General features: G+C 39.6%; 4 protein-coding genes across 8 annotated transcripts; 2 read left to right on the top strand and 2 right to left on the bottom strand.

Annotated features, from left to right (window-relative positions):
• Nucleotides 1-25,716: 25,716 nt before the first annotated feature.
• AFF4 (AF4/FMR2 family member 4) lies at nt 25,717-113,730 on the top strand. Of its 3 annotated transcripts, XM_032837590.1 has the most exons (22): nt 25,735-25,824; nt 57,141-57,232; nt 57,717-57,843; nt 60,448-61,242; nt 62,763-62,807; nt 66,456-66,542; nt 86,768-86,804; nt 89,987-90,035; nt 92,164-92,218; nt 93,059-93,096; nt 93,520-93,682; nt 94,763-95,680; nt 98,892-98,980; nt 99,573-99,813; nt 104,488-104,582; nt 105,204-105,267; nt 105,384-105,520; nt 105,782-105,853; nt 107,011-107,104; nt 108,051-108,094; nt 109,298-109,518; nt 113,295-113,730. In XM_032837590.1, exons 3-22 carry the CDS (start codon nt 57,721-57,723, stop codon nt 113,420-113,422), a joined length of 3,495 nt encoding a protein of 1,164 aa, XP_032693481.1. In that variant the 5' UTR covers nt 25,735-25,824; nt 57,141-57,232; nt 57,717-57,720; the 3' UTR covers nt 113,423-113,730. The 3 variants fall into 3 exon arrangements, with proteins under 3 accessions (XP_032693480.1, XP_032693482.1, XP_032693481.1); XM_032837589.1 differs by lacking the exon at nt 57,141-57,232 and having other exon boundaries at nt 25,717-25,824; XM_032837591.1 differs by lacking the exons at nt 57,141-57,232; nt 66,456-66,542 and having other exon boundaries at nt 25,717-25,824.
• Nucleotides 113,731-119,916: 6,186 nt separating this feature from the next.
• LEAP2 (liver enriched antimicrobial peptide 2) lies at nt 119,917-120,820 on the bottom strand. The gene is made up of 3 exons (XM_032837592.1): nt 120,569-120,820; nt 120,251-120,390; nt 119,917-119,957 (listed from the first exon to the last, which is right to left on the bottom strand). Exons 1-3 carry the CDS (start codon nt 120,623-120,625, stop codon nt 119,921-119,923), a joined length of 234 nt encoding a protein of 77 aa, XP_032693483.1. The 5' UTR covers nt 120,626-120,820; the 3' UTR covers nt 119,917-119,920.
• A 5,584-nt stretch (nt 120,821-126,404) lies between these two features.
• LOC116855175 (cytochrome b-c1 complex subunit 8) lies at nt 126,405-127,704 on the bottom strand. Its single transcript, XM_032837654.1, has 3 exons — nt 127,590-127,704; nt 127,252-127,419; nt 126,405-126,604 (listed from the first exon to the last, which is right to left on the bottom strand). Exons 2-3 carry the CDS (start codon nt 127,403-127,405, stop codon nt 126,510-126,512), a joined length of 249 nt encoding a protein of 82 aa, XP_032693545.1. The 5' UTR covers nt 127,406-127,419; nt 127,590-127,704; the 3' UTR covers nt 126,405-126,509.
• Nucleotides 127,705-128,184: 480 nt separating this feature from the next.
• Nucleotides 128,185-132,995, top strand: GDF9 (growth differentiation factor 9). 3 transcript variants are annotated; one of them, XM_032837652.1, is made up of 3 exons: nt 128,185-128,639; nt 130,075-130,271; nt 131,650-132,995. In XM_032837652.1, exons 2-3 carry the CDS (start codon nt 130,139-130,141, stop codon nt 132,612-132,614), a joined length of 1,098 nt encoding a protein of 365 aa, XP_032693543.1. In that variant the 5' UTR covers nt 128,185-128,639; nt 130,075-130,138; the 3' UTR covers nt 132,615-132,995. The 3 variants fall into 3 exon arrangements, with proteins under 3 accessions (XP_032693543.1, XP_032693542.1, XP_032693541.1); XM_032837651.1 differs by having other exon boundaries at nt 128,185-128,671; XM_032837650.1 differs by lacking the exon at nt 128,185-128,639 and having other exon boundaries at nt 129,622-130,271.
• The last annotated feature ends 957 nt before the right edge of the window (nt 132,996-133,952 follow it).

Genomic DNA, 133,952 nt, shown 5'->3' with positions numbered 1-133,952 from the left:
AGGAGTGGTCCTCTTAATAACTGTGCCCTCTTTCTATGTTTATGTTCGGAAACTTATTCTGAGTTCTTGTCCTAAATGAAAAGCTCAAGGAAACTATTAATATATTTATACCTTTTGGATGGTACAAATGTCAAGTTATTGTGTTATATTATTCATTTTCTTCTGGTTCTTAGAGTTACTCTTTTTTTTTGTTTGTTTCCAAGTAGGCTCCACACCCAGCGTGGAGCCCAGTGCAGGGCTTGAACTCACAGTCCTGAGTCAAGATCTGTGCTGAGATCAAGAGTCGGATGCTTAATTGAATAAGGCACCCAGGTGTCCTGTAAAGTTACTCTTTTCTGAGCAAATCAATCTGGAGGAACCTAAAAAGAAGCCAAAATTCTGAAACTACTTGGAGTCTAATCTTGGTGCCTTTTGATAAATGCTGTGTATTAGAAAAGAGTCATTTGAAAGCCTAACTTAAGGTAAAAGTGATATAAATATCATTGTGTGTTATTATGCTATAAAAGATGGGAGAGGAAAAGAAGGTTAGGAAGAGAGGTAATTTTAACAGAAAATTAGGGTGATGTTGGTTGCCTTTTATTAAGCTTTTCTAAGCTTTCATAAGGATTGCCTTTTATCATTTTTGCAATCGTATTGATGGTTTACATGGCAACTGGTCATATCTGACACTCTACTACATAAATATGAATGACTTGGATTAATCTGGTGTGTTTACATACCATATACACAGTTGAAATGTAGCATGTAAGATTAAAGAGAAATACTGCACAATGTTTCTTAAAAGTAAAATACTCTGCTGTGGTGAAATTACTTAGTTTCGCATGACATCATTCTGTGATGTCTTTTAAGCTTTTTGGAAAGAGGTATCATTTGTAGAAAAATCCTGATTTGGGCTAAATATGGGTTTTTAAAAATATGAATGTTGTCCTTTTTTTATATTTTTATGAGAAAGTAGTAGAAAATTGCTTTTGAAAATGGGCTTCTATTTAAATGTTGAAATATATGTAATAAACATTCCAAGTTTAAGGAGACTGTAATTCCTTGTATGTTTTTTAAAACCATCTCCTTTCAATGATTGTAAATAAATTCTCAAAACATCATTTCAGAGACTCTATACAGAATATATCAATTGACAGGTAAATTTAATAATTAATTAGACACATGTTACAATGTTGGTCATCTCCATGAGGATATTTTTAGCAGTAAAAAAAAAATGTGGAGGGAGGGTATGTGCTATGGTGAGTGCAGTGAAGTGTGTAAACCTGGCGATTCACAGACCTGTACCCCTGGGGAAAAAAATATATGTTTATAAAAAATAAAATTTAAAAAAGTAAAAAAAAAAATGTGGAACAGAAAAGTGTACATAGACTGCAACACCTGGCAATTAAATAAAACTCATCATTTGTGCTAACAGGCTTAAGCATCTATTATCTCTTTGCTGTCTTTTTTTTTTTTTAATATATTTTTTTAAGATTTTATTTATTTATTTGACAGACAGAGATTACAAGTAGGCAGAGAGGCAGGCAGAGAGAGAGGAGGAAGCAGGCTCCCTGCTGAGCAGAGAGCCCAATGTGAGGCTTGATCCCAGGACTCTAAGATCATGACCTGAGCTGAAGGCAGAGGCCTTAACCCACTGAGCCACCCAGGTGCCCCATCTCTTTGCTGTCTTAAGATGAGCTCTTATTCCTTTTGAGGGTAAGGACATTTAAGCAAATTCTAATTATTTTTACTATTCTCTTATAAGGTATCCCTGGAGAAGTGCAGGAAGTAGGAATCCTATTCTTTTTTAGTCACACAGTTTAGTTATAACAGAATCAATAGCAAAGAAGAGTCTAACTTCCACAGAGTTTTTCCCTATCCTGCCAAAGCAAAAATGTGAAAGTTGAGTTCCTGACAAATATATTAAATGTCTTTTTTCTCAACCACAACCATATCAAGGAAAGTCCTTAGATCATAGGTTTTCATTCCAAAACATTTCATTAGTATGTTGTCCTGGAATTAAAATATGGTTATAGGCCACACATTAGCCCTGGTAGTAGAGAAAAAGTACAAAGAAGGTATACTTCATGGTGCTATTTATTCTTTTAACTTTCTATTTTGAACTGGTTTGCAGAAACATTGCAAAAATATTACTTTTCCATATATACCTCAACCAGCTTCCCTTTATGTTAGCATCTTCCATAAACATAGTTCACCAGCTTCCCCATTATTGTCCTTTTTCTGTTCCAGAATATCACCCAGAAAATACAGTTACTTGAGGGTCTACTACTGTCAATAACAGTTCTTTAGTCTTTCCTTATCGTTCATGCCCTTATCGCTTTGAAAGACTGTTAATCAGTTGTTTTGTCTGATGTCCCTCAATTTGGGTTTATGTGGTGTTTTTTTGTGATTGAACTGATACTTTCTGGAAGGATAGGACAACAATGAAGCTGTGTCCTCCATCCACCCTATCACAAGATTCCTAATGTCAATATGTCTTATATATTAGTTGTTATGTTGACATTGATTACTTGCTTAAGATGGTTTCTGTCCCATTTCTCTACGTTAAAGTTCCTTTTTTACTTAATAGATACTTTGGGGGAGATGCTTTGAGACTATGCAAATTTTTCCTGCATACTCACCCACCAGTTTTAGTGGGTCTTGTCTCCAGTTGTTACTGTGATGTTTTGCAAGTAGTGATTTTCTATTTCCCTCTCTCCTTCTACATTAATTGGAATCCTATAAGATAAAGCTGTGTCTTCTCCCCCAATTTTAGAAAATTTTGTTTATTTATTTTTTAAAGATTTTATTAATTTGAGGGGCGCCTGGGTGGCTTTGTTGGTTAGGGGTCTGCCTTCGGCTCGGGTCATGATCCCAGGGTCCTGGGATCGAATCTCATGTCGGGTTCCTTGCTCAACAGGGAACCTGCTTCTCCCTCTCCCTCTTCCCCTACCCCTGCTTGTGCTCTCTGTCTTTCTCAGATAAATAAATAAATAAATGGATAGATAAATAAATAAATAATTTTATTAATTTGAGAGAAAGAGTACACGTGCTAGAGAGAGCATGAGGCGGGGGTTGGGGAGAGGGGGAGCCGGGTCAGAGGGAGAGGGGAAAGCAGATTCCCTGCTGAGCAGGGAACCCAATGTGGGGTTCCATCCCAGGACACTGGGATCATGATCTGAGCTGAAGACATACACTTAACCAACTGAGCCACCCAAGCACCCCTCTTCTCCCTCATTTTTTAATCTTAATTTGTTGAAGATGGAATTGGCTTTACTTTATTGTATTTTTTTTTAAGATTTTATTTATTTATTTGACAGAGAGAGACACAGCAAGAGAAGGAACACAAGAAGAGGGAGTGGTCTCGAGAGGGAGAAGCAGGTTTCCCACTGAGCAGAGAGCCAGATGCAGCCTCCATCCCAGGATCCTGAGATCATGACCTTAGCTGAATGAAGGCAGACAATCAACTGAGTCACCCAGGTGCTCCACCACTGTTTCTTTTGTTGTTCAAATTGTTCTACCTTTAGTTATGAGGAAAGCACCTTCAGGATGACTCCTTTATTCTTTTTTTTCTTTTCTTTTTTTTTTTTTAAAGATTTTATTTATTTATTTGACAGAGATCACAAGTAGGCAGAGAGGCAGGCAGAGAGAGAGGAGGAAGCAGGCTCCCTGCTGGGCAGAGAGCCCGATGTGGGGCTCCATCCCAGGACCCTGATACCATGACCGAGCTGAAGGCAGAGGCTTTGACCCACTGAGCCACCCAGGTGCCCCACTCCTTTATTCTTTAAACAAATCCTCATCAGTTTTCTTTTGTTTGTTTTCAGTATTTGTTTGTTTGTCTTTAGTATTAAATAAAGGAGGCTCCTATGCAGCTTGGTTGGTTAAGTGCCTGCATTCAGCTCAGATCATGATCTAAAGATCTTGGAATCAAACCCTGCTTTGGGCTCCCTCCTCAGTGATGAGCCTGCTTCACCCTTTCCCTCTGCTGCTCCCCCTGATTGTTCTCTCTCTCTCGTGTCAAATAAATAAATAAAATCTTTAAAATAAATAAATAAAAGATGGTTTCTTTTAATTTATTTGACAGAGAGAGATCACAAGTAGACAGAGAGGCAGGCAGAGAGAGAGAGAGAGAGAGGGAAGCAGGCTCCCCGCTGAGCAGAGAGTCCGACACGGGACTCGATCCCAGGACCCCGAGATCACGACCCGAGCCGAAGGCAGCGGCTCAACCCACTGAGCCACCCAGGCGCCCTAATATATTTTTTCTATTTAGATTTTCTATTTCTTTTATTATATATTTTCTGTTATTACTAGGTATATCCATAATAAAATCTAGGATCACAAAGCACATAAACCAATGTCATCAGATATTTGCACAATCCCAGGTGCCTGGGTGGCTCAGTCCTTAAGCATCTGTCTTTGGCTCAGGTCCTGATCTCAGGGTCCCAGGATCAAACCCCGCATGAGCTCCCTGCTTGGTGGGAAGCCCACTTCCTCTCCCACTCCCCTTGCTTCTGTCCCTCTCTTGCTGTGTCTCTCTCTGTCAAATAAATAAAATCTTAAAAGAAAAAAAAAGAAAAGAAAAGATATTTGCACAATCCCTAACTAGTTGGCTATCTTGAAGGGAATAATGAGTGCGTGGACAAAGGAGAAAACACTCATTCATGCAAAATTTAACAGCTATCGATAAGTACCTGTCTCTGTCCTCCGAGAATTTCCAGGGTATTAATAAACATTTACAGATATCACTTAAGTGCTACAAAGAATTTGCTGGAGAGCTTAGAGTCTGAAACAATTGCCAGAAAGAGTTTGGATAATAAGCCTTTCACAGGAGGTATGTTTTGACTGAGAAAGAATTGGTGGGAATGGCTGGAAGCCTGTTTGTGTGGGACACCAGCAGAGGTTGAGGCTGCAACAGGGGGGATATATTCCCAAGGCTATTCTATGTCGGGGTAAGGAATTTGTATTTTATCTGGGAGACGAGAGGAGAGCCTCACATTCAAAAAAACATTTAAAATCTCTTTAAGAATGTCAAGACTGGAAGTAAAACCAATTGATTGACTTGATCTTAAGAAAAAGCCAAGCCCCAGAACTCCACTAAACCAAACTGTGACCCAAATTCTGTAATCTCAGTTTGTTTGAGATGGTTTAACATTTTTTTATTTTAAGATTTTATTTTTAAATAATTTCTACACCCAAAGTGGGGCTCAAACTCATGACCCTAAGATTAAGAGTCACATGCTTTACCAACTGAGCCAGCCAGGCACCCCTAATTTTACTTTTGATATGGTAATATTAATGTAATTCTAGGAACAAATCAAAATATTATTAGGTCCTTCAGAAAATATCAAAAAGAAGAAAAGCATAGCAGTAGAGAGAGGATCAAAAATTAGGAAGACAAAAATTAGTATAGAGATAACAAAGACATTAATAAAATCCATGATGTTAGTGTTGTGATAAATATATATATGTATGTGTGTATGATTAATACTCAATTATATGAAATGCATGGCTTCATTTAATTAATTGGTCATCTTTAACCAACATTTAAATGCTCAAGAAAAATTGTTTCTTCACATGTTATTAGATTTATTGGTTTATTTATTTATTTATTTTTAAAGATTTTATTTACTTATTTGTCAGAGAGTGGGAGAGAGAGAGCACAAGCAGGGGGAGGTGCAGGCAGAGGGCTCAGTGGGGAGCCCAACATGGGACTGAGCTGAAGGCAGTTGCTTACCCGACTGAGCCACATAGGCATCCATAGATTTATTGTTAATACATTTAACATTAAATTAAAAGAATGAGAGATGTTATTGCAGTTGTCCAGAAGAGAAATGAGGATCACTCCTGGGGACTTTGGTCCTCAGAACCTTGACACATCAACTTGTCCCCACCACTAAGTCCAGAGAGAATTCACCCCTTTATGGTAGAGTTTATATTGTGTGGTTTTTGTGCTCTTTCTTATAATCTATGCAAACCCAAATATTTATACACACCCAGCACATTAACAATGATAGTGGAGAGTAGGGAAGCCTGGGTGGCTCAGTTGTTAAGCCTTTGGCTCAGGTCATGATCCCAGGGTCCTGGGTCCCACGTCAGGCTCCTTGGTCAGTGGGGAGCCTGCTTCTCCCTCTCCCTCTCCCACTCCCCTGCTTGTGTTCCCTCTCTCACTGTGTCTCCTCTCTCTGGCAAATAAATAAAATCTTAAAAAAAAAAATGATAGGGGTGCCTGGGTGGCTCAGTGGGTTAATGCCTCTGCCTTCGGCTCAGGTCATGATCCCAGGGTCCTGGGATCGAGCCCTGTGTCGTGCTCTCTGCTCCGTGGGGAGCCTGTTTCCCTCTCTCTGCCTGCCTCTCTGCCTACTTGTGATCTGTCAAATAAGTAAATAAAATCTTAAAAAAAAAAAGATAGTCGAAAGGAGGTGACAAATATTACAGAATTTAGTGATCAGTTGATTACAGTGGAAAGGTATACCTGGAAGTTTCCAGCCACATCTGTTGTTTGGATATATATTGAAACAAAAATATCCATTCTAGTACAATAATAGCAACTATAATCTTCACAAATATAAATTGACCCTAGCAATGGGGGAAAGGTCAAACTATTTTTATTAACATAATGGAATACTACAGTTTTTGAAAAACTTCAGATACTCCTTGGGTTGTTGTCTATAGATTTTTCAGTGACTAAATTGCTAGCAACTTTCATATTTGAGTGGTAAGATCATAGATGACATTTTTTCTTTCCTTTCCAACTTCTCTTTAACACTTCAACATGGATGGAGCTAGAGAGTGTACTGCTAAGCAAAATAAGTCATTCAGAGAAAGACAAATACCATGACTTCACTCATATGTGGAATTTAAGAAACAAAACAAATGAGTAAAGGGGAGAAAGAGAGAGATGAACCAAGAGACAGATTCTTAACTATACAGAACAAACTGATGGTTACCAGAAGGAACAGGAGTGGCAGGATGGGCGAACTAGGTGATGGGGACTAAGGAGCACTCTTATTGGGGCACCTGGGTGGCTCAGTTGTTAAGCGTCGGCCTTTGGCTCAGTTCATGATCCCAGGGTCCTAGGATAGATCCCCGCATCAAACCCCACATCTGGCTCCCTCCCACAGGGAGCCTGCTTCACTCTCTCCCACTCCCCCTGCTTGTGTTACCTCTTTCTCTGTGTCTCTGTAAAATAAATAAATAAAATCTTTAAAAAATATATTTTTTTAAAGGAGCGCTCTTATTGAGATGAGCACTGGTGATTATAATAAAAAAAACTTCTAAATAAACTTTACTGAGGTACAGTTGGCAGAATAATCTGTATATATTTAAAGTGTATAATCTGACATATGTGCATACTCATGAAATGAACACCACCAAGATAATTAAACCTCATCCCCAAAGTTTCCTTGTGTCCCTTTGTAATCCTTCCCACCCATTCCTCCCAGTTTACTGACCCTCTTCCCCCTCAATAGTCCCCAGACAACCACAAATATAATTTCTTTAACTATAGCATAGCTTGTGGGGTGCCTGGGTGGCTCAGTTGGTTAAGCATCTGCCTTCGGCTTAGGTCATGATCCCAGGGTCCTGGGATCCAGCCCCATGTAGGGCTCCTTGCTCATCTGGGAGTCTGCTTCTCCCTCTGCCTCAGCTTCTGCCTCTCCCCTTGTCTCTACTTGTGTTCTCTCTCACTCTCTATCTCAAATAAATAAATAAAAACCTAAAAAAAAAAAAAACTATAGCATAACTTGCATTTTATTATATTTTATGTAAATAGAATAATATAGTATGTTTTTGGTATACCTTCTTTCTCTCAGCATAATTATTTTGAAAACCATTCTCTCTCTTTTTTTTTTTTAAAGATTTATTTATTTATTTGACAGACAGAAATCACAAGGAGGCAGAGAGGCAGGCAGAGAGAGAGGAGGAAGCAGGCTCCCTGCAGAGCAGAGAGCCCGATGCGGGGCTCAATCCCAGGACCCTGGGATCATGACCCAAGCCAAAGGCAGAGGCTTTAACCCACTGAGCCACCCAGGCGCCTCTTGAAAACCATTCTTATACCCATTGAAGTCCCTTCCTTTTTAGCAATGAGTAGTATTCCATTGTATGGGCATAAGAAATTTGTTGATGTATTCATATATTAATGGACATTTAGACAGACTGTTTCTATTTGGAGGCTATTACAAATAAAGGTGTTATAAACATTCACGTACAGGTCTTTGCATGGCTATATGTTTTCATTTCTCCTGGCAAAAGTCCTAGGGAGGATAATGAAATATACTATGAACCCTAAAGCAACCAATACAATGACAAAACAGAGCTATACTAATAACCAAACAAAGGAGATAAATGGAATTAAAAAAAAAGTAATTGATAAAAAAAGACAACAAAAATCAAATGGAACAATCGGACAAAAAATAAGATGATAGATTTAAACCTAAACACATCAATACTCTCATTAAATTTGAATGATCTAGGGCACCTGGGTGGCTCAGTGGGTTAAGCCTCTGCCTTCGGCTCAGGTCATGATCTTGGGGTCTTGGGATCGAGTCCCGCATCGGGCTGTCTGCTTGGCGGGGAGCCTGCTTCCCTCTCTCTCTTTCTCTGCCTGCCTCTCTGCCTACTTGTGATCTCTCTCTCTCTCTCTGTGTCAAATAAATAAATAAAATCTTTAATAAAAATTTTTTTTTGAATTATCTAAACATTCCAACTAAAAGGTATGGATTATCAGATTGGAAAAAAGAGCAAGACACGTGGCCAACCAGAAATCCACAAATAGATACACCAACGTTAGTAAACAGAAAACTAGAGAGCACGTATTATATAACAGAGTAGAAATCAGAAGAACATATCACCAGGGCTAAAGAAGGTCATTTTGTATGATAATGGGGTAAATTCATCAAGAGGACATAACAATCCTAAGTATTGGTGCACCTTATACTGGATCTTGAAACTATATCAAGTAAAACTGATAGAAATAAAATGAGAAATAAACAAATTCATAGAGATTTCAATGTCCATAGTCAATAAGTGATAAAGCAAGTAGATGTAAAATCAGGAAGGATAAACAAACAATACAACCAACCAATTTGATATAATTAGCATTTATAGAATGCCGGACAATAGCAGAATACAGTCTTTTCAAGGTGCACCCAGAACATTTACTAAGGTATGTTTACCAAGGTTTCCCATATTCCTGATTATAAACCAATTCCTGATAAAAATAGAATTTAAGTCATGCAAGGTATATACAAGGCATATCTGACCACAGCGGAATTAAAGTAGAAATCGGTAACAGAAGCATCTTTAGAAAATCTCCCAGTGTATGGAAATGGAATAATACACTTTTTCTTTTTTAAGATTTTATTTATTTACCTGTGAGAGAGAGAGAGAAAGCATGAGCAGGGGGAATGAGCAGAGAGGAGTGGTACCTGCAGATCCCCCCCCCTAACAGGGAGCCCAATGCAGGACTCTATCTCCCAGAACACTGAGATCATGACCTGAGCCCAAGTGAGAAGTTTAACCCCTAAGCCATCAAGGCACCCCTGAATAAAACACTTTGATACAACCCATGGATCAAAAAACTGAAAAGGAAAATTAGAAAATATTTTTCTAAGATGAAAGCAAAACATATCAGTATTTGTGAAATGCTCCTAAAGCAGTACTTACAGCAAATTTATAGTGCAAATATTAGGAAAAAAAGAAAGTTCTCAATCCATGACTTTGGCTTGCACCTTAGAAAGCCAGAAAAAGAAAAAGAAAAAAAAAAAAAGAAAGAAAATAATGACGATCACAGCAGAAACCAATGAAATGGAAAATGGTACAAACAACAGAGAAAGTCAATAAATCCAAAAGATGGTTGTACAAGAAGAGCAGTCAAATTGATAAACCACTAGCCAGACTGCTCAGGATAGAACGAAAGAAGGTATAAATTACCAGTATCAGGAATGAGATGACATCACTGTAAATTCCACAGATATTAAAAAGACTATAAGGGAATATATAACTTATTCGTTTAATGAATTAGTTGAAACAAAAATACTTGAAAGCCAAACTAACAATTTTCACCCAAGATAAACAGATGACTCAAATACCCAATATTTTTAAAGAAATTAAAATTTCCCACAAACAAAAATCCATTCTTAAAGTGTTTTTGTACTTTTTTTTTTAAGATTTTATTTATTTATTTGATAGAGAGGGAGAGAGAGAGACCTCTGGTAGGCAGAGTGGAAGGGAGAGGGAGAAAAAGGCTCCCAACTGAGGAGGGAGCCTGATGTGGGGCTTGATCCCAGGACCCTGGCATCATGACCTGAGCTGAAGACAGCCAAGTGACTGAGCCACCCAGGTGCCTCCGTACTTTTTTTTTTTTTTTGAAGATTTATTCATTTTAGAGAAGGACAGAGGGTGTGTGAGCGGGGGGCAGGGAGGGGAAAGAAACTCAAGCAGATTCTGGGCTCAATCCCATGACCCTGAGGTCATGCATCAAATATTTAACCAAGAGAACCAAGCAGGCATTCCTGGCCTGAATCCTTTTACACTTACTGAGACTTGTTTTATGATCTGGAGTATGGACTACCTTGGTAAATGTACCTTCATAGTGTACTTTGAAAAGAATGTATATTCTAGCATTGTTGGGTACAGTGTTCTATAAATGTGAATTTACACAGGTTACGCATGTGAATAAAGACTAGAAATGAAATTGGACCAATATAAAAAATTGATTTTGGTGTTCATTAATGGGTTTTTTCCCCTCATGTAAATGCTTAAAATCACATACGAGAGAAAATGATGGTTTGGATTGGTATAACCAGCCTCTTAGATGGTTTGCAATGATCCATATTTGCTGTTATTAATGCCCTGTGTAGTCCCTACCCACAGTGAATCAGGGCTAATCTACGTGACCAGGTGAATAATACAAAAGTGACAGTGTGTGACTTCAGAGGCTAGGTCATAAAAGCATTAACAGCTTCTGCCTTGTCTCTTGTCTCTTGAAACACTCACTCCTTGGTATGAGGATACTCAGGCAGCCTTGTAGAGAGACCCCAGTGGAAAGGAACAGCATCTTCTATATGACAACCAGCAGCAACCTACAAGCCACGTCTGATGTTCCATCCCCAGTTAAGTCTTCCAATGACTACTACCTCTTCAGAGACCCCTAAGCCAGAGCTGCCTACCAAAGCCATATCTGCATTCCTGACCCACAGAAATTGTGAGAGATAATAAATGGTTACTGCTCTTGTAAGCCACTAAGTTTTGAGCCATTTGTTATACAGTAATTATGATTTAAAAACCCCAATGCTCATATGTTTTAAAGTAAACATTTATTAAAGGACCATGTTTAATTTTTTCCTTAATATTCATCTCCTTTGAGAGTTTTTTTCCTGGCCAACCTAGCTAAAATAGTATCTGTAGTCATTCTATCCCTTTTCCCTTTTTCCTCTTTGTATTTATACCTGAGAGTTGATCATATATAAGTGTGTATTTGTGTGTCTGTGTCTTCACTAAAATAGAAGCCCTATTAGAACGAGAACTGTTTTGTTCACTACTGCCTCTACAGTCTAGAATGCTTATAATGCTCTCTGGTAGACAATAGGCATTCAGTAGATAATTGTTAAGAGGATGAAAAAATAAATGATAAATAAGATTGTTAGTATTCTCATTTGCCTTAATCGTTTACTTGGACTTCATTTCTGGGGTGGGGTGGGGGTGATAGGTATATGGAGACTATGAGCCATGAGCAACTTTGTATTAACTACTTACTATTTGCATTAGAATCATTACAACAAAACATGTTTTATGAAATGAAAAATAATGATGACACTTGTGGTTTTTTATTGATTCAGTTAAAAGGACATTGTGGTAGGCAGCCTCTAAAATGGACTCCAATCACTCCTGACTTCTGATATTCATGTCCTTGTACATCCCTTCCCAGACTGAATAGTCCTGACTTATGCAACCAATAGAATACCACAGCCATTGATGTGACTTCTGAGGCTAAATTATAAAAGGTATTGAAAATTTTAAATGGGGGGTGCCTGGATGGCTCAGTGGGTTAAGCCTCTGCCTTCAGCTCAGCTCTCTTGCTCAGCAGGCAGCCTGCTTCCCCCCCTCCTTCCTACTTGTGATCTCTCTTTCTCTCTCCCTTCTCTCTCTCTTTCTCTCTCTCTCTCTCTGTCAAATAAATGAATAAATAATCTGAAAAAAAAAAAAGGTAATGGAAGTGAAAGGAGTGTTTTTTAAAGATTTTATTTATTTATTTATTTGACAGAGACAGAGAGATCACAAGTAGTCAGAGAGGCAGGCAGAGAGAGAGGAGGAAGCAGGCTCCCCGCTGAGCAGAGCCCTGTGTGATGCGTGGCTCAATCCCAGGACCCTGGGATCATGTCCTGAGCCGAAGGCAGAGGCTTCAACCCGCTGAGCCACCCAGGCACCCCAATGAAAGCAGTGTCTTTAAAAAAAAAAAAAGGAGGGACGCCTGGGTGGCTCAGTTGGTTAAGCGGCTGCCTTCGGCTCAGGTTATGATCCCAGCGTCCTGGGATCGAGTCCCACATCGGGCTCCTTGCTCAGCGGGGAGCCTGCTTCTCCCTCTGCCTCTGCCTACCACTCTGTCTGCCTGTGCTCATGCTCTCTCTCTCTCTAACTAATAAATAAATAAAATCTTTAAAAAAAAAAAAAAAGGAAATTTTAAATGGGCTATCTCATGACAGCTGAATTTCTTCACAAAAAGAAAAAAAGAAAAGGAGGCTATAATCAGAGTAAGTTTTTAAAGTGAGTCTTTGTCATCCAAGCAAGGAAAGCCATTAACTGATGGCAGGCTCATTAAATCACGTTTGATTGCAGCAAAGAACTGTATCCAGAGAAAATAAACTTATTTAAGATGTTTAGCCTTCCCATTAGAACAGTTGCTCAGAGTAGAAGATATTGAGACCAACATCAATAATCAATTAAGAAAAAAAATAGTCAATTAAGAAACAAGGTAAGCGATGTCAACTGGTTTCCTCGACTCTCTATTTTTTATAATAGTTGAGATGTAATCATCATACCATACAATTTACTCATTTAAAGTGTAATTCAGGGGCGCCTGGGTGGCTCAGTGGGTTAAAGCCTCTGCCTTCGGCTCAGGTCATGATCCCAGCGTCCTGGGATCGAGCCCCGCATCGGGCTCTCTGCTCAGCGGAGAGCCTGCTTCCACCTCTCTCTCTCTGCCTGCCTCTCTGCCTACTTGTGATCTCTGTAAGTCAAATAAATAAATAAAATCTTTAAAAAAAAATTTAAAGTGTAATTCAGAGTTGTGCAACCATCACCAGAATAAATTTTAGAATATTTTTATCACTCCAAAAAGAAACCCTGTATCTATTAGCAGTTTTTACTCATTTCTTTCCTAACCACTCAGTCATTGGTAACCACCAATCTCTTTCTGATTTTAGATTTGCCTTTTGTGGACATTTCATATAAATGGAATTTATATAATATATTGTCCTTTGTGGCTCACCTCATTCACTTAGCATAATATTGTCAAAGTTCATCTATAGAGTAGCATGCATCAGTATTTCATTTTTGTCATTGCCAAATGATAAATATTCTATTGTTTAGACATACCACATTGTTTAGCCATTCATCCAGTTGGACATTTCGGTTGTTTTCCTTCTTTTGGCTATTATAAGTAATGTTGCTATGAACATTGTGTACAAGTTTTTGTGTGGACATATGTTTTGAATTCTCTTGTATATATACCGAGGAATGGAATTTCTGGGACATATGGTAACTTTATGTTTAATCTTTTGAGGAAGTGACAGTTTTCCAAAGCAGCTGTACCATTTTATAATCCCAACAGCAATCTGCGAGTGTTCCAATTTTTCCACATTTTACCAACACTTGTAATTATCTGTCATTTTGATTATAGCCATCCTCATGAGTATAAAGTAGTGTCTTTTGCATTGTAGGTTTTTTTTTAAATTTTTAAAATCTTTAAATTTTGTTATTTTCAAAATTTTATTTAAATTCAATTTAGTCACATTGTGTGCTCTTAATTTTATTAATTTGCATTTCCCTAATGGCTTAATGATGTTGAGCATCTTCTCATGTGCTTATTGACCATTTGTGTATCTTCTTTAAAGAAATGTTGGGGCACTTGGGTGGCTCAGTGGGTTAAAGCCTTTGCCTTCGGCTCAGCTCATGATCCCAGGGTCCTGGGATCAAGCCCCGCATCTGGCTCTCTGCTCCACAGGGAGCCTGCTTCCTCCTCTCTCTCTCTCTGCCTGCCTCTCTGCCTACTTGTGATCTCTGTCTGTCAAATAAATAAATAAAATCTAAAAAAAAAAAAAAAAAGAAATGTTCATTCAGATCTTCTGCCTACTTTTGAAAAACAGGGTATTTGTCTTGTCTTCTCATTTTCTTGATGCTGTTCTTTGATGTACAAAAGTTTTTAATGTTGAAGTCTATCTTTTTTTTCACTGCTTGTCTTTTTGGTGTTGTATTCTTTTAAATTTCCTAGACCCGATTCCAATATGGGAGGGGTTCCTCCACACCAACACCAAGCCATTCTTGGATACCTGGTGGATGTCCAAGAATTCAGCTCAATTCTGACACTATCTACCCAGAGATAGCATCAGATTCCACACACTCAGGGCTCAGTCCTACAAGATGCCTTCTATCCCCCACTTCGGATGCCAGACACAAGCCCCAGGCTATAACTTGTGTTTCTGACCAACCAGCTACAGATTGTGGAGGTTCTAAATAACCTCCTCCTTAGCTCATGGAACTCAGAGAAATAGTTGTGTTTACTGGTCTATTAAAGGATATGATAAAGGATATGACTCAACATGCAGATGAAGAGATATACAGAGCGAGGTATGGGGAAAGTGCATAGAGCTTCCACACCCTCTCCATGTATGTAATTCTCCCCCAGAAGCTCTCAGAACCAGTACCTTTTGGTTTTCATGGAGGCTTCATTGCATAGTCATGATTGATTAAGTAACTGGCCACTGGCTTAGTCAACCTTTTCCCTTCTGGGAGGTTGGGGAGTAAGGGATTGTGAATGGGACTGATAGTTTCAACCTTCCAATCACATAGTTGGTCTTCCTGGTAGTCAGTCTCCATCCTTAGGTGAATCCCAGAAGTCACCTTATTAATAAATAAAAGACGCCTTATCACTCTCAGCACTTAGGGAATCCCAAGGGTTTTGGAAGCTGTGAGCCAGAAATTGTGCACAAGCACCAAATATATAAGAAATACATTTGGCCATTCACATATAAATACATATTTAAATTATAAATCACAATATCACACCTTTCTAATAAACTATTGCCTAATCCAAGTCTTAAAACTTATGCCTATGTTTTCTTTAAGAGTTTTACAGTTTTAGCTCTTAAAATTAGATCTTTGATTCATTTTGAGCTAATTTTTGTATATGGCAAAAAGTAGGGGTCCAAATTCATTCTTTGGTATATGGATATGCTGTTGTCCCAGTACTCTTTGTTAAAAAGAGTATTGCTTGCCTATTGTATTACCTCGGAAGCCATGTGGAAAACCAACTGATGATAAGTGTTAGGAATTTTTATAGTTTCTCAATTCTATTAATCCATGTTGTCTTCAACTCTTGATAAGCCCAGGGATGTTATGCCATACTGTCAGGTGTTTACTCAAGGAATCAATGTTGATTTATTTATTTATTTATTTATTTAATTTTTTTTTTAATTTTTTATTTTAAAAAAATTTTTTTTTAAGATTTTATTTATCCATTTGGCAGACAGAGATCACAAGTAGGCAGAGAGAGAGAGAGAGAGGGAAGCAAGCTCCCCGCTGAGCAGAGAGCCCGATGCGGGGCTCGATCCCAGGACCCCGAGATCATGACCCAAGCCGAAGGCAAAGGCTTCAACCCACTGAGCCACCCAGGCGCCCCTATTTATTTATTTTAAATATTTAATTTATTTATTTGACAGAGAGAGAGATCACAAGTAGGCAGAGGCCGGCAGAGAGAGAGGAGGAAGGGAAACAAACTCCCCGCTGAGCAGAGAGACCGATGCGGGGCTCGATCCCAGGAGACTGGGATCATGACCTGAGCTGAAGGCAGAGGCTTTAACCCACTGAGCCACCCAGGCGCCCCTCAATGTTGATTTAGAAGTGACCAAAGAATTAGCCTCTAAGACTAGTCTATGAGAATATTTTCTATGTGTGAGAATATTTTCAAAGAAATTGAGGAAACACTAATTCACTACAACTGGAAGTTGAGTGGGATAAGATGTGTTACAATGTACTAATATGTGAGAAGCAGAAAAAATTCGATTGAACAGATTTATAAAGTTTTTGAAAATGTAAGGTGTCTAAAGCCTTAGGGCAAACATTTGAATTTATCACATGTTATTGAACCAATGGTGTCAACAATGAACTTCATTTGATCCCTTAGATTTAACCATCATGAGTTCCAGGAATTTCTTTCAGAAATAAACTTGGTTATCCTGACTCTGCCACACTAGTTTCATGGCTTAGTAGGGGTTAAAGTATAGTCGTGATTGTTGGAGCTCAGGACATGGATGGAAATTTTTTAAAATGATGGTAAAATAGTAAAACGTAAAATTTAACATTCTAACCATTTTCAAGTGACCATTTCAGTGGTGTTAAGTACATGCACATTGTTGTGAAACCATCACCACCATCTTCAGTATCCATCTGCAAAACTCATCTCATCATGAGAAACAGAAACTCTATACCCATGAAACAAAGTTCCTATTCTCCCCTCCCCAATATCCTGGCAACCACCATTCTACCTTTTGTCTTTATGAATTTGACTAGTCTTGGTACTCATAGAACTGGAATATTACAGTATTTGTCTGTTCTGTAGACTGATTTATTTCACTGAGCATAACATCCTCAAGTATCCTCAAGTTTCATCCATGTTACAGCACGTGTCAGAGTTTTCTTCCTTTTAAGGTTGAGTAATAAGCTCTTGTATGAGTATACCACATTTTACTTATCGGTTCATTCATCGATGGACACTTGGGTTGCTTCCACCTTTTGGCGATCGTGAATAACATGAGACAGAAGTTTTTATGAATGAAAATTCATAGGTGACTCATCTACTGTTGAACACGAAATAATTTGGAAATTAGCTTTTACTGAAGAGTCAGTGTTGCATCTTAATGAGTTCAACCTGGAATTACAAGGCAAACTGTTCATACGTGAAAACTTTTACCGCAGTGAAGTTATTTCAGCAACAATAACTTTTTTTTTTAAAAGATTTTATTTATTTATTTGACAGAGAGAGATCACAAGTAGACAGAGAGGCAGGCAGAGAGAGAGAGAGGGAAGCAGACTTCCTGCTGAGCAGAGAGCCCGATGCGGGACTCGATCCCAGGACCCTGAGACCACGACCCGAGCCGAAGGCAGCGGCTCAACCCACTGAGCCACCCAGGTGCCCAACAATAACTTTTTTTGAAGACAAGTGATGTAAATTGCTTCACACACTTCCTGTGCTGTCAAAAGTTACAGCGAGAAGTAAAATGTGCATTACCACACAAATTTGCTGCGTATATCTTTTCTGAGTTCAGTGCCTACAGTGTTTTCTGGACTTTACTTCAGATGTAAAGGAAATTTTTATATTTCAAAATCCACCTATTTACACAACTGAGGATCTCCCATTCAATCTTCAATTAGAGGTGATTGCCCTTCAAGGTAATGATTTGTCCTAAGGAATACATCAAGAAAAGAACTTAGGGAAATTCTATACATTTTTTTTCCAAGAAATGAATATTCCTTTTTTTTTTTTAATATTTTATTTATTAGAAAGAGAGAGTGAGCATGCACTCTGGGATCAGGACCTGCGCCGAAGGCAGATGCTTAACAGACTGAGCCACCCAGGAACCACAAGACATGCCTATTCTTAATTAATATCACATGCCAACAGATTGATATTAGTATTTGGCAGTACCCATCTGTGTGAAAAGATGTTTTCAAAAGTGAAATAGAATTTCATTACAGATCAGCATTAACAGATCAGTATTTGAAAGCACTTTTTTTTAAAAAAATGTAAGCTCTAAACACCAAACATGGGGTTTGAACTCAAGACCCCAAGATCAAGATTCCTATGCTTTACCACCTGAACCAGCCAGGCACCCCTGAATGCACTTCTGGTGACAGGAAACATTAATTCTGAATCCCAATCAAGTGAAATGTTATCTTCACCCCCTGCCAAAAAAGAAAAATTACTATCCTCATTAGTAGACTTGAATTACAAAGCTTAATCAATCACTATATTTTGAATTTTATCAAAAAAATTAATAGGGGCACCTGGGTGGCTCAGTTGGTTAAGGCTCTGCCTTCAGCTCAGGTCATGATCTCGGGGTCCTGGGATCGAGCCCCACATCGGGCTCTCTGCTTTGTGGGGAGCCTGCTTCCCCCTGCCTCTCTGCCTACTTGTGATCTCTCTCTCAAATAAATAAATAAAATCTTTAAAAAAAAACTTAAAAAAATTAATGGAAAAAATTAAATCTATTGTTATATACCTACATAAAATACTTGATTTTGCTGCTTGGCCTGCAAAGCCTAAGCTATTTACTATCTTGCCTTTATAGAAAATGTTGGCTATCTCTGGATCTCTCCAGTGAAAGAGCTCAAAACCAAGTCTTAGGGCACTTGTATTCAGAAGTCAGAAAAAGGTAAAGGATCTTCTGCAAATGAGCCTGAAAAGTAGCAGCCAGGGGGTTTAGAGAGAAATTCAAGAGTGGGGCATCTCTAAAAAATACAGAAGTGTTTCAAACCAGGGAAAATGGTCAGCTGTATTAAATGTCAGTAAAATAAAGATAAAGATTCAACTTTTGAATTTGGCAATGTGGTCATTGTTGGCATTCTTGGTGAGTGGTTTCAGTGTCATGGTGGTAGTGGACAAGACAGAGATGAAAAGGTTGGGAAGATGAAATAACACATTGAAAGTATTTAGCACTGGGGGGTCTCGATGACTCAGTCAGTTGAGCGACTGACTCTTGGTTTCAGCTCAAGTCATGACCTCATGGGTTCAGAGATGCGGCTCCACACTCGATGGGGCTCCACACTCAATGGAGAGTCTGCTTGAAGATTCTCTCCCTCGGCCCTTCCCCCACTCACACGAGCATGCACACCCACTGTCTCCCTCAAATAAATAAATAAATCTTTTTTAAGAAAACACTTTACTTATTTATTTTATTTATATATTTTAAATTTTATTTTATTCATATATTATAAATATATATTTATATATTTTATTTTACTTATTTATTTGACCGACAGAGATCACAAGTAGGCAGAGAGGCAGGCAGAGAAGGAGGAGGGAAGCAGGTTCCCTGGAGCCCGATGCAGGGCTTGATCCCAGGATGCTGGGATCATGACCTGAGATGAAGGCAGAGGCTTTAACCCACTGAGCCACCGAGGGACCCCTCAAAATCCCATTTAAATGAACATCAGACTGCTCAACTTTTCAGTAGGTAACCTTATTTTTTAACTTTTTTTTAATCTCTTAGTGCTGAATCTTTTCTATTTTTTCAGTAGATGACTTTAAATGACTGTGTACACTGTGGTAAACAAAATAGCAGCCCCCCCAAAGTTGTCCATGTACTAATCCCTCGAAGCTTTGAATATGCTGTGTTATAGGACAAAGGGATATAGGGTGGCAGGTAGAATTAAGTTGTTAATTCAGTCGACCTTAAGATAGATCTTTCTGGATTATCTGAGTTGGCCCACAGTAATCACAGGGGTTCTCAAAAGTAGAAGAGGGGGCAGAAGAGAAAGTCAGAGTGATGTGATTTAGGAAAGTACTCACCCAGCAATTGCTGACTCCAAAGATGAAAGGGGCTATAAGCCGAAGAATGTGGATAGCCTCTCCAAGCTGGAAAAGGCAAAGAAAGGGATTGTCTCCTAGAGTGTCCGGAAGGATTCAATCTGCCAACAACTTGGTCTTAACCCAGCAAGATCAGTGTCAGACTTCAGACTTACAAAATTATAAGATGATAAATTTGTGCAATTTTAAGCCCCTAACTTTGTAGTAGTTTGTTAGAGCAGCAATAATAACTAATACACTCTCCAAGACTCTTAAAACCCCCTTACTTTGCTGTGTCTACTAATCCTAACCTATTATGTCATGATTGTCACCAAATCCTAATAAAACCTCCTGATTGAAGAGCCCTCTTAAACCAGACCCAAAACCTTCCCTCTTGGAAATGTTACTGAGACTGTCAAAGTACTGATCCCTCTTACCAGTAAACAATAAACAAAGTTTTGCCTTATCACCTTATTGTTTGGGTGGTATTTTTTGGGAGGGGAATTTGACAATGGTTTTATCCATGTGCCTAGAATGGTACCTGCTATATACAGATGTTTAATAAATGTCTGATAATGAATAAACTTTAAGCTTCTAAAATAATATGAAATATTTATGTCGATGAAGTTGTGACGTGGTATTTCCTAAACCTAGATGTGACTCTTAGAAAATAATTTTAGGGACACCTGGCTGGCTCAGTAGAGCATACAACTCTTGATCTTGGGGTTGTGAGTTCAAGCCCCACATTGGGTGTGGAGATTACTTAAAAATGAAATATTTTTTCTAAAAAAAAACATTAATTTTAAAAAACCATAAATTTAAAGCCTGAATGAAACTTTGCACATAGATGTTTATATTGGCTTTATTCATAATCACTACAAACTGGAAATTCAAATGTCTTTCAACTAATGAAGGGATGAACAAGCTATGTTAAAGCCATATAATAGATTGCCACTCAGCAATAAAAGGGAATAAATTACCGATACATGCAATGACAGTGGATGAATCTCAAAGGCATTATGCTAAGTGAAATAAGAGAGATTTAAAAGGCTACAAATTGTATGATTCCATTTATGTTATAGTCTGGAAATGGTAAAAGAATAGGGGAAGAAAGCATATCAGTGGTTGCCAGGAACTGGGGTTGAGGTGAGGTGTTCACTACAAAGGAGAATGAGGGAATGTTTTAGTGTAATGGAAATGTTATATGTCCTGATTATGGTGGTAGTTACACAACTGTACACATTTGTCTGAACTCATTAAGAAGGATGCATTTTATTGTATATGAATTATATCTCAAAAAATGACTAAAAAAAGCAGAACTCCGAGTGCCTGAGCAGCTCAGTTGATTGTCTGACTCTTGATTTTAGCTCAGGTCATGATCTCAGGGTCGTGAGATGGAGCCCTGAGTTGGGCTCTGCGCTGGGGTTGGAGCCTGCTTAAGATTCTCTCCTTTCCCTCTGCCTCTCCCCTTTCCTTCTCCCTTTGCCCCCCCCCCACCTTCCCTCTTCCTCTGCCCCTCCCCGCTCTGAAAATTTTTAAAAAATAAAAATGTTAAAAACCAGGGGCGCCTGGGTGGCTCAGTAGGTTGAGCCTCTGCCTTCAGCTCGGGTCATGATCTCGGGGTCCTGGGATCGAGCCCCGCGTCGGACTCTCTGCTCGGCGGGAAGTCAGCTTCCCCCTCTCTCTCTCTGCCTGCCTCTCTGCCTACTTGTGATCTCTCTCTCTCTCTCTGTCAAATAAATAAATAAAATCTTTAAAAAAAAAAATCTTAAAAACCAGAACTCTACTCGGAACTGCTACAGAACAATATATATTGAATACTTTGTTAAAATCTTGCATGTAAATATAACAATCATCTTATTTCTTTGAGGTATTTTTTTCTTACAGCTCTGGTTGGTATTTTCTACTATTTCTCCATTTTGTGAAGTTGACTTACATTCTGGAACATAAAAATAGAGAAAGTTCACTGTTAAAATGGATGCATCTGGGGGTGCCTGGGTTAAAGTTGTTAAAGTGCGTTAAAGCCTCTGCCTTCCGCTCAGGTCATGATCCCAGGGTCCTGGGATAGAGCCCCACATCAGGCTCTCTGCTCAGCGGGGATCCTGCTTCCCTTCCTCTCTCTGCCTGCGTCTCTGCCTACTTGTGGTCTGTCAAATAAATAAATAAAATCTTAAAAAAATGGATGCATCTGATCAAATAAAATGATAAGAGCTTTAAAATGTTATGTATTGAGAATTCTAGGAATTTTTCTTTCATTGCTGGTAGGGAAGAAAATTCTTATTTGCGGAATAATGCCAAGGAAAAGCCTCCATTTTTAAAAAAAGATTTTTATTTATGTATTTGAGAGAGAGATTGAGAGAACTAGTGGGAGGAGGGGCAGAGGGAGAAGCAGACTCCCCACTGAGCAGGGAGCCAGACAGGGGACTTCATCCCAGGACGCTAGGATCATGACCTGAGCCTAAGGTAGACGCTTAATTGACTGAGCCACCCAGGCACCGAAAAGTCTTCATTTTCTACTCTCAATCCCTCTTTTCTGTTTTTTAAGTAAGTTGCTCACTTTATAGTGAAAGGTTATCATGATCCTTTACAGGACAAAAAGCATCTCATCAGGCGTGCCTGGGTGGCTCAGTGGGTTAAAGCCTCTGCCTTTGGCTCAGGTCATGATCCCAGAGTCCTGGGATCGAGCCCTCCATCGGGCTCTCTGCTCAGCAGGGAGCCTGCTTCCCTTCCTCTCTCTCTGCCTGTCTCTCTGCCTACTTGTGATCTCTGTCAAATAAATAAATAAAATTTAAATTAAAAAAAAAAAAGGCATCTCATCATTTGGTTAGCCAAACAATTTATTCCAAAATAAGTAAAGGAACCTTCTTGTAAAGTTTGTTTAATATCAATTTGCATCTTAATACTTCTTTAATTATGGTATAAAGTGATAATCTTTCTCTTACCCCTTATCATCCCTACTCTCTCCCAATATAGCCTTGTAAATCTTCCCAGGCAAAATTTGAAAGAAAACAAATAAAATTGGCGCAACCTCTATGGAGAATAACTTTGCAATATCTACCAAAATTAAAAATACCTTTTGATCTAAATCTTCCAGTCTAAGGATTTATTGGTATAGTTTCCCTTTGTGTGGTGTAATTAGTTATCAGTTGCTGCTTAGTTTGTGATAATATTGGCTTGGCAACAATCTAAATGCCCACCCACAGGTGATTGATTAAATATGATATTTGCATACAATGGAAAATTATACTGCCACTAGGAAGAATGAAGCAGTTTTTTATGCAGTGATATGCGATGATGTATAGAAGCAGAAAAATGTTCACCTTTAGCCCAGATAGGTGACCTATAGCCTCCACAGTTTAGATAAGGATCAAACATGGGCTGATTGTTACATTCTTAAAGGGTCTCATGACTGCCTGTAAAGCTCACTGATAGTTAGTATCAGGCTGAACCATAAGCACCAGATAAATCTTCCAAAACTAGTTTTACCAGTAGAATTTCGAGGAAGAGGGGCGCCTGGGTGGCTCAGTGGGTTAAAGCCTCTGCCTTCGGCTCAGGTCATGATCCCAGGGTCCTGGGATCCAGCCCCACATCGGGCTCTCTGCTCTGCAGGGAGCCTGCTTCCTCCTCTCTCTCTCTCTCTGCCTGCCTCTCTGCCTACTTGTGATCTCTGTCTGTCAAATAAATAAATAAAATCTTAAAAAAAAAAAAGAATTTCGAGGAAGACATTTATAATCTAATACTTGGGGCACATCCCTTCCCCCTCGAGCTCTAAGCAGATAACCACTGGCTTCATTCAGCAAAAGTACAGCTCCTTCTCTTTTTTTTTTTTTTTTAAGATTTTATTTATTTGTCAGAGAGAGAGTACACACAAGCAGGCAGAGAGGCAGGCAGAGAGAGAGGAGGAAGCAGGCTCCCTGCCGAGCAAGGAGCCTGATGCGGGACTCGATCCCAGAACCCCAGGATCATGACCTGAGCCGAAGGCAGCGGCTTAGCCAACTGAGCCACCCAGGCGTCCCAGTACAGCTCCTTCTGCCCACAGCTCCTGTTCTGGTGCTATAATGTAAGCATCTTTTTTTTTTTTTTTAAGATTTTATTTATTTATTTGACAGAAAGAGATCACATGTAGGCAGAGAGGCAGACAGAGAGAGAGGAGGAAGCAGGCTCCCGGCTGAGCAGAGAGCCCGATGTGGGGCTCGATCCCAGGACCCTGGGATCATGACCCGAGCGGAAGGCAGAGGCTCTAACCCACTGGGCCACCCAGGCGCTCCTGTAAGCACCTTTTTGCACCAAAAATGTCTCAAGAATTCTGGACTGTTTGCTTGTGGCCCCACATCAATAGTGAAGAATATCCAGGCTATTTTAAGAGAAAAAAGGAAGGAACTTAACAGTATATATAGTACATTATCTTTCCTGTAAAAAGAAGTATAACTATTATCATGTTTATTTGTAACATCTCTTGGGAGGGATACATTAGGAAATGCTAAATGATTGCCTCCAGGACTATGGTGGTTGAAGGGCAAGGTTGGGAGCGGGAATTATTTTTCATTCTATTTCATCATAGTCCTTTTTGGATTTTGAATTACTACACTTGTTCATTTTATAGACACATATAGATAAAATATATACAGATATATGCGGTGAAGCTTAAAAAATAATAGGTGGTCAATTCAGAATTTAAAAAAAAATTATACTTCTATGGATGCTGGTGAATTACCATTTGTTAGGGCTGATAAAAACATTTTCATACGCACATTCCTTGTAATAGTTTATCACAAAGCTCCTCAAAAACCTTGAACCTTATCAAAAGCAATCCTTAAAATGCTTTTTTCTTAAAGTTAGTAGAAAGTAAACAAAACAACGCAGCTTCCTGAGGCTTCTTCACAGAGGAAAAAAAACAGGTAAGAGGCAGGAGATTATAAAGTGTTTTTCAAATGATGAGCCGGAGGTAGTTTCTCTGAACAGTTACCAGACTGGGTTCTGTGAGACCCTTAGAAAATCCTGCCTGGTCTGTAACCATTATTTTACTCTCAATTAAATTACAGCTTGCCCTGAGTGGCAGGATGTTAAGAGATGAAGGAAAGTGTTGCAAATGATATTCTGAACAACAGTATTAGTGGCAGAAAACGTTTCGATGACGAACAAAAAAGGGTTGGCGAGGCTTCATGGGAGAAGTTCAAGGGAGGTTCCTAGCATCCTCCCGCGTGAGTCCTCGGAGACTTCCTTTCTCTGTCGACCTGTTGAGGGCTGCTGGACTCGGGGCATCGACGTCAGCACCGGGAAGCCGGTCTAGGGGGCTCAGGGTTCGGTTAGACCCGGGCCAGGGGCGGACAGCCTGAGCCCCGTCACCGGAGCCCCAGAACCGGTAGATCCGGCTAGGCCCGTCCCCGCCCTTCCGAACCTCGGTAGCGGCTACGTGCACAGGAGGGTGTGATCTGCAGGCCGGGTCCTGCCCGACCGCCCTGCGCCCCGCGGCCACGGGGCCCAGGAACTCGGGCCTAGGCCACCCGGGCCGGTGCTTCCGCCTGTCCTGGGCCGTCCGACCCGACAGCCGCGCAAATCACCGCCCCGTGTCGCCTCCCGTCACTGCAGGCCCCGCGGCCCCGCAGCCCCCAGCTTTTCTGGCGGGGAGGGGCGCGGCGTCGCCACGTGACGCCTCGCCCCCGCCCGGCCCTGGTCACATGGGTGGCACGGCCGCTGCGTCAGTCACAGTCCTGGCTGCGGGAGTTGAGTCGCCGTCGCCGCCTCCAGCGGACGGGGCGGGGATCCCGGTGCCAGGTCCTCGTCGGCCCGCCCCTGCCGCCTCAGTCGGCCGTCCCGGGCTGGGCCCGACCGTCATGGAGCGGGGCGGGACCTCCGCCTGTTCCGTGTGAGGCGCGTCGCTGCCGCCCCCGCCTGCTCCTTTCCAGACCTCCCGAACCTTCGCCGCCGCCCGGAGCCCCTCGCCCTTGGCAGCCTGTCGCCGCCCCCCGGGCGGGCTCGAATGCGCGTCCGGTGAAGGTGCAGGCCGGGTGCCGCCGCTGCCGCAGCTGGGAGATGGTTCGGGCCTAGCGGAGCAGGGATTGGAGGTGAGGGGCCGACGGAACTGACTGAGGGCCGGGCCTGGTTTGGCCGCCGGGTGGGGGTGGGGAGACGGAGAACCGGGTCCGCCTGGGGGCTCGGGGAGATCTTCCAGGCCCGGGCAGCTCGACCCGGCTTCGCCTCTCTTTTTTTCCGTTTCACCGCCCCTCCTTCCCCCGCCCTCGGACAAAAAAAAAATACAAGGCTAACCCATCCTAACAAAAATTCCCAGAAATCCCTCTCTTCGCCGTTTCGCCTCTAAGCTTTCGTTTCTTAATCCATTCCTTCCTTCAGAAATTCCAGCGACTGATTTGTTACTTTTTAATACCCTCTTCAATGGGAAGTTATTTCTAGTTAAAGAGAAAATAGGCCCAGTTTCTAGCTATCATTACCCAACTAGTTCTCGCTTTCCTTCTCGCGATCCTGCGCACGTCTCCCCCCCCCCCCCCCTTCCCTGCAAAAAAAAAAAAAAAAAAAAAAAAAAGGAAAAAAAATTTTCCACCTTCGTCTAGGGAAGGGGATTGACTAGAAATGGGAATGTGGGGGGTGTAATACTTGAATACCCCCCATAACTTCGCAATCTGTCTGTTAGCTCGTTATCCCGATAGCCTGTATTTGGATATTGATGTTTAGGCCTTTTCCTCCAGCTGCCTGTGCCCGGGGTTAATCTCGTAATTGACGTCAGTGCTTTGTTCCTTCCACTTTGCTGTTCCTTCCACTCTTTGAGGATGGATCATGGGGTATAGGACTTTGAGGAGTATCTTTATTGCTTTTTCTCTCACAATGGATATCATTTATAGGAAGTTGAAAGTACAAATCTGAAATGCTCGTGTATGGAGTTCAAGTGAGACGGAGAGTTCGATTTAGGGTTCTCGCAGTCAGTTGCAATTCAGAATTGTACCATGTCTTTCCTGATGGCCTTATGGAAATTTTAACCTAAGGCCAACCCCTTTTCCAGTGACCGGTATTTGTCTGGACGGCATCTAAGCTCTAAGTGTCTGTGAATAAGATGTTTGTAGATGTGACGTCTAAAATACGTGTTGATTTTTAGGACTCAGGTGTTAAAAGCTCAGAGCTTTGTTTCCATATTGATTCTGCAAAGCTTTGTAAAGTGCTTTTTTTTATTTAACTGTACTTCGACTTATCAAAATCGAAATATTTATGAGAATTTTCTTAATTTGGCATTTGATAAAGAGCCTTTGTGGCCTGCGAATGTGCTTGGAATCCTCTTTGGTGCTATGTGCATAAAGAAGTGTTGGCAGGTAGCCACTTGGTTTTTAACAAAGCTGACTTCTTTAAATTTCTCAGGTGTATTTTTCTTATTCATCACTGCATCCTTAATTCTCTAAATATTAAAAAAACCCCTCAAGTTATTTTTACTTATCTTTTAGAGTCACTTTACCTGGATGCAATATATATACATATTTTTTTTTAATATCAGCAGTTTCATTCAGTTTGTGGTGGCTTGCATGCTGATAACTTTGGCTTTTTTGTTAGCTATGCAGGAACCGTAGGCAAATTCTACTTTAAGTAAAATTTTGAGTCAAGTGGGGACAAGATAGCAGGTCTGTGAATGAACCAACCTTTACTGCCTGGGTTAAAAAAAAAAAAAAAAGAGCTTAACTGTGTTAATTGGAAAGTGCTCAACAGTTTTGGGGTGTAAAGATGATTGTACAGTGCTTTGGTGAAGCTCTGTTATTAAGAATTACTAAAGATAGAATATTTTCATTCGATTCACTTTCTGCTTGTCAGATGACATAGATTATCTGTGTTCTTGAGTTATTGTATGGCTTTTGTAACAGTTGGTATGTTCTCCTTTTGTATTGTAATTTTCTCATAGGTTTTTTGTAGTGTGCTTAGAACAAGAACTATATTTATATTTCTCCTGTCCTCCCCAGTATTTTACACAACTATTAGATTGAATTTGAATATGATACCCAACCTAAGATTTCACAAAAGTGTAAAGAAAACTGTATGAACAAGTGATCAGTATTTGAAGGGGAAAATGTGTCTGTCAGATGCAGAAGATGACAGAAGATGAAGCCTTTTAAAAGTTCTTTATCTTACCTTTTTTGAAGAGTTAAGGTAAATATCATGGCTTTATGTGTACCTGAGAGGAACAAAGAAAACAGGTATTTCTTCTTTTGTGGGCATCTACTGGTTTGGAATGAAGTCCAAAATGTATAAGGCCTTCTCTTCAAAGGATTTTTCATAAAACCAAAGAGGTGTTCTTACAGGTATTGAAGACACACCTGAACAATGATCCAGAAGTGCCATGTGTATTATAAAAGTTGAAGTTTTATTTTTTATTTTAGCTCTATGCTCCAGGTAGCTTACTATTAAAACTTTCCTTGTGTCAAATATACTAAAAAAAAAAAAAATTTTTTTTAACCTTCCTATATAATATACAGGTTTCCCAGCTTTTGAACTCCCAGTCCTCATGATATTTACTCATTTTCTTTTTCATTTCCTCTGATAAGTTGGAATGATTATGCTTGATTTCTGGGAGGGTGTGTGCCAGTCTCCGTTATTGTGAAATAAGGTGTAGTCAGTGATTAAAGACTGCTTAAAGGCCAACCTCACTTTGCTGCTTTTTCCTTTGCTTTAAGAAAAGCACCTCTACTTGTAGTAAGTTTTTATATTCATCTTGATTGTTTGAAGTGATACTCTAGTACATGAGGAGGATGTAATAAACATGACAGTTACTGAGTTTTGGCTGATCATCTGCATTCCTGTTTGTCCTGATGTTCGTTTTCACTGGCATCACATCTGAAGAATTTTAATGGTATTGGCATACAAAAAATATTAGAACCACTGAATTCATTTCCAAAATATTTCAGAAGCATTTTAACATTGAGACTATTTATTGTTTTCTTTTATAGATTTTATTTATTTATTTGACAGAGAGAGAGAGATCACAAGTAGACAGGCAGGCAGAGAGAAAGGGGGAAGCAGACTCCCCGCGGAGCAGGGAGCCCAGTCTGGGGCTGGATCCCAGGACACTGAGATCATGACCTGAGCTGAAGGCAGAGACTTAACCCACTGAGCCACCCAGGTGCCCCATTATTTATGTTTTTGAAGGAAAAAAATTAAAGTCTGTCTTCTTCATGTGGCTGAAATTCGAAAGTCGAGGGTTGGTGAGGATGTGGAGAAGGATGAACCCTTGTGTGCTGTTGGTGGGAATGCCAGCTGGTACAGCCAATTAAAAGTAGAACTGTCGGGGCGCCTGGGTGGCTCAGTGGGTTAAAGCCACTGCCTTCAGCTCAGGTCATGATCCCAGGGTCCTGGGATCATGCCCCACATCGGGCTCTCTGCTCAGCGGGGAGCCTGCTTCCCTTCCTCTCTCTGCCTGCCTCTCTGCCTACTTGTGATCTCTGTCAAATAAATAAATAAAATCTTTAAAAAAATAATAAAATAAAAGTAGAACTATCCTACAATCCAGTAATCACACTACTAGGTATTTACCCAAAGAATATGAAAACACTCATTCAAAGAGATATATATACCCTTTTGTTTATTGCAGCATCATTTGCAATAGCCAAACTATGGAAGCAGCCCAAGTATCCATTGATATTCACACACACACACAAACACACACAGGAGTATTACTTGGTCATAAAAAGGAATGAAATCTTGTCATTTGCAACATGGGTGGAGCTAGAGAGGATAATGCTAAGCGAAATAAGTCAGAAAAAGACAAACACCATCTGATTTCACTCGTCTGGAAATTAAGAAACAAAACAAATGAACAAAGGAAAGAAAAACAAAACAAAACCAAAATACAGACTTTTAACTCCGGAGAATAAGTAGATGGTTACCAGAGGTGGGTTTCAGGAATGGGTAAAATAGGTGAAGGGGTTTAGGAATGCGCTTGTCTTTTTAAAACATTTTTATTTTAATTCCAGTATAGTTAACACATAGTGCACTTGCACAGTGCACTCTGCAAGAGATATGCACTTGTCTTGATGAACACCTGAGTAATGTATAGAACTGTTTGATCACTTACTGTATACCTGAAACTAATATAACATTGTGTATTAATTGCAGTAGAATTAAAAAAAGAAAAAGAACTAGTTGATACAATAAAAAAATAAAAATGAAATCTACCTGCTTCATCGGTTATACTTTATTTAAAAATCTGAGGAATGTTCTGAGGGAAGGCATTTCATGTAACTTTATCTGTGTTGGAGTGCCAAATAGATCATGGTGATGGCTTTTAGGCCAGTAGACAAAGCTTATTATTGGATATCATTTTAAACTAATTTTTTCAATTATTTCCTAGGATGGGTTAAAGAACCTTATGCAGGGCGCCTGGGTGGCTCAGTTGTTAAGTGTCTGCCTTTGGCTCCAGTCATGATCCCAGTGTTCTGGGATCAAGCCCTGCATCCAGCTCCCTGCTCTGAGGGAAGCCTGCTTCTCCCCCTCCCACTTCTCCTGCCTGATCTCCCCTCTCAATGTCTCTCTCTGTCAAATAAATAAATAAAATCTTAAAAAAATAAAGAAATTGTGCATTGTTTTCCCAAAGTTATGTGTGTGTGGCAGGAGAAATCAGGGATTGACATGAATAGAGTGCCCTGGAAAGCCACTATGGTTTCGCTACCAGTTACTGTCATGATCTATCCTGGGACTGTGTTCCCTGTGGCTACTTAAGGGCTGAATGGCTGTAATAATTTTCTTAAGTTAGAGATGCCTAGTGGGTTATGATTTTTCACTTTGACTTTCCCGTTTCTTGTCATCTTATGGTAGCACCAGTTTTATGGAGTGGTGAGTGCTCTGTATTGACAGGCCTTCCCACCTCTTTGCAGTTGCTTCCATTTCTTCAATCTGGAATATCACTTTTCCTTTCTTGTTCCCTACCTGTTAAAATGTCGCTGTTTTTTAAGGCCCAGTGCAGATACTGTTGCCTTCCTAAAGTTTTGCTTGACTCCTCTTGCTACCCCATTTGGCACCTACCCTCTTTGAATCTCTGCATCACTTTTGTCATCTCTCTTGCTTGTTTTGTTAACTATGGGACTATATAGCCTGCTGGGTGACAATCAGCACAGTGTCTCAGGGAAAACATCTTAGACTTTTTAATACTACTTCAAAATGTATTTCTAAAGAATAAGGATTAAAATAATAATCCCACCTTTCACTGAAGAGATTTACACTAATTCCTTAGTCTCATCATGTATCTAGTCAGTGTGCAGATTTCCCTGATTACAGTTTTTGTTTTAACAGTTTGTGTGAATTAGGATCCAAATGAGATTGTATCTTCTTGTTCTTATTCTTGTTTCTATTCAATTTGTTTGTTAAAGAAGTCACATCTTTGCCCTGTGAGAATTCTCACAATCCAGATTGTGCTGATTGCATCCCTGTGGTTTCATGTAATATGTTCCTCAGTCCCTTTTTTCCTATATATTAGTAGTTACACACAGAAGCTTGATCCGATTGAGGCTTGGATTTTTATTTTTAAGTAAACTCTTTGCCCAACCTGGGGCTTGACTTCACGACCCTGATATCAAGAGTCACATGCGCTACTAACTGAACCAGCCAGGCTTGAATTTTTTTTTAATGGCACGAATACTTCATGGGTAGTGTTGTGTACTTCCTCTATACTCTTAAGCCTTCACCCTGGCTTCTCATCCTGCCAGTGAAGTTGCTTATCAAAGCCACCTGTGACTTCTGTATTTCCAAATTTTATAATCATCACTTACTCCTTTACCTCTTCTCTACTTGCTTTTGTTTTGTTTTCTTGTAAAGATTTTATTATTTGAGAGAGAGAGAGAAAGGAGAGGGCACGAGTGGGGCGAGGGGCAGGTGGGGCGCAGAGAGAAGCAGCAGGGAGCCTGGACGATGACGACGGGCCTGATCCCCCAGAATCCCGGGATCATGACCTGAGCTAAAGGCAGAAGCTTAACTGACTGAGCCACCCAGGTGCCCTCTACTTGATTTTGTTAACCATTTTCTCCTTGTTACTGTTTTCTTCTTTGACTTTTATGACTCTGTCCCTTTTCTGTCTGCCTACCAGTTGCTTTTTTACAGACTGTTAATTCTGCTAATCTCTTGATAGGTCTGGCTTTTAGCGTTGGCATTCTTGTTTTCACTCTTGTGGATGATCTCATCCATTTGTATTGCTTCAGGTACCGTCTCTGAGTGTTGTTGTCTTTTTAAAGATTTTATTTATTTATTTGACAGAGATCACAAGTAGGCAGAGAGGCAGGTAGAGAAAGAGAGGGGGAAGCAGGCTCCCCTCGGAGCAGAGAGCCTGATGTGGGGCTTGATCCCAGGACCCTGGGATCATGACCTGAGCCGAAGGCAGAGGCTTTAACCCACTGAGCCACCCAGGTGTCCCTATTTAGTTATTATTATTTTTTTAATTTTATTTATTTATTTGACAGAGATCACAAGCATGCCGAGAGGCAGGCAGAGAGAGAGAGAAGGAGAAGCAGGCTCCCTGCTGAGCAGGGAGCCTGATGTAGGGCTCGATCTCAGGACTCTGAGACCATGACCCGAGCCTAAGGCAGAGGCTTTAACCCACTGAGCCACCCAGGCGCCCTAAGTATTTTTAAAACATAGTCTCACGGGGTGCCTGGGTAGCTCAGTTGGTTGAGCGACTGCCTTCGGCTCAGGTCATGATCCTGGACTTCCAGGATCGAGTCCCGCATCGGGCTCCCAGCTCCTTGGGGAGTCTGCTTCTCCCTCTGACCTCTCTCGTGCTCTCTCTCACTCATTCTCTCTCAAATAAATAAATAAAATCTTTAAAAAAAACCAAAACAAAACATAGTCTAACTATCTGTATATATTAGCAGATACACCTAACTCTTCGATGGAGACAACCCAAATTCTATTTGGCTAACATGTCCAGAGATCATTGTTCTCTAGGTCCAGATTTGAAAGGTGATGTCCTTTGTTACTTGGTCCTAGATACGCTTTGACAGTGGCTGAAAATTATGGGCTAAATACTAAATTTTTTTTTTTTAAAGATTTTATTTATTTGCCAGAGATAGAGAGAGAGTGTACACACAAGCAGGCAGAGAGGCAGGCAAAGGCAGCGAGAGAAGCAGGCTCCCCGCTGAGCAAGGAGCCCGATGCGGGACTCGATCCCAGGACCCTGGGATCACGACCTGAGCTGAAGGCAGCGGCTTAACCAACTGAGCCACCCAGGTGTCCCCTAAATACTAAGTTTAATCATCCCTGACATAGCTGATACACAGTTGTGGAAGAAACAACAACAGCAGCAACAACAACAAAAGTAAAAATCTTAAGAGGGGATGGGAGGAGAGAGGAAAGGAAAGTATCATTTTTCTAAAACTTGTACCATATCTTGCTGGGTAGGTACAGTGTAAGGTAAACGATGGCAAAAGCAGCCAGTTAAATGGGCCTTCATTTGTTGACCTACTTCCTTCAAATGGAGTGAGTTCTTTGGTAAGCCAAATGAAGAATTTCAGTTTTGTCAACTAGGATTATTTTCCTTGTGTATTGTCTTAAGTTATAACACTGAGGACATCTGGAAGGAGTTTTTTGGGAAGGCAGTTCTGTGTTGCCTTAGCATAAGGATTAGTAAACTATGGTTAGTAGGCCCCGTACACCCTTTTGTATGGCCTGTGAGGTGAAAATGGTTTTTACATTTTTAAATGGTGAGAAAAAAATCTCAATATTTTGTGGCCTGTGAAAATTACAGGAAAGTCAGATTTCAGTGTCCATAAATAAAGTTTAATTGGGACACAGATTAGATACCCATTTGTTTCTATATTGTTTGTAGTTCCTTTTGTTGCTACCATGACAGAGTGTGGTGACTGTAGGGCCTACAAAGCCTAAAATATTTATAGTGTCGCTTTAAAAAGGTTTGTCAACTCCTGTTTAAGCAGATTCGTGGTGGATACATGGGTCTGAGGACTGTTTTAGGATTGAACATTTAGTTACACAGTCCTTGTTTACCATAGTGGTAGTTAGGGTTTTTTGATTGTAGAATGTGTGTGTGTGTGTGTGTGTGTGTGTGTGTGTGTGTGTGTGTGTATGAAGAGATACGAATAAATTAAATATATACAGAGGGGTGTCTTGGTGGCTCAGTATATTAAGCATCTAACTCTTGATTTCGGCTCAGGTTGTGATCTCAGGATTAGGGATCGGACCATAGCAGCGAGTGGGGTGTCTGCGTGGGATTCTCTCTCTCTCTCTCCCTATGCCCTTTTCCTCTATCCCATGCACTCTCTCGCTCTCAAATAAATAAATAAATCTTTAAAAAAATATGTGTATCTATATGTATAAAGCGGGTATGGTCTGGGCATTGGCTTAGCTTTAGTTAGGGATTCAGACTTTGTTAAATCCTTAAACTGTACCCTGAAGGTAGGGTAAATGGGGAGCAAGAATTTCCAGAAAAGCTGGGGAAGAGGTAAGGCTAGAAGCTGATCAGGTAGTTTATATACATGTTCATCATGTACAAATTAACTCTAGTTCTACTATTTCTCAATCCCCTGACCCTCAAATCCACTGCTTTTCCTGCCTTGGGGAACATAGCATTGTCATTGCTTTTATCAGAAACCTGCAAATTGTCCTTGAATCCTCTGTTTTTTTCTCACATCTGGCTGGCTCCAAGGTTCTACTTCCTTAACATCTTTGAATCAAAACCCTTTCTCTACAGTATCTACATTCCTAGTATTACTAACTTAATCCAGGCTTTCATTTCTCACCAGGATAGATTATTCCAACAGCCCTCTCGTTTGCTTCCTTACTTCTAGTAAAATATCTACTCCACCCTGTATCATAGTAGTTTTTTCCTCTAAAATATGAATCTGATTTTGTCACTTGTTTTCTTAAAACTCCTTCGTAGTGTTTGTTTTTCTGTAGTCTTCTTCTAACTAGGGATTCTTCCAACATTAATGACTTTTATGTAACTTCTGAAGCAGTGCTTTGTAGCCAGCTACTCCCTTAGGAGTTTGTTGCTGTGTTTATTAGATTTTGTTTATGATTGTGTTTGTGCCAAGGTATAATGCATTGTACTGATGATTTTGCAGTGGCTCAGACAAGAAAAGATGGTAAGTAAAACTGGATCATGTCATAGCAGATTGTTAATACAGGGAGGCCAAACCCAAAAGAACCCTGGCATGTACTTAGCCTCATGTTTTCAGTGTGAAATGTATCTGCTGGATCCCATCTATGTAATTAACCAATATGAACCAGTCTGTTTGCAGTGTCATGTTTTGTTCCAAACCTCAGCGGTGATCATATTAGACACACACTTAGTGTAGATTTTAATAAGGTACTAAACTACAAAACGACAGGTTTGTCAGAGTTAACAAGTGAAGCTTCTTTAAAATTGACATTTATGGACTGCAAGCTGGTATGGTAGTATATGGCTGTATTTCCCTAAACTAGGAAATAAACATTTGCAGTTCTTAAATCCATTTAGTATAACATATTTATAAGCATTTTCTGCACTAGTATTATTGAAGTCATGTTATAGAAGTGGTTTAATAATGTAGAACCAGACTTGAGAAGGCATATTTCTGGGATTGAATGTATCATTGGTCTAGTTTCTGCAAAACAACATAATCTGTTACAGTAACATTATTTTAAATTTATTGTGTATTTAACTTTTAAAGTTTCAGTTTTACAGTTACATAAGAGCTATAAACATAATGAGTTCATACCTAATTTTATATTTTACTATTATTAACAGAATAAAGTCCTCATTCAAGATCTAGGAAAGTTCATTTTCTTTGAAAAGGTATCTTTATAACTTTCAGATCTGAGAAACCCACCCCACAGGTATACTCTGATCCCATGTGTCCAGTCTTATCTTTTATTTTGCACTCTCCCAACCCTATTTTCCAACTACACTTGATTTGCTTCTTTTCTTTGTGTGTGCAGTGCGCTGTTCTGGTCCGTACACTTGTTCTCTGCTTAGAACCAACCTCCCTCCTTCTATACCCTTCTTCGTACCTTGCCTTCCTTCTTCCCTCTGGCCATTTTTCTCTAGTCAGGATAGCTGCAACCAAATCTTGGAAATGAGAGTTACTTTAATTTTTTTTATATCCTTGACATTAGCACAGTGTCTGGTACAGTATACACATTGTTAAATAATTCCTGAATGAACTAAATGTTAACATGTATTTTTATATGTGGTATAGGCCTATACTGAAGAGATAGGTTTTAAAATCAGGATTTTAAAGTTTTCAGAATTCCTTCTGAATTCTGTTTAAATATGTTACAAGTCTAAATTAGAAAATATTTTGAGGGGTGCCTGGGCAGCACAGTTGGTTAAGCATCCAACTGTTGTTTTAAAATTTTTTTCCTGTTTTTTTTTTTTTTTAGATTATTTTTGCTAACATATATTATTTGCCCCAGGGGTACAGGTCTGTGAATCATCAGTCTTAACACATTTCACAGCACTTACCATAGCACATACCCTTCCCAGTGTCCATAACCCAGCCACCCCATCCCTACCCCCCCAACCTTCCAGCAACCCTCAGTTTGTTTGTGAAATTAAGAGTTTCTTATGGTTTATCTCCCTCCCAGTCCCATCTTGTTTCATTTTTTTCCTTCCCTACCCCCAAGCATCTGACTGTTTTAGTTCAGGTTGTGATCTCAGTGTTGTGAGCTCTCTCTCCCTCTCCCTCTGCCCCTCCCCACTGTGTGCATTCTATGTCTCTCTCCTTGTCTCTTAAATAAATAAATCTTTATTAAAAAGTAGATTTAGGGGTGACTGGGTGGCTCAGTGGGTCAAAGCCTCTGCCTTCAGCTCGGGCCATGCTCCTAGGGTCCTGGGATCGAGCCTCACATTGGGCTCTCTGCTCAGCAGGGAGCCTGCTTCCTCCTCTCTCTGCTTGCTTGTGATCTCTGTCTGTCAAATAAAAATAAATAAATAAATAAATAAATAAATAAGTAGATTTACTCTTATCACTCACAATTTGATCTTTCAAAGTAAATATTCTTGGTGCCATAATAAATAACTCATAATTTATGAGTTTCTATTCCAGTGATTAAAGAGCAGTCATTTACTTAAAGGATTAACCCTTAAATGGCCTTAAAGTTCTTAAAGCAATGTTCCTGTATGTTTTAGTAGAACCTTATTAACAGGATATAGGGTAGTTGGGCCTGGGGCTGATTTAAATTCATAAGCCTTGAGTATTTTGCCTTCAACATTTTTTATAGTATTCTGAGGAACTAAATATATTTTAAGAAATAGAGGTACTGGGGCTCCTGGGTGGCTCAGTTGGTTAAGTGACTGCCTTCTGCTCAGCCCCACATTGGGCTCCCTGCTCTTTGGGGAACCTGCTTCTCCCTGTCCCTCACCTGTCATTCCCCCTGCTTGTGCTCTCTCTCTCTGTCAAATAAATAAATAAAATCTTAAAAAAAGAAAAGAAAGAAATCCAGGACTTTGTTACCACCTGTCTTTCAGATGTGTGAATAATGATGAAATTATTGAGGTAATTCCTTTTTATTGTAAACTCTAAGGAACCTTTGCTGTATAGTGTTTTTAAACTTTTGTTTAATGTGCTATCTGAATTTTTAAGTAGAAAAAATGCTTTTATTTTGCAATTTGGACTTGTATTATTTTCTTTTGGCTTCCTCAGGTATTACAAATCTAAGCAGCCTTATAGTGCTCTGTTGAACAATAATTTCTTTCTGGATGTTGTAGACTGAAACATTCAGTTTTTACACCTCAGTTTGCCAAGTATGATTCTGAGATTTTACAGTCTAGCACTTACATTTGGTGAACATTTCAGAGTACAGGGTTTAAGTAAAAATAGAAATTGATCATTTCTGTACATGTGTTTTTTTTCTTGAACATATGTTGTTTTCCTTTTAGATAACTCCTGTAGAAAAATTGCTTTAAAAGGAACAGAATTCATTTAGTATCAATATTAATCCTTTTATTGGGTTGATAATATAGTGAATGTGGTAAAAAGAAGACCTACTCTTTTCTTGGTACCAGATATAACCAAAGTCTTAGGGAGGAAATGGGAGACTGACTGTGGGTAGAAAACGAGGGGCAACATCATCTTCTGAAACCCAGCGTTTAGTGAGTATTCCCACTGACTGTTTGACTCTTGGGGCAGTAATGCAAGATCATAGTTGTAATCTTTATAAAATTCATCATGCTTTGAGTATCTGTTGTATGCCTTCCACTGTGTAAAGCACTGGAGGGGAAACGGTAAGTCCAGTGATACATAGTTCTTACTCTCTGGAGGCTTATAATAAGGAGGTGACTAGGGAGGGCAGATAGAATAACAAAAACTAATCCTAATGTAAGGCAAGTGTTAAGTGCCAAATGAGATACAAAGAAATGCTTTGGGAAGTACATAACTTTAGTGACAGAGGAATCTTGGAGGGCTTTATTTATTTATTTGACAGGCAAAGATCACAAGCAGGCAAAGGTGGGCCAGGGGAGGGGGCAGCTGTGGGAGCAGGCTCCCTGCTGAGCAGAGAGCCTGATGCGGGGCTCAATCCTGGGATCCTGGGATCATGACCTGAGCTGAAGGCAGAGGCTTATTAACCCACTGAGTCACCTGGGCGCCCCTTGGAGGGCTTCTTGAAGGAAGTAGGTTACGTGGTAGACTTTAAACGGTATGTATTTAGAAATGGGGAGAAGGAAGGACATTCTAATTAGAAGGACTAGTTTGAGTAAAGATCTGGATCTGAATGTGTGTAGGTTATTTTCCGGTTTAGGTAAACCCTGAAGGTTTTATAGAAATGGCTGAGAATTGAACTGTGGATAGTTTTAAATCCTGGGATGAGAACTATGGACTTATATTTTTCATAGAGGTTGGAGTATTGAGGACTTCTAAGCAGAAGAATATCTTAAGTAGGTCCGTTTTATGAAGATACAAAATTACCAATGCATACGTTACAGAGGTTTCCAATAAGAGACCTTTGTAGGTTTTAGATATTTGCTTGCTTTTAAAATAAGAAACTGAGTCAAAAGATTGTTTTCTTCTTTATAAAAAGAACTGTAAACTCTCAATTTTAACCGTTCTCTCCATCAATGTATTCATCTTCCAAGATGAAGATAGACTTCTCAATTTATTTATCCATATGCTTTTAGAATTTGTGGTAACAATTTTTTTTTTTAAAGATTTTATTTATTTGTTTGACAGAGAGAGAGAGAGATCACAAGTAGGCAGAGAGGCAGGCAGAGAGAGAGAGGAGGAAGCAGGCTCCCCACTGAGCAGAGAGCCCCATGCGGGGCTCGATCCCAGGACCCTCAGATCATGACCTGAGCTGAAGGCAGAGGCTTAACCCACTGAGCCATCCAGGTGCCCCTGTGGTAACAATTTTTGAGATAAGTTTAAACTAGTTAAATTTCGTTTACATTTATCTCAAATATTAGTAAAAGAACAAGAAGTATATTTGATTTGGTTTTGATTCTGAAATAGCTACATGGCATGTAAAACTGTGCAGGACTACTGGGAGGAGGAGCATTTAGTAGTATTATTTAGAAACATTTTCTAAAGGGAGGCAGTTGTTTACAAGTAATATGAATACTCATATTCTTATGTTTGCCCTTAAGTGTAAGCATATTTGTGTATGTAATAAACATTTATTTTCTTCAATTAAGTCTTAAAATTGTCTAATATTTTTATTTTAAGTGGGCACCACACCCAACATAGGGCTTAAACCCACAGCCCTGATTTAAGAGTCATAGTCACTACCAACTGAGCCAGGGACGTGCCCCTGTCTAGTGTTACAAAAAGAATAAGTTTATTAGTAATTAGTTTAAAAAATACTGTTTCAAATTAGTTGTTGAACAATCGGGTGTCTGCTTAAAGACATAGTAAACGTTGATCATGGTACTGTTTGGTCCCTAAGGTGAGGAAATAAGTATCAGCAAAAGATTCAAGAGAAATTGAATTGAGTTATAGTTATAAAATCAGGTTGTATAGCTTGACAGATTAGTAAAGAAATGTGGTTCAATTCTGGTTGATCTAAAATAATGCAGATATGTTAAATGTCTGCTGAATTAAAATTTATTACAGATGGTATCTGATTTTAGTGTAATATGAGTATTGGTTATTCCAATTTTGAAATACTGGTATTTTGTGGTATTAGGTAAAGACTGTCATGATCTTTAGGTATTATTTTGTAGTAAGTGAGATAACTCTTCCTTTCTAACTAGACTGTGAAGTTTATTAGTTTACCTACTGAAGTGATTGTCCACTATGTTATGTTCTAGGTATGCATTGTTGCACAAAACACACATTCCCTGATTTTCATCTAGTGGGAAAGGAAATATTAATGACCATCAAAAGAAGTGTGTAGTTAATTGTGATAAAGTACTATGAAGGAAAAGGGAATTGTCTACGTGATTTTCCTGAGGCCGAAAAGAGCACTACAAGTTCAGAGAAGCCAAAAAAAAGAAAGAAAAAATTAAGACCCTTGGTGGGAACTAGGAAAGGAGGGTATTAAGATGTAAAATAAATATGATGAGATAAGTGGGAGTCAAATCAAGTAGGAAGTCAGATTGTTGCTTTGTAGGCCATACCATATCAAGGACTTGAAGTTTATCCAAAGATAAATGGAAAGCTTATTTAAAAAATTTTTAAGCAGGGGTTGGGTCACAAGATCTGGTTTGTGTTTTTAAAAGATTACTTTGGCTGCTGTATGAAATATGGATTAGCGAGATGAAATACGGATTAGCGAGAGGACAGGGGAACCAAGAATCTAATTAGAAGGCTGTAGCCTTTGTTCAAGCTGTAGATAAAGAGATGACTTATTTTGAACAGTGGCTGTGGAGAAAGTAATATACATATATTTAGTAAATATATATTTAGTAAAAATATATTTAGGGAGGGGACTCCTGGGTGGCTTAGTTGGTTAAGTGTCTGCCTTTAGCTCAGGTCATGATCCCAGGTCCTGGGATCAAGTCCCACATGGGGCTCCTTGCTCGGTGGGCAGTCTCTTTCTCCCTCTGCCTGCCACTCCTCCTGCTTGTGTTCTCTCTCTCTCTCTGGTAAATAAGTAAAATCTTAAAAAAAAAATCATATATGTATTTTTTTTTTCTGGGGGGGGTATGGTTATGGATTGGATGTGGAGAGAGGTTAAAGGGAAGATTGAACAAAAGCAGTTGGCTTATATGGTGAGGATTACTTTACCAGGAGTTGTTGTCAGTAGGAGAAAACAAATGAGGGAATCAATTTGGGATTTATTGAGATTGAGATCCCTCAAAGAACACGAGCAAACAGGTTCTCTATCTCAAAAGACAAAGTGTGTTATGGTCCGTATTTGGGTATTTGTATTAGAGGTATATAGATAGTATTTTAAGTCATGAGATTGTAGGGAAAGAATGTGGACTGAATCAGAATAAGGCCCATGGCTGAGCATAGAGAAGTACCAACTTCTAAGAAGTCTGGTGGGTAGAATGGGAAGAGACAGAGGTGATGGGATAACTGGGTGGGCTAGAGTTACAAAAGCCAAGAGTATATGAAGGAGGGAGCCTGGGTGTTTACACCCTGCCTTTGATGCTTTGTTGTGGTCCAAGTTGAATGAGCTTCAGAGGTATCCAGAGGAATTCCAGTGTTTGGTGCACTAACCTCATCAGCCCACCAAGAGGGTGAACATTTGACTTCCACTTGAAGTAAATTGGATTTTTTTTTTTTTAAGATTTTATTTATTTATTTGTGAGAGAAGGAGTACTAATGGCGGAGGGAGCAAAGTGAGAAGCAGACTCCCCACTGAGCAGGGAGCACAGCGTGGGGCTGCATCCCAGGACCTTGAGATCATGACCTGAGCCAAAGGCAGACTGTTAACCGACTGAGCCACCCAGGTGCCCCAAAGTAAATTGGATTTTATACATAAGGAATTTGCTGTACAAAATTACAGCTGAAGAAATGTATGATATATTTGGGAAATACGGACCTGTTCATCACATTGGAGTGGGGAACACACCCAAAACTAGAGGAACACACCTTATGTAGTCTATAAAGATTCTTTGATGCCAAGAATGTGTTTGATCACCTTTCAGAATTCAATGTTTGTAACAGATACTTGGTGGATTTGTACTATAATGCCAAGGGCATTTCAGACAAATGGACACAAAAAAGAAGGAAGACCAGTTGAAGCTTCTCGAGGAGAAGTATGGCATCAACACAAATCCACCAAATTAAACGTCTCCTGCATTTTCATTTCAGACTAAAACCCCATAAATGACCACTATCACCTTTTTTTTGTTTTTAATTAATACTGAATGTTATGATTTCTTTGAGATTCAGAACAACGTGTGTGATCTTGGCAAAGTGGAGTGTGGGAAGTTGAAAACAGAAATGTTGGAAAGTTGGAAAAATAGAATGTTGAATAGTGGTTGGATACATTTTGGAAAGCAGTTTGTCTATATCTGTTATAATTGCAGTTGCTCATATCCTGCACCCTAGTAATTCCACTTGTAGGTGTCTACTCTAGAAAAATTCTCACTCATTGGTATAATGAAAAATGCACAAAAAATGATCATTACAGCACTGTAGTGGCAGAAAAAGGGGAAACTAAGCTAAATATCCATCAACTGGAGAGTGGTTCAGTAAGTTGTGTGGATACACAGCAGCGAAAATAAATGAACTATAGCAGTAGGTATCAATACGGATGAACCTGGTAACGTAATGCTGGAAATTAAAAAGGCTCAGTCTTGGGGCGCCTGGGTGGCTCAGTGGGCTAAAGCCCCTGCCTTTGGCTCAGGTCATGATCCCAGGGTCCTGGAATTGAGTCCCGCATCGGGCTCTCTGCTCGTGGGGAGCCTCCTTCCTCCTCTCTCTCTCTCTCTGCCTGCCTCTCTGCCTACTTGTGATCTCTATCTGTCAAATAAATAAATAAAATCTTTAAAAAAAAAATAAAAAGGCTCAGTCTTTAGAATATACCCTTTTGTAAAATAGGCAGAAGAGTTCAGTGCCTTGTTTAAGGATGCATACATAAATTACAAAAATATAAAGGGATTTAAGAGAATGATTATTGCCAAAACCAGAAGAGCTGATACCACCATTGAGGTGGAAGGAGCACAGAAGATGTGGTCCAGGGAGCCTTTCCCTATGTTGGCAGTGCTGTATTTCATAAGGTGGTTCATGGGTTACACCAGTGTTGACTGTATTGCTTCAAGTAACTTTTATATGAATTGTTGGAGAGGAAGTAGAGAATCACCAAGAGTCCTTTTGAGAAGCTTGGCCATGAACGAGAGCAGAGAACAGTGAGAGTGGTATCTGGAGAGAGATACAGGGTTAGGGAAGTCTTTTTATTTTTATAAAGAGGAATATGCTTTTTTTTTTTTTTTTTTTTTTTTTTTTTTAAAGAAGAATATGTTTGAACTCTCCTGGAAAGGATTCACTAGAGAAGCAGAAGTTGAAGTTGCTAGACAGAAATCAGTAATTGTTAAAAGTCTAGGAGAAGATAGCAAATTCTTGTTCTTTGACATGAAAGAGGTAAGTTCTCTCTCTCTCTCTCTTTTTTTTTTTTTTTAAAGATTTTACTTATTTATTTGAGAGTGAGAGAGAGACAGCATGAGAGGGGAAAGGTCAGAGGGAAAAGCAGACTCCCCACTGAGCGGGGAGCCTGATGAGGGACTTGATCCCGGGACTCCAGGATCATGACCTGAGCTGAAGGCAGTTGCTTAACTGAGCTACCCAGGTGCCCCTAAGTTCTCTTTTTTAACCAGAGGAAAGAAGAGAATGGATGCAGATACTGGTAGTTCCAAAGTTGATGGTTGATTGCTGAGAGGATTTCTCTCTCCTTTTTTTTTTTTTTTCTTTTTTCTTTTTTATGGACAGAGAAGAGGGGAGGGGCAGATGGAGAGGGAGAGAAAGAGAAAATCTCAAGCAGGCTCCACATTCAGTGTGGAACTTTACTCCAGGCTAAATCCCACAAACCTATCAGAGCATGACCTGAGCCTGTATCAGGAGTCTGACACTTAACCAGCTACACCACCCAGGCATCCTTCTCTCTTTAATCTTTAATATTCTATTTTTAGTCTTTGTCCAGTAGGACATTTGTGGAATGCAAGTAAGGAGAGAGAGTGCTAGGACTCCATGAAAATATTTGTGAGGAATAGAAAAGAGCATCCATCTGCAAAAGATAGTAAAATTTTGGGAAGCTTTGAGGGCCTAGTTGAGAGTGAATTATGAAAAATGATTATGGGAAATTCAGATAATATATAAAGATATGATGAGGAAAGCACAGGTCGTTTGGAATTAGCTTTGCTTCCATGTGTTTCCTGACAGTTTTTTAAACCCTAAGGCTATGAAAGTCTCACTACCGATTTGGGGGCAAAAGTCCTGCTCTGCAAAATAGTTTTGGGACCTGATATTTTGTTACTAGTGGCTTTGATCTCTGGTGTAGTATCTTTGCTTCCCTGCCTTTTAGGAATTAACCTCTTCAGATTTGTTGTGATCTTAGCTCTAGTCTCATTTAGACTTTTGGAGTTTAAATTATTTGATAATCTGGTAGTGGAATGGCTCTGTTTGTCAGCAGTATAGTTGTTCTAAGTCAGTAATTTAAAAAAAAAGAAAACATTGTCAGTTCTGAACACCACTTGTAAGAAGAAAGTTAAAGGTCACATTTTACTTTTTTAAATTTTTCAAAATAAGAAAATTTAAAGAATGCCTGGGTGGCTTAGTTGGTTAAGTGTCTGACTCTTAATCTCAGCTCAGTTCTTAATCTCAGGGTTGTGAGCATGGAGGCTACTTACAAAATTAAATTTGGGGTGCCTGAGTGTCTCAGTGGTTAAGTGGCTGCCTTTGGCTCCGGTGGGATTGAGTCCCGCATTAGGCTCTCTGCTTAGCGAAGAGCCTGCTTCTCCCTCTCTCTCTGCCTGCTGCTCTGCCTACTTGTGCTCTCCCTCTCTGTCAGATAAATAAAATCTTTAAAAAAAAAATTAAATTTAAAGTGTTATAGACTAACACATGTATTTCTTAAGAGATTATAGAAGATGAATTTCTGGTTCATTGGGAATGTGCATTAAAATTTTACTGTGTGCTTACTGTAATTTGTGGTATAATATACATAACACAAAATTTATTATTTTAATCATTTTAAGTGTACAACTCAGTGGCATTAAATATATTCACAGTGTTGTGCAACCATCACCATTGTCTTTTTACAGAAGATTTTCATCATCCCAAACAGAAACTGTATTCCCATTAAACCTAATTCCCCATTTCTTCTTCTTCTTTTTTTTTTTTTTAAGATTTTATTTATTTATTTGACAGAGACCACAAGTAGGCAGAGAGGCAGGAAGAGACAGAGAGAGGGGGAAGCAGGCTCCCCGCTGAGCAGAGCCTGAAGTGGGGCTCCTTCCCAGGACCCTGAGATCATGACCTGAGCCAAAGGCTCAGCCAGAGGTCAAAGGCTGAGGCTTTAACCCACTGAGCCACCCATTTCTTCTTACGCCCAGCTCCTGGCAACCACAACTCTACTTTCTCTGAATTTGCCTTTTCTTTTAACCTCATATAAGTGGAATCCTATAGTATTTATCTTTTTCTGACTAGCTCATTTCACTTTGTGTAATATCCTTAAGGTTTTCCATGTTGCAGCATGTCAAAATGTCATTCTTTTTTTAAGGCTGAATAATGTTCCACATTTTGTTTATCCATTCATCTTTCATTGGGTACTTGGGTTACTTCTACCTATTGACTGTTGCGGATAGTGCTGCTGTGAATATGGGTATACAAATACCTGAGTCCCTGCTTTCAGTTCTTTTGAGTATAGACTTAGGAGTGTGATTGCTGGATCACACGAAATTCTATGGTATACATTTTGAGTAACCACCAAACTGTTTTTCTGCTGCAACTGCACCATTTTACATTCCCACCAGCAATGCACAGGGTTCCAGTTTCTCAACGTTCTTAACAACAGTTGTTTTTTTTTTTTTTAATTTTAATTTTTGAAAATAGCCATCCTAATGGGGGGTTACATGGTAAACTATAGTGGTTTTGATTTAAGTCCTGTGTCCAGTTTTTTATTATCTTGGCACTCATTATAAATGTATGTTTCTGGACTCTCAGTTCTGTTTATTGACTTGTATGTTTGTAGTACGTTTTGAAATTGAGAAGTGTTTGTCTTCCAGCTTGCTCTTGCAAGAGTTGTTTTGTTTTGGCCTTTGAATTCCCATTGAGTTTTAGGATCAGATTGTCAGTTTCTGCAAAGAAGTTGGCTGGGATGATAGAGATTGTGTTGAATCTATAGATGAGTTTAGGAAATATGTCCATCCTAACAGTAAGTAAATCTTCTGTTCCATGAATATGAGATGTCTTTCCAATTATTTAGGTCTTTTATTTCTTCGATTTTATAGTTTTCAGAGTATGGTTTCTTGTTTTTTGTTACATTTATTTCTGAGTATTCATTCCTTAAGATAATATCGTACTTGAGAAGAATATATATTCTGTCATAGTAGAGTGTTGTATATGTATCTGTTAAGACTTGTTGATTTATTATAGTGTGTTCAAGTTTGATATATCAAATCTTGAGAGACTATAATGTTTGTCTTTATTTATATCCTTTATCTCTTGAGTAACACCAGATTTTTTTTTTTTTTAGATTGTATTTATTTATTTGACAGAGAGAAAGAGAGGGAGAGCACAAGCAGGGGGAGTGGCAGGGAGAGGGAGAAGCAGGCTCCCTGCTGAGCAAGGAGCCCGATGAGGGGTCTTGATCCCAGGACTCTGGGATCATGATCTGAGCTGAAGGTAGACGCTTATTTGACTGAGCCATCTAGGTGCCCCAACACCAGATTATTTTAATGATATGAGATCTCATTTGTTTCCTATGGGGAGACAGGCAGTTTAAGCAGGAGGTGAGGAGCCTGAATTATTTAAGGAAATGCACTGGTCTTCAGCCCATCAGTAAGGTCTTGAAGATAGAGGAATAGTTGACAAATGGTAGTAATCAAGAATCCTTTTCAGACTGTTAATATTCTTTTATTCTTTCTTAAAAACAGCTTTATAGAGATAAAATTTCATAAAATTCACTTGTTTTTAAGTGTACAGTTGAGCGATTTTTAATCAGTTTATTGAGTATGCAGCTATCATCACAGTTTATTTTTAGAACATTTTCATCACCTCAGAATGATCTTTGTGCTCATTTGCAGTCACCCTTCATTCTTTGTTTTATAGAATTTTTTTATAGATTTAAAAAAAATTACTTATTTATTTGACAGACAGAGATCACAAGTAGGCAGAGAGACAGGCAGAGAGAAGAGGAAGCAGGCTTGCTGCTGAGCAGAAAGCCTGATATGGGGCTTGATCCCAGGACCCTGGGATCATGACCTGAGCTGAAGGCAGAGGCTTTAACCCACTGAGCCACTGACGTGCCCCCATTCTTTGTTTTAATCCTTTATTCTTGTGTAGTGGTAAATACTCAGATCCATTCAGATACTTCTTTCATTTAATCATTATCATCAGAGTAGTGTGGATATTTTATAAAAGACAAAACTGAGATTTAGGGACGTTACTTAACCTGAAACATATATCTAGTATATTATATAACCAGAACTAAAAATCAGGTATCATTACTTGTCCCATTTACTAAATTATCATGCCTCAACTCTTTATAATTCAGTTGAACTTTGGAATTTATATTACTTTATTAATGTATTTAAGGAGTAAATTAAGAAGTAATTGCCTGGGGGCACCTGGGTGGCTCAGTGGGTTAAAGCCTCTGCCTTCGGCTCAGGTCATGATCCCAGGGTCCTGGGATCGAGCCCCGCATCGGGCTCTCCGCTCAGCAGGGAGCCTGCTTCCTCCTCTCTCTCTGCCTGCCTCTCTGCCTACTTGTGATCTCTGTCAAATAAATAAATAAAATCTTAAAAAAAAAAAAAAAGAAGTAATTGCCTGTGTTGGTTTTTGGTTAGTAGACATTTTATATTTGAGAATATTATTAGCCAGGATATTACTCTACATCTAGATGATCAAATAGTCCTTGCTTATAACTAAACCACCTGAATCACCTATGATTTGAGGTACTACATGTTAGGAAATAAAGGGTCATCTTGAGAACTGATACCTTAGCCCCTCGATGATGATTACAGAGAAATAAGGGAGGACCTCTCTTTTGCCTCTAAATATTCATCCAGTAGGTGGTTACTACACACATATTATATGTTCTGAGTTATTCTTGATACTCTTCTGACGCTATTCTTAATCCCTCTCTCATTGCCTGCCTTTTTTCCCCAAGAGGTCCTAAGAATCTTCAGAGAAATATAAATGGCAGAGAAGTGACCTCTTTCTCATTTGCCTGGTTGCTCTAGAATTGGCTAGAGCTGCTAGTAGTGGGTGGATGAGACTTTTGTAATAACTGTAGTGGGTGGCAGGGGCTGCTAATGAAAGCCAGCTGTTTCCTTCCTTCAGTACCCCAATCCCCCAATCCCATGTCGCCCCTAGTAGAACTCACTTTTTTTAACTAAATAACTGAGAATTAAAGATACAGATAGCATAGTATCTGTATTATTGGAATTTAAAATTATTCATTTAGATTAATTACAGTTAGCCCACAGAAATAAAGAATGGAAAACTCCAGAGAGGCTGAGCAGTTGCAGATCAAGGTGAAGGAAGCAGACAGAAGAAAAAGAGTTCTACCGACTTGGAGAGAGTATGAACAAATTTCCCCAACTGCAGTGCAGTTTATTTACTGTGAAGGGATTGAGGACAGTTTAGGCAGGGCCTGCCTGCCAGTAGAGTTTGGAAATGGTCTTCCAGGAGAAGAGGCAGGCAGAAGACTTGAAAACAGGTAGTCAGAGTTGGGATGCACACTTTAAGATTGAATCCTAAGCTGATATTCCTCAGTTAAAATATGTGACAGATTGCGAAAGCATTGTTTCACATAATCAAAAGACTATCTCTTTAACAGATAAACAGACAAAAGGTATGAAGACGCAGTTCACAAAAGGAGAAATATAGGGACGCCTGGGTGGCTCACTTGGTTGGACGACTGCTTTCGGCTCAGGTCGTGATGCTGGAGTCCCGGGATGGAGTCCCGCATCTGGCTCCCAGCTCCACGGGGAGTCTGCTTCTCTCTCTGACCTTCTCCTCGCTCATGCTCTCTCTCACTGTCTCTCTCTCAAATAAATAAATAAAATCTTAAAAAAAAAAGGAGAAATATAAGTGGCTAACACACAAAATAGGTGCAATCTAACTATTAGGAAATTCAGTAGAATGCAATTGACTGTGAGGGACTATCTACGTGTGATTCTCCGTTTTATCCCTGGATCCTAGCATTGTGCCTAGCAATAGTAGATAGGCTCATATATTTGTTGGGTAGATGAAATAAACATATGAAATTAGGTTTTTCCCCTCTTAGATTGGTGGCATAACTTAAGAAGACTCCTAGTGCCTAGGATTGAAAATGGCATGATTAAAGGGCAGTCTTGTATTTTGTTGATGGGTTGTCTATTGATATAGTCTTTTTGGAAAGCAGTCTAGTGATACACATTGAAAAGATATAGCATATACCCTTTGACACCACAATTCCACATCTAGGAATTAATGTGAAACTAAAATAGTTATATACAAAAGTTCACTGTAATGTTTGTAATACTAAATTCTGGACATAATATCTACCAGGTACTTTCTGGTTAAATGAATACTATACAGTCAATAAAAGAGGGAAAATTCATATATATTGATGTAGAATTATGTTCATTGTTTATTAAATGAAATAAGAATTATATGTGTAATAATTTTTGCATGTTTATGACTATATGTGACTCCTTACAGCATTGTTTATTTCAAGGGAGTGAAATTGCTGGTGACTTTGAATTTCTACTTTGTATTAGCCATATTAGAGTTTTTGAGTGATGAGTATTGCTTTTATAGTTGGAAAAACAAAACCATTGAGGTTTATCTCTTTTGAAGAATGCATAGGTGGAAGAATACTCCTAATTCACACTTACAGGAATAGCCAAAACATTTACTGAGGGCCAAGAAAGAAGATACAGCTAAACAGGGAGACGTCCTATTTCTCATGTATGAAAACTGCATATTCACATTTCCATTTTCTGGTGTTTAGCTTATGAGAGTTGAGTATTAGTTGTTACATTCTGATGTTAATTGAGTTAGTTGTATCTAATTCTTATCTATATCCTCAGCACCTCAGCAATTCTACTTCTGAATTTACCCTAAAGAAATAGTGAAGTGGGGCGACTGGGTGGCTCAGTGGTTTAAAGCCTCTGCCTTCGTCTCGCGTCATGATCTCAGGGTCCTGGGATTGAGCCCCGCATGGGGCTCTCTGCTCAGCAGGGAGCCTGCTTCCTCCTCTCTCTCTGCCTGCCTCTCTGCCTACTTGTGATCTCTGTCAAATAAATAAATAAAATCTTTAAAAAAAAAAAAGAAATAGTGAAGTGATCAGTCATATTACAAATGTTGTGTTCCATCTACTTACTCTCATGTTACAGCAGTGATGGAAATTCCTCCAAGTTCTTGGGCAAAGATCTACCTCATTTGTTTTAATAAACTATGGCTTTTTTTTTTTTAAAGACTTTATTTATTTATTTGACAGAGATCACAAGTAGAGAGGCAGGCAGAGAGAGAGGGGGAAGCAGTTTCCCCATCAAACAGGCAGCCCGATGTGGGGCTCGATCCCAGGACCCTGAGATCATGACCTGAGCTGAAGGCAAAAGCTTAACCCACTGAGCCACCCAGGCGCCCCAATAAACTATGGTGTTTTGTTTTTGTTTTTGTTTTTGTTTTTGTTTTAAATTTTATTTATTAATTTGACAGAGAGAGAGATCACAAGTAGGTAGAGAGGCGGTGGCGGGGGAGGTGGGGGCCTGCAGGAAGCAGGCTCCCTGCTGAGCAGAGAGCCCAATGCGGGGCTTGGTCCCAGGACACTGAGATCTTGACCTGAGCCTGAAGGCAGAGGCCCAACACACTGAGCCACCCAGGTGCCCCTAAACTATGGTTTTAATAAACTATTGACTCTTTTTTTTTCTATTCTTGGTCATTTAATTATTTTCAATTATTTTACCACTAACAACAGTTTGTCAGTAAACATCTTTGTAACTTATGGAAATGTAAGCCATAAGCTTATAGGGTATAGCCCTGCAAGTAAGCCTGCTGGGTTGAAGGGCTTTTGGACTTTTTCTGAGTTTGAAACACCACTTAACCATTTTAATGACTATGTCATTTTAGAGATTTTATTTATTTGAGAGAGAGAGAGAGAGAGAACACTCAAGCAGCATGAGGGGCAGAGGGAGAAGCAAAGTCCCTGCTGGACATGGAGCCCAGTGCGGGCCTGGATTCTGGGACTCTAGAATCACCACCTGAGCCGAAGGCAGATTCTTAACCAACTGAGCCACTCAAGTGCCCCAATGACTCTGTCATTTTAGAAAAATACTTGGTTCTTAACTGTTATTATTAAATAGAACATTTTATTTTATTAATTTTCAAATTATTTTTATTTATTTTTTAAAGTAATTTCTATACCCAGTGTGGGGCTCCAGCTCACAACCCTGAGATCAAGAGTTCCCTACTCCACCAACTGAGCCAGCTAGGCACCCTTAGAACTTTTTTTTTTTTCTTCAGATTTTATTTGTTTGACAGAGATCACAAGTAGACAGAGAGGCAGGCAGAGAGGGGGAAACAGGATTCCCGCTGAGCAGTGGGCCCAATGCGGGACTCCATCCCAGGATCCTGGGATCATGAGCTGAGCAGAAGCTTTAACCCACTGAGCCACCCAGGCGCCCCACCCTGAGAACATTTTTTAAAAAAAATATTTTAATTTATTTGAGAGAGAGAGAGATCATGAGCACAGGAGGGTTAGAGGGAGAAGCAGACTCCCCACTAAGCAGGGAACCCCTTGCAGAACTGGATCCCAGGACCCTGGGATTATGAACTGAGCTGAAGACAGACACTTAAAATTAACTGAGCCACCTGGGTGCCCACCTCTGGAACTTTTTATATAAAACATTCTTTCTCATTGAATTTGACTTGTTACCTGTTAAAATCCCATGTATCTTTGATTTATTTCTGGCTTCTAATTTGAAGATCATTTTGTTGATTTCTTGTTGTAGTACCATGCTATTTGGATAATGATGATGGTTTTATATATTAATATCTGCTATGACAAATTCTTCTTGTTCTCTCTCCAGTACTAAGTATATGATAGGTGCTTATTGCATAGTTGTTAAATTAACAAATAGACTTAATAAATATTAAATATTAAATCTTTCCTTAGTTAAATTTGGCAAGCCTATTTACTTTAGGGAAGCTGAAGCTTGGCGTGTTGCTGGTGTCCCCTGCTAACCAAGAATGGTATTACACATTTTAAAGTGTAATACACAGTTAAGTATAGGAGGAGTTGAGAATTGGATGATCACTTTAAACATGGAGATAGGAAGGGACACATGTTAGACATGACAGAAATACTTTAGGCCCTGAGAAGAGACAGTTTGATAATAAATCCCAAGCCTGAAAAATGCTAGAAAGTACCCGTAGTGCTCTACTATATAACCTTTATAACTCTTTTCCTTCTTTTATTTAAAAAAATTTCAAACCTGTAATATCGTGTATGTTCATATTCCCTTCACGTGTATATACCATTTATCAGTATTTTTGCCATAATTGTTGCAGCTGCTCCACTGTTCTCTTGTCTGTCTTCTCCCTCCTTCCTAATCCCCCCACCCTCTCTGCATGCAAGCACATACACATATACTCTCCCTCTCTTTCTATCATTCACTTACTATCTACACATACTAGATCTGTATTCAGATGGGTGCTGAACCATTTGAGAGTTGCAGATCTGATGATGACATTTCATCCATGTATGTTTTGTACATCCTGAGAACCCAGAACATTCTCCTGTATAACCAAATAGAATTATCATAGTTCAAAAACTAAACGTTTGATAAGATTATCTGAAATACCATTCATATTCAGATGTCCCCAAGTTTCCCTATCATACCCTTCACAACCAGTTTTTTCTCCCCAGATCCAGTATGTACATCATGCATTGCCTTTAGTTGTTGTCTCTCCCTAGCCTCTTTTTTGGTTTGTTTTCATGATACTAGCATTTTTGAAGAGTCCAGGCCAATTTTTGCAGACTTAAGGTTGTCCACTTATTCCTGATTAGAGTCATTTAAATTTTTAGCAGAAAGAATACCTAGATGGTGATATATCTTTAGTGCATCTCATCAGAAGACATCATGTCATTTTATCCCTTATTGGTAATGTTAAGTTTGATTGCTTGATTAAGGGTATTGTTTACTGCTCTTCTCTATTTTAAAGGTTTTTTTCTAATAGTCTGTGGCCTGATACTGAAGATTCCATTTCCCCCAACTTTTTGCCCAGTAGTTTTAGCATTTATTGATGATTTTTTTCTATAGATGATTCTTGTCTCAATTATTACTTTAATAGTCACAAAAAAAGTGATTTTCTAATTCTTTTATTTCTTCTGCATTTATTAGTTGACATTCTTCTCTAAAGAAGGACATTTACTCCCTGCTTTTTTTTCTCTTTTATTTTTTGCTGTTATCACTCTGAATTCAGGGATTTGTGTTTTTTGGAGCATTTTTATCTGTTTTTTAAGATTGTATTTATTTATTTGAGAGGAAGAAAGAGAGCGTGCACGAGAGAGCGAGCATGCGTGTGCACACCAGAGCACAAGAGCAAGGTGAGGGAGAAGCAGACTCCCCGCTGAGCAGGAGCCCCCCCATGCGGGGCTCAATCCCAGGATGCTAATATCTTAACCTGAGCCAGAGGCGGCGGCTTAACCTACTGAACCACCCAGGTGCCCCTGGTTTGTTTTTTTTTTAACAAGGCTCCACACTCAACATGGTGCTTGAACTCGTGACCCTAAGATCAAGAGTAGCACGCTCTACTGACTGAGGTAGCCAGGGGCCCCTCAGGGACTTTTTTTACTCATTTGGTTATATTCCATTCTTGTCTTTATTTTGATGCTCATGTTTCCAAATCTGACTGGTGAGAGCACCTTCAGGCTGGTTGGCATGCCCTTTTGATGCTGTCATCTGTTGTGCATTTTCTTGCTGTTAAGATGTTTTAAGATCTCTTTGTACTTCCTCTGCTGCAGTCTTGGATTGAACTATTTCTTCAAGAAGTCCTATTCCACTTTAGTAAGAAATGATATTAGGAATCAGAATTTGGGTGCTGTGGCTGCTTCCTTCTTCTAGTATGTTGCTGCTCCTAGACTCTTTCATTGTATAGAAATGGAGAGTGTGTCTCTGTCTGTCTGTCTTGATCAGTAGACAGATTGATAGGTAGAGATTTTTTAAAAATATAAGCATGTGTTCATATACTACTTCTAGGTCCTAATCCCCAAAGGTTCTTTTTCTCCCTATTTCTTTGTATATTTGTACCTCTCCTCTCTCATAGTAACATACCTGGATCCCCCAGAATCTCAGTATATTTACTCATTTGCTTCTTTTGTAGCAATGAAATTGCTATACCATTATGCTACACCATAGAATGTTCTTAATGTATCAGCTTAACGTAAGTACTTGATGGGTACTTGAAACAGTTTACTGTAGGTAATTAAAAATTTTTAGGTGGAGAACTCTCCTTTCTACTTGTTAATACTCTTTTAAAAATTATTTTTTTGGTCAGTCCCACGGATTTTGTTTTAATGTAGCAATTAGCTAATTTTAACCAAATTCTTTTTCAGTATTGCAAATGTCCTGAGGGAAATGCTATGAAATAGGTTTGTCTATACAACAAAGATATACTTCAAACTGGCTTATTTAAATTTTATGTTAATTTTAGGGGAGCTCAAATTGATTAATGGAATTATTAACTTGGGGGAAACTATCTTTTTTTTTTTTAAGATTTTATTTTTATTTATTTATTTGACAGACAGAGATTACAAGTAGGCAGAGAGGCAGTCAGAGAGAGGAGGAAGCAGGCTCCCTGCTGAGCAGAGAGCCCGACTCGGGGCTCCATCCCAGGACCCTGAGACCATGACCTGAGCCGAAGACAGAGGCTTCAACCCACAGAGCCACCCAGGCGCCCCGGGAAACTTTATCTTAGGTAGAGATACTGATGTTTAAAGACACGGGAGAAAAATATGAATCTGATAAATTAGATGTGAAAATAAGGTAGATCAGAAAAAAAATTAGAGAACGAGAGCTACCCACCTGGGAATTAGTTCTTATAAATAGTCATTTAATTTTATTTTTAAGATTTAATTTATTTATTTGACAGAGAGAGAGAGAGAAATGGTGAGAGAAGAAATAAGCAGGGGGCATGGGAGAGGGAGAAGCAGGCTTCCCCCTGAGCAGGGAGCCATACGCAGGGCTTGAACCCAGGACCTTGGATTCATGATCTGAGCTGAAGGCTGGCGCTTAACTGAGCCACCCAGGCGCCCCAGCACTCATTTAATTTTTGTTTTTCTTCTTGGCAGTCTTGTTAAAAGGAAATACTCAGATGACTTTCATTGTTTAAGAAAAGAAAACACTTTTTTATTGGATTGTAGGAGGAATTTTATTGTGGGAATCGTATCTATTTCTACAAAAAATGTACAAGTGTTTCTTGCATGATTATTTTAGTGCTCTAATTAAATCATAGTTTAAGGAAGGTGTTTCATTTTTTAAGGAATTGAATGTAGGAAATATAAGGAAATTAGTATTTTATATACTCCTTAGACTCTTAGGATACAAATAACGTCATATGTAGCAGCACCAGATTGTAGAGGTCTATCTGAAACCTGATTGTTAGTGATATACATTTATTAGTTGGTTCAAGTGTACTGGAGGGTTATATAGCTTCTTTGGTTTTACTCTGAATACCAAAGTGTAGATTTTTTTTAGTATTTATTAAAGAAGGAATCAATCATACTTTTAAAAAAGATTTATTTATTTATTTTAGTGAGGGAGAGAGCATGAGTGTGCAAGTGGGCATGGGGAGGGGAGAGAGGGGCAGAGAATCCCAAGCATAAGTAGGGCACGTTTCACGAACCTGAGCTTGGATATCCAACTGACTGAGCCACCCAGGCACCTTGAAAGAATCAAATACTTTTTATGCTTCTTTAAAAAAAAAAAAAATAAATAAATTATTTATTTATTTATTTATTTATTTAAGAGAGAGAGAGAGCACGAGAAGGGGGAGGGTCAGAGGGAGAAGCAGACTCTGCTGAGCAGAGAGTCTGATGCGGGACTCGATCCCAGGACTCCAGGATCATGACCTGAGCCAAAGGCGGTTGCTTAACTAACTGAGCCACCCAGGCGCCCCACTTTCTGTGCTTCTGTATGGTGCTAAGTACCAGGGAGACCAAAGAAAGCACATACTATTTCAGTACCTCAAAATAGCTTATATTCTTGTCTAAGTTTATTAGAATATTATACAAATAGAAAAATCTGAATATTCATTTGGAACACTTAAGATTTTATTTATTTATTTGACAGAGATAACAAGTAGGCAGAGAGGCAGGCAGAGAGAGAGGAAGGGAAGCAGGCACCCTGCTGAGCAGAGAACCCAATGCAGGGCTCCATCCCAGAACCCTGAGATCATGACCTGAGCCAAAGGCTGAGGCTTTAACCCACTGAGCCACCCAGGGACCCCTAGAATATTTTTTAAATACTAAATTGCTTTGATAGTAAATTTTTATTTTTGAATGTTCACTTGCACTGTTCTAACCACATAAAAATTCTCAAGAATATATTGGTTTTGGTGTCCATTCTTTTTTTTTTTTTTTTAAGATTTTATTTATTTGAGAAGGAGAGGGTACATGAATGGGGTAGGGGTTAGCGAAGAGGGTCAGAAGGAGAGGAAGAAACAGACTCCCCACTGACCAGGGAGCCCTTACACGGGCCTCAGTCCCAGGATTCTGAGTTCAGGACCTGAGCCCAAGACAGTCCCTTACCTGACTGAGCCACCCAAGAGCCCCTGCTATCCATTCTGACTTTACAATTACAATTTCTTTCCAATCTTGATTTATTTTAACTTTCTGAATAGATTTATGAATCATAAGGCTAGAAATGCTCAGCAAGTATAACCTCGTTTTTTCCCTTCGTATCCAACAGAACTCTCCGCATCCCTATTCCCCACACCCGCCTCCCCAAACAAAACCAAGGTAAATGGTTTACTCTCTCCAGGGAAGAATGTTGCTGGAGTCCCTGGCAATCCCTTATCCCAGGGTTCAACAACCTTTTTCATTATTATCCGTTTAACCATAAGTCCCTGATGCTATAAAGAAACTATCTTCTTTGGTTTGTTCTTAGTGAAAATATGACATGCTGTAATGTTTATAGAAATGACACCCTTATTTTCCCCTCCATTCCAAAAGACTTTCTTTTTCAGTACAATTTCCACTACTATTACTAACCCAAGTTTATTCTAGATTCTATTACTGAAAGCCTCAGTTTTGCCATTTATTGAGGTATTAATTGAAATATTAATGTATTTAGAGCAGAAATGTCGTTTTTTAGGGTATCTAGAGCAACAGCAAAGCTGAGGTCAAACTGCCATAAGGATGGACACCAAGGAAGCTGTGTTTGGGACAAAAAGAAATCAAGATAAGGTAGATGCAAAGTAGAGAAAAAGCATTGGACCCTGGGGGGGTGCGGGGAGGGAGTGGTAGGTGGGAGTGGGTTTGTACCCCTCTAATGGCGAAGAATAGTTAGATTTCTGAAGAGGAAGCCATGAAAGGCTTATAGGAAATCTTAAGGATTTGGGTTTAAGTACTACCTTCCATCTATCTGAATGTATAAGTTTTAACTCACTTTTAGCCAGCTGAATACTTTAAAAACTGGTAAGGTTAAATGTTTCAATGGGGTGGATCCTTCCTACTACTGTGGGCTAGTGTTTAGTATCTCAATAGTTGTGCAAGACACTACTGGTATTAGTTGGTAAAACCATTACCGGTACCCAGCTTCAGCACTAATGTCTGTTACTGTCGAAGTCGGAAGGGAATCTCCGAATGAAACATTAAACTCACAAAATGAGTACAGAACGTTTAATTTTAACTCTCCTTTTTGTGATACAAATATTGTTTCTCTTCTTAGCAACATGAACCGTGAAGACCGAAATGTGCTGCGTATGAAAGAACGGGAAAGGCGGAATCAGGAAATTCAGCAGGGCGAAGACGCCTTCCCACCTAGCTCTCCTCTCTTTGCAGAGCCGTACAAAGTTGTAAGTAGTCCTGTGAATGGTTTTTCCCTCAACAGTGTGACATTTTTGCTTTTCAAGTGTTTAAACTTGAATTTTTATAGTAGAAAAGGAGTTACTCTCATATATGCGATTTAACATTTTTCCTTTGCTGTAAATAAGAATGTACGTTTTGGGGTAAACTTATCATTAGAGTATAACATACATATAGGAAAGTATACAAAACGTGTGTTTCAGCTGAAAGAATTTTCACAGCATGAACAACCTTATGTAATCAGTTCCCAAATCAAGAAACAGTATTATAAAGCATCCTAAAGTCATCCTCAAACCCAAACTTCCTCCCCTCCCTCTGTTGCTATTTTATATTCTTGAAAATGTAGTCTGAATTAGTTCAGACATCGATCTCTACATCCCAGGCTCTACCACTAACCCTGGGTAGACATTTCACCTTTCTGAATTAAATTAAAATTTTATAAATGGGTATGCATTGTGTACTGTTTCCTGGGTTCTTTTGGGTATAAAGTCAATCAAAGACAAATATTTCAGAGATTCTTTTGTTTCTCCCTTATTTCTTGCCATTTGCTTTCTTAGTTTACTAAGTATTATCAGTGACTACTACTAACTTTGAATAAAATGTATCTTCAGTACGAGTCTGGTTCCTTTTTCTGTTTTATACTAAATTATCTGACTTTCTTTTTATGGGGGCTTAATGAACAATATCCAATTTAGAGTAAAAATTAGTTGTCAAAGATTTTCATTAAAGTGAACCAATTGCTATTTTTGTAACTGTCATTGTACTTGATTTGGGATTACATAAAACACTGAATGATAACACTTTTGACAACTAACATGGCTGTAGTGGCCACAAGTGTCTCTGATGTTTGATTTGGCTTTGGATCGTTTGATATTCCCTTACATTTTAAAGGCTTGTACTGTGTATAATGGAATTGCAGCAGTAATGGCCATTGTTGGTTTACGGTGTGAGACTGAGAGTGCGTTAGACTTTTTCTGATAATATAAATATAACAGCATATTCTAAGTTTACCCTTAATAACATTTGGTGTTTGTAGAAGCTATTTATGAGATCTGTAAAAGCCATTTTTTAAAAAATTTTATTTATTTATTTACTTATTTGAGAGAGAAAGAGAGACAACACAAATGAAGGGGAGGGGCAGAGGGAGTGGGAGAAGCAGACTCCCCACTGAGCTGGGAGCCCAGCGTGGGACTTGATCCCAGAACCCTGGGATTAGGACCTGAGCCAAAGGCAGATACTTAACCGACTGAGCCACCCAGGCACCCCTATTAAAACTATTTTAAAAAGTTTTTAAGGATTTTCATTTAAAGGCAGTTAGTTACACTGACATCATTTATATGCATGTAACACCAATCACACAAACCTGGGGTTTGGGATTAGAGATTAAAGGCATTCCAAAAAAACCCCCAGGAGTTTGATCCAGAATGTTTAAGTCATACTACCATTTATTTTGTAATTACATTGTAATGAATTAGATTTGATTCCTGATCTTGATATCGTCTACGAATTACTATATATTTCCCACTCTTGTTTAATAGGGGTCAGACTGATTTTCAGATAATCTAAAGTCGTCATCTGTTCATGCCAACCTCGAAATATGTAGTGGCTCTGTCTTGATTTTTTTCTTTAATACAATTAGTAAGCTTACTCTCTTCCATGTTTGTGAGCATGAAAGAGTCCTAAAGCTTGTAGTTGTCTTGGACTTTCTTATTATCCAAGAATGATTTTTTAAACTTACAGTCTGTACCATTAACTTCAAAACTTGGAGTGTTTCTTGGTCAGAGTTAATAGAATGAATATTTGACACTTATCAGTGGGATTTTCCATTCTTAATTTGTTGTTGAATTTTAATTAGTCACAGTAACAAAAGGAATTAAAATTTTTTAAAAAGTCATTTGGGTATAACATGTTTCATTAAATTTTTGTTTCTCCTTTTAACTATAACATTGAACTCCAAGAATATGTTTTCCTGCGTTGCCAGAATAATGAGTGTTGGCTAATCTGCTCACCTACAACTTAACTACATAAAGGCACATTACTTTTCCCACTTTTTAAAAGACTTTTTTACTACTGTTTCAATATATTTATTGGTGAAATTTGTTTTTTTCTCCCCCTCCTGGAATCTTTTGTACATACTTCTCAGTGTCCCATAGGATATTTGTGTTTTTGCATGAATTTTTTCACTTTCAGTGCATTTTTTTCACTATAAAAATTATATTTGGGGGCGCCTGGGTGGCTCAGTGGGTTGAGCCGCTGCCTTCGGCTCGGGTCATGATCTCAGGGTCCTGGGATCGAGTCCCGCATCGGGCTCCCTGCTCAGCAGGGAGTCTGCTTCCCTCTCTCTCTCTGCCTGCTTCTCTGTCTACTTGTGATCTCTCTCTGTCAAATAAATAAATAAAATCTTTAAAAAAAATTATATTTGGAGTTTGCTTTTGAGATTAACCTTAATATATAAGATGAGGCCTCCCTTTGAAAAGCCCCTTTGCATTTGAAGTTTGGAAAGTCCATTTAGAAGCATCTTTCATTTCTTTTTTTTTTAATCTTTTATTTCCAGTTCTGCTAATTGTATCATTTTATTTTACAATTTTTTATAGACTAGCAAAGAAGATAAGCTATCAAGTCGTATTCAGAGTATGCTTGGAAACTACGATGAAATGAAGGATTTCATAGGAGACAGATCTATACCAAAGCTTGTTGCAATTCCCAAGCCTACAGTACCACCAACAGCAGATGAAAAATCTAACCCAAATTTCTTTGAACAGAGACATGGGACCTCTCATCAGAGTAGCAAATGGACTCCAGTAGGACCTGCACCCAGTACTTCTCAGTCTCAGAAACGGTCCTCAGGGTTGCAGAGTGGACACAGTAGCCAGCGGACCAGTGCAGGTGGCAGTGGTGGCACCAGTAGTAGTGGCCAGAGGCATGACCGTGACTCATATAGCAGTAGTGGAAGCAGTGGTCGGAAAAAAAGCCAGCATGGATCGGAACACTCCAAATCACGCTCTTCCAGCCCTGGGAAACCACAGGCTGTTTCTTCATTAAGCTCCAGTCATTCCAGGTCTCATGGGAATGATCACCATAGCAAGGAACATCAGCGTTCCAAATCACCTCGGGACCCTGATGCAAACTGGGATTCTCCTTCCCGTGTACCTTTTTCAAGTGGGCAACATTCAAATCAGTCTTTCCCACCTTCATTGATGTCAAAGTCCAGTTCAATGTTACAGAAACCCACTGCCTATGTGCGGCCCATGGATGGGCAAGAGTCCATGGAACCAAAGCTGTCCTCTGAGCACTACAGTAGCCAATCCCATGGCAACAGCATGACTGAACTGAAGCCCAGTAGCAAAGCACATCTCACCAAGCTGAAAATACCTTCCCAACCATTGGATGTAAGTTACACATTTAGAGCCTTTAAAAAAAAATTTATCCATTTATTTTAGATAGCAGGAGGAGGGGCAGGGGGAAGGGGAGAGAGAATCTCCTGCCACCCCAGGATCTGGACCTGAGCCAAAATCAGGAATTGGCTAATAAACAGACTTGAGCCACCCAGGAGCCCCTTAGAGCTTTTAATGTTATGACTCTGTGAAGCAGTTTACTGTGAAATTATAATTGAACTTGAATTTTGTCTGTTTAATAATAAGGTATATATAAGTTTTAAAAAAAGACTTGTCATTGACTCTGAGGTGGATCAGTAGACCTGTTCACTTCCCCTGTTGGGCAATAGAGAACATGTCATTCACTGTTTTGAACTATTCAGATGACAGGTCAGTTATAGAATAAAAGCATGATCTGTGAAATCAATACGTTAGATTTACTCCTTTTGATTTTATGAAGGAATATGTCTTGTGTTCTTTTGTTTAAAAAATTAACTTGTATTCTCATTGTGATACCATGAATGTGATGTGGGCTGTGGTTAATTAGAGTAAATATTGGGATTTTGGGGGGGGTCCATCAAGATGGTAAATGTTATATGGTTTGGATGCCATGAGCTTTTTCTCTGTTTACACTTAAAGGTTTGAGACAGCTGCTCTAGATTCATAGTGGTGGTTTGACACTTAAAGTATTAATAACTGCATATCAAAGCATCAGAGTAACTAAAGAAATTGAATAGTTGCTGTGAAATAGTTTAAGTTTTATCTTCTAAAATAAAAAAAAATTTAAATGGTGTTTGTAACTGAAAGTCATAGTTCATAGCTTAAAATGGTGGTGGAAGGGATCAAGAATAGGTGAAATGCTATTTTAAGAACATTTAAACATTTTTCCTTTGGCCTTGGGAAACTCATTGTTCGTGGCAGTTGTCATCTAATTACTCCTCTGAGGAGAACAGTGAAATGATTGTTCTTTCTTCAAACAACTTGATCCTTGGAGATAGACTTGAGTTCAAACTCTAGCTCTTCAATTCCTGATTGTGCTTTAGCATAAACAACTTTTCTGTGATTCAAGGAAAGCTGTGTAAAATGTCTACCATATTCCAGACAAGTATTCTTTCAATAATGTTGGTTTTATTCTCTTTGTTAGTTTATGTGAAACAATGTATTTCAGTATCATGGTATATTTTTCTATCAGTAAACTCAAATTTTTGACAAGTTGCTCCACCTGCAAAATAACGTTTAAAAATTTATTTCTAATCTAAATATAAGAGAGATAAGATTTTTCAAAACCTTTGATAAATACAAAGTTCTTTAAATCCTTTATAATTGGTGACTAAAATTTTTTAGAGCTTGAAAAATTGGCATTTAAGGAAATTTGTCAAAAGATTAATGAATATTGTGGTTTAGAATAGTGAGATCATAATTATGTCTTTAAATTTAATTCATTTTCTAATAGTTTCATTGAATCTGTGCAACAAATGATAAAAATCTAATAATAAATGACCCCAAATCTAATGTGTGTTTATTTTCCTCTTAAGGCATCTGCTTCCGGTGATGTGAGCTGTGTGGATGAAATTCTTAAAGTAAGTCATTGTTATTGTTTTAATACTTTCTGTCTTTTTTGTTTATGATGCTCTGGTATCTTCTTGTCCTCTTCCCCCCTGATATTTCTCAAAGGATCTAGGGCAGCAGATTGCTTACATGTGAAATGTCATTATGTCTATAAAAAGTAATTGACTCTGTTACGCTTATTTTCATATTTAGTTTCTGAGTCATTGGGTTTGTTTACTACCTGCCCTCAAAGAACTGGTTTTGTTTGTTTTTCATTTTTAAGTAAATCAAATTCCAGTCATCATAGTTTGCCTTGAAAAGAGGAAGAAAGCAAATACAACAGTACTTTGTAAGGCTTATTAGTAATTACCAGTCAAACAATTTCATTGAAAATAGCTTGCTTTGTAATTCGTTTATATCTACTGGTCAGTTCCTACAATGAAAGACCTCCTCTGAATACTGCTCATTTTGACTGTTGGATGGAATATGTTTAAAATCAACACATGACCAAAATGTGTGTTCCTCTTTTGGGAAAAGAGAAAGTTGTCAGCTGTAAAAAGGGAAGGTCTAGTGGATTAGTGAGTGACAGTGACTGCTTTTGGTTCAGTAGAGAAAAACCGTCAGTCACGTATTACTTGTAATTTTTGCCTAAGCTCCTGATTTTTTGTGTCTGTATCTGCATTTCACTGTGGATACTTCTGAAAGACTAATGTATTGCTGCTTCTACTTCATTCTCTCCTTTCTTTCTTCAGCCCAGCACAGTCTCTCATTTGTCTCTGTCATTTTGCTGAAGCTGTTTCGCTAAGCTCATGGTCTCCCTTCACTGAGGGCTTCATTTGAGTTCTCAGGCTCTTTCTACTGTTCTCAAGAATTTTTAGTTTTTCCTTCTAGAAACCTCATTCTTCCTTCCTTGACTATTATTATGCTTCACTGTTTTTATTTCCATCTGCCTTTCTTATCTCTCGTTCTCTGCCTTTTGGGAGCGTTGGTGTCTTCTCTTTTAAATATGGGTCTTTTTTCTAGCTTCTCTGTTTTTTTCTGCTCTGTCTTGATTTTCCTTTATTGTTACAGCTTCACCTGTTAACTCTTCAGTCTTTCTCATCTCTTTGGCCTCCTCTGAGTTGTGGTTTATGTCTCTTCCTTGCTGTGTGTCCATTTGTGTATCTCCTTGCTTCTTTAGACTCAACATATCTAAAAGCAGAATTATCAGACCTTCGTCTCTTAGTAGTACTACCAGTCTTCTGTGCTTCTCAGTGTAAAATCCTAAATTTCTCTCATGCTCTGTTTAATCACAAAACTGCATGTACGGTTTGAATTTTCTTTGAAAATACATTCCTTTATTTCCATTTCTGCCACCTTGAGCTTCAAGAATTGCAATCTACAGTCCTTGCTTTGCTCATCTGTCTTTTGCATTGCTGGCAGATTCTTTAATCCACTGTCTTCATAAGTTAATTTCTGTTTTCGAAATTTCAGTGGCTCTCTCTCTGAGCCCCATAGAAAAAATAGTGTCCAAGTTCAACATTCTAGACCTTTCACAGACCGCTTCTACCTCTCTCACTATTAATTCTCCACTTTTGTCAAATTGGTTTCACTAAGCCCTACATTTTCTTGCTCTTGTATCTTTTTAAAAAACTTTCATGAACTATATTTCTCCTTTGTCTTTAGTCATATACAGATTCTGTTTTTTCTTAGAATCCCAATGAAATCTTTCTTTCCTCTATGTCAGACCATCAGATTACAATGATAACTCTTTCCTTTGAATCTCATATAGAATGCATTTTTCAGTTCCCATGTATATAAAAAGTGTAATGGAGCTTTATCTTTTCTCTTTGGATCCTCAAGGATACATGGCATTGTAATACCTGGAAGAATTTTAGGTATTCTCACATTTAATTATCTCTTTGATGGTACTGACCATTTAGTCTTCATTTTATATATACAGGGCTTGGTACATGGCCTTGGGTGTAACAGGTGCTCAGTCATTTAACGATGGAGTTAAATAGATTGTCTATTAAAAGTACTTTGGTATTTGAGATGTAAAATGCCAACACTGAAAACCTAGAGTGTCTGAGTTTGTTTCCTTTCCCTGTATGCAGTGCATAAGGAACTGCAGGTCCAAATTGCCTTCATGTTTTCTTGAGATTTGTAGTCATACTGTTTCTAGGAACTCCATCATAAACTTAAAGAAGAAAATTTTAATCTAAAAATGGTAACCATTTATTGTAAAAGAGTAGTTCACAGCCTGCCTGTGTCAAGCTCTTTGGATACAGTGGTGATAATGATAGTGTTGCACTCTTTGAGCTGACATTCTTGCTAGATATTGGAAATAATCAACTATTTAATATTATTTCAGAAAGCAAAATGCTGTGAAAAAATAAAAGTATTGTAAGTAGATAAAGAGCAATTACAGTGCAGGTGGCTATTTTATGAAGTCCCCGTAGTAGAGACTGTATCAGGTGCCCAGTTCTCTTTCCCCTTCTGTCATTCTGTTGTCGAGAGGTAGCCAGAGATTTTTTTCATGCATATTTTTTCATGTAAAGACATTGACTAGGGCATAGACTATGATTTCTGTTTATCACTTTACAGTATATTGTGGACAACATTTCATATCAGTAGTTAAATTTCTCATTTTACTGTCTGCTTGGTGTCCCATTGTATGGCTGTTTGGTAATTTATTTAATTATTTTGTGCTGTTGGATATTTAGGTTGTTTCTGTTTTTTAAATGTAGGCCCCTTGAACATGTATCTTTATGTAGCTGTGTGGGTATAGCTAAAGAGTAAATTCCTAAAAGTTAAACTACTTTTACTAAACTACTTTTAATTTATTGTATTTTCTCAGTCTACCTAATGGCTTACTTTGAACTAAATGCCAGAAATAAAACACTCCTTCTTTATTCTAAATTTGATATCTCTCTTTCCCCTGCTCCTTTAACATAAACATTGTGATCTTATCCAAATCTCCACTTGAACATAGTTGGCATGTGATTAAAATTCACTAAATATGTGAATGAAATCATACTTACAGCCTTGCTTGTCTGTCTTCCTTCTCATGGGCTTTTGATATCTCTCTTCTGGTTTCCTCCACCTGACTAAAAACTTCTATCAGCCATTGAGCTCTGCAGCCAGACTTCCTGAGATGAAATTTGGTGTCCATTTGTGTCCACAAATGTTTGGCCTTTAATAAATAGCTTCTGTGTTTCAGTTTCATCCTACATAGAGTTAGAATAATAATGGCATCTACCTCCTAATATCATTATGAGTACTAAATGAGTAACAGACCTGTAAAACAACACAGTATCTGGCCCATTAAAGGTACACAGTAAATGTTAGCTCCTTTTCTTATTATTACCTGCCCCTCCCGCTCTCACAGCATGCTTTTCTTCAGTAGCATTTTACTGTGTGTACCTTGTATTTCATTGTAGGCTGATTTCTATGGCGATTAACAGGTTTCATCATCTTAGCTCCACGCTCCTTGAAACCAGGGAATGTATATTATTTATCTATTTCCTGCCCCATAGTGCCTTGCACACAGTTGTGCTTACTTAATATTTATTGATTAAATATGTATACTTTTGGAGGACCTATCATGAAACCAGCATTTATAATACAAATCTGGTTTTTAGCTATGTAATTTGTATCCTTGAACTGGTTGAAAACAAACTGTAATAATTACATTTCAGGAGATGACGCATTCATGGCCTCCCCCTCTAACGGCTATTCATACACCATGCAAAACAGAACCTTCCAAATTTCCTTTTCCAACTAAGGTAAGTAAATAACATGTGTCTTTGATACTGTTAGAAAACTCTATAAATGGCTTGACTAAAATCACATGAATTCAGAGTTGTCTTGCCATTCTCATTCTAGTGAGAGACAGACAATAAATACATAATTTCAAATAGTGATCATTACTATGAAGAAAATAAAACAAGATAATGGAATCAAGAGCGACTTGGATTAAGAGGTTCTTGAAAAAGTTTTGAAGGCAATTGGGAAGAGAATTTAAAAGTGTCAATGTTTGTTTTGGTGTTATAGGCTACAGGTGGTAAGGGTTTCTCAAACTCTTATCTGAGGAACCCCTTTCCATTGGACATAGCCGTCATACTGATGTGTGTGGAAAGAGGTTCCTCAGACAATGGTTCAGGTTCAGCTACAATCAGCAGATGTGCTTTTTTTTTTTAAACATTAATTTATATTTACATGAATAATAGAAGAATATATTCTTCTTGTGGAAGTTTGACCAGGACCCCTAATAATAGCCTTTCCCAGCGTTGTCTCCTCCATCTCAGCTCCATGCATACCTTTGCAAGTCTTTTTACATGCATTTGCAAACATACATATGTGATCATTACATGTAAGCATTCTCTCTTTGACTTTATTTCTGCCCAGATGTATTGTTCTGGATTTTTAATCAGCAACAGGTCTTAGAGACCATTCTATAGTTACTCTTTATTATATATAGATAATAGATTACATATAGGCGTATTTCATTTCTTTTATATGCATCCATAGTATAAATGTATTTTAGTTGAATTATTTCCCTTTGGTATTTAAGTTGTTGTCAAGTTTTCATTTCCATAAATATTACTTGTGTGGGTATCTTTTTCATGCCTGTGAGTTTCATCGTCATTAGTTTCGTGCATATGAGTTTTTTTTGTGTAAAGTAGGAAGTAGAATGGTTGAGTATTGAGATGGTATATTTAATATATTCTCAAATTCCCTCTTTATTGGTTGTACGAGTCAGTACTCCCACTTGTTTTCCCCCTGATTCCTCACATGCACATCACCATTTGTTATTTGAAGCACCAGTCTTCTGAATGCAGAATGGCGTTTCATTTCTTAGATTGCTAGCTAGCTTTATCATCTTTACACATTTGTCCTCCATGTTACTTCTCTGTAGCTGAGTATACCTATTTCCTTTGGTCTTGGGGTTACATCTTTCACCTAATGAGTTTCAGGAGGATTTCTTTTTGTGTTCTTTTGTTTGAATTCTGGATTCTATTAATTTCTTCTGCGTGCTATAAACACATTTCCCAGTTAGAGTCCTTTTAAGTATTATGGTCTGGAAGATTTTAATTTTGATGAATAAGTAGATGATTCTCTCCTATGAAGCTACTTTTTAATGTCTTTTAAAGAAGCTTTTCCCTTCCCTAGGATCATAAGCATACCCTCCTATTTTTTTACTTTAATGTAATTACAATTTTGTTTTCTGTGTTTATCTTTAGCCCAATTTATTTTTGTGAATAATGTGAGGTAGGCATGTAACTTTCTGCCTGTATGTGTGCCATCACACTCTTATACTTTTAAAATCAACCTATGCTCACCTAAAAAACGTACAGTTGGAATTTGGTAGGTATATATACCTGTGTAACCACCACCCTAATCAAGAATTAGAATATTTCTGTGGCGCCTGGGTGGCTCAGTAGGTTAAGCCTCTGCCTTCGGCTCAGGTCATGATCTCAGGGTCCTGGGATCGAGCCCCGCATCAGGCTGTCTGCTCAGTGGGAAGCCTGCTTCCTCCTCTCTCTCTCTGCCTGCCTCTCTGCCTGCTTGTGATCTCTGTCTGTCAAATAAAAAAAAAAAAAAGAATATTTCTGTCACCGCCCAAAAGTCCCCTTGTGGTTCTGTGCAGTCTACCTCACCTCCACCACTGGCCCCCTCATAGTTACTAAGTTGTTCTATGTCAGTATAGATAAGTTGTTCTTTTTCTAGAATTTCATGTGAATGGAATCCATACAGTATGTACTCCATTTGTGTATACGTTTGCCTTCTTTTGCTCAGCATATACTTTTTTGGAATTCTTCTATGTTCTATTGGTAATTTGTTCTTTTTTATTCCTGAGTTCCTCTTTATTTGTATTGTATGAAAATATCAACATTTGTGTACCCAGATACCTATTGATGAACTTTTGGGGTTTTTTCCAGATTTGGGCTAAGAAGAGAGTATCTGTAAATATTCACTAAAAAGCCTTTATGTAAACTTAAGTTTTATTTTTTCAAGGATAAATATTGGGTTATATGGTAAAAAGTAGAATTGCTCAGTCATGCATTGAGTTTGTACTACACTAAAAACTATTTTCCTGAGCTACTCTGTCATACTCCTAGCTCGCTCTGCTCCCATCCTTGTGTACATTTGGTATTACCAGTTTTTTTAGTTTTGGCCATTTTCCTGGGCACATAAGGGTATCTCATACTGCTTTCAGTTTGTGATTCCTTGATGACTAATGACGTTGAACCTCTTCTTATGACCTTATTGACCATTCCTCTTTTTTAATATCTGTTCAAATCTTAGGACTTGTGTGGGGGGGGGCGTGTGGGGTGGTGGTGGTGGCGGCATCAGGATTAGGAGATGTTACATGTAATTTTCTTGTCTTTGGTTTTGGTATCAGGGTAGCTCTGGCTCTTTAAAAGGAGCAGGGAAATGTTCTCTTCATATATGTTTACTGAACTGGTGTGTGGAATTTAGTTTCAGTTCTTCCTTGAATGTGTTTGTTGTTGTTGTTGTTGTTGTTGTTTTTTAAGATTTTTTATTTATTTGAGAGAGCGAGGGACAGCAAGACGGAGCGTGGAGTTGGTTGGGAGAGGCAGACTCCTTACCAACCAGGGAGCCTGACACACAGGGCTCCATCTCCAGACTCTGGGATCATGACCTGAGCCAAAAGCAGATGCTTAACCCACTGAGCCACCCAGGCACCCTTTGAATGTTTTAATATACTTCAACAGTGATGCCATCTGGGCCCGTAATGTTCTTTATTGAAAGTATTCGATTATAAATTCAAGTTTTTCAGTAGATATAGCTATTCAGATTTTCTGTTCCTTGTGTCAGTCTTGTAATTTGTTCATTTCATCTAAGTAGTCAAGTTCATTGGTATAGAGTTACTTATAAAATAAATACTTATTCTTTTAATGTCTGTAGGATCTCTAGTAAAGTCGTTTTCCCCCTGAAATTGGTGATTTGTATTTTCTCTCTTCATTTTCTTTGATTAATCTAACTAGAGTTTTGTCAGTTTTATTGATCATTTCCAATAATTACCTTTTAATTTTTTCAGTTTTCTGTTTCCTTGGTTTTTCCTTTATTGTGGTTGTTGCCTTTTTTCTACTTATTGTGGGTTTCATTTACTTTTCTTTTAACTTCTGAGATGGAGGCTTAGGTCATTAATCGTAAACATTTCTTGTTTTCTGTATTTAAAACTATCAGTTTCCCTCTGAGCCCTGCTTTAGGTGTATCTCACAGATTGTGATATATTGTGATTTTATTACCACTTAGGGTATGATATTTCCTTATTCCCTGTGTGACTTCTTCCTTGACCCATGGAAGCATGTGGTTTCATTTTCAAATATTTGAGGATTTTCCATTCTATTACTGATTCTAATTTATTATATTTGAGAATATAAGCTGTATAATTTGTTTTTAAAAATTTATCTTGGGACGCCTGGGTAGCTCAGTTGGTTAAGCCGCTGCCTTCGGCTCAGGTCATGATCCTGGGGTCCTGGGATCGAGTCCCGCATCGGGCTCCTTGCTCGGCAGGGAGCCTGCTTCCTCCTCTCTCTCTGCCTGCCTCTCTGCCTGCTTGTGTACTCTCTCTCTCTGACAAATAAATAAAATCTTTAAAAAAAAAAATTTATCTTAATGTTTTATGGCCAGTTGCCATGTATACTAAATAGAATATGTTCTTTTTTTAAAAAAAAGATTTTATTTATTTAATAGAGACAGAGAGAGTGAGTGAGTGAGCACAAGCAGGGAGGAGGGGCATAGGGAGAGGAAGAAGATCTTGACTGGATCTTTTGTATCTAGCATGATGTTTTAAAGTTTCATTCATGTTATGTTACCAGTATTTTCCATTTTATAGCTAAATATATTCCATTTTATGATTATATCACATTTTGTTTATCTCTTTACCAGTTCACTGACGTTTGGGTTGTTTTCAGTTTGAGGCTATTATGAAAATTGCTGCTGTAACATTAGTATTGAGATGTGTTTTTGGTTCTCTTGGTTATTCCACCTAGGAGTATGATTCTTGGGTCATATAGTAACTTGAATCTTTTGAGGAACTGTCTGATGGTTTCCCACAGTGTTTGCTACATTCTGTATTCCCACCAGCAGTGTATGAGAGCTCCAGTTTCTTCAAATCCTGGCCAAGTTGTTGTTATCCTTCTTTTTGAATAAAGATATTTTAGTGGCTCTGAAGTGGTTTATCATTGTAGTTTTGATATTAATTTCTCTGATGGCTAATGATGTTGACACTATTTTCATGGGTTTATGGGCCTTTGTATATCTTATTTAGAGAGAGATCTATTTAGATATTTTGCTGATTTTTAAATTGGGTTGTCTTTTTATCATGAAGTTGTAGTGTTTGTATATCTCAGAGTCCCTTATCAGATGAACAATTTGCAAAAATTTTCCCCCATACTGTGAGTTGTCTTTTTTGCCTTTTTTTTTTTTTTTTAAGATTTTATTTATTTGAAAGAGAGTGTGTATGTGCATAAGGCAGGAGAGGGGCAGAGAGAGGGCCAAGCCGACTCCTTCCTGAGCAGGAAGCTGGACATGGGGCTTGATCCTTCTCTCCTTATCCTCACTTGTTCTTTTTTTTTCTCTCTCTCTGTCAAGTAAATAAAATCTTAAATTTTTCTTTTAAAGATTTTATTTATTTATTTGACAGACAGAGATCACAAGTAGGCAGAGGCAAGTAGAGAGAAAGGAAGGGAAGCAGGCTCCCCGCTGAGCAGAGAGCCGGATGTGGGGATCCCAGGATGCTGGGATCATGACCTTAGCTGAAGGCAGAGGCTTTAACCCACTGAGCCACCCAGGCACCCCAAATCTTAAATAAAAAAAAATTCCAGTGTAATCAACATAGTGTGCTGTATTAGTTTCAGGTATACAGTATAGGGATTCAGCAGTTCTGTACATTACTCAGTGCTTGTCTTAAGTGTACATACACTTAAACCCTTTCACCTATTTTACCTATCCACCCCCCCTCCTCTGGTAACCATCTGTTCTCTATATTTTAGAGTCTCTGTTTTTTTATTTGTCCCCTTTTTCCTTGTTCATTTGTTTTCTTAAATTCTACATAATGGGTGAAATCATGCAGTACTTTGTCTTTCTCAGACTGACTGACTTCATTTAGTGTTATACTCTAGATCCATCCATGTTGCAAATGGCAAGATTTTATTATTTTTTATGGCTGAGTAATATTTGTGTGTGTGTGTTTGTGTCTGCATGTGTGTATCACATCTTATTCTTCCATTCATCTGTTGATGGATACTTGGGTTGCTTCTGTAATTTGGCTACTGCAAATAATCCTGTAGTACACATAGGGGTGCTTGTATCTTTTCGACCTAGTATTTTCATATTCTTTGGGTGAATACCCAATAGTGCAATTACCAGTACATAGGATAGTTCTATTATTAATTTTTGGAGGAAACTCCATACTGTTTTCCACAGTGATGGCACCAGCTTATGTTCCCACCAACAGTGTATGAGGGTATTTTTTCTCTGTATCCTCGCCAACACTTGTTGTTTCTTGTGTTTTTTATTTTAGCCATTCTGAGAGGTGGGAGGTTGAGATCTCATTGTGGTTTTGATTTGCATTTCGCCGATGATGAGTGATGTTGAGCATCTTTTCATGTGTCCGTGGACCAACTGTATGTCTTCTTTGAATAAATGTATGTTCTTGTCTTTCATCCACTTTTTAAATTAGGTTATTTGCTTTTTTGGTGTTACGTTGTATAAGTTTTTTATATATTTTAGATACTAACGCTTGTTGGATATATCATTTGTACTTATATTCTCCCATTCATTAGGTTGTCTTTTTGTTTTATTGTTTTCTTTGCTGTGCAGAAGCTTTTTATTTTGATACAATCCTCACAGTTTATTTTTACTTTTGTTTTCCTTGCCTAGAGACATTCAGAAAAATGTTGCTGTAGCCAGAGAAATTACCGCCTGTGCTCTTTCTAGGATTTTTATGGCTTCAGGTCTCACGTTTAAGGCTTTAATCAATTTTGAGTTTATTTTTGTGTATAAAATGAAACTGGTGTGAAAGTGGTCTATTTCATTCTTTTGCATGTAGCTGTCTAGTTTTCCCAACGCCATTTGTTGGTGAGACTTTTTTCCCATTGCATATTGCATATTCTTTTTTTTTTTTAAGATTTACTTATTTATTCTAGAGAAAGAAAAAGTGTGCAGGAGTAGGGGTAAGGGAAAGAATCTCAAGCAGACTCCCTGCTCAATGCAAAGCCTGATGTGGGACACAGCCTCACAACCCATGAGATCATGACCTGAGCTGAAACCAAGACACGCAACTGACAGAGCCACCCAGGCGCCCCCCTCTCATGCACCCTTTGTTGTAGATTAATTGACCATATAATCATGGGTTTGTTTCTGCATTCTCTGTTCTCTTCCCTTGATCTATATATCTTTTTTAGTGCCAGTGCCAAACTGTTTTGATTACTACAGCTTTATGGAGCATATCTTGAAATCTGGGATTTTGATACCTCCAGTTTTGTTCTTCTTTTTTTTTTTTTTTTAAAGAATTTATTTATTTGACAGACAAAGATCACAAGTAGGCAGAGAGGCAGGCAGAGAGAAGAGGAAGCAGACTCCCCAAGGAGAAGAGAGCCCGATGCAGAGCTTGATCCCAGGACCCTGGGATCATGACCTGAGCCGAAGGCAGAGGCTTTAACCCACTGATCCACCCAGGCACCCCAGTTTTGTTCTTTTTTAAGATTGCTTTTCAGGACCATTTGTAGTTCCATACAAATTTTAGATTATTTGTTTTAGTTCTGTGAAAAATGGGGTTGGTATTTTGACAGGCATTGCATTAAATCTGTAGATTATTTTTCATAGTATGGATGTTTTAACAATATTTGTTTTCCTAATTCATGAGCATGGAGTTTCTTTTCATTTGTTGGTGCTGTCTTCAGTTTCCTTCATCAGCTTTCAGAATAGTTTTCAGAGTACAGATCTTTCACTTCCTTGGTTAAATATATTCAGGTATTTTACTATTTTTGGTATAATTATAAAGGGGATTGTTTTCTTAATTTTTCTTTCTGCTACTTCCTTTTTAATGTATAGAAATGTAACAGATTTCTGTATCTTAATTTTGTATCTTGCAATCTTACTGAATTCATTTATTAGTCCTAGGTTTTGGTGGAATCTTCTACAATTTTCTATATATGGTATCATGTCATCTGCAAATAGTTAAAGTTTGACTTCTTCCTTACCGATTTGGATATCTTTTATATCTTTTTTTTTTTCTGATTGCTGTGGCTAGGACTTATAGTATACTGTGTTGAATAAAAGTGGTAAGAGTAGACATCCTTATCTCCTTCATGATCCTAGGAGGAAAGCTTTTAGTTTTTCCCATTGAGGATGATGTTACTGTGTGTTTTCCATATAGGGCCTTTATTATGTTGAGGTATGTTCCCCCTAAACCTACTTTGTTGAGGATTTTTTTATCATAAATGAATGTTGTAATTTGTCAGATGCTTTTTCTGCATCTTTTGAAATGTTCATATGGTTTTTATCTTTCCTCTTGTTGATGTATCCCAAATGTTTACTTATGATCCTTTATAATGTTTTCTTCCTATGGTCTCTGCCCTTCCCATCCCTAGGCAACCACTAATCTGATTTCTGTCACTATATAGTAGTTTGCATTTTTGAGAATTGCGTGTAAATAGAATGATAATACATGTATTCTTTTTGGTTTGTTTCTTTCATTTAGCACAATTACTATTTTTTTTTAAATATTTTATTTATTGGGGCACCTGGGTGGCTCAGTGGGTTAAGCCTCTGCCTTTGGCTCAGGTTATGATCTTAGGGTTCTGGGATCAAGCCCGTCATTGGGCTCTCTGCTCAGCAGGGAGCCTGCTTTCCCCCCTCTCTCTGCCTGCTTGTCTGCCTACTTGTGATCTCTCTGTCAAATAAGTAAATAAAATATTTAAAAAAAAAAGATTTTTTAAAAATTTATTTGAGAAAGAGAGCATGAGCTATGGGGAGGGGCGAAGGGAGAGGGGAAGCAGACTCCCTCCTGACCAAGGAGCCCCACATGGGGTTAGATCCCAGGACCCTGAGGTCATGATCTGAGCCGAAGGCAGATGCTCAGCCGACTGAGCCACACGGGCACCTCTCACTCAGCACAATTATTTTGAGAGTCATCTACATTGTCAAATGTATAAATCATTCTATCTTATTGCTAAGTAGTATTCAATTTCATAGTTATAGCACAGTTTATTTAGCCATTCACCTACTGATGAACATTTGGGCTCTTTCTGGTTTTTAGTTAAATAACGCTGCTATGAATTTTTGTGTACAAGACGGGGTACCTGGGTAGCTCAGTGGGTTAAAGCCTCTGTCTTCGGCTCAGGTCATGGTCCCGGGGTCCTGGAGTTGAGCCCTGCATCGGGCTCTCTGCGAAGCAGGGAGCCTCCTTCCCTTCCTCTCTCTGCCTGCCTCTCTGCCTACTTGTGATCTCTGTCTGTCAAATAAATAAATAAAATCTTTAAAAAAATAAATCTCTAAATATTTGTGTACAAGTCTTTGTATGGGCACATGCTTTTATTTCTTGTAAGTAAATACCTTCAAGCATAGGGTGGATATACATTTAACTTCTAGGAAAATCTCATACTGTTTTCCAAAATGATTGAACCATTATATATTCCTATGATAGATGAGATTTTCAGTTGCTCCACATACTTATTAGAGTTTGGCATGGTCAGTCTTTTTTATTTATATATTTATTTATCTTAAAATGATTTTATGTATTTATTTGACAGAGATCGCAAGTAGGCAGAGAGGCAGGCAGAGAGAGAGGGGAAAGCAGGCTCCCCACTGAGCAGGGAGCCCGATGTGGGGCTCAATCCCATGACCCTGGGATCATGACCTGAGCCGAAGGCAGAGGCTTTAACGCACTGAGCCACCCAGGCGTCCCATGGTCAGTCTTTTTAAATTTCAGACCTTTCATCAGTTGTGTAGGAGTGCTCCATTTGTTTTTAATTGACATTTCTCTATGACAGTTGATGTTGAAAACCTTTTCATGTACTTGGCATTTGTGTATCTTCTTTGGTGCACTATTTAAATCTTTTGCCCATCTCTTACCGGATTATTGTCCTCTCCATTTTTTAAAAAAAGATTTTCTTTATTTGAGAGAGTACAAGGAGAGGGAGTAGCAGAGGGAAAAGGAGAAGCAGCAGGCTCCCCACCGAGCAGAGAGCCCAACATGGGGCTCGATCCCAAGACCCCAGAGTCATGACCAGAGCCAAAGGCAGATGCTCAACTGACTGAGCCACCCAGGCTCCCCTATTGTCCTCTTCTTACTGAGTTTGAGAATTTATATTTTCAGGATGCAGGTCCATTATCAGATATAAGATTTGCACATTTTCCCCTTAGTAAGTAGCTTCCCTTTTATTATCTCAACTATCTTTTGAAGATGAGAAGTTGCTAATATTGATGAAAACTAATTCATTAGGGTTTTTTTTGTTTACAGATCATGTTTTTGGTATCTGAAAAGTTTTGCCCTACCAATGTTCTCCTCTTTTTTTTTTTTTAAGACTTTTATAGTTTTAGGCTTTACATTTAGATCTATGATCCATTTCAAGTTAATTTTTGTATATGGTGACAAGATATGAATCACAGTTTATTTTTTGTATAGAGATATCCATTTCCATCATCATTTGTTTAAAAAGCTTATCTCTGGGGGCTCCTGAGTGGCCCACTCACTTAAGTGTCTGACTCTTGAATTTTGACTCAGGTCATTAACTCAGGGCCTTGAGATCAAACCCTGCCTCCTGGGGGGGCGCCTGGGTGGCTCAGTGGGTTAAAGCCTCTGCCTTCGGCTCAGGTCATGATCCCAGGGTCCTGGGATCGGGCCCCGCATCGGGCTCTCTGCTCAGCAGAGAGCCTGCTTCCCTCTCTCTCTCTCTCTCTCTCTGACTGACTCTCTGCCTACTTGTGATCTCTGTCTGTCAAATAAATAAATAAAAAATCTTTAAAAAAAAAAACAAAAACAACCCTGCCTTCCCCGCACTGCCGGGCCTCTTGCTGGGTGTGGTGCCTGCTTGAGATTCTCTCCCTCTCCCTTTGCCTCCCTCCCCCTGCCTCTTAAAAAAAAAAAGTTTTTGCTGCATGGAATTGCTTTAGCAATTGCAGTTGATCATATGTGTGTTGCGTTTCTTTGCATTTCTTTTTTTTTTTTTTAAGATTTATTTATTTTTATCAAGTGAGGAAGGGTAAGAGGGATGGGGAGAGAATCTCAAGCAGACTACCCCACAGAGCACAGAGCCCGACAATGTGGGGCTCAATCTCATGACCTGAGCCAGAATCAGGAGTTGGACTGAACCACCCAGGTGCCCTTTGAATTTTTTACTTTTATTGATCTTCTAAAAAACTGCTTTTTCTTCTCCATTGTTTTGGGGGTTTTGTTACATTTGTTTCCACTGCTTTCATTTGTCTTAATTTATACTTCTTTTGAAAAAAAATTCTATTTTCTTTAAATTCTTTTTTTTCTTGGTTTAATTTACATTTCTTTTCAAAATTTTATTTATTTTATTATTTATTTGAAAGAGAGAGAGAGAGATCACAAGCAATGCAGAGAGGCAGGCAGAGAGAGGGGGAAGCAGGCTCCCAGCCGAGCCGAGAGCCTGATGCGGGGCTTGATTCCAGGACCCTGAGATCATGACCTGAGCCAAAGGCAGAGGCTCAACCCACTGACCCATTCAGGCACCCCTACATTTCTTTTTTTAAAAATTCAGGTTTTTTTTTTTAAGATTTTATTTGAGTGGCTCAGTGAGTTAAGCCTCTGCCTTCAGCTCAGGTCATGATCTCAGGGTCCTGGGATCGAGCCCCATATTGGGCTCTCTGCTTAGCAGGGAGCCTACTTCCCCCTCTCTCTCTGCCTGCCTCTCTACCTACTTGTGATCTCTCCCTCTGTCAAATAAATAAAATTTTAAAAAAAGAAAATTTTATTTGAAAGAGAGAGCCAGAGAGAGAAGGTGTGAGGGGAGGGGAGGGACAGGGCAGAGGGAGAAGCAGACTCTTCACTGAGCAGAGAACGGATGTGGAGCTTGACCCCAGGACTCTGGGATCATGACCTGAGCTGAAGGCAGAGGCTTAACCAATTGATCCACCCAGGCGCCCTTAAAAAAAATTTTTTTTTCAAAGAGGAGGCTAAGGTCATTGATTTGAGATTTTTCTTACTGTCTCATATAGGCTGTTAGTGCTATAAACAATTAAGTAATATTTTATTTGCATTTATTTGCATTCCATAAATTCTGAAATGTGTTGTGTTTACTGACAATACACTTCAGTTAGAAAGCTGAGGGCAAAAGAATGATTACAGGGCACATGGGTGGCTGAGTTGGTTGGACAGCTGTCTTTGGCTTGGATTGTGATCCCGGGGTCCTGGATCACATCAGGCTGCCTCTGCTGTGCAAGGAGTCTGCTTCCCCCTCTCCCTCTGCCTGCCACTCCCCCTGCTGGTGTGCACAGTCGCGCGCTCTGTCAAATAAATAAAATCTTCAAAAAAAAAAAAGTATATATAAAGAATGATTACAGAGGCACAAAACACTGGAGACAGTGAGCATGTAAAAGAAGATTTTTTTTTGAGGCATTATGTGTTAAAAGGAACAGAGAAATGTGATGGTGCTAAGAAGGGTATAGTGATGTTTCAGGTGAGTATTTTTATAAGATGAGAATATTTTATCATATATATATATATTTAATTTACTTATTTAAATATAATTATACTTTCACTTATGTATTTGTTACATAGTATGTATATTGTGTGTGTGTATATACATATATATATATACACACACACACACACACACATATATATATATACTGATCATAATGGTGTTTTTTTTTTTTAATATTTTATTTATTTATTTGAGAGAGACACAGTGAGAGAGAGCATGAGCGAGGAGAAGGTCAGAGAGAGAAGCAGACCCCCGTGGAGCTGGGAGCCCGATGCGGGACTCGATCCCGGGACTCCGGGGTCATGACCTGAGCCGAAGGCAGTCGTCCAACCAACTGAGCCACCCAGGCGTCCCTGATCATAATGTTTTAATAAGAAGGAAAAGTGTATGCTGCCTGGGAAAGACAGGGTGCCCTTAGGAAATCTCCTCAGGAGAGCTTGAGATTCAGTGCTCAAGTACAGGATACTGACTTTATTAGCTCATTTCTTATCATAGGAGGGAAAGCAGATGAGGTGGGTATAGTTGGAGGTAGGCTAGTAGATTTTCTAGTGACAGTTTGAAGCATACTAAAGCTTTTGACTGCCCTTGAACATAATTCAGTGTATATTTGCAACAACTCCTGGCAGTGTTCTAGGTGTTTCAGAGGTATGACACTGAATCATTTGCATGTTACCCTGTTCTGAGATTGGTATTTAAAAAAGCAATTAGAATAATCGGTGCCAGTGCCTAGAATAGTTCCTGGCACCTATGGCTGTTCAGTAAATGTTTGTTTATTGAATTTGGATATAAATACTTGGGTAATGTGTTTAGATTTTTGGTTTTTCTGAAACACTTTAGTTAGCTACTTAGTGATCATTGATTTGGTTGGGCTGCTTTTACAAGTTAGGTTTTGGTTTTGTTTTTTTTTTTTTTTTTTTTAAAGATTTTATTTATTTGACAGGCAGAGTTCACAAGTAGGCAGAGAGGCAGGCAGAGAGAGAGGAGGAAGCAGGCTCCGCATGGAGCAGAGAGCCCGACGTGGGGCTCGATCCCAAGACACTGGGATCATGACCTGAGCTGAAGGCAGTGGCTTTAACCCACTGAGCCACCCAGGCGCCCCTAGGTTTTGGTTTTTTATAGCTCATCTCATTCCCTGTCTTTTCATTGAGTACACCTTCGTGTGTAATATAGTTTAAAGCTTTATACGAAGCTTTAATAGGTATTTATTCTCTTTGTGTGCTAACCATATGAACTAGGTCCCCTGAGAGGATGGAGAAGGAAGAAAATTTTGATACTTAGGGAATTTGGAGATGACATCCTAAAGATGATGACAGTAACTGGGCTTAGAAGGAGGAATAAAGCAGTGCCAGAAGCACAAGGGAAGGTAAAGAGCCCAATAGGAAGGATTTCACACTCATTAGGAAGTCTGAAACACAGTTCACATGTGGCTCGTAGTGGATGAGAAGTTGATTTTAGGAATATGTTTGGAGAGCTGGTTTAGTGAATCCATATCATTGGCCTAAACATCCTTGATCTGACCCATTTAAAAACAACACAATACATACATATATACAACAAGGCAAATCCCTCTGTTCCATGTGATTCTCCGCCAGCCCTCCTCCTTGGAGTTGAACTTCCTTAGAGTGGTTCATATTTGAGATCTGTTCTTCTTTCCTCAGGTATTCCTCATGCTAGTCTGATTGATCTTGCTTCACATGATACCTCACCAAAACCATTTTCATTATGACCACTATTGGCCCATTTTGTAGATCCAGTTTACAAAATCTAGAGTTACCTTGCTTCTCTGACGTCCTTTTCTCTTCTATCTTTACCTCTACCAATTAATGTGAGTTTTCCAGGCATTGTGCTTGGTGCTATAAAAGAATACAAATGAAGAAATATGTTTTGCCTCAGTCCAACGTTTGGTTGTGGAAATAAAATAATACAAAAGAATGAAAAAAATTACATATTAGTGTTTACGTGGATGTGTATTTCCACATACCATGCTTAGACCTAGAATTGTCTTCTCTTTATATCCTGTTCCTCTTTACATAGGTGTTTTACAAATTTTTCTCTTAATAAAAATGTTTATCTTAATTGCAGATACATACATCCAGCTGCATAGTTGACACTTCTTAGATAATGAGTTTTAGGTGACTTTGAGACATCTTCCAGGGAGAACTTGTGATTCTCTGTGCTAGTTCCCAACCAAAAAGCAAGAAAAAACAAGCATGATCCTCTTTTACTATTTCCTGTCTTAATGAATCCAGAAAATCTTTTTTGGAATTATCTTTGGTACCTCCCTCTCTGTCATACCCAATAAACTGTCACCAAGTCCTAATGATTTTTACCTCCTGTAATGTGTTTTAATTCCATTCCTTTATCTCCATCTTTATTCTTACCTTTATGGGAAGTCATTAGTCTCCAAAGTGGAAAGCATATGTATACTCCAGTGTTGTGTGTATTGGAGATTGGGGGTGGGGGAGAAACGGGATGAAAACTTTATTCTTATTTTTTAGTTTGAAAAATTCTCCATTCTTGTGTCTAAGAAAACAAAATCAATGTAGTATTGCTTCTCTTGATCTGAATGGCAGATGATCACAATTTATTTCTGTGGTATTCCAGGAGAAGCTTAGGTCTTTTCATTATGGAAAAGTTGGTAGAATTGCTCTTACTCATTTGCTCTTAGTGGCTCTAGCATATTACAGTTTTAAATTGGCTCAGTTAAGAAGATTTACAGATTATATTAACTGGTTTTAATTCAACTAATCTTCACTACTGGACAAGCAGCTTAAAAGATATACCTGCATGAAACTACTGAGTGAAAATAATACTAAAATGAGTTTTTGAGCAAATAAAATGACAGAGCTGAGCTTTTTTTCCTCTTCTGGTATGAACTCTTAACTGTCACTGTACAAATTAGAAATAAGGGTGACCTAAAATAAAAAAAGAAGAAAACATTCAGATTATCAATGGTAGTTTGAATATGCATTTATGTCATTAATCTTGCTTTTAGTTTAAAATGTATCTTGAGGGGCGCCTGGGTGGCTCAGTGGGTTAAAGCCTCTGCCTTCGGCTCAGGTCATGGTCTCAGGGTCCTGGGATCGAGCCCCACGTCGGGCTCTCTGCTCAGCGGGGAGCCTGCTTCCTCCTCTCTCTCTGTCTGCTTCTCTGCCTACTTGTGATCTCCATCTGTCAAATAAATAAATAAAATCTTTTAAAAAAGTAAAATAAAATATATATTGAGATACTAACTAATGAAACTATGACAGTGTTATGCTTCATACTCTTTGATATTTTGAGTTGTGTGATAATTCAATCCAGTCCTTAAATATACAGGCTTAGTAAATTGTATTAAAAATATGTTTTGAGAGTTCTCCCAGTGTTCTATACCTTTGTCCAGAAACTTGGTCTTTCTGCTCTATTTAAAAATTAGTAAAATCCAGTAAACAGAGAATATACTAAAATTCATTTCTTTGTCGGGAAACACTTTTGAGGCAGGGTTAGAAAACACAGCTGAAGATTCAAAAAACAAATATTAGAATAAATCATTCATTGTACAAAATTAGCTATATTGAGGTGGATGAAAGTACAGGTCCTTTAGTTATCTCAATTTATGATTTTTTAAAAGGATTTATTTATTTATTTTGGGGGGCTGGGTGCACAGTAGGGGGGGAGGGGAGAGAGAGAGAATTTCAAGCAGACTCTGCACTGAGAGCTTGGAGCCTGAAGTGGGGCTGAATGCCAGGATCCTGAGATCATGACCTGAGCCAAAGGCAGAGGCTTAACCAGCTGAGCCACCCAGGCACCCCGCAATATATTATTTTTGTTAGAAGTTCACATCTTTTACATTAACTTGGAACTTCACTGTTTGTTTTGTGACATGTTATCTCATGTAAAAATGAATTATACCTCCTCCCCAACCCCTTTCTTCTCTGTCCCTCCCACAGATCTCAAATTTTACTAAACAGATGTGGTTGTTTATGTGAGTTCTTTAATAAAACCTATAAAGTCTGCATGCTTTATGATCCACCTTTTGAGGTCTTGGGTCTCATTTCTCACCACCCTTCCTTCTGTACCTTTTGTGCTCATGAACTGCCTTTAAAACCTTCATACTAAACGTTCTCCTGTCTTTCCTGCCTTTACGCATGTTGTTCTCTGTACCCTGAATGCTGACCTTTCCCAGTTTACTTGCTACCTACATTTTAGGTCTTAACCTGAATGGCACTTGCCCTGGGAAGTCTTTGCTCATCTTCCTGGCTAGATCTGTCCGTCTTTCTCCCTCTCTCCCCCTCTTACTCCCTCTCTCACTTTCACTAACTCACCATTCACTCACATGCTCATGCACACACAATTGTAAGCTCTTACATAATATTGTGTATGTATTTGCCTTTTGTTGTACTTATCACAATGAACCATTTTACCTTTATGTGCATGAACAGTTGCAGAGATAGTCATTGACATTATACAGATGAGTGTTAAGTTCCATGAATATAAGCTCCTTGTTTTTATTTATCATTCTGTTTTTCCAGTACTTAGGTATATGAGTGGATATCACGTCAGGGAGTTTGGCTTTCATTCCTAGGAAAAACAAAGAGCCATTGAAGGCTCCATAAAAGTAGTAGTAATGACTCATACCAGAATTTGGGCTTTAGGAAGATTAACTCAAGACTATAGTTGAGTGAAGGAGAATTGAGTGAAGATTAGAGCCAGAAAGATCCATTAGATGGCCCTTATAAATTGAAAAATGTGAGGACCTGAAGTCTTTGCAGTGTAGATGGAGAAGAGATGTTGCATTTAGTAAATGTTTGAGAGACAGAATCCACTAGCATTTGGAGACCAGCAGACTGACTATTGTCAGAGGTGAGGACAAGGAGAGATGACTTAAAGTTCAGGCTATTAACTTTTAGGTCATTTACCAGGTCAATAAGTATAAGATAATTGGCAGTTCAAGGGGGTGAAGGATTATTTGCATCTTAAAACAATTCACAGGCATGACCTTGACCACTGCTCTATAGTTTTTTTAATAGCTTTATTGAAATACAGTGCACATACCATGCCTTCCACCCATTTCAAGTGTACAGTTACATGGTTTTGAGTATATTTATAGACGTGTGCAACTGTCACAACAGTGAATTTTAGAGGATTTTTATCACCTCAAGGAGAAACTCCCTCTTCTTCATCTATTACCCACTTTCCCTCTCCGTCCCAGCTATTTAAAACCACTCACCTTGGGACGCCTGGGTGGCTCAGTGGGTCAAAGCCTCTGCCTTCGGCTCAGGTCATGATCTCAGGGTCTTGGGATTGAGCCCCGCATCGGGCTCTCTGCTCAGCAGGGAGCCTGCTTCCCCCTCTCTCTCTGCCTGCCTCTCTGCCTACTTGTGATCTGTCAAATAAATAAAAAAGTAATAAAAATAATAAATAAATAAAATCACTCACCTGTTCTTTTTCTCTGTATATTTCCTTTTCTGGACATTTTATGTAAATTGAATCTTACCATATATGGCCTTTTGTAACTGTATTCTTTCACTTAGCATAATGTTTCCAAGATTATTCCAAGTTGTAGCAGGTATCAGGACTTCATTTCTTTTTGTGGCCAAATAATATTCCATTGTATGGATATATATCACATTTTGTTTATACATTCATCAGCTGATGGACATTCAAGTTGTTTTGAGCTTTGGGCTATTTTGAAGTAATGCTGCTATAAACATTTGTGTACAAGTTCTTGTGTGGACATAATGTTTTTGTTTCACCTGGTTATGTACCTATGAGTAGAATTGCAAGGTCATACAGTAACTCTGTGTTTAATCATTTGAGGAACTTCAGAATGTTTTCCAAAGCTAGTTATACCACTTTACGTTCCTGCTGGGCTTTGATTTTCTGTGCATCCCTGTCAACACTTGCTGTTATCTGTGTTTTTTATCCTAGTCATCCTAGTAGGTGTGAAGTGGTGTCTCATTGTGGGTTTGATTTGCATTTTCCTCATAACAAATGATGTGAAACAACATCTTTTAATGTGCTTATTGACCATTTGTATATCTTCCTTGTAGAAATATCTCCTCAGATCCTTTGCTCATTTTTTCATTGCTTGTCTTTTTATCATTGAGTTGTAAGAGCTCTTTATGTATTGTCAATAGCCATCTCTTAAAAGATCCATGATTTGCAGATAAATTTTCCCATTCTTTGGGTTGTCTTTTCACTTTTTGATGGTGTCCTTTGAAGCACAGAAGTTCTTAATTCTGCTCAAGTCCATTTTATCTATCTGTTTCTTTTGTGTTTTATGCTTTTGGTGTCATATGTAAGAATTCTTTGCCAAATCCAAAATCATTAAAGTTTGACTATAAATTTTCTTCTAAGAGTTTTGTAGTTTTAGCTCTTACATTTGGTCTTTGATCCATTTTGAGTTATTTTTTTAATACCATCTGAGGTAAGGATCCAGCTTCATTCTTTTGCATATGGCAGTTCAGTTGTCCCAGCACCATTTGTTAAGAAGCATATTCTTTCCCTGTTGGGTGCTCTTGGCACACTTGTTGAAATCATTTGACCACAGATGTTTTTTACAGTGTTTTTTTTTTTTTTTAAGATTTTATTAATTTATTTGACAGAGACAGACACAGCGAGAAAGGGAACACAAGCAGGGGTAGCGCAAGTGGGAAAAGCAGATTTCCTGCTAAGCAGGGAGCCCAATATGGGGCTTGATACAAGGCTCAATCCCAGGACCCTGGGATGATGACCTGAGCCCAAGGCAGATGCTCAACGACTGAGCCACCCAGGAGCCCGTACAGTGTTTTTATAAACAGTGAAACTGTATTTTAAAAAATTCGTACTATGTGGATTTCTCTTTCACAGATGTTTCTGTCATTAAAGATTGTGCTTATTTTTTTTTTTTTAAGATTTTATTTGTCAGAGAGAAAGAGAGAGGGAGGGTGCACAAGCAGGGAAGCTGCAGGCAGAGACAGAGGAAGAAGCAGATTCACTGCTGATCAGGGAGCCCAATGTGGGGGGCTTGGCCTCAGGACCCTGGGATTGTGACCTGAGCTGAAGGCAGATGCTTAACTGATAGCCACCCAGGCTCCCAGATGGTGTTTGTTTTTAAGTAGGCTTTTAGGGATGTTTGTATAATTTTAATACTATACTGTATACTACAGACTCAACTTAGAAAAATGCATAATTTGCACATGTGAAACGGGTTGTGATCATGAAAGATGAGTTTAGAAAGCCATGTTTCTTTCCCTGAGAGTGACATTTTGGCTTCTTTTTTTATTGGTACTTCCTGAGTGCTAGACACTGGACTCTAGTATACAGCTTACAGCTTAAAAAGAGTATATGACAGTCTTTTCCTCAATTTGCTAATTGTTTGTAAGATATTGGGAACGGGCAAAGGAAGGTAATAAAATGATGTGTGAATACCATGTGAGGTTTTTAGTTCATAAAGGTGGTATCTTTTGAGTCCATATAGGTTGTACAGCTTTTTTTACTCTAGTATAGGTTGTTTGTTTGTTTGTTTGTTTGAGAAAGAGAGCATGAGCCTCAATCTGGACGTAGGACCCCCTCCCCCCACCCCCAAGGGGAGGGATTGAATCTTTTTTTTTTTTTTTAAAGATTTTGGTTTTTTTTATTTTATTATTTGAAAGAGAGAGAGAGAGAGATCACAAGTAGGCAGAGAGAAAGGAAGGGAAGCAGGCTCCCCGCCTAGCAGAGAGACCGATGTGGGGCTCGATCCCAGGACCCTGGGATCATGACCTGAGCCGAAGGCAGAAGCTTTAACCCACTGAGCCACCCAGGTGCCCTGGAGGGATTGAATCTTAATCAGGCTCCACATCCAGTACAGAGCCTGACACAGGGCTCGATCTCACAACCCTGAGATCAGAACCTCAGCCGAAATCAAGAGTCAACACTTAACCAGCTGAGCTCCCAGGTGCCCCTAGTATTAGTATTATTTGTTCTTGTTTTTGTTGTTAAACATTTTCTTAAGATCAAGAATCTTAAATTGAAGTCATTTGCTTTCCCAGGGCTCTAAATTAGAATATGAGTACCATGGATGCTGCTGAAAAGAAATGAATAATAAAGAGGAACTATTAGGTAGCTTGATGCTTTTCATAGTGAGTTTTGGGGAAGTTCATTATTGACCACATGATTACTGAGGCCCATCATATGTGATCATTAAATTCTTTCAGTGTTTTTTTCTTTTCTGTATTCCTAGGAACTCAACAGATCTTTCATTGAATTAGCTGGAATTGAATAGTTTAATTTGAAGCATTTGTCACTACGAACCTTTCTCTTTAATGCCACTATATAATTTTCTGTCCCCTTTTTCTTAGGAATCTCAGCAGTCCAGTTTTGGCCCCGGAGAACAAAGTGAGTATTTCTTTTCCTCTTAGTTCTCAAGTTAAGCTTTTTATTGAGCATTCATTTCTCATGGTCTTATGTACATTGCTTTTACAATTCCTTCACATGTCTTATCCCAGTTTTTATTATCTGTTGATTAGTAATGAGTTAAACCAAATCTTGGTTTAAATTAAATTTAAAAATGAAGAATTATAGATTAATGGTGATCAAAATTAACTATTTTTATTAAATATTTGAAGTTCAGAGTTCATGAATTCAGTTTGATGGGTACCTCATAAACCCAAGAACCATTCTTCTATCTTCCTGTCTCCTTTGTGAAGGTAATTGGTTCTGTGAGAGTTAAAATTATAAGCAGGAAGGGGTTGTAGCTTACTGTAGTTCTTCTCTTTCTGTGTCTCTATTTAGTTATTCCTTTTTTTTTTACTGTGTTAAGTTAGTCACCATACAGTACATCATTAGTTTTTGATGTAGTGTTCCATGATCATTGTTTGCATATAACACCACCTAGTGCTCCATGCAGTCCATGTCCTCCTTAAAACCCATCACCAGGCTTACCCATCTCCCCACCTCTCTCCCTTCTGAAACCCTAAGTTTGTTTCCAGGAGTCCATTGTCCCTCGTGGTTCGTCTCCCACTCCCATTTCTCCCCCTTCATTTTTCCCTTCTCCTCATGTCCTCCCTGCTATTTCTTATGTTCCACAAATAAGTGAAACCATGTGATAATTGACTTTCTCTGTTTGACTTACTTGCCTCAGCATAATCTCCTCCAGTCCCATCCATGTTGGTGCAAAAGTTGGGTATTCATCCTTTCTGATGGCTAACAGACACATGAAAAAGTGTTCGTCATTAGCAATCAGGGAAATTCAAATCAAAACCACATTGAGATACCACCTTATACCAGTTAGAATGGCAAAAATCGACAAGGCAAGAAACAACAAATGTTAGGATGTGGAGAAAGGGGAGCCCTATTACACTGTTGGTGGAAATCCAAATTGGTGCAGCCACTATGAAAAACAGTGTGGAGGTTCCTTAAAAAATTAAAAATAGAGCTACCGTATGACCCAGCAATTGCACTACTGGGTATTTATCCCAAAGATACAGATATAGTGAAAAGAAGGGCCATATGCATCCCAGTGTTCATAGCAGCAATGTCCACAATAGCCAAAATGTGGAAGGAGCCAAGATGCCCTTCAACAGACAAACGGATAAAGAAGATGTGGTCCATGGTTCATTTTATTTTTTTTTTAATATTTTATTTATTTGACAGAGAGAAATCACAACTAGGCAGAGAGGCAGGCAGAGAGAGAGGAGGAAGCAGGCTCCCTGCGGAGCAGAGAGCCTGATGCGGGGCTCGATTCCAGGACCCTGAGATCATGACCCGAGCCGAAGGCAGAGGCTTTAACCCACGGAGCCACCCAGGCGCCCCAATGTGTTTATTTTTGCTGGGTCTTTAGGTCTGGGAAGAAAGTCTGCCATTGTAGAACCCCCTTTCACCCCCTGTCTTAGTTTCTGAGAAAAACTTGAGGGAATAATAGCCTTAGGGAATTTTTTTTTTTAAGATTTTATTTATTTTAGGAGTGTCTGAGTGGCTCAGTGGGTTAAGCTTCTGCCTTTGCCTCAGGTCATGATCTCAGGGTCCTGGGATTGAGCCCCATGTCAGACTCTCTGCTCAGCAGGGAGCCTGCTTCCCCTTTTCTCTCTGCCTGCCTCTCTGCCTACTTTTGATCTCTATCTGTCAAATAAATAAAATCTTCTAAAAAAAGATTTTATTTATTTTGCAGAGAGAGGGCACAAGCAGCGGGGAGCGGAGGGCAGAGGGAGAGGGAGAAGCAGGCTTTCCATGGAGCAGGTCCATCCCAGGACCCTGGGGGATCATGACCTGAGCCATCCAAGCACCCCAGCCTTAGGGAATTTAAGTCTGGTCGCAAGAGACGTTGGCTGTGTGAATTGATAGTGATAAGGTCAGGAACCTTGGAAATATCTAGGCTTCCCCATATAGCTCTACAATAAAATAAATGGTCTTTTTGCCAAGAACAACTAACTAACTTCTTTAGTAAATAGATCTACACTGGTTCTGCCCTAAAGCTATAGTTGTAGGAAAAGGGGACCCACCATTGTTGATATGTAGAAAATAGCTATAGGCCAGAAAGTTTGGGTTTGTTTGTTTTTTTTTTTTTAAGATTGTATTTATTTATTTGACAGACAGAGATCACAAGTAGGCAGAGAGGCAGGCAGAGAGTGGAGGAAGCAGGCTCCCCATTGAGCAGAGAGCCCAATGCAGGGCTCAGTCCCAGTCTGGGATCATGACCTGAGCTGAAGGCAGAGACTTTAACCCACTGAGCCACCCAGGTGCCCCCAAAAGTTTACATTTTCTATCTGAAAATCTAAGAATGTCTCATCTTGGGGCGCCTGGGTGGCTCAGTTGTTAAGCATCTGCCTTCCACTCAGGTCATGATCCCAGCGTCCTGAGATCAAGCCCTGTGTGCAGGGAGCCTCCTTCTCCCTCTCCCACTCCCTGTGCTTGTGTTCCCTGTCTTATGCTCTCTCTGTCAAATAAATAAATAAAATCTTTAAAAAAAAAAGAATGTCTCCTCTTTAGTTCTGTCCTCCTCCCCCCATAACTAACTATTGGCAAATGGGATCATAAGCTTCTCCTACTCTTTATTACTGTGTTTTTCACTTAACTATGTCTGTATCAGTGTAAAAATTCTAGCTCATTCTTTTTAACATGAAAATTGTGTTATATTGTATGAATGTACCATAATTTGTTTAAGTAGATCCCTCTTGATAGATACTTGTTTCTAGTTTTTGCTGTTACAAATCATCTATGATAAACATCTGTGTGTGAGTGTGTGTTTATGTATTTTTCCAGATATACCTGTAAGGTAAATTTTTTTTCATCATGATTGCTACATCAGTGGATACGTGCATTTCCAGTATCAGTAAGATAATATTACCAGATTGCCTGCCAAAGAGATTGTATGAATTTATAATCCTACAGACAGCTTCTGAGCATGCCTATTTCCACCAGTATCTTGTATTTATTGGACTTTGAAGTGTTCCCAATTTGATGGAGGGACAGATTCCATCTTGTGTTGATTTACATTTCTTTGAAGGTATACTAATATATATTTTATGATCTAAATGGCCATACTGTAGTTGTTAATTTCTGCATTCTTTCTTTTGTTCTAGAAAGATACAATCCTTCTTCTAAAACTTCAAATGGACACCAGTCTAAATCGTAAGTTTATTGCTTAATGTTTGTCTGTTTTGTTAAGAGTCTGTCTGTAGTGTGTATATATTAACCCAACACTTAAATATGTGTATTTAATCTTTTAAGGAAGGAGTAAGCAAACTTAAGTAAAAGGCCAGACAGTGAAATAATTTAGGCCTTAGGGGCTTAGATGGTTTTTATCCCAACTAGGCAGGCAGCTCTTCTGTTGTGGTATGAAAGCAAATATAGACTGTGGGTGCGGTTGTGTTCCAATAAAACTTTAACTTTTTAACTTGCCTTAATTTGCTTACACCTCCTCTGAGATTACAGTTTTTCTCATCTCTTAGAGTGTTTGTGGGTAGGTTGATACTTCATTTTTAATAAAGAAGACCGAATAATACAGGATTCTTAGTAAGTCCTCCATTTAACTGCTTTGTGTAGAATATTAAGTCAGCATAGTTTGTACTGTCTTTAAGTTTTCCTCCTTCTGTAGGTAAAACCAGGAATATATATCAAAATGTAATCAGGCTAATATGTTGGATGATAATAAATTCCAGCTCAAGAAATGGACTCCTCAATTCCTAAGACAAGTTAACTCAGTGATTAAAACAAAATTCTGAAGAAGCCTATGGCCACAGTGCTGGCTTTCAAAGCTATAACCTGTAACCTGTACTGAAAACCTCAGCCTCTTACGCTGAACAAAGGAAAAACTGAGAATGAAGTTATGTGAATGTAAGAAATCCCCCCCTGCTACAGAATTGAAATTATATTCATATTTATCATATTTATTTGTATGCAAAGAACCGGTAAAAGCCTACCATATATGTGCGAATCACTTTGGTTGCTGAGGGAACAAAAACATGCTGGACCTTGAGCAGTCTGGTAAAAGCTTTGACATCTCCATGTGTGTGAACAGGTTCATTGAGCTGCCATTATTAAATCATAAGGGCTGAGAGAATTCAGAGTAAGTACATTTCCTTGGAGGATATCAGTCATAGAGATGCACTAAGCCCTTGTCCAAAAGAAAACTCTTTTTTTCTGTCCTGCTTAACTGGGCCAGCCTTAAAACACTATTCATAGTTCTGTAATCATCCGGTTACTTTGTTTCAAGGTGATCTTTTAGGGGATAATCTGAATTTGGGATCAGATATAGACACTCAGGGTAAGCTTTGAGGGGAAGTATCAGTAGTTATTGGAGTGAAAGAAGATTTCCTTTCCACTGATTGGAGACTGTCATGAGATTTTAAGAAGAAAGGTAATAGAACTATTAGTAATGAGAAATTAAGCATTTTTCTAGTGGTTTTCCCTAAGCTTTGTATTAATTTTTGTTCTCCTGTAAAAAGGCAAGGAATATTTTATGGGTCATTACTCAGATTCTTTATTTTAATGTTGATTTTATGACCTTAAGGGAAATTTAAATCTGTAATTTTACTTAGAAAAATGAATTTCAGAAACTATCAGTTTATGGAATTTATTTGTGTTTTTTTTTTTTAATTTATCTGAACTTTAATCAAGGAAGATTTAGAACCTGGAGTTTATTTTTAGTTCATACGTGATCATTTCTATTTTATAGCTAAGTTTCTTACCCCAGATTGTTACTTCTCCAGAGAACAGTCGTCTTTCATACCAAGGCGTTTATGAACTAGTGCTTGGATTTTGTGTTCTGGTTTTCACAATTACGAAGTTGTATGAATCTCTTCGTGGAATATGAGGGACAATGAAAGAGAATTGCTGATACTTTCATTTTATCTTCCTTCTTTTTAGGAGTTTTATCTCTAGTGGACTGTTGGGTATGAGTATGATCATTTGTTTTAATATGAATGAGTGGGTGTGGATGCAGTTAGAAAAATAGAGATAACAACTGAGTTATAAGAGTTTGTAGAAGGTGGCTTATTTAATTAGAAAAGAAGGTTACATGTTTTACTTATGGAAAAGTGAGAGCTTTTGAAATGTTCACTTCCTCCTTTCTCAGTTTTTACCCTGGCTGTGAAGCACACCAGAGTAAGACTTACTGGTTCTTTTCTTTTCTTTTTTTTAATTAAATCTTTGTCTACCACCATGATTATTTCTAGAATGATTCGTAGCTATTTAATACTCTGGTGTGCCATGGTACACTGTTAGAAAATTACTAACTCTTTCTGCCTTTTCCCTCTAGCATGTTAAAAGATGACTTAAAACTAAGCAGCAGTGAAGACAGCGATGGGGAGCAGGTGTGTCTACTGCTTTATGAATTTCCAGTTTCATACAGTATTGGTTTGCATTGTATTTTTTTTTAAGATTTTATCCATTTATTTGACAGAGAGATCACAAGTAGGCAGAGCCACAGGCAAAAGAGAGAGGGGAAAGCAGGCTCCCCGCCAAGCAGAGAGCCCGATGCTCGGCTCTATCCCAGGACCCTGAGATCATGACCTGAGCCAAAGACAGAGGCTTAACCTCCTGAGCCACCCAGGCACCCCTGCATTGTATTTTATAAATATTAGAATCCAATGATACATACATGATTCATTTATTTAAAATAAGTTCCTTACTGCTTTCTGACAATAGAATGTTGTTATGTTCTGCTCTGTCTTTAAACCTTTTTTTATTTTTAAATTGGCTTTTCCTTACTATTTAATCATGGATCAGAATATTCTCATGACACGTGAGATTGTTGGCAAGAAGAACTTTTAACAAAGCTTTTCATCTTAGCTTGGCAGTTAGTTATTCTTTAGGTAACAACAGTGTGTCCTAAGTGTTATAGGTAAACATTGAGGCTACATTAGAGCTGCTAGTGTTCTGTTAAGAATTCAGATATTGGGTGCCTGGGTGGCTCAGTGGGTTAAGCCTCTGCCTTCGATTGAGGTCATGATCTCAGAGTCCTGGGATCGAGTCCACATCGGGCTCTCTGCTCAGCAGGGAGCCTGCTTCCCTTGCTCTCTCTCTGCCTGCTTATGATCTCTGTCAAATAAATTAAAATCTTAAAAAAAATTAATAAGAATTCAAATATTTTCACATTAAGCAGATAGAGTGCTATTTATTCATTTGCATTCCCTCTCATGTTTTACTTTTAGGATTGTGATAAGACAATGCCAAGAAGTACACCAGGAAGGTATGCATCCTTTTATTTCTTGTTTTACTTGGAGGGGTGGGTATCACCTGATAGCATTATAGTAATATTATAATCGACCTTATAAAGTAAATATTATTGTAGTGGCGATTGTACAACCTTGTAAATTAACTAAAAATCATTGAATTGTACACTTAACGTGGGTGAATTCTGTGGTATATAAATTATACCTCAGTAGAAATCTTTTTAAAAGGTAAGAGCTAATGGCTGAGCAGCATATTAGTAACTTTTTAAGAAAGTATTTCATTTATAAATGACATTCTGGATTCATAGACCTGTAACAGCATAACAAACAGTAAACATTTTAAATAAAGTTGGTTGTCAGATTTGGGTGTTTTCCTGCTGTCACTGTAAAAACAAACAAACAAAAAAACTTCTGGTCATTTATGTTTTATCTCTTTTTAGTAACTCTGAACCTTCACACCATAATAGTGAAGGCGCTGATAACTCCAGGGATGATTCTAGCAGCCACAGTGGATCTGAAAGCAGCTCTGGATCTGACTCAGAGAGTGAAAGTAGCTCCAGTGACAGTGAGGCAAATGAGCCGTCCCAGAGTGCATCTCCTGAGGTGAGAGGGAGGCAGAGTGTCTTCTGTAGGCCTCCCATGGCCCCTGGTGATGGCCACTTAAGACCTATTCCAAATACAAAAGGTGAAGGGAAAGAAGGTTAAGAAATTGAACTGGGTATCTTAGAGGAAGCTTAGACACTTAGTTTCATTGTTATTTGAACAAACATTCAGTCTAGATTAGGAATTACCTGAGGTCCTATTTCGGGTCCCTAAAATACTGGATTGGTTTAGTTTGGGCTTTCTTTTTATATCTCAGCATGGTAATTCATGTTATGTAGTTATTGTGAATAAAAGGAGTCTTATATTTTATAATTTTACTATAGGTTGATAAAATAAGGTTAAAAATCTCTATCAGTACCTACATCATTTGTTTACTTTTTGGAATTAAGTATATCCTGTGGTCATTTGTAATTTTACCTTTGAAGTTAGGTTCCTAATAGGAATCTTTAATGTATGTCTGTCTGTTTGTTTATTTATTTGTTTATTTATTAAGATTTATTTATTTATTTGACAGACAGAGATCACAAGTAGGCAGAGAGGCAGGCAGAGAGTGAGGGGGGAAGCAGGCTCCCCACTGAGCAGAGAGCCCGACACGGGGCTCGATCCCAGGACCCTGAGATCATGACCCGAGCCGAAGGCACCTAGACGCCACCTGTTTGTTTATTTTTAAAGATTTTATTTATTTGTTTGGCAGAGAGAGACACAGCAAGAGAGGGAACACAAGCAGGGGGAGTGGGAGGGAGAGAAGCAGGCTTCCCACCAAGCAAGGAGCCGGATGCAGGGCCTGATCCCAGGACCCTGGGATCATGACCTGAGCCAAACGTAGATGCTTAACGACTGAGCCACCCAGGTGCCCCATCTTTAATGTTTAAGGACCCTATGTAATATCAGGCTTACCTTCTCATTCAAGTGATGAGAGCTCTGATAGTCAATATTCAGCCCTTTGCTTTAGTTCAATCAGAACTGTGAATAGCAAATACCTTTGTGGTCTTAGACGTGCTTTTTCCTCTTCCTTGAGATCGTTGAGGAGGGGAAAAGCTTCATTATTGACAAAAGCATATTTATTTCTCTGTTTTTCAGCCTGAACCACCACCAACAAACAAATGGCAACTTGATAATTGGTTGAATAAGGTGAACCCACATAAAGTGTCACCAGCTTCTTCTGTGGATAGTAACATCCCATCATCTCAAGGCTATAAAAAGGAAGGCCGAGAACAGGGCACTGGGAATAGCTACCCTGATCCGAGTGGACCTAAAGAAACGAGTTCTGCTACTCCTGGACGAGACTCCAAAACTGTACAAAAGGGATCAGAAAGTGGGCGAGGGAGGCAGAAGTCCCCTGCACAGAGTGACAGCACAACACAGAGGAGAACTGTAGGCAAAAAACAACCCAAAAAGGCTGAGAAGGCAGCTGCTGAAGAGCCCCGGGGAGGCCTGAAGATAGAAAGCGAAACCCCTGTAGACATGGCTACCAGCATGCCCTCCAGCAGACATAAAGCAGCCACCAAAGGCTCAAGGAAACCCAATATTAAAAAGGAGTCCAAATCTTCCCCTCGACCTTCTGCAGAGAAAAAGAAATACAAGTCAACGAGTAAATCTTCCCAGAAATCAAGGGAAATCATAGAAACAGATACCTCATCCTCAGATTCAGATGAAAGCGAGAGCCTTCCTCCTTCTTCACAAACTCCTAAGTACCCTGAGAGTAACAGGACTCCTGTGAAACCCTCCTCAGTGGAGGAAGAAGATAGTTTTTTTCGGCAACGAATGTTCTCTCCTATGGAAGAGAAGGAACTTCTTTCACCCCTTAGTGAGCCTGATGACAGGTATCCACTTATTGTGAAGATTGACCTGAATCTCTTGACCAGAATACCAGGAAAGCCTTATAAAGAAACAGAGCCACCCAAGGGGGAAAAGAAAAATGTGCCAGAAAAGCACACAAGAGAGGCTCAGAAACAAGCCTCAGAAAAAGTTTCCAACAAAGGCAAGAGGAAACATAAGGTTTGTAAAGAGTTTTTGTTGTTTTGTTTTTAAACATCAGAATCTGAAATGCAGTGGAAATCTCAGTAAGCCAGAAAATACCTAGTTGAGTCATAGCTAGGAAAGAAAATAGAGGTTGAGCCTGAGACCCTGGGAAGGCTCCAGACCTAACCGTCTCTTGAGAACCAGTGAGCCTCTGCCTGTCTCCTTTAGTTTCTCATCCAGTAAGAAATGAGCCAGTGCTTGTTTAGCGTATGTGCTGGCCAGGGTGGAGGTGAGAGTAAAGCAGGGATTGCAAACTGACCTTCACAACGTTCTTAACCTTTTGATTTTAAAATGTCTTTAGTTGGGATATATACTTTCCGGGTTGTGACAACCTTTAACATTACCTTCTCTTTTATGCCCAGACCAAGTCACACCTTTTAAACTGCTAATTCCAGCTTCCAGATTGATTCACCAATTTGGACACATCCTTAGGAACTTACCAGTTCTCTGTACATATCTGTGCTCCAGCTTATTTCCCTTTTCAAACACCCATGTCTACAAGTTCATGACTAAATACATTTCCTCGCACACGGCCAGCTCCTGTCCTAGATTTACCTGGGGTAATTTGGATTTAGAGGTGAAGTTTGGTATATGTTGAAGGTCAGCCTTTTTAGACCCAGGAGATGTGAAAACCCACAGATGTCTATGATTGGAAGATAAGGGACGTGTAATGAAAAGAGCTGAACAACTTTCATGTATAGACAGGGATTCTTTGGGAAAAAGAGTTTGATCTTTCAGCTCTAGTGAGAAATTTTTAGAGGAAAGTAAATTTTAATGATTTATATTGAAGAATAGTATGATTTCTCCTGATACGTATGTGTGAATATGATCATATAATACCAAAGAGGTGAACAGGTGGACAGATAGGTACCAGAATAGTTGTACCAGGTAGACTCAGAGCAAAACCCCAATCCCAGCTGACCTGAGAGTCTCACATGAGAGGAAAGAAATAATAAAACATTTTCTTAAAATGAAGTGAGCTGGAGGTCTTTCCTCTTTTTCTTAAGACCACAGTATATTGTGCAGATGATGAGGTATATTTGAACAAACTAGAATAATACCCTTTTTTCTTAGACGCTTCAAAAATTGAAGATATTAAAAAAAATTGAAGATATTTAAAAATTTGGATTTATAGAAAACTGAAGCTTACTACTTTGGGTGATATACCTAATGAGTTTCTATTATTGTAGTATAGGGAAGCTTTTTTGACTGGTAAGTTTAGGCTGCTGGCCCCTCTAGAGCTACAACCTTAGGTTGCTGGACGTTGTTGCAGGATTTAATTCATAGACTTACATGAAGTAAGAGCTTATAAACGATGGACTATGCTCTTTAGAAAACTAAGGAGCTTAATGGAATTAATTGGTCCTCTGGTGCTTGAAAAGTATTACATATTCTTTATAAGATTTTATAAATAAAGTCTTAAAAAAGATTTTATAAAATATAGAAATACAATATAGAATGCCCTTTTAATTCTTTTGTTTAAAATTCTATAGTATATAACTTAAAATGGAAAATCCCCTTCTAAAAGAATTGCTCATACTCTTTCCCTTCCCCACATCTCATTGGCATGTTTTATTCCTCCCATCCTTTTTATGTCAACACGTGTAAGTTGGATTTTGATTTTATAAAATCAGGGTCAAGTCTGGAAACTTGGTAATGATTTTTGAGATTTATGGGCTTTGGTAAAATTAAGTGTCAGGGACAGTTCTTGAAGATAAAGCAGATGGTACTGAGAGAGGAATCTCAGCCAACTGTAATGAAGGATGTAGATTCTTTTGTATCATGTTTTTATGTGTCCACTTTCAATCATTGGTGTAGAGAACAGATTCTTTTGTTATGGCAGAATGTTTTGGGTTCTTGAGGTCTGATATTTAAAGCAATAGGAAAACTTAGACTAAGTCAGGAAGGTAGCTTTGGCAGTTATACATGGTCTCACAGCTTTTGTTTCAGCAAAAATAATTTTTCACAGTCGTTAGGCTTGGCTATAATAAAAAATAATGGACAGTAACAAGTATTGGCGAAGATGTGGAGGAGTTAGAATTTTCATACAGTGCTGTGGGAATATAAAATGATAGGTAGCCGCTTTGGAACAGTTTTGGCAGTCTTTAAAAAGTTAAACACAGGGATGCCTGGGTGGCTCAGTTGGTTGAGCAGCTGCCTTTGGCTTGGGTCATGATCCCAGCGTCCTGGGATTGAGTCCCACATCGGTCTCCTTGCTCGGCTCCCCTGCTTCTCTCTCTGTCTCTGCCTGCCACTCTGTCTGCCTGTGCTCGCTTGCTCTCTCTCTGACAAATAAATAAATAAAATCTTTTAAAAAAAAAAGTTAAACACAATGTTAATTTATGACCCAGCAATTCCACTCCATTCCACTTAGGTACATACCCGAGAGAAGTGAAAATACGTCTACACAAAGACTTACACTTGTATGTTCACAGCAGTATTACTTATATTAGCCAAAAGTGGAGACAGCCCATATGGTGATTAACTGATAAATGGATAAAAAAGTGTGATACATGATAAAATGGAATATATACAGGTATAACCACAAATGAAATCCTGATACATGCTACAGCGTCAGTAAACATGAAAAATATTCTGCTAAGTGAAAGGAACCAGACACAAAAGGCCGCAAATGTGATTCCATTTATATGAACTGTCTAGAATAGGCAGTACCATAAAGACAAATATATAGGTTAGTGATTACTAGAGTCTGGGGTTGAGGGAATGGGGGGAATGCCTGCTGAAGGGCACAGGTTGTCTATTAGATGATGAGAATGTTCTAGAATTGTTTGCAGTAATGTTTGTACACCTCTGTGAATATACTAAAAGTCATTGAATTGTGAACTTTTAAAGGGTGGATTTTATGGTATAAGAATTATATCTTAATTATAATTTCACACACACACACACACACACACACACACAAATCATTAGGATGAAAAGATGTCACCTAAAAGACTGTAGGAAATGTTTCAGTGTTTGGGCTCTGTTTATCTAAAATAGACTTCTTCCCAGCCTTGAAATTGAGTTTACTGAGCCTTATTTAAATGAATTCTTTTCATTTTATATTTATCTTCTTTCTGGAACTTATCAGGGATAAATTATTTGAAGGTGACTCCTGCTGGAAACTGAAATTAGATGAATAAAAATCAAATATAATAGTTGCTTTTCTCTGTTTTTCATCTAGAATGAAGATGATACCCGAGCCAATGACAGCAAGAAACCCAAAACAGAGGACAAGAATTCGGCAGGTCACAAGCCATCCAACAACAGAGAGTACGTCCCCAAAACATGTCACGTGTGTTAATATGTGTATGTCATTTGCCGTTGGGTACTTTGTAATGTGCTCTGTATGTCATGTCCATGTAGATGTTGTACATATACCAACCAGTAGTAGAGGAGGGAGCTGTTAGCTAATTGCAATGGAAAGTTTTTAAGATTCTGTCTCTTCTTCCTTTCTTCTTTCTGTAGTGGAGTAAGGTTGAGTACAGGATAAGAATTAAAGTAAAGTTTTACCACTTTCTGGCTAGATGATAAGCTTATCTGGATCTGTCAAGAGACCAGTTTCTAACTCAGGAGCTTCGTATCTTCATCATTCATCTTCTCATTTATGTAACCAGTATTTATTGAATACTTGTATGGCAGGCCAACATTAAGGTACTGAGTATACATACAGCCAGGAGGTGGAAAACAGGTAAGATGCCTGTCCTCATGAAATGTACACTCTTACTTTGTTTTGTAGAAATCATATGTCCTAATACTTAAATAGGGAGAAATAAATTTGTCTTGAAAGCAGGCAGAGAGAAAAAAATCCATCACCCCCATATGATGGTGTTAGAGAAATGAAGGCTTTTGTTTGATTTGGCAGGTCATCTAAACAAAGTTCTGCAAAAGAAAAGGATTTGTTGCCCTCTCCCACGGGGCCTATTCCCTCAAAAGATCCAAAAACAGAGCATGGCTCTCGGAAGAGGACTATTAGTCAGTCATCTTCTTTAAAGTCAAGTAATAATAGCAACAAGGAGAATAGTGTCAGCAGCAAAAACAGTTCCTCCACATCAAAGCAGAAGAAGACTGAAGGGAAGACTTCCAGTAGCTCTAAGGAGGTCAAGGTAAGGCATTGGGAGTGTGAGCCTTTTGAAAAGTAATCTCATTGCCTTAGGAATTCTCTGAGGTGGCATTGTGCTTTGATGATCTTGTAAATCTCTCATTAAATTTATAGGCCTGTGGGGCGCCTGGGTGGCTCACTGGGTTAAATCCTCTGCCTTCGGCTCAGGTCATGATCCCAGAGTCCTGGGATCGAGCCCCTCATCGGGCTCTCTGCTCCGCAGGGAGCCTGCTTCCTCCCCTCTCTCTCTCTGCCTGCCTCTCTGCCTACTTGTGACCTCTCTCTCTCTGTCAAATAAATAAAATCTTTAAAAAAAAAAAAATTTATAGGCCTGTGCATTTTTACTGTCAAAATGTCATAATCTTGATAACTAACGTATGCAGTTGACCTGAGACTGTGAAAGCAGTACTTCACCTGGCCACGTGCATATTAAGGCAGAAACCCATAATTGGAAAAGTTGATTTTGGAAGAAAGTAGTCGATTATGATCTAATTATAAAGTGCTCCACTTCTTATGGTTGAGTTGTCTGTGATTTGAAGTTGGCTTTGGATTTTTTAGAATTAGATTTTATAAGCAAGTGTATTACATAAAGTGATAAAGCAGCCAATCTGGCTTTGATTCATGGAGAGAAAATTCTTCAGCTGAGCTAGTACTGGAACTATTCCTGGAGCATGATCTTAATATAGGGGACTGTTCTTCATGTTTTATGGGGGGAGAAGTAGATCATAGACGTTCTTTCAAGGCTGTACTTTATTAGACTTTCACCCTCACTTTATCTACCAGTTTATTTACATTATTTTCTAAACTGATCAGGAGCAAACTCTGACAAAATTAAGAAAACACCTAGATTTTTAAGGATATAATTTACTGGGTTGTTATTTGTGACTTGAGTAAGCAAAGGTTTAAGAGTTGAAAAAATTCACCATTAAAGATAGTTACTCATGCTTATTAAATGTGGCAGTTTAATGAAGTCTTTAAAATTGAGGTGATTTTAACTGTGAACAATGGCTCAAATTGAGATATACAGATGGCTTTTTCTCCACATGGACACGCTTACGTAGTAGTTTAGAGGGTTAGTCCTAGTGTCCTTAAGGAACCTGAGTGTCCTCTTGGCCTCCTTCACCGTCCCAGTTCTGTCTACCTGCTAACTGGCTCTTTCTCCATTTTCCGTATTTCACCTATGGGATTTGAGGCCTGAATGCTTATTTCTTAAAATTTCATACCATTCTCTCTCTGTCTTTTTTAAAGATTGATTTATTTGTGGGCATCTGGGTGACTCAAATGGTTAAGCACCTGCCTTCAGCTCAGGTCATGATCCCAGGGTTCTGGGATTAAGCCCCTTATCAGGCTCCCTGCTCAGCGGGGGGCCTGCTTCTCCCTCTGCCTCTCCTCTGCCTGCCAGTCCCCAGACTTGCATGCTCTCTCTATCAAATAAATAAAATCTTTTAAAAAATATATTTATTTGAGACAGAGGGAGTGTGTGCCCGAGTTGGGCCAGGGGAGAATTTCAGGCAAACTCCCTGTTGAGCACAGAGCCCAATGTGGGGCTGAATCCCACAACCCCAGGATCATGACCTGAGCTAAAATCAAGAGTCAGAGGCCTAACTGAGCCACCCAGGTGTAACCCCCTTCTCTCTTTAAATACATTCTTTAAGTGAGCTCACCTGTTCGTTTGGTTTTTTGCTCTCATAGGTAAAACTGTCTCCTCTTTATTGGTTTGTCAGGTCCTTGAAAGCAGGGATTTGTATCTTGTTTTGTGTTTTCTCCATTGCTGCTTAGCTTGCTGGGTAACCAGGAAATATTTGTTGGATCAAATGTAGTTATTTGGTACTCTGTTATTGAGAGAATATAAAATATAAGCTCTGACCATTTGATTTCAAGATCTTAGGGCTTTTAACAATTACTAAAATCATTAATGTTAGTCTTGGCAATTTCCAGTTTAGGCAATTATAAATGGGTTTATTAAAGAGAATCTGTAATTTAGTTGGAAGATATGCTTTTTCTTATTTTAGCTAAAGGAAAATTACATATAATGGAAAACCAAAATTACATATAATTTTTATTTTGTTTTTTTCCTGCATATTTGCTCATATTATCAGATATCTGAAATATGGTTCCATAAAGTTGTTTGTTACAGTCTCTTACTATGCTTTTGGTATCTCTAATATCTCCACTTAGGTTCCCCTTTTGTTCTTAATATTAGTTCTCTGTGCCATTTCCCTTTTTTCCTTGATCAGTCTCATCAGAGGCTTATTAGTTTTACTTGTCTTTTCAGAAAATAGCCTCTGATTTACATGTTGATTCTTTGAAGTTTATTTTTGTTTTCTATTTCATTAACTTACAATCTTTATGATTTCCTTTCTTTTTTTTTTTTAGGATTTTATTTTTATTTGACAGAGATCACAAGTAGGCAGAGAGGCAGGCGGTGGGGAGGGGGGGGTGGGGGTGGGGGGCAGGCTCCTTGTTGAGCAGAGAGCCCGATGTGGGGCTCCATCCCAGGACCCTGGGATCATGACCTGAGCCAAAGGCAGAGGCTTTAACCCACTGAGCCACACAGGCGCCCCTATGATTTCCTTTCTTATTCTTTCTTTTTGCTTTGCTGTTCTGTTTACTGACTTTTAAAAATGGATACTTGGCTCATTAATCTCTAAATTAGTTTTAAGCCTTTTTTTCTTTCTCTAATATAAGCAGTTAGGCTAAATTATTTCCTCTAAATACTACTGACATGCATCCTAGAAGATTTGGTGTGTTTTTATAACTCTGTTTAAAATCTTTTCTAATTTCCAGGGTGATTTTATCTTTGACCCATGGGTTATTAAAAGCATGTTAGTTAAAAAAAAAAAAAAAAAAATTAGTCAATTTCCAAAAATACTGAGATTTGCTAGTAGTCTTCTGATTCATGTTGCTACCTTAATTGCATTGGGTCTTGAAAGTAATCTTCACAGTAACAGTCTTTTGAAATTTGTTAATAAGATTTGCTTTATGAGAGTGTGGTATATGGTATATGGTAGATTTTTGTAATGTTTTGTTAGCAAAGAATGTGTATTTTGCATATATTGCAGACACAGAATCTATGTAATTCAGTTAGATTAATCATCTTTTCAAACCTTCTTTATGCTGCTGTTTTTGATGACTTTGCCCTTTTGTTCATTTTTCCACAAACATACAAGATTTGTCTTTTTTTCCCTTCTTTCTTCTGCCAGTTCTTTTTAACTGAGATACATTTGATACATAACACATTAGTTTCAGGTGCACACTATGATCCAATATATGATATATTGTGAAATGCCCACTAATTTTAGTTAACCTCCTTAAACACACAGTGATTTTACAAATCCCATGCATATAATTTTTATATGAGAAAAGTGTGTTAAAATACGTAGACAATTTCTGAACGTAATTTTAGTAATTTCAGTTTTCCTTCAGCATAATTAGGCAATTGTGGAAGTACTTAGAAAACATAGAGGGAAAACTGGCCTAGTAATGTTACATTCCATCATAATATGCTGGAAGCCATTTCAGAAACATGGGAACTTGACTGTAGAGAGCATAGTATTTTCTCAAATCCCAAGGCTTTTATTTTCATTCCTTGAGGTAAGCTGTATTGGGTAGAACTGAAAAGCTGTTATCATTTAAGAAAAGAAATGGTTTAGGGGCGCCTGGGTGGCTCAGTGGGTTAAGCCGCTGCCTTCGGCTCGGGTCATGATCTCAGGGTCCTGGGATCGCATCGGGCTCTCTGCTCAGCAGGGAGCCTGCTTCCTCCTCTCTCTCTGCCTGCCTCTCTGCCTGCTTTGTGATCTCTCTCTGTCAAATAAATAAATAAATAATCTTTAAAAAAAAAAAAAGAAAAGAAATGGTTTATGGTTCCTTTTCAGTAGATTTTTGAGCACAAGCAGTAAAATTATATATTAATTGGGTTTTTTAATGTTGAAACATGAATTCATAGGATACATTCTGCTTACTTGTGTTTTGTTGTGGAAAATGTATGTAGGGAAACAGTTGAAAAGACAGGCTCTCAGTCCCCACATAAAGGGCTATGTTGATAGGAGGTGTAATAAAGTTTAAGAAAGTGTCTAACCTTTTAAAATGTGACAGATCTGGATTTAAAGTCCAAATTCCAGGAATGCCACTTAAAAGCTGTTCAAATTTGAGTGAGTTACCCTCCTTGACATTGCTTTTTTTTTTTTGTCCGCAAAGCAGTATACCTTCCAATAAGGTTGTGGAAGGATTAATGACTGTGCTAAGTACCTAGTTAACTTAGTGCCTGGTAAGTAGTAAGCACATAGTAAGTGTTAGATCTTATTATTGCTGTTTTCATTGACCACTAATTATTGGTAAATTTTGTCTTAAGCAGTACTCCTGTTCTCAGAGTAGGTTGTATCTTCCTTAGGTTTTACCTAGTGTCTAGTTCATTGCCTGGTACATAGTAGACCTCTGCTATTAGAATGAATATTTTTGGTTATATAAAATGGACCTGTTCAGTAAAAAGGGTTTTTATATTCTGAAATATAAAAATTTTGTAACAAGGAAATTAATTACTAAAGGCAGTGGAATTTTGTTCCCTTTCTACTAGTGGCTCAAAAAATATTTTCAGTTTAATTTTAATCACCTCAGAATTTTCAACATGCATACTTTTCCAACATTATGTACTTTCAACATTATATATTTTTTTGGTCAGGAAAAGGCTCCAAATAGCTCCTCTAACTGTCCTTCATCTACACCAACTCCTGATGCTTCTAAGCCTCGGAGAACAAAGCTTGCCTTTGATGACAGGTGAGAGAAATGTTTTTTTTTATGCATTGGATAAATCATTCAAGTCAGCATATAAGAAACTGGTATAAGTTCCTGTCAGTGACCAGAAGAATGCATACTTGTGGTGTGCTCCATAGAACATTCAGGTTTTAATTTGAAAGGCACTCTACTAGTCCAGGTACAGTTCCTTTTAACTGAGCTCTGTGAGTCCTAGGGGATGCGAGTAAGGTGCCTTCAAGTAGAACCTGACTGCTGCTGGTACCCTGTTTAACATGGGGGCTTTCTTAAATAAGTAGAGGAGTATTGGGGGTTTTCGTCCATTTTGTTAAAAGGTTATTTCTCTTACCTACACATTGCTTCTATTCCAGATCTTTCAAACAACTTGGGAAAATTAGCATTTAATACTAAGGAGCTTGATCTCTATTTTCCTAAGTAGAAAATTTGTCATGAGTTGGCCAACACAAATTATGCTCTTAACCCAATTAAAACATTTGTCAGAAAACCTGGAACTGAATGTTTAGTAATGGGTCATTTTCTTTACTTGAAAACACGAAAACTGAGGGATGCTAGAGAGGAAAATGGACAAGTAATATCTTATGAAAACATTTACTATTTTATTTACTATAAAAATTTACATTGCAGAAATTATTCAGCAGACCATTATTTACAAGAAGCAAAAAAGCTAAAGCACAATGCCGATGCATTGGTATGTAAACATTCTGACATTTATTTATTTAATCAAATTAACTTAAATTTTCATTTATTGTTTGTTCTCATAGTACCTCAGTGTATCTCTCATTACCCTTATTCTCCTTTCTTCAGTCTGATAGGTTTGAGAAAGCTGTATACTATCTTGATGCTGTGGTATCTTTCATTGAATGTGGGAATGCATTAGAGAAAAATGCTCAGGAATCCAAATCCCCATTCCCTATGTATTCAGAGACAGTGGAGCTCATCAAGTAAGTGGGAAAACTTGGCTGCTATATCATTGGCACTATTACTTCTTTGGCTCATCTAAGAAGGGGCTGATACAGCTGTATACAGTAAAGCTGTGAAGGATCTTAATCCTTTATTGTCCTGGGATAAGGAGAATTAGATATTTCAATGGGTATTTATGCCTTTGTTTAGGTGGGGTTCTAATGTTCTGAGGACTAAGGAAGTCCTAAGATCAAGGTGAAGTACTATGTTTTGTGTAATTTGTTTGTTGCTTTAACTCACAGATACACTATGAAGCTAAAGAATTACTTAGCCCCTGATGCTACAGCTGCAGATAAAAGGCTCACGGTACTTTGGTAAGTGTTATGTCCCAGCCTCTGCTAGATAACAGGCTGTTCCCTAAGAAATTATGCTGTTTATGCCATTCTGAATGTTATCCTTGATTCGGCCTTTCTTAACCCAGACATAAATCTATTCTTGATGGGGAAAGTAGAAAATAAGTCAAAATTCCTACTGAAAGACTTTTAGTTGTTGTCAGTCTCTGATCCATTGTACTCATGGCAAAAGCCTTGGTAGGGTAGGACTGACGGTAGAACTCCCCATGTCTCACATGGTCCCTTTTTCAGGCTCTTCTTTCAGTATCCTCTCTCCTTATTCACATATCCTATACCTTCCCTTAGGGAGCAAATATTTAGCTTATTAAGAATAACAAATGTGGCTTGTTGGCTTAGTCCTAGGGCGATATTATCAGATCGTTTTTTGAAAGTATTTACTTTACCTGGCACTGGCTTTAACAGCTAGGAATGTAGCTGTGAATAAACTGACAGGGTCTTTTTTGTCGTAGAGTCTAGTATCTAGTGTGAGGAGACACAAATTAATCAAATCGTCACACAAGTATATGCATTCAGCACTTTGAAAGAAAAGTATAATAACTATAAAAGAGTAGAGTATAGAGACACCTGGTCTTCAAATAGAGGGGATATGTGCAAGGGCTGGATGGTGGAAAGAAACTGGCAACTATCAAGGAACTAAAGGAACTACACATAAAGACCAAGGAGAAGTGAAAGTGACTGGAGAGGTAGGCAGTGGTGAGCGTGCAAAGCGTTTGCAAGCCATTGTAAGGTTCCCATATGTTGCCTCAGATGCATAGTTGAGTTCCCTAGTTTTTGTCGTTGAATTTCAGTTATTTATAATTTGATCTAGAGATTCCGCTCCTCAGTGATTTCTTTGAACGCATGTGTTATAATGACATGTTGGTGTCTTGTGGGTGAGGTTTTGATTTTTGATGGTCAACAAATAGGAGACTAGTCCTAAGGCTCTTCCCCTCCTTTTGGTATGTACCATAATCAGAACACAGCCTCCAATTTTGCCTGAGAATTAGTGTCATTGACCTTACGCCGTGGTCTGTTCACATGAGCCAGTCCTGTGCTCTTGGACAATACAGAAGTTGTCTATGCATATGTGGTCAGAGTCCACTGTGCTGGTAAATAAGCTACCCTTTTCCATTTGCTAGCCTGCGATGCCAGTCTTTGCTGTACCTGAGGCTGTTCAAACTGAAGAAGGAAAATGCTCTGAAGTACTCAAAGACACTGACGGAGCATCTGAAGGTAAGTGTAGAAACAAGGAAGGTCCCTGTCCTAGGGGACAAGATTTGTTGGTGAACTTGCAAATAGGTTTGAAACTTCTTGGAAAGTTTTTAAATGTACATATATCTGATTGTAGAATCTTTGTAGCCATACGTAGTAGCTCTTCCTGGCATTTCTTTTCTTTTTTTTTTTTTTTTAAGATTTTATTTATTTATTTGTCAGAGAGCGCGCGAGCACAGGCAGACAGAGTGGCAGGCAGAGACAGAGAGAGAAGCAGGCTCCCTGCTGAGCAAGGAGCCTGATGTGGGACTCGATCCCAGGACACTGGAATCATGACCTGAGCCGAAGGCAGCCGCTTAACCAACTGAGCTCCCAGGCATCCCTCTTCCTAGTATTTCAATGGATGGAGCCTCTTTCTGTCATGAGACCTAGTTTCTAATTCGCAGATGGCCTTCTGTTTTCACTACCACGCTTCCTTAGACTGTTCAGTTAGTTCCCTAAAATGTCTATGTGTTTTCCTCACACCCCCACATCAGTCTTCTTAAAATCCTGCCCTGGTTCTGAGTTCAGACTCTTCAATAGCTTACTTTTGCTTGCCAGGTCAGGTCTGAGCTTCTTACCCGGACCTCAAGTCGTTGAGGTCTCTTTCTCCTCTTCCTTCCCTAAACCTCTGCTCCGGGGAAACTATGGGTCACATCCATCCACAGCCTTTGCACAAAGTATGACTCATCTCTTGTCTGTCTGTTAACTCATTCTCTGTCTTCCAGAACCCCCGGCTCTCACCTAAATAAGGTCTTCTGTTGCACATTTACACACACACACATTTTCTTGCTCTCATGCTTATATTTTGGGTTCTTAAATTTGTAAAGCATCTTAAGGAGCAATTCTGGCCCAGTGTGCTCTTGAATATATTTAATACTTCAGAAGTAGTATTTTTTTAATTACGTACATCTAATTTTTTCCACAGAATTCTTATAATAATTCTCAAGCACCATCACCTGGCTTGGGAAGGTAGGTAAATTTTAGTCTATAAAATATTTTTTGTGACAAAATGATTTATTTTTGTGTAAAAGCAGGATGGGTGGGGTCCAGTTTCTAGAAATGAAGAGCTGACAATTTAAAAAAATTAAAACCATCTCTAATAAAGTATTTTTTAAAGTCTTCATTTTTCCTCTTTATTTTTTACTAAGTTGAAAATACAATGAACACAGGAGTAGGCAGGGGACATTTCACCTGTAGAAAACTGAGTTTTTTGACAGCACCTCAGTCCTTCTCAGAGTTTAATTTATACAACTAGTTGGGTTTTCATCATTGAGCTTATCTTTATTTTACTTAGGTCTCGATACTGACAGAAATTAGTAACAGTGGCATGATTGTGGTTTCTCCTCCATCCCCAATCATCCCCCAAAATGAGGACAATTACCACGACAGCTTTTGTTTTGTAATTTTTTTCTGTTCAGTTATTATTTTTATGTTAAATGACTTTCTGTCTTTGCTCTTGTGTATTTTCTGAACCAAATTTATAGTGCTGAAAGAGAAGATAAAAAAAATATTCACAATAAATCGCTTTTGTTCCCCCAACTTTTGTTTCATTTTCTTTTTTTTTATGGTCTTGGGCACTTCCACAAATTTTAGTACTGCTGAAATGAACTTCCCTGTTTCTTAGGTGTGTCCTAAGAAATATTTAATGGACAGAAAGACTGAGATAATTGCAGTTGAATGAAAAAGCTGAGCCTCTTTGTCAGCTTTGAATAACTTGGTTAAACTAGGAAATTACCAGAAATAATGGAGTTTATTATCTACTACCTATCTACTACCTATCTACTACCACAATTTTCTTGTGTTAAAATGCAAATTCCTCCCAACTTTCTACAAAACAACTTGAAAAGTACCTAATTACCTGCCAGAATAGATGGAAAGTGTGTCCAGCTGGGAGTGAGGTGAACTGCTACTCTCAAGGTGTGTGACTTCCTCAGTTCTTTGCTGTCTTTTGTTCTGTTGCCATTTATTAAAACAAAGAGTCCAGATACAGTGATTCACCATGGGCTTTAGTGAGCTAAATACTTAGAAGAGATTGTACTTCTGTGCAGGCTCTTCTAGTTTAAAAAAGTCTTTAAATTTTAAAAGCCTTCATGGATGAAGAGCCAGTAGAACATGGGTTTCATCATGTTCACCACATTCACATGAGTAAGTTTCCTGTTTCTCTCTGTGTAGCAAAGCTGTTGGGATGCCTTCCCCTGTTTCTCCAAAGCTGTCGCCCGGCAATTCCGGAAATTACTCTTCTGGGGCCAGTAGTGCTACAGCAAGTGGTTCTTCAGTGACCATTCCACAGAGGATCCACCAGATGGCAGCCAGCTATGTTCAAGTTACGTCCAACTTCCTCTATGCCACTGAAATTTGGGACCAAGCTGAGCAGCTTTCCAAAGAGCAAAAAGGTAGGAAGTTCTCTAGAGAAACTTTGAAGGATGTAATTGTTGGAAGAGCTTTTATGATCTAATTAAGTGTCTGATCTGCATGTAGTTTATTAGGTAGTCTAGAGTTGACAGTAAAGCATTTCCTGATCACCATTGCTTACCAGTCATACCGAATGTATGGAGTTTGGTCAGAAATGCCTCGCACTGTACCAGTGATGCACACAAAACTAAAAACAGCTTTTGCTCTAGGACATATGTGCCTTTGTTCTCGGCACATTAAGTGCAGCTTCAATTATAAAAATAATAAAATACCCGTTCTATTTTAGGGTGGTTAATAGCCCTTGGCTTAGGTATACAATTACATGCAGACATCTTGTACATATGAGATGTCTAATATATAAGAAATCACATTCAGGGGCACCTGGCTGGCTCAGTTGCAGGAGCATGTGACTCTTGGTCTTGGGGTCATGAGTTTGAGTCCCATGCTAGGTGTAGAGATTACTTAAAAAAAAAAAAATTCATGCTGGAAAATTGGAAAACTTGTGTGATAAAGGAGACAACAAAATAAATCAGTTTCTAGCATTCTTCAATATTAGGTTATGTGACGCTTTTGTACCTTAAGTTTGTTATCTCCCAAACTAAGAACACTGATAATTATAAAGTATTTAAAGGTCCCAGAGAAGAATCACTATATTGTACACTGAAATAAATGGTAACACCATGTTACCTATACTGGATTTTATTTTATTTTATTTATTTTTTTAAAGAGCGTGCACACATGTGAAGCGTCTCGGGGAGGGGGAGAGAGGCAGAGGGAGAAGGAGAAAGAAAATTCCAAGCGGGCTCCATACCCAGTGTGGAGCCCCAAGTGGGGCTTAAACTCATGACCCTGAGATCATGACCTGAGCCAAAAATCAAGAGTCAGACACTTGACCGACTGAGTCACTAGGGCACCCCAACTATAGTAGATTTTATTTATCTGTTAGAGAGAGAGAGGCAGTGAGAAAGGGAATATAGGCACAGAGAGTTGGGGGGTGGGGAGAAGCAGGCTTCCCTCTGAGCAGGAAGCCCGATGTGGGGCTCCATCCCAGGACCCTGGGATCATGACATGAGCCAAAGGCAGATGCTTAACTGACTGAGCCACCCAGGCACCCCTATATTGGATTTTAAATTTAAAAATAAGTAAATAAAGGATCCTAGGGTAAAGTACTATATAAACACCATCTTATTTTCATAGTTGTTATTAGCGAATGTGTGTGTGTGGCAGCTGTTCAGATAGACCCTTTGTAGAGAAACACTACGCTGGTCAATCAAGTGTCCTTTTTTCACAGAGTGTATTTAAATATGTGTAATATAAACAGGTAATGAGATGAAGATGAAGATTCTTATCCCTAAGGAATGATAATGGTGGGAGAAAGGTAGAAGAGGAACCTCAGCATCTAACATAAAATTGTCCTGGAAACCTAATTCTTTCCTAAAATTTTAAATATTGTCACTATTGCTCTGGAAAGGTTACAAAAGCAGGAATTCTTACTAAATCACTCCTGGTTTACTTTCCATTTTTCTTCCTGATGCCAGTTTTCTAGCATTGTTTTTCTTTGTCCTTTCATTCTCTTTGTCCTTTCACTTTTACTTTTTGTGTGGTACTTTATAATGTTAACTAAAGGAAAGATAATGGCATAATGATCCCTGAGCATCTTTCATTCAGCACATTTTCCTAATCTTGTTTCACCTCACCCTCTCTCTGAATCATACTTTTCTTGCCCCGCCGGAGTATTTAAAGCATTTCCCCTGAACATACTTAGGTGTATGCATCGTTGGGTGATACGGATTTTTCAAGGACATGATCGTCATGCCTTTTTTTTTTTTTTTTAAAGATTTTATTTATTTATTTGACAGACAAAGATCACAAGTAGGCAGAGAGGCAGGCAGAGAGGAGGTGGGGAAGCAGACTCCCTGCTGAGCAGAGAGCCTGATGCGGGGCTCTATCCCAGGACCCTGGGATTGACCTGAGCCAAAGGCAGAGGCTTTAACCCACTGAGCCACCCAAGCTCACCATCGTCATGCCTTTAACACAGCCACCAAAATTAACAGAAATTCCTTTCTATCACCTAATACCTAGTCTATCATCCAATTTTCCTGTTATTGCAAATATGTCTTTTTTTTTTTTTTTTTTCTTTACTGTTTGTTTTTAACAGGATCCAAACATTCCTTCATCAGTGCCTGAAGTCTGTCTCCTTCCAGGTTTTGGTGTTTAGGGGAATGGGGCACTGTGCCATTTATGTTGAGGAGGAAATGAGTCCTATTATGGACTTGACTGATTGCTTCCTCTTGGTATCGTTTAGCTTGCTCCTCTGTCCCCCTTATTTCCTTCATACTGATAGTTACATTTTGAGACTTAATTAAATTCAGGTTTTTAACATTTCATAGGTGCTGCTCTAGATCTCCTATTATTGATATTATTGAGGCATTTAATTAATGGTTGTCTCTTATTTAGTGATACTTGGATTTGGCCATTGACACAATCCAGGTGGTTTAGCCTGACCCAGTTTGATATAAGATTCCCTATTAAACTTTAACTTAGGTTATTACTCACATCCATTACTTACATCCATTATTGCACTAGGAAATAGGAATTTTCAGGGCACCTGGGTGGCTCAGTTGATTAAGTGTCTGGCTCTCAATCTCAGCTCAGGTCATGATCTCAGGGTCATGAGTCCAGGTCCCACATTGGATCCTACTTTAAAAACAAAAAAAAAGGAAACAGGAATTTTTTATTCTGCTATTGCACCTGCATTTATTATCTGGAATTCTATAAAAAAGACCCTTTTCGGGGCGCCTGGGTGGCTCAGTGGGTTAAAGCCTCTCCCTTCGGCTCAGGTCATGATCCCAGGGTCCTGGGATCGAGCCCCGCATCGGGCTCTCTGCTGAGTGGGGAGCCTGCTTCCCTTCCTTTCTCTCTGCTTGCCTCTCTGCCTACTTGTGATCTCTGTCAAATAAATAAAATCTTAAAAAAAAAAAAAAAAAGACCCTTTTCTCCTCCTCTTTGATTGCTTCTATTTGAGTAGGCCCAGGTGTTTATCATGAGAATGATCCCTTTTTCTCTGCATGTATAAAAACTCTCCTTTCTGAGTCCTACATCCCTCTCTTTTCTCCCAAAATTGCATCGGGATCAAATGTTAGGACACTGTCCTTCCTTCCTCTTCTCTGCACCCATGTCACATGCAGATCAGCCTTTATTTGGTCACACAGGAAGAATCCTTTCATGTCCATCCTTTGCATTTTTTAACTATACTATCTAAAACATGGGATAATTTATCAGTGTTGCATGGCATATGATTACAGCAAAAAGTTTGTCATAAATGTCTAATCTCACAGGAGCTCTTACAGGGAACAGTTCAAAGAACTTTTTGTATCATTTGCTTCTTACACAAAAACAGGACATACTGACTGTTTCCAGTAATAGTACAATGTAGTACATTGTCTCCATTTTAGTAATGTGTACTCCATATTAGCAGTCGATAATTTCCATCAGTGGAATTCTGCTTTTATGTATAACACTTAATTCCTAACCATACAGTCTGTTGGAAAAGTTTCAAGACTTAGGCAAAATACTAGAACTTGAAAGACAGACTATGGGTTGGTTTGTTCTAAAACAGGGGCGGTCATCATTGTAGTGCAGGAGGGAGTGTTTTTTTTACTTCATTTGACTACTGTTTTAGAATCTAGCCTAAACTTTTAAAGCAGCATTTCAGGAGACTGTGTACATCATTTAATGACTGTTTTTGGTTTTCTAGAATTCTTTGCTGAACTGGATAAAGCGATGGGCCCTCTCATCTTTAATGCGAGCATCATGACAGACCTCGTTCGATACACCCGCCAGGGACTGCACTGGCTTCGCCAGGATGCTAAGCTGATATCTTGAACTGAACACATTCTTGTTGCCTCTGATTTTCTCCACAACACTGTGTCACATCACAAAGGAAAACTGCCATAACATGCCACCTAGTCGACACTAAGAATGAGGAATGGTTTTCTCCTCCCTGGTTCATGTGTTGTTCTTATTTATAACCCAAAGCCACGATGTCAGTTGACCCCTTTAATATTCCCAATATGAAAAGTTACTTAAATGTTTTTAAATCTGCAGCACATTGATAAGATGGTGTCAGTGATCTATAATAAGATTGAAATTCCAATTGCAATTCATAACTAATCAATTGAAATTCTATTTATTTTTTTAAGTTCCCAGATTGGGGTTAGTATAAAACTTAGTTATTTCTGCCTATAAATATACTTTGTTGAACATTAAGTGTAAATTTAAGGTAGGCATTTTTTATTTATATACTTGGGGAGTTTTGTTACCTAATGTCTCTTTGTGGTAGCTCTTCTAAAAGTAAGAGTTGGTTCATCTAAAATATGGACATGTTCTTTCTGTACCTACTACCTGATATTATTTTAAATCTTAACTACAGTTTTATTGCAGAATTTATGCTTAGTATTAAGGATATTCTACACATGAAAAATCATTTAAATATGAGAAGATGGCATTCTACAGATAGAAGATGAAATGCGTCTGAGTTGGTATGCATTATGTCAAGAACTGTGAATGTGTTAATAACACTATAGCAATCACAAGGTGACTATAGGTTGCATTTAATGCATTACAAAAGAGGGCAGGCAAACTTTCTAGGAGAAGGATATCATGTGAAGGGTTTCATAAAAGGACAATCTTGAACTTCATGGATTGTATTAAAACCGTGTGTTCTTTTTTTATTGCTAATAATTTGACAGTTAATTGAAAAAGAGTAAGTTACTATGGAACAAAGGATGATTCCCCCTCCTGAGGGTTGCTGCTTACGTCTCTTTCAGTGATGATGTTTGAAGGGTTGACTCTCTCTTCAGAATTCTTATTTGTAAACTGTTTTTGCCACACTAGATCATGATGCTCTTAAAGGAGCATGCAGCGACTGATGCAGGAGTGGGCTGGAGCTTTGCTGCGTGTGTTTTTGCTATACAATTTAAGGTATAATGCCTGAGCTAGAGATGAAGTTCTCCTTTTAAACTTGTCTTGTACTGACTCCCTTTGTATTATGAAGACCCTCACCTATGATTTATATTTCTGATGGGATGAGAAAATTCACACTAGAAAAGTTCCTAATTTGGTTCAGTGTTAGCTCTCTTGGGAAGGGAAGGGGAGGGGAGCAAGGGTAGCGCTTAAGCCAGCTCTGTAAGAGTTGTATATCAAAGTACCTTTCCCTGTAAGGTGCATATCGGAGTCAAAGGTGAGAAATGAACCCTCTGTCATGCCCCTGTCATGTGCCCCTATCATGTCTGGTGTGCCTTAAATCTTACCTTTGAATGAAAACTCTATGGATTGTTTACAGATATTTTACACTAGGACCAGATCACCCAGTATGGTTGGTCTTTGGCAGTAGTAATGTTCAGTTCTCTTTCTTTATTAATCTTCCTTTAGGGTCACATAAAGATGAATTAGTTTAGAAAAGCTAATGCTTTGGTACATGACTTAGTCTAATTGGGTAATGGCTGCTCCAAAAAAATTGTCTTTCTCCCCATTCCAAAAATGAATTCATCCAATCAGAAAAGAAGATTGCCCTGCTGTTTATAGATGATTGCTAAGGTTTGAAGTGGGAAAGAAAGGATAGAACATCTCCCAAGCAAGTGTGCAGTGAATCCTCTGTATATGAGTCTTTTTTACATTTATTTCTGAAGCTAATGAACCTTCGTTGTCCTGTGGCTTCATATTTACAGAACTTTTTAACTGCCCTGTACCTCAGGTGATTTTTGCATGTCGCTGGGGATTAGAATCCAAAAATTATGCCGAAATTAATCTTTTTCTCTTGGAGACATTGCCTCTGAAATCTTGCTCTAACTTATTAGTATGTTTTAGGAACAGTTTTCCTTAAGAGGACAACTTCTCAGTGATTAGGGTAGTTATTCAATGAGAGACTTGACCCTGTTGATCAAGTAGCTGTATGTCCTGTCCTCTGATTGCTCTTACTCTGATTCCTTACTTTGCAGTGATGTCTTAGAAGTGGATAAAGCTTTCAGCCACAGCAGCCAGCAGGGCACCTCTGAGTTCCAGTGTATTCTAATCTCTTGTGTGTCCTGAAAGGCAAGCAGGAGTGTTTCTGGGGTCACACTGATATTTTGTTAAAACATAGTTTCCTGCATGTTTTATGGTGCTGTTCTAAGTTAATTTTCTCTCTGGAACTGTGTTAATTCTTTGGGAATAAATTTTTCAAGCTTTTCATTGTGGAGGGATTTTCCCACCAGGTGGTAACGGGCAGTGAATCAAAATCCTGTCCTAAATAATTAAATTTTCAATGTCATAGTCTATGGAAACACCACTCCCTTTCCTCTGTGTCCATCTCCTCAAAAGTTTTCTGTGTCTTCATCTGCTCCAGTGCATACTTTGGACTCCCTTTGTAGGCCACCATTCCTCCTTCCTCAATAGGTGTCTTCACTGTTCTCTGACCATTTAAAACTGAATTTGACAAGTGGCTAAAAACTTACTTCGTCTGAGACTTGTACTTAATATATAGTTAATTATAGAAATAGCAGCTATTTGAAAAATCACTCTGTTGACTGCTTTTTAAGACCACACTTGTATGCCAGGAGGCAGCAGCCTACACCCCCGGACTCTTCACAGGCAGCCAGTGAACAGTGGATGAAGTCACGTGGTAATATTGCTCAGCCTGGGCTGGGCTGTGGGGAGCACTCCCCTCCAGGCGATCCACCCGCCACAGTCCAGCCTGGGTCCAGTCTTGCTGGGAGCGTTCAGCCTGCTTCTTGCCTCAGTGCCACCTTTTCCTGGGCAAGTAGCCAAGAACTAACTTTAAAAGCGATGAGTACTCCAGATAAATCTTCAGCTGTAGTTGCTGAAGAGTAGAGAAGGTTGACCATCTCCTGATTTAATTCTGCAGTGAAAAGGTGGTGTCGAGTAATGTGTGCATGTGCCCAACATGCCTGTGCTCTGGCTAGCTCTCCCACTGGCGGGTCCATAGGCATCTGGGCCTCACTTTGCATTCACTTGTGGCTTTATTAGATTCATTGTTGTTGTTGTTTTTTTAATTGTTGTTCGTTTCTTTTTATTAAAGAAAGGTTAATCAGCTAAATCAGACAAGCATCATTTTGTATTTAATGACAGAAACTTTGGGAACTTACTTCATTGAGTGAGCTTGCATTGTGAAGCAAGAGCCTACGGAAGGCACTTGTTCTAAATGAAAGTTCTGGTTCTGGAGGCTGGCAGCACCCTGGAGTTTCAGAGCAGCCAGTGGTCGCTCCAGTCAGTGATGCCTGATTGTGCAGAGGAGAGGTACACTGTGCACTCTTCTAGGTGTGAGGGTATGCAGCTTTGGATTTTAAAATTATGTACACATACACACTTTATATATATGTATGTATGTATGAAAACATGAAATTAGTTTGTCAACAATGTGTGTGTTTAGTATTTTAGCTTAGTGCAACTATTTCCACATTATTTATTAAATTGATCTAAGACACTTTCTTGTTGACACCTTGAATATTAATGTTCAGGGGTGCAATGTGTATTCCTTTTAGATTGTTAAAGCTTAATTACTATGATTTGTAGTAAATTAACTTTTAAAATATATTTGAGCCCTTCTGTAGTATAATAGGGCTCTTACAGGGTGGGAAGGATTTTAATTTTCCAGTTGCTAATTGAATAAAATGGCCTCATTATGTATTTTGAATTTTAGGAGTTTGCCTCTGGGTCCCAGGAGCATCTAATGGGAATGACAGTTTTAGGCAGATTGTGATGATTTTTTTCTTTAAGTAAGTTGGGAAGCAAAGCATTTCACATCCATGTAGACTCCTATCACCCATATTTCCTAATTATGTGGAGCACAGATTTCATTTTGATTTTACATATTAATGTGTTGAGAGAGGCAGACATTTTTCCAGAAACAAATAACACTGCACTTCTAAGGTTGCTATTCAGTAAAATAAAGAGAAAATTGTCAAATGATTTGGAATATGTAGAGGAAGAGGCCACGTTGGTCATGTCTTTTGCATGCTTATCTTTCACATACTCCGTGATGGAGAAATTCAGTTTAGACTTCTAGACCTTAGAATCAAGCTGGCAAGTGACCAGAAGTAAGTTATTACTAGTAGGTAAAGCACATGCTGATTCTCTTCATTTGAACCGCATGGTTAGTTAAAAAGTCACTTTCTCTAGAAAAGCAATGGAAAAATCTCTCCACCTCTTCCTTTTGATGGAATCTGGTCACAGAATAAGGCATTATAGTTAAGTCTAAACTGAGTCTTCTTGATGTTTAAGTATCCTGAAATAGCAGCCTAAAAGCAATCATTATGTAATGAAATTGACTTTAGGAATGTCAGCATTGACCTCTCTGTGCCACCATTGCTCAGCTAAGCATAAATTGCCATCCTTAAAAAAAGAAACAAAAAAGCTCTCTAAATGTGCATGGGGAAGAAAAGCTCCCACTCAGAAATTCTAGTAATCTGCAGTTTTGACCTGTTACCGATTACACGTGGGGTTTCTTTTCAGCTTTTAACCACTGGAATTTTCTACCTGCTATGTTCCTCCCTGGAAAATATGTTTGGAAATGCTGCCTTTCACATCTCTGCCATGGTTATCCATACTGTTGAGTTTGTTGTTGCTGTTCAAGAAGTGTCCCCATTTTATAACTTTATGCACACACCTGGCAAATCATTGACATGAGCATTCAACAGTACTGGGGTTAGGGTGAAGCGGGGCGGGGCTCACCACTAGAGCTGGCCCAATTGGCAATGCCTGAAAAGGCACTACTTTGGAGGACCAGATGTGAGGTTGGTTAGCACGGTTATGAAAATTTCTATCTAGCCTCCGTTTTGAATGGTTTTACGAAATTTTGTATATGGAGGATGGAAATGCTTATATATTTATTGAATCCTTTTATTTGAAATTAAAATTATTTGCTGAATAACGGTTTGATATTTGGGGAGGGTTTTGGAGGGGAAGTAATGCCGCTGATAAATTAAAAGCCTTGTTGATTTTGCAGAAAGGTACTGTTAGTGTCTGATAGGATGCCTTTGTTTTTGTACATGATCCAAATCTTTGTTTTACATTTCTTTTATCCAAAATATTTAGGCATCTGACATTTTCAACCAAAATTTCAATTATATACTGTGATTTTTATTTGTTGCAATACATTAAAATTTCAGAGGTACTTTGGGGCTCAAAAGCTAGGATTTCTAAGTATGTGCATTTCACATAATAAAGCTGTTAATGGTGAGCAAAGTATTATATACTAATTAGATTTTTCCACATCTGTATAGTATATTATATGTATTTTGTGGTATTGAGATTATAGAAAGTTTAGAGTGTCAAACATGCGTTTAATGTGTATTTTTAAACAAATTTATGGCAATTAAAATATTTGGAGACAAGGGTATCACATTTCAATTTGTAAAGATCTTTTTAACTCTACTGTGTCATTAAGATGCTTTGTATAATGCCAAACCATAGCTGGAGAAACTAAGTTTAATAAATATCAAATAGATTTTCTGTATTAAAGTTTATAAACACTGTGCTCTTTAAACTTCTTCAACTCTTACTTTGCCTTTTCAATGTAATTTCTGTTTTGTACCTTAGTGTCCACTGCTACTCTGCCTGAAAAATCTGGACCCCCAGTCCAGCTCTCATTTTCTGATTACAGAAATTCTGCACTTGATGGCTATGCATCCTTTTGCATACATCAGTTTGCCCTCCTCCAGCAGAAATCCAAAAAAGTCTTTTCTGCTGTCCTTGGGGGCTTGGGTTTTTATTTTTTTATTAAACTAGATTCTTCTTCCAGTTCTGCCTTCAGTTAAGTCCTAGACAAATGTGGGCACATCATCAGGTCACAAATGCCAGTCCATCTCTGACAACTCACTGAAGAGTTCTGACACGGAGTGAAGGACTAGCATCAGGGCCAGGGCCACAGCATGTGAACTTGCCAAGGCTAAATACATGGCTATTAGGAAACTTGTCTTTCAGCCTCTCATCGTGTTCTTTGTTTCTTAAATGTTCACTTTTACTGTGCTTTTACAGACTGCAAAGTCTGCTCTTAGGCAATGCTGGTTTTTTTTTTTTTTTTTTTTCTGTAGCATACAAAATGAACTGTTTTCAAACCCTCAAAAGTTTGAATTCCAGACTGCAAAAATTTTGAGACATTTAATAGTATACATAGAAAAATAAACTCTAAATTGACAAGTTTAGTAATGCTTATCTACATAACATTCTAAGAAGAAACGGAGACCAGTTTAAAGCGTACATCTGTCTTTAAATATTAAGACTGCTTCACTTAATTGTCTCCAGCCAAAATGCAGTTAATCAATATTCCATAGAACGGAGCATTGTTGTAGGTGAGCGCTGTCCTCTTTTCCCCTGGTTTGTACATCATTCCTGGACCACATTTAGGGAACAGCGTCTTTTTCTAAAGGAAAAGAAAGGGTGGTTTTTAAGACAAAGATCTAGCAGTGCCCAGAGCCAGTCACCTCTTCACATTTCCTTGCTCTGCTTGCTCTAGCCAACCTCGGGGTAAACTGCAGAAAGCAAAGGAACCACTCTCTAGTGGTACCTGTGTGGAGCTGTTCTTGGTTCTTGAATCCCAAGGGATTCACCAGGGAGCTCCAGGCTACAACCCAGGCAATCGCCTGTTCCACTTTTATTCTTAGGTAAGTGTGTGTGCTGATCCTTCCTCAGCCTGCGCTCAAGTTTGTGGAATACCTGCATAGCCTTGTGATACACTCGGAATCGTCCCGGCAAGAGGATCCAATGGGCCTGAGGGAGACCCCTCTCCAAAACGGGGTCATTCTCCGTGACCTTCTCTTTGTTGAACTCAGTTCCAGTACCGGGGAGCCATCTGCCTGTAGGGCAAAGACAAATTAACCTCAGGTATGGAAGCGCTGACACCCATCTGCACACCTTGGGCGATTGATGCTGTAGACTCCAGAGCAGAGGGACCCTTCCTCAGGGCTGAGTCCCGTTCTCAAGGTCTGCTTACAATTTCCCCACCAGCACAGTCCCTGCACATCCACTTCCTACCTGGTTCAACAGCAGCAAGCAGATCATGAGCACTGCAAAGAGCTTGAGGTGCCGCATCTTGCCGGAGGGAGGTTGTTGGAGCCCGGAATCCAGCAACAGTTCCTACTTGCTTTTATAGACTGAAATTCATCTCTTTTATGGTTGCCAGGTGAGATGGGGGCAAAGTTTATATTTGCAGTCAGGGTCGATTTAATAAGTTAATGTCTACCAGAGGAATGTGCTCAGGGCCTGCCTTTCAGGCACGTTGTATTTACTGATCCCTCATTTGGACTTTGAGTGATTATGTTGCTGGCTTGGACCCTTTTACCAAAAGTCAGCACCAACCCCTCCTTCCCTTTGAAAGCCACGTGAAGCCACTGAGGGAAACCAGGCACCTAGCCACATTTTGATTCCAAAATAGCTCAGTGAGATCAGTGTAATCAAAATAGAAGTCTCAGTGAGGTCTTCGTGTTGACGCCTTTCAACCTTGTCTGGGAAAGAAGCACCAATCTGGTGTTACAGGCAACTGGATAAGGCCCTTACCTCCCTTCTGTGGGAAGTTGCTTCAGCAAGTGTGACCCAACAGTGCCCCAGATCCCCCTTCTTCATAGATGATTTGTCCTAGTTTCCTGCTCCAGATCATCTCCCTAGAAGAATGGACCAAGCTGTGGCAAGTTCAAAGTCTAGCCTACCTGCCTTCTCCCCAGGGCAAAGGCAATCGATACTGATGCAGGACTTGAACTGTGGTTGAATAGAATGGAATATAGGTTTTTTGTTTTGTTTTTAAATGTGTGAATGAAGAGTTAGCAGGGCCTCCTAAGCCAGTGGGATTGCCTGATGGTGGTGACAAATCACACTGCAATCTTTGAATTAATGGGTTTTCCTCACACTAGTTGACTAGGTCCTTCTGCAGAGCATAGCATTCCAGCAGCTTCAGGGGAACAGACCAAGCACGGAGATGTCACTAGAGCCCAAAACATCCATCAACTTAAGTAGGACCTATTGCAGATCACTAGAACAAGAAAGGGCATGTGCCTAAGTTGTGAGGTATTGTGGGTAATCATTAAATGACCTGGGCATTTTCATAAATTTGGAGGAATAGTGTAACTTTTGAGTAGGAATTATAGGACTTAAGAGCTTCCTATGACTGGAAGGATGAGCCAATAAGACGAAGGTAACAAGATTATTTCTCTGACTGGTGTCTCTGATACCTCTTCCCAAGGCCTGTGTCATTTTCAGGGGTTGGATATTTGGTTTGAGCCTGCCTGTTCCACAAGTTAGAGTGGAGGAGATGAGGCTCAGCTGAAGGTGGAACAGGATGGTCACCAATCCTCTTGTCAAGGGAGAAGAGAGTGGTAAGGTGAACCTCAGAACTGGAACAGGGGAAGATGGGGGTGTGACTCCACAGATCTGTCTGTCCTGGTTCTGGTCAACTAAGGACCATGGAGCCAAGCCCAGAGGGAGACACCACTGCTTGCACTTGAGGAACATGGAGAAGCAGACTAGTCACTGCTCCTTCCCTTTACCCCTGTGCTTGGATGTTGAATCACCCCATGTAGGGGCTTAACCAGGAACCTCTGTGGGGTGGGGAAGAAGCTATGTGATGACCTAGTGAACATTGGGTAAGAACACAAACCTGATTAGATAAGCAAGAGACTGAACAACGTGATGTCCTAGAGACAGTTGGGTCTGGTGTGGCCTCGGTGCCAGCCTGTTCTTAAGAGAGGGATATGCCAAATGGGATTTGGAAACTGCTAGTTCCAAACACGGGTACTTTCTCCTAATCCTCCATTTCTGCCTCCCGCTACCGCAAGCAAAATCAAATTAGCCTTTTGTGTTAATTTATTACACAGCCCGTACCCCAGCCAAGGAAAGGGCCTGAGGCTCCAGTGTGCATAGGGGAAAAGAATAAACCATTTTTCAACATGAATGTGACAACACTGCAGAAGCCTTTAGGGTTTGAGCCTCTAATTTTGTATGCCACTTCTCCCTAAAGAAAAAAGCCCATCAGTTACTGCCCATGGAAAGGACTACTGCTAGGAAAAATATTTTTTTGTTGTTGCTGTTGTTAGATACAGAGAGAGAGCAAGCAGGAGGAGCAGCAGGCAGAGGGAGAAGCAGGCTCCCTGCTCAGCAGGGAGCCGGACGCAGAGCTCAATCCCAGGACCCTGAGACCACGACCTGAGCCGAAGGCAGATGCCTCACCGACTGAACCCCCCCCACCCAGGCATCTCAGGAAAAGTATTTCAACATATGTCTACATTACCTCTGTCACTGTTTTAAATCAGCCATGGAGCAAAAATCAGCTTTGAAAGCGAAGTGGCATCCAGACAATTGTCCACAGCCATCCCACAGTCCTTGAAATAGTTGTGAAATCCTACTCCTGAAATTAATAATTTTAAAAAATTCATGGGCTCTCTACAGTCAAGTATTTCGCTGAATGAATAAACACACAACTCTATATTCCTTCTTCCAGCAAAAAGGTCTAAGCAGCATTTACTAATGTTAGCCATAGAGCAAACACTTGGCTGGGAGGCAGGAGCGGGGGTTCTACATTAACCACACGCCAACCCTTTCTCTTAGAGCTTTATTCTTTTGTTCTCCCAATGAGATGGCTGAGGCCTCTCAGCCACTGACATTTGGGGGTTCAAATGATTAATTTACAGGAAGAAAATGAGAAGCATGTTTGATAGTGATTGCTTGGTAACAACTCCCAGAGATTTTCCACCGCTGAGGTTAAGTGCAGAGGATGAAATGGGAGAAAGTGGGTGTAGCTCCGTGAGCAGTTTGAAATACATTCCAGGGGGAGAGGAGACCATGAAGGCTCGGCAGTAACTGGAGACTTTCCTGCTGTCCCTGAGTAGATGTGCCTAATAAAAAATGAAAGACTCTGAAATGGAGAAACTTCCAGGTAAAACTGCAAGGGTCAAAGTGTATTTGCTTTTCTGGGGCTGGACCTGGCACAGACTTTCACAGCCTACACTAGATAGGCCTGCATCTCTGGGACTTGGTTGGCAACCTGGAGTCCACTTTGCCACATTGTACAGCGCAGAGATAAAAGCCCTGGTGGGGGTAGGGCCCCGCTGAGGACAGCAGAGTGAAATGAGTGGCTGTGCCCTGGAAGCAGAGGAAGGCGCCACACCCAGGGCTGGAGGCTCCATGTGGATGGTTACTGGCATTGCGGCCCACAGCAGTGGTCCCTTTCTTCCCTGAGAGATTTCACTCGTTTTCCTTTTCTTTGTAGATTTCGGCAGACAGAATGGTCCCTAAAATCATCCCAGATCCGGGGCACCTGGGTGGCTCAGTGGGTTAAAGCCTCTGCCTTCGGCTCAGGTCATGATCCCAGGGTCCTGGGATCGAGCCCCACATCGAGCCCCACATCGGGCTCTCTGCTCGGCGGGGAGCCTGCTTCCCTTCCTCTCTCTCTGCCTGCTTCTCTGCCTACTTGTGATCTCTATCAAATAAATGAATAAAACCTTAAAAAAAAAAAATCATCCCAGATGCCATGTCACATACAGGAGCACTGAGCTATACAACTCACCACGTTCCAGCCTCCCCACCTACCTCAGCACCCTGCTACACAGGGCTCTGTGCCCCCCAGCTTAGAGAAGTAAGCCCTTTGGGGAAAGACAGGCTTACAGCAGACTTTCATAATTTTCTTCAAAGGCAGCTCAGCAGGTAACCGGGCTTACAGCAGGATCTTCAGAGCGCTCCTGGGATAGAAAGGATTCAGACCCATACTTGGTGCCTGGTCACCTGACCTGAGCTGAGAAAGGGTACATTTGCTTTTCAGCTGTTATATCCAAAGGAGCCAAGGAACAGAAAGAAATAAAGTCTTGTGGTAAAATGAAGCCAAGAAGATGGGAGAGGGTAGCCATCTCCTCAAAGATCGGGGCTAGCCAGAGGGAGAAAGACAAATGAAAGGCCTGTCAACGAAGTAGCTTTCGCTGGTGCTGTTCAAACTATGTAGTTGGTTAAATGCCTGGCTTTGGCTCAGGACATTATCCCAGAGTCCCTGGACAGAGTCCCATGTCAGATTCCCTGCTCAGCGAGAAGTGTGCTTCTCCCTCTGATCCTCGCCACTGGGCACCAGCCCCCTACCCTGTACTCTCCCTCTCAAATAAGTAAAATCTTAAAAACAAAAACTATGTAGAATGAAGGATGGGTGGTGCATTTACATCTTCAGGTCCACAGCTTCATCGGATCCTCAACAGTCTATGACCCAAACATGTAACAAACCCTGAGAACAAATACAGAGAGCCCAGGAAAACTGGACCATGTTGGGTGAGGCAGGAGTTTTTTTTTTTTTAAGATTTTATTTATTTGACAGAGATCACAAGTAGGCAGAGAGGCAGGCAGAGAGAGAGGAGGAAGCAGGATCCCTCTGAGCAGAGAGCCTGATGCGGGGCTCAATCCCAGGACTCTGGGATCATAACCTGAGCCAAAGGCAGAGGCTTTAACCCACTGAGCCAGCCAGGCGCCCCCAAGGCAGGAGTTTTCATCAGTTGTTCTCTGTTAAGCCTGCCAGACTCCTACAGATCACTCATTCCACCATTACCACACCCTATGGCTTTGTATTAATACATTGTCTTCCAACAAAAAGGTCAAAGCTCAGGAACACATGTTTCTTTCTTGTATCATACAGTTGAAGCAGCACAGGTTAAGGGTATGGGCCTAAATTCACCAGAATCAGGTTCTTTATGCTGCCTCCCAATCAATGCAATTTACATTACCTTTTTTTGTTTGTTTTGAAGTATTTTAACTTCAGTTCCTAACAGATGAGAATAATCATTAGAATAGGAAAAAAATTACAGCCAGAAGCTGAACTACACTGTAAAAGTTACTGCTCTGGACAAGCAACAAGTATCCTTAGAAGTGAGGAAATTTCTGAAAATGGAGCAAAGAACCAGAAGCATAAAACTACCAACACCTACCTCTACCATCTCCAGGTGGAGGAAGGGTAGCTTTCTACTAAAAAGATAATTTAAAGGCTTTAAAACAGGGATAAACTTTTCAGTAAAGGGCCAGAGTAAACATTTTTAGCATTATGGCCCACTATTACCAACCTGGTACAAACACAGGCAGTTTAGCTCTAGAGGCCAAGGGGTGACCTCACCCCCTCCTCTTTTTTTTTTTAAGTTTTTATTTATTTGACGGAGAGATCACAAGTAGGCAGAGAGGCAGGCAGAGAGAAAGGAAGGGAAGCAGACTCCCCTCTGAGCAGAGAGCCCGACGTAGGGCTCCATCCCAGGACCCTGGGATCATGACCTGAGCCGAAGGCAGAGACCTTAACCCACTGAGCCACCCAGGTGCCCCTCACCCCCTCCTCTTATAGCTGACTTCCTTCCCCTTGGGCTAAGGCAGACCTGTCTTAGCAGGAAAAGCAGTCTAGTATAGCTTTAAGAGCAAAAACTTTAGTGCCAGACTCCACCATTGATTAGCTGAGTCATTTTAGTCAAATTACTTACTCTCACTGCGCTCCCGGGTCCTCATGTGCAAAACGACTGCAATAACGATACCTAATTCAAAGGTAGTTGTGAAGTTTACAAGTACTTATTTGTGTAAAGGGCTAAGTACCTGAAACATAGTAATTATAGTTACCAAAATATTATTGTTATTATGGGAGGAGACCACTGGGAACCAACCCCACAGTTCATCCCACACACAAGTGAAAAGCTGCAGGAGTAGATGCCGCTAATTTCTTGTAGATTATAGAACAAGCACAGAGTCCAGATCCTTTACCAGACTCGCAGACCAGCCAAACTGTTCAGGACTCAGGCTAGGAAGGGGAGGTCATGAACTTAAGCATCAGCAGTCACACCAGGGACTTGCTCACAAAAATGCAAAATCACAACAGTGCAGTCCATAAGAAGTTTATTACGTCTTCAAGACACTACAGTGTAGACTCCTCTCCCAGAGAAGGGTCCCTCATACACCGGTAATCACTATTCAGATGAATGGCTCACTTGTCGTTTTCATAGGCAGCTGGATTCTTCCTCTTGGATTTCTCAAACTCCTGGGTCCCCCAAGTGTAGACAAGATAAAACCCTACAAACGCTTTAAAAATAAAAAGTGAAAGTAGCAAGCCCATGAAGACACCAGGGTTCTCAGTCTTCTTTTCTGACTCACTTCAGGCTCCGCCCTACTGTCTCTAGTTTCCAAGAAGCCACTTTTAAACCAGATGATCAAGGAAGGTTACACCACACTCCCATTTTACAGGTGACCAAAAGGACGGCCCATTCCAGGAAAATCCATCACCAAAATTTCCCTCTCTCTCCCCAGATGCACATTTAAAAAAATGTTAGTGAGATAGATGAGATGTAATGCACGTAACATATACTTCGCCCTTTAACACGCCGGTGCACCCTTCTTTGGGGTTCCGGGGAGTTTTTGACCAATTCACAATGCTCTGTTACTATCATCAGTATCTGCTACCCATTTCACACAGAACAGTTCCTCGCTACCAAGTGGGTAAAGATGACCTCAGAGGGAGACGCCGGAATCACACAAGTGACCTTGGGCCCGCTGTTCGTGACTCGGTTTGCTCCTCTGTGAGATGGGGAGGATACACTTGTGCAAGGGCTTTCAGGAACACTGAAATAATGGAAAACGTGTGTGTGGCAAGCAGAGGGAGCTCAATGAGGGGGCCCGCTGTCACTCTGTCTAACCGGGGTCCAGCCCCCCAACCGGGCCAAAGCACTCACGGGGCACGACGCGAAGGGCGCACGCCCGCGTGCGGCGGAGCACGTTGGGGATGCCCTTGCTGAAGTAGTGCGGGAAGGCGCGCTGCTCGAAGGGCGACAAGCTGTAGGTGATCACATGCCGCATGCGGGTCAGATTCCCAAACGTGCGGCCCATGGTCGCGGCGGCGTCTGCAAGACCGAGGGTGGAAGGGCGCTTGCCTCAGTCCCGGGACGCGCCGTCCTGGACCCAAGACGCCCTCTCCAGAGCTCCTCACCCTTCCCCGCCCAGGCGGCGCCCCCACCCTCCCACGGACTCCCACTACCGCGCGCCCGGACCTCACTCCCGCGCGGGGGGTCACCTCGCCCTCCACAGTCGCGGGAACCAGCAGCCTCCGTCCGTCACTTCCGCTAGGTTTGGAAGCCGCTCCAGGAAGCCGTGAAGTCACTTCCGGGGAGTACCATTTTCCAGGCGTCTCCAGGGGGAGGCGCCGTTGCTGCCCTTTCTGCAGGGAAGTGCCCCGGCCGGTCGTGGTGGCCCGGGAGGGGGCGGGGCCCAACCTGAGACTCGGAGTAAGCAATGGGATTTGCTGCCTCGGGCCGCCGCAGGAGGCTCCCCTGCTTCCTTTCAGCCTCTTTCCCGGCTGTGGAGCCGCAGGAAGCGGCCGGGGCTGGGAGGCACAGAGAGGTGCAGAGAGAGGGGCCAGCCGGCGTCGAGGGCGCGTTGTCCCGGCCGGGCCCTGAGGGCCTGCGAGCCCAGCGCCTGTGGAGAGCACCCTGAGGCCGTAGGAGGGGCCGCCGCTCGCAGCCTTCTGCGCTCTGGTCCAAGCGCTGAAGGGGTCGGTTCTTTTCAGAACATCAGCGACCCATTACCAGGATCAGGGACGTGCATCTGGGGCTTCTCTCGGCCGCCGCGATCCGAGAATCCACTGGCGGGTCTCAAACTTTCCCCGGGTAGAAGAAAAGCGTTTCCTCAAGTTGCGTCCCAGGAAGAGTTCCCAAGGAAAGGGCAAACATATGATAACCGGCCGTGGGTGGCGGTAGGAGAAACGAGGCGCCCTCCATATTCGCCGGCTTGCCACCACCTCCCACCCAGGTCTAGCCGGGGGCAGGCTGCGGTGCCGGGTGGGGCGTGTCTGCCGCCCACGCTTCACTGCCGCGGGGGCGTTCTCGGCGTTTCCGAAAGTACTTTCTACGGAAGGATGCTGCGGGCCTGGCCTTTCTGCCTGACGCAGAGCGTCTGTAAATGTTTTTGTTCACGGAATTGCCAGCCATATGTGATGTTGGAGTAAGCTGTCATTCAACAGTCTGCGTGTGTTTTATGGAACCCTGCCTCCTAGCCTGGGGCCAGAGAGTCTTGGCAGGCAATGAGCTTAAAACGTGCAGAACGTCCCTCAGTTTCATCAACGTAGGTACTGCACTGACTGCTTCTGAATCTTGTACCATGAGTGTGGGTTGACTTCCTTCCAGCATGGTCTCCTCACGGGTGCGCTGGATATGCCCTCATTTCAGTCTTTCATGGTGCACCTCGTTTTCCTAAAACATCATCTCTAGCTTTGTCTCAGCTCCAAGAACATAAGTCCTATACCAAGGACAAGAACACCCTAGCGAATTAAATTAATTTTTAAAAAACTGTGAAACCCTGCAAACATCTCTAAACCTTTCAGCCAAAATATATACAGATAAGTGTGCAGACCAAAGCAAAGGATCAAGATATTGTATTTAAACATGAGTCAAGGTTTACGGCGATGTCCTTTTTAAAGAATATTCCAGTATTCCAAGTACATATTCTATTGGAAGCTCCCTGAACACTGGGCAACCCAACAGTTGTCTGCTCCCTGGAATTTCAATGCCAATTGCGACTTTTTCTCACTCTCCAAATAAGCATGCAACAAGTAATTATTCTAAGCACCTGGAAGCCAGAGAGGTGAGGAGGATGAAAGAAGAGGAAGAGTGAATCCAATACACTGCGTATCAACAGATCTTCCTATTATCATGAATAGCTTTCCCATTTGCTTTGGAAGTTTCAGCAAGCGTCTAAGGAACATTTTAAGAATCTTAATCTCAAAAAATAGGTGATTTTGAGATCATTTCTCAATTCTCTTGACCTTTTGGCTTGCATAACCAGTCCATTGGCGTAACAATAACTTAAAGAGTTTTAAATAAATCCCTCTTTAAAGGGGGGTGGTGGTTGCCTGGGTGGCTCAGTGGGTTAAAGCCTCTGCCTTCTGCTCAGGTCATGGTCCAGGGTCCTGGGATCGAGCCCCACATCGGGCTCTCTGCTCAGCAGGAAGCCTGCCTCCCTCTCTCTCTCTGCCTGCCTTTATGCCTACTTGTGATCTCGGTCAAATAAATAAATAAAATCTTTAAAAATAAAATAAAAGGGGGGGGGAGAAGAAAGAGAAATAACCAGAATGCATCCATATCTAATGAGGACAAATTGGATAAATAAGACGTTAATCAGCAGTTAGATGCACAGCTGACAAAAATTATCTTCAGCTAGGCATCCTTGAGGTCTGATTACAGAAGTGACCCTAGCCTACCTACACACCTAAAATTTATTTAAAAGACTGACCTAGGCCCTTCCTGGCTTTTTAGCAAGAAGACTGGTAGGGGGAAATGTATCCCTTGCTAGTTCTTCTAGGCCATGGCGCTTCTCAGCAACATCTTCCTTTGGTTTTTCTGCTTTTCCTGGCTGTGTTTTTCTACTAGGCTTGGTTCTCAGGCTTCTAGAGGAGAAACTCAGATTGCAGCTGGTGCTGAGTTGAAGTCTGAGGCTGAGCCTTGGTCCTTGCTGCGGCGTCTAGATGAAGGAGACAGATCTGACTTCCTTTCTCCTGTTTTCAAGGTTCTGTATGAAGGGCAAGGTGGCACCCCTAGGCTGCAGCCAGACTCCAGAGCTTTGCTCTACATGAAGAGGCTCTATAAGGCATATGCAACCAAGGAGGGAATCCCTAAATCCAACAGAAGTCCTTTCTACAACACTGTTCGGCTCTTCACATCCTGTGCCCAGCGCAAGCAGGCTCCTGGGGACCAGGCAACAGGTATGTAGAAGCAGATTCGTTAATGGGTGGGTGGGAAGATGATACAGTTGTCTGTATTTCAGTTACAGAATGGAGCTGGGCCTTGCTCCTTGAATTACTTCTTATTTTGCATAATTACTTTTTATTTTGCATGCATACTTTTTATTTTGTGTGATAGTATCCACACAAACAAATCTGGTAGTTGACCTTACTGTTTCTTTTTCATGCCCTCATGGATTAACGTGGGCTCATATGGTAGAAGTTTATCTTTTTTTTGATATTTTATGTATTTGAGAGAAGGGGAGAGAGAGAGAGAACATGACAGGGGAGAGAGTCAGAAGGAGAAGCAGGCTCCCCACTGAGGGACTTGATCCTGACACTCCTGGATCATGACCTGAGCTGAAGGCAGGCGCTTAACCAACTGAGCCACACAGGCGCCCCCATATGGTAGAACTTTAGAGCTAGAAGAGACTTACTGGCTCTAAAGACTGAGCAGAGTGTTGCTGGAGGTCAGCATCTTCTCCAAGGTCACAAAATCAAGACTGGAAACCAGGTATTTTAACTTCTGTTTTCTTATTCTCATTCTATCCATGCTGACCTGGAAATGTGCCTAAAACGTCTCCTAGCTACTGGTGTATTGTGTTAAATAGGATGTTTTCCTCTTGTTTGTTGCTTTCTGTGTGAGGAAAGCGGAAGACCGCATTTTTAACAGTAGGTCCTCCCAAGAACAAAGTGTTAGTCATCAATCTGACCCAGCACCTTGAAGTCCTGTGTGTGTGAGAGAAAAGAGCGGTGCTTTAAAACAAACAAACCTGGATTCACTAGCTCATGACCAAAACCATTCTAACTCAGTGGGTCAACTGTGGCTGTTTAAAGCCTTCCCATCTTCCTTGAGGTCTTATTCTACTAGAGTGGTTTTAAAGCTTCCATTTGTTGTTAATCTCAGGTGTTTCAAATTAGACCATTAAGTTCTTCATTGACTCTGTTCATTAGGTCTTAGAAAGTTTTCTTAACAAGGCTGGTAAATGTGTTTATTACAGTTACCTCTCTAGAGACTCTCCAAGAGAAAAATAGAATTTACTAGCTGTTTGGAGCCAATGGCTGAGCTTGGGAAACCAGAGATTGGGAAATGTAATGATTCTCCATTGTTTTTGTTCACCACCAAAACTGTTGTGAATTTCTGGTGATAAAATAGCCAGTCATACTCGCTGGCAGTTAGTTATGATGTCTGCGCCCTATATTTTCTCTAAAACTGACCCCCCCCAACTCCCTTTCTTAAGGCTGAAGGAAGTGGGGAAAGAGAAGGGAGGAAAAGCATGATGAAGGACACATGCCTTGACATGACTTGCTGTCTGGTTTTTGTATTAAAGCACTGCTGGTAAGTTGTTTTTCTTCTCAGGATCCGTTCCATCATTGGATCTGCTGTTTAACCTGGATCGTGTTACTGCCGTTGAAAACTTACTGAAGTCAGTCTTGCTCTATACTTTCAGCAACTCCATTTCTTTTCCCTCTGCTGTTAAATGTGTGTGCAACCTGGTGATCAAAGAGCCAGAGTTTTCTAGCAGGAACCCCCGTAGAGCTCAGTCCTCATTTAACTTCAACTTACAGTTTGAAATTAAAAAGAAATACAGATGGTTTGAGGTTGATGTGACCACTCCTCTTCGGCCTCTAGTGGCCTCCAACAAGAGAAGTATTCACATGTCTGTCAATTTAACCTGCGAGAGAGGCCAGCGGCAGGATTCTTCAGCCGGGGACAAGCCATTTAACGTGACTCTTCTGGTGCCCCCCTCACTGCTTTTATATCTGAATGACACAAGTGCTCAGGCTTATCACGGGTGGTATTCCCTTCGCTACCAACGGAGGCCTTCACAGCGTGCTGACCAGAACGGTGGTCTGTCTGTCTGCTCCAAGGAAGAAGGGTCGGCTGAGGGTGTAAGATCTTCCCGTCACCGGAGAGGTCGGGAAACTGTCAGCTTGGCATTGAACAAGCCTCTGGTTCCAGCTTCTTTGAATCTGAGTGAGTACTTTAAACAGTTTCTTTTTCCCCAACACGAGTGCGAGCTCCATGACTTCAGGCTTAGCTTCAGCCAGCTGAAGTGGGACAACTGGATCGTGGCCCCGCACAGATACAACCCTCGATACTGCAAAGGGGAGTGTCCCAGGGCAGTTGGATATCGGTATGGCTCACCAGTTCACACCATGGTGCAAAACATCATCCATGAGAAGCTCGACTCCTCAGTGCCAAGACCGTCATGTGTTCCTGCTAAATACAGCCCTCTCAGTGTTCTGACCATTGAGCCAGATGGCTCAATCGCTTACAAAGAATATGAAGACATGATAGCCACTCAGTGCACCTGTCGTTAACATACGGTTCTGTAAGCTAAAATCTTGAGCCTCTTCTGCAAAGGACACACTGTGTGCCTCTCTGCCTTCGAGGGAGACCGCTGTGTCAAATGGCTATAACCCACTCTGTGATGCGTAAGGATGTTGTGAGCACATCCTGGGGCCTCCATCAGTGTACAGTAGTAACATCTGCCTTTATTTTCAAATGTAAAAGAAATTTCTTTGGAGGGCTTTAAATTTTTGTTCCTGAGCGATTTTTTTTTCCTTTGCATTGGAGTCTTGTTTTTGATATAAGAAAAAAAATCTTAATGTAATCTTGGTTGGAATTGCAGCTCTAAATGAACAGTTCAGAGGGCTATTGTTTTATTTAATGGAAGAATAAATCCCTCTCAGTGGCATTAATTGACTATGTGTGTGCTTTTCTTTTTTTTCTTTTTTTTTCCTTTTTAAAGATTGCTTTTAAATGGTGTTTGGGGAGGGAGAAGAAGTATAATCTGTAAACTAGACTTGGCATAACTTTTTAGTTAAGAGAGGTTAGCTTTTCTACCTAAAACCTGGTGAAGGACATTTACTGGGACTGGAAGCATGTAACCTATTGTATTAGTGTGATAGGCTAATTCAGCTCTTCAGGTGGTATGTAGAAATAGCGTGGCTCACATCAAACAAAGTAACATTTGTCCCATTTATTTAATAGAAATTGCCTGGCAGATTTTTACAAGAAGATTTTTTGAATATTTTCTCCTTTATGTATTTAAAACCTCTGACCCTACGGAAGGAAGTCAGGGAACATTTTTTTCCTCTTTTCATTTTTGTTTGTTTTTGCAGATTTCCCTCAGCTCCCATCACTCCGCCCCCACAAATTTTTTCCAGGTGGATTTGGGAGTGTTGCCATTAAAGGAACCTGGCAGTGATTAGGTTACATTACAGAACAGGCCTGGTTTGTATATCAGGGCTTACATGCGAGTTTTCAATAAATCCTACCTTGGGAGAGTCTTAGAGGCCAGAGTTCGGACTAATGCAGTGTTGCTTGTTACAGGTTCATAACACCCTAATCTATAAAGTAACTCCTAAATGCAAGATATACTGTTAATTTTTTTTTAAGGTTTTTTTACTTGAGTAGCCTCTTCGCCTAACATGGGGCTTGAACTCAGAACTGTAAGATCCAGAGTCACTCGCTATTCCAAATGAGCCAACAAGGCACGCCATACTCTTCATTCTTTTTTTTTTTTTTTTTTTTTTTTTTTCTCAAAGATTTTCTTTATGTGACACAGAGAGAAAAAGAGAGCACACAAGCAGGGAGAGCTGGGAGGGAGAGGGAGAAGCAGGGAGCCTGATGCAGGGCTCAATCCCAGGACCCTG

Source organism: Lontra canadensis, unplaced genomic scaffold (assembly GCF_010015895.1).
Source record: "Lontra canadensis isolate GAN:19392208 unplaced genomic scaffold, GSC_riverotter_1.0 scaffold99, whole genome shotgun sequence".
Classification (NCBI taxonomy): Eukaryota; Metazoa; Chordata; class Mammalia; order Carnivora; family Mustelidae; genus Lontra; species Lontra canadensis.
This window is presented reverse-complemented; position numbering and strand designations above follow the sequence as displayed.

What these genes read in the sequence shown, in the direction of transcription:
- GDF9 (XM_032837650.1), top strand. Translation starts at nt 129,875, where the DNA reads ATGGCGCTTCTCAGCAACATCTTCCTTTGGTTTTTCTGCTTTTCCTGG. An exon ending in TCCTGGGGACCAGGCAACAG is followed by an intron (nt 130,272 to 131,649) that starts GTATGTAGAAGC and finishes TTTTCTTCTCAG; the next exon opens with GATCCGTTCCATCATTGGAT.
- LEAP2 (XM_032837592.1), bottom strand. Translation starts at nt 120,625, where the DNA reads ATGCGGCACCTCAAGCTCTTTGCAGTGCTCATGATCTGCTTGCTGCTG. An exon ending in GCTTGCTGCTGTTGAACCAG is followed by an intron (nt 120,391 to 120,568) that starts GTAGGAAGTGGA and finishes TTTGCCCTACAG; the next exon opens with GCAGATGGCTCCCCGGTACT. An exon ending in TGTATCACAAGGCTATGCAG is followed by an intron (nt 119,958 to 120,250) that starts GTATTCCACAAA and finishes CTTTTCCTTTAG; the next exon opens with AAAAAGACGCTGTTCCCTAA.
- AFF4 (XM_032837589.1), top strand. Translation starts at nt 57,721, where the DNA reads ATGAACCGTGAAGACCGAAATGTGCTGCGTATGAAAGAACGGGAAAGG. An exon ending in AGCACAATGCCGATGCATTG is followed by an intron (nt 105,268 to 105,383) that starts GTATGTAAACAT and finishes TCCTTTCTTCAG; the next exon opens with TCTGATAGGTTTGAGAAAGC. An exon ending in CCATCACCTGGCTTGGGAAG is followed by an intron (nt 108,095 to 109,297) that starts GTAGGTAAATTT and finishes CTCTCTGTGTAG; the next exon opens with CAAAGCTGTTGGGATGCCTT.
- LOC116855175 (XM_032837654.1), bottom strand. Translation starts at nt 127,405, where the DNA reads ATGGGCCGCACGTTTGGGAATCTGACCCGCATGCGGCATGTGATCACC. An exon ending in CGCCCTTCGCGTCGTGCCCC is followed by an intron (nt 126,605 to 127,251) that starts GTGAGTGCTTTG and finishes TTATTTTTAAAG; the next exon opens with CGTTTGTAGGGTTTTATCTT.